Genomic DNA, 144,179 nt, shown 5'->3' with positions numbered 1-144,179 from the left:
TCCACCCGCCCGGAGCCAGGCTCCTTGGGTGATGTTGGCACCTGCTCTGCTTGCCGACCTCCTGCACGGGCCAGGACCTCTGCCTGCTGCTTGGACCTCCTAAAACCACCGTTCCAGCTCGGCGCTCCAGTCACCACCGGGACCTCTGGCCGATTTGCCCCGCCCGTCCCGAGCCAGGCTCATTGGGCGGTGCATAGCCGGCTTCGGTGTCCGCCACAGTCACCCGCGCCAGGCGTAGCTCTACTCGCTGCTGCTGCTCCGTTTCGCCCACCCAAGCCAGGCTCACTGGCGGTGCTCCTCGGGGCCCAGCCTCAGCGACTGCCGCATGCCTGGAAGCCATTTTGTCTCCACGCCACAAACTGGGCAAGCCATGCCACCTGCGTGCCACCGTTTGATCCCGCCTGTGCCAGCCGTCAGTGCCATCCACACCAGCCACCAGCATCTGCGTGCCCCAGCTCCACCGCGCCCCCAGCAGCTTCTCAGCGCTTCTGTCGCAGCCAGCACTGGCCGGCAACACTTCACTCCGGTAAACTGCCTCCTTCCCTTGGTTAGCGGGTTCCGGACTTGGGTCTTCCGGTCCACTGGGACCCCAAAATCCAAGCGCTTGGTGACTCATTGTCCCCTGGTCCACTGGGACCACCCTGCGGATGACCAGGTCATCCTCCGGTTTTGAGAAGGAATGAAGACGTTCTTCCCTATCTCTTAACCTCCGTTTCCGAATGATTGAGCAGGGAAATCGGGGACGCCCATTTCCTGTTCTTCGTTTCCGCCTGTGAACCAATTATGGGAAGTCGAACCTTTATACTAGCAGATGCCCTGAGAGCCTGTCTGCCTTGATACGAGTTGGGAAATGGGTTGTGGTGGCCCAGGAATAGTTAGGAACTTTTATAAGTGGTCTGGTATCCCTCCAAATGCTCTCCCCCATCAGCTTCCATTTATTTTCCCGCCAGCTGCCATTTTGTGATGGCGCGTAGTCGCTGCCTGGTGATGTCACAGTCGCCATCTTGGCCCGTGCCAGACTGCAATTTTGCTGGGCGGCCTGCGTGGGCGCACCCTAGGTGCTGTGGGAAACGCCGGGCCGGGGCTGGGGCGACACCCTCTGCCCATGGGGAGTCTGCGTTGCCATTCTTGCCGGACACCAGCCCCGGGATGCGCTCTTTGTGAGTATAGGTCCGTCGCAGCTGACAGAACCTTAACATGGCATCTAAGTTTTAATTTCAGAGAGAAACAGGCGGAAATGGAGCGTACACTCCGACTTTGCCAAAAAGCAGATCCCTGGTAGCTGCCCTTCAGCTGGCGGTGGTGGCTCAGCCCTCTGGAGCGCCACCTAGATGTGGAGGACTGCAACGATGACTACCTCCAGGAGCCTGCCTGAAGTGGGGCGAAGCCACGCCCACCAATCAGACTGTGCCCGGCGTGCGGCCAGGAGGGCCACTGGAACAGTGCCCTTGGAAAAGGGTGAGCCCCAGGTGCCCCAACACAGGGGGAGCACCTTTCCAGACCCGGCCCCGCCTCTGGCCCTACTCAGCCTGGCTGAAGACTGACGGCTCCTGGATCCCTCAACCTCCATCCTCTTTGCCAGCTCAGGGTAGCTCTCCAGGTACTTAGTAAGCCAGTCTCCTTTTTGGTCGCCTGCTCAATCTCATGATTTGTTTTTTTCTTTAGTAGCCCTTGCCTATTCAAGCCTCCTCAAGCGCACATCACTAAGCTGTTCAGGGTAACCTCCAATTTGCACTGCAGTTATGCACCCACCTGCACCCCCTTCTGGGGGACTGGACTCCTGACTCCTCCCGGCCTGGGGCCCCTGATGACGCCCCTTGACAGCAGGAAGAAGCTAGAGGTTCCAATCGTCATCCTTTATCCCTACCATCAAAAGGCCGGGATGATAAGTTGGGTCCTGCACTCATGTGACTTTGTGTCACATGACCTCTGCAGGGCAAGGGAGGGGCTGAAACCCCCGCGAGAATTGGGCGTTCCCGCGAGTAAACCCTCCTCTCGCGAGATGCATACCTCGAAAAGGAGAGCCCGCGTCCTCAAGCTTCGGACAGGCGCGCGGGCCCCACGGTGCCTCGCCCTGATCCCCGGGAGAGCCGTGCCATTAAAACTTTACATGCCATGTGTACCGGACCTCTCTCGTGTTTTTCACACTCCGCCGTACGCACATTATTTTTATTTTACTCGCATTAATTTTTTATTTTACTTATCAGTACTGAGATAACAGGTATGCACCACCACACTCAGCATTATTTTTATTTTTCAAACAGGGTTTTGTTAAGTTGCTGACAGCCTCACTAAATTGCTGAGACTGGCCTCAAACTGACGATCCTTCTGTCTCAGCTTCTCAAGTACTAGGATTATAGGCCACTATGTTCAACTTGTTTTGGGTTTTCTGAACTTCAGTTTTTTTTCCATATATACTGTATTTTATTTTATTGTTGGTACTGAGGATTGAACCTAGAAGTATTCTACCACCAAGCTACACCCCAGCCCAATTTTATATCTTATTTGGAAACAGGGTCTCACTGAGTTGCAAAGGACCTCACTAAGTAGCTGAGGCTGTCTGAGAACCGTGATCCTCCTGTTTCAGCCTCTCAAATGCTGGGATTACAAGCGTGCACCACCAAGCTCGGGTTTACACTTCCCTTTAAAAGGCAGAAATGAACGCCGGGCGTGGTGGTGCATGCTTGTAATCCCCACGCTTGGGAGGCGGAGACAGGAGGATCGCGCAGGTTCGAAGCCAGCCGCGCTGGCGTAAGAGACCCTGTTTCAAAAATATAAAATAGGTCTGGGAGTGTAGCCCGGAGGAAGAAGGGCTTCCAGGAACCCCAGTACCACCAAAAAAAAAAAAAAAAAAAAAAAAGGCAGAAATGAGATTTGTAATTTTTTTTAATGGGGATTGAACCCAGGGACACTGTACCTCTGAGCTACATACACCCCAGCCCTATTTTTTTATTCTTTATTTTGAAACAGGGCCTCACTGAGTTGCAAAGGGCCTCACTAAATAGCTGTGGCTGTCCAAGAACTGTGATCCTCCTGTCTCAGACTCCCGAATACTGGGATTACAAAGTGTGCACCACCATGTCTGGCTGAGATTGTAATTTTTTATTCAGTTTATCTTCTGAGTGGGGAGTTCACGACGACCACATCTGCTTAGTTCACCACAATATCCCCCAGCACATGTCAGCTGCTTCAAACTCAGAAACTGCAAAATTAAAAGGATTTTATTTGGGGTCTTAGCAATTGCCACTCAGGCAACCCAGGTGCAGGCAACTCTGAATCAGTGCTCTCTGGTGAAGGTAAGGAGAAGGGAGCGTATGTGGGCCACAACCTATACACATGCCTACGTAGAAAACTTCTATTGAAAGGTTGAGAAGATACTGGGGTAAATAAGGTAAAGAGAAGTATGTATAAACAGAATACAAGTGTGTCTGATATGATCTAACTGCCTGGTCATCTCAAATGCTGCCAAAGGCAAGCCTAGTTCCCATTCCAAGCATCAGCTTGAGAGATAGAGAAGTTCTGCTGCCTTAATGGCCTTCAGACTCTTATTTTGAAAAGCTCTTTCAGTGTTGTTTGATTCATATTTTCCCTTTCTTTTCTTTTCTTTTTTTCTTCTTTCTTTCTTTTTTCTTTTCTTTTCTTTTCTTTCTTTTTTTTTTTTTTTTTTGCGGTACTGGGAATGGAACCTAGAGCATTTTACCTCAGACCTATACCCCCAGCCCTATTTTTTTTATTCTTTATTTTTTGAAACAGGGTCTCACTGACTTTAAAGGGCCTCAGGCTGTCCAAGAACCATGATCCTCCTGTCTCAGCCTCCCGAATGCTGGGATTACAAGAATGGTCCACTACATCTGGCCTCCCTTTATTTTCATGGACACATCTAAAACAGTAGTGCTAACAACACACTTTTCCTTTTTATTTAAAATAAAAAAGGTTAAGCCAGGCATGGTGGCACATGCTTGTAATTCTAGTATTCTGGAGACAGACAGAAGGATTGCAGTCTGTGGACAGCCTCAGCTACTTAGTGAGGCCCTTTGCAACCTGGTGTGACCCTGTTTCAAAATAAAGAATAAAAAATAGGGATGGGGGTATAGCTTGGACTTAGAATGCCCCTGGGTTCCATCCCCAGTACCACACACACACACACACACACACACAAAAAAAAAAAAATAGATAAAATAAATAAATAAAATAAAATAAAAAAGGTTTAAGCTAAGTGTGGTGGCACACACCTATAATCCCAGTACTTGGGAAGCTGAGAAAGGAAGATCACAGGTTTGATGACAGCTTCAGCAAGTAATGAGAGTCTCTTCAACCTAGTAAGACCCTGTTTCAAAACTAAAAATAAGCCGGGTGTGGTGGCACATGCTTGTAATCCCAGTACTTGGGAGACTGAGACAGACAGGAGGATCGCAGGTTCTCAGCCAGCCTCAGCTACTTGGTGAGACCCTCTGCAACTTAGTGAGACCCTGTTTCAAAATAAAGAATAAAAAAATAGAACTGGGGGTGTAGCCTGGAGGTAGAATGCCCCTGGAGCATTTACAATACTCCATCCCCAGTATTGCAAAAATAAATAAATAAAAATAAAATAGGGCTGGGAGCATAGGAGGTAAAATGACCCTGATTTCAATCCCCAGTATCACAAAAAATAAATAAAAAGTAAATAAATTAATAAAATAATTTTTATAATATTGAGCCGGGTGTAGTGGTACACACCTGTAATCCCAGTACTTGAGAGGCTAAGGAAGGATTGCAGGTTTGAGGCTAGCCTCAGCAATTTAGCGAGACATGTTTAAAAATAAAAAAATATAAGGGTTGGTGTTGTAGCCCAGAGGTAGAATGCCCCTGGGTTCAACCCCCAATACAAAAAAAAAAAAAGTGAACTGGGCTTGGGGACACATGTCTGTAAGGCAGGAAGACTGCAGGTTCAATGTGGGAAGCCATTAAGGTTTTCCCCTAAAAGAATATTTTTACTGTCCTTCGCCCAGAGTCAACAAGGTTTGGGGTTATGGAAAGTTCAAAGTAAAAGGTTTAAGAGAAGATCAGATGGTGATGTTCAGAGTAAAAAGTCTGTGAGAAGATCAGATGGTGATGGCACGAGGGTACTGATTAACCTACCTGTAATGTATGTGCTTTGGATTGGTCTTTATTGTATTCTGGTGGTGATAGCACGAGGATATTGATTGACCTGTAACTGTATAAATACCGCTAGAAAAATAAACCCATTGTTGGCCCAATAGAGAATACTGACCCAGGAGTAGTCATCAACCAATAGAGAATATTGACCCAGGAGCAGGGGTAGGCCAGTAGAGTTAGTAGGCTGGCTGCTCCCTCATGTTAGAATTAAAAAAAAAATTCTTGGAATCAAATTCTTAAGAGTTTAATTCTTCATCCTCACACCTCTCTTTGGAACCCATACTTTTGCTGGCTGGCTCCGGCAGTTCAAGGCCAGCCTCAGCAACTTAGTGAGACCCCATTTTGATGTAGAATAGAAGAAATAAGTAGGTAGAAAGGAGACAGGCAGGAATAAAAAGTAAAATATAGTTTTTTTTTTTGTTTTTTTTTTTGGGTGGTACTGGGGTTCCTGGAAGCCCTTCTACCTCCGGGATACACTCCCACAAGCTACACTCCCAGACCTATTTTTTAACATTTTTATGTGGAAACAGAGTCTCTTAAGCCAGCGAGGCTGGTTCCGAAACAGCGCGATCCTCCTGTCTCCGCCTCCCAAGCGCGGGGATTACAAGCGTGCGCCACCACGCCCGGCTAACATATAGTTTTAATATAAGAACCTGAAGCTGCCAGGCATGGTGGCACATGTTTGTAATCGCAGTACTTGGAAGGCTGAGAGAGGAGGAGCGCAAGTTTATGGCCAGCCTCAGCTACTTAGTGGGGCCCTCCAAAACTCAGTGAGACCTTGTTTCAAAATAAAGAATAAAAAAAAAAAAAAAGGGCTGCGTGTATAGCTTGGAGGAAGAATGCCCCTGGAACCTGGAGCTGAAGTGCTTTAGTCTTTTTTCCCCAAACTAGTTCTCTTTCCCAGGCTCAATTCTCCAAAATTCCTGGGAAATCTGTAGACCTTAGAGTTAACTAAAAGAAATTATAATTGTCCTGTACATTGATAACAAGACAGATATGATATTTTGAGAAACCTATAATTTAGGATACTATTCAGCTTATCTGTCAATTGGATAATGAAATCCCCAATCAGCCAGAGGACCTTAAGGTTGACCAGACCACTAGGGCACCAAGAACCTCCTTGGGACTACTGGACTGAGATCATCAACCGTAAAGCTGATCAGATTATCAGACCATCAGAAACTGCCCTGGGGACCAAACAGACTGAAATCATCCTCACATATACCTCCTCTAGCCCACCCCTCATGAAAGTCCCCTATAAGAAAAACACTCTGAACTCTCCAAAATGCCTGCATTCTCTCTTGAATTTCTTCCCTTTTCCCTAATAAACTTCTGCCCATGTCTCTGGTGTGTGCTGAAATTCTTTTTCTTTTCTTTTTCTCTTTCTTTCTTTCTTTCTTTCTTTCTTTCTTTCTTTTTTCTTTCTTTCTTTCTTTCTTTCTTTTTTTTGTGGTACTGGCGATGGAACCCAGGAGCTTTCTACCTCTGGGCTAAACTCCCAGGCTTATTTTTATATTTTATTGGAAACAGGGTTTCACTAAGTTGCTGAGAGCCTCACTAAATAGCTGAAGCTGGCTTTGAACCTGTGCAATCCTCCTGTCTCATCCTCCCAAGTACTGGGATTATAAATGTGTACCACCACGCCCGGCTCCTGAAGTTATTTTTCATCACCTTAGTCAAGGACCCTGTAGATCCCGAGTTCCTGAGTTGAAGACTCGCCCGAACAGCTCCTTCCTTCCTTCCTTCCTTCCTTCCTTCCTTCCTTCCTTCCTTCCTTCTTTTGTGGTACTGGAGATTGAACCCAGAGGCATTGTACCTCTGAGCTACACTCCCAGTCCAATTTTTTATTCTTTATTTTGAAGCGGGGTCTCATTAAGTTGTGGAGGGCCTCACTAAATAGCTGAGGCTAGCTGTGAACCTGGATCCTCCTGTCTCAGCCTCCTAAGTACTGGGATTACATGCATGTGCCACCATGCCCTGCTTCAGCAGTTTCCATACAATGTTCAATTCTGGTTATCCAAGAAGAGTTCAATTCTGGTTATCCAAGAAGAGGAGGAGGAAGAGGAGGGGAGAAATAGTAGAACTGAAAATAGGAGCAAAATATAGAAGATGTGTTAAGAATGTGTGTGTACTAAGCAGGGCGTGGTGGCGCACGCTTGTAATCCTAGCATTTGGGAGGCTGAGACTAGAGGATCGCAGTTTGTGGACAGCCTCAGCTACTTAGTGAGGTCCTTTGCAACTCAGTGAGACCCTGTTTCAAAATAAAAAATAAAAAAATAGGGCAGGGGATATAGCTTGGAGGTCGAATAGCCCTGGGTTCTAACCGCAGTTCCGCCAAAAAAAAAAAAAAAAAAAAAAAAAAAAGAATGTGTGTGTGCTGGGTGCGGTGAGGCACACCTTTAATCCCAGTAGAAGGGAGGCTGAAACAGAAGGATCACAGGTTCCAGGTCAGCCTCAGCAATTCAGAGAGGCTCTCAGCAACTCAATGAGACCTTGTTTGAAAACAAAATAAAAAAGGCAGGGCAGGGGGATCTAATTCAGAGGTGGAATGACCCTGAACTCAATCCCTATTAATACACACACACACACACACACACACACACACACACACACACACAGGAATGTGTGCATATAGAAGAGGGAAGACAATTCCCCAGAGTGTAGCCGGGCATGGTGGCGCACGCTTGTAATCCCCGCGCTTGGGAGGCTGAGACAGGAGGATTGCACGAGTTCAAAGCCAGCCTCAGCTACTTAGTGAGGCTCTCAGCAACTTAGTGAGACCCTGGTTCCAAATAAAATATAAAATAGGCCTGGGAGTATAGCTCAGAAGTAGAAAGCCTCTGGGTTCCACCCCTAGTACCACAAAAAAAAAAAAAAAAAAAAAAATTCCCCAGAGTATTAAGGGCCAATAGAGATTAGAGAGCTACTATGAATTTCATAGTGGTTCATGTAATGTGGCAGAGGATCCCTTCAAATTCTTTGCTGGTATTGTCACAGGTTATTCCTTGAAATAGTTCTTTCCCACCTTCTCTTTGGCCCTTACAGACCTCCCTAATCCTTTGGCGGAGAAACCCTACCTAAACAGGTTTGTTTTATTTTTTGGTACTGGGGATTGAACCCAGGAACAGTCTATATCCAAGCTATACTTCCAGTGTCTTTTATTATGAAATGGTTTCACTAAGTTGCTGAGGGCCTCCCTAAATTGCTGAGGCTGGCCTGTAATCCCAGTACTTAAGAGGCTGAGAAAGGAAGATCACAGGTTTGAGGATAGCCTCAACAAGTAGTGAGATTTTTTTTTTTTTTTTTTTTTTTTTGCGGTACTGGGGATGGAACCCAGGGGCATTCTACCTCCGAGCTACACCACCAGCCCTTTTAAAAAGTCTATTTATTTATTTATTTATTTATTTATTTATTTATTTTTGGTGGTACTGGGGTTCCTGGAAACCCTTCTACCTCCTGGCTACACTCCCAGACCTATTTTTATATTTTTATTCGGAAACAGGGTCTCTTAAAAGAGCGAGGCTGGCTTCGAACCTGCGCGATCCTCCTGTCTCCGCCTTCCAAGTGCAGGGATTACAAGTGTGCACCACCACGCCCGGCTAGTCTTTTTATTTATTTTTATTTATTTATTTTGCGGTACTGAGGATGAAACCCAGGGACATTCTACCTCTGAGCTACACCCCAGCCCTAGTTTTTCTTTTTTCCTTTTCTATTCTTTATTTTGAAAAAGGGTCTCACTGAGACGTGAAGGGCCTTGCTAAGTAGCTGAGGCTGTCCGCAAACCACGATCCTTCTGGTTCAGCCTCCCAAATGCTGGGATTACAAATGTGTGCCACCACGCCCAGAGTCTCTTTATATTTTGAAATAGGATCTCACTGAGTTGTGAAGGGCCTCACTAAGTAGCTGAGGCTGTCTGCGAACTGTGATCCTCAGGTCTCAGCCTCCGGGCCTCCTGAATGCTGGGATTACAAGTGTGCGCCACCACGCCCGGTTTAACAAGTAGTGAGATTCTCATCAACCTAATGAGGTTTGTTTCAAAATAAAAATAAAATAGGGCTGGCGGTGTAGCCTGGAGGTAGAACACCACTGGGTTCAATCCCCAGTGCCACATAAAGTAAAACAAAAATAAGATAGGCTGGGGGTGTAGCTCGGAGCCCCTAGGTTCATTCCCTCATACCACAAAAATAAAGTAAAATAAAGCCTGGCGTGGTGGTGTACACTTGTAGTTCTAGCATTTAGGAGGCTGAGACAGGAGGATTGCGGTTCATGGATAGTCTCAGCTACTTGGTGAGACCCTGTGCAACTCATGAGACCCTGTTTCAGAATAAAGAATAAAAAATAGAGCCGGGCGTGGTGGCGCATGCTTGTAATCCCAGCATTCGGGAGGCTGAGACTGGAGGATCGCGGTTCACCGACAGCCTCAGCTACTTAATGACGCTCTCTGCAACTTAGTGAGACCTTGTTTCAAAATAAAGAATAAAAAAAAAAAAAAAAAAAAGGGCAAGGGATGTAACTCGGAGGTCAAATGCCCCTGGGTTCCATCCCCAGACCCGCAAAAAAAAAAAAAAAAAAAAAGGGCTGTGGGCTGTGGGTGTTGATTGGAGGTAGAATGCCCCTTGGTTCCATTCCCAGTACTGCAAATAAATAAATAAATAAATTGCTGAGCTATAAATAAATAAATAGCAAAGCTATGATCTTCCTGTCAGTCTTTCATGTGTTTGGGAAGCAGAGACCAGAGGATAGTAGTTCGCAGATAGCCTCAGCTACTTAGCAAGGCCCTTCACAACTCAGTGAAACTCTATTTATTATTATTATTATTATTATTATTATTATTATTATTATCATTATTATTTTTGGTAGTACTGGGGTTCCTGGAAGCCCTTCTACTTCCAGGATGCTACACTCCCAGACCTATTTTATATTTTTATTTGGAAAGAGGGTCTCTTAAGCCAGCAAGGCTGGCTGCGAACTTGTGAGATCCTCCTGTCTCCGCCTTCCAAGCACGGGGATTACAAGCATGGTGGCCCTGAAACTCTATTTAGAAAATAAAAAGGCTAAAGAATAGGGCTGCAGGTGTAGCTCAGAGGTACAATGCCCCTGGGTTCCATTCTCAGTACTCCTCCTCCCAAAAAATAGGGCTGGAGGTGTAGTTCAGAGGTATAATTCCACTAGGTTCCATCCCCAGCACCACAAAAATAAATAAATAAATAAATAAACTCAGCAATATATAAAAATTATATACCATGGGGTGGGTTGTTCTGAAGATGTAAGTCTGTTTCAATATTCAAAAATTAGTGTAATCTAACATATTAACAGGATAAAGAAGAAAAAATAATCATACTGATCAATATAGAAAAATAATCTGACAAATTATATACCCACTCATGATTTATTTTTAAAAATCTACTAGAGCTGAGCATGGTGGTAGCTATAATCCCAGTACCTAGGAGACTTAAACAGAAAAATCACAAGTTTGAAGCCAGCCTCAGTAACTTAGCTAGGCTCTCAGAGACTATTAAATTGACTAAAGAAAATAAATTAACGCCATCAAATAATGGCAAGGCTAAGGAAAAACTAGATCACTTGTGTGTTGTTAACAAGGATGCAAAATGGTTAAATCATACACACACACATTAAAAAATATATAAGGCCAGGCGTGGTAGTGCACGCATTAATCCCAGCATTTGGGAGACTGAGACAGGAGGATCAAGGTTCGCAGACAGCCTCAGCTACTTAGTAAGGCTCTTTGCAACTCTGTGAGACCCTGTTTCAAAATAATGAATAAAATATAGGGCTGGGGGTATAGCTTGGAGGTAGAATGACCCTGGGTTCCATCCTCAGTACAGAAAAAAAAAATAAAAGGGCAAGGATGTGCTTAAGAAATATGAAAATATGTCATTTTATGAGACTGACATGCTACTTATTATGTTGAGGCACCTATATGTCATTCATTCATTCATTCATTCATTCATTCATTCATTCATTCATTCACTAGCGATTGGGCCCAGGGGCATTCTACCTCTGAGCTATACCCCAAGCTCTATTTTATTTCTTACTTTTCTTTTTACTTTTGTGGGTCTGAGGATGGAACCCAGGGGCATTCTACCTCCAAGCTACACCCTCTGCCATATTTTTTAATTCTTTATTTTGCAACAGGGTCTCAACTAAGTTGTAGAGGGCCTCAATAAGTAGCTGAGGCTGTCCTTGAACCGTGATCATCCAGTCCCAGCCTACAGAATGCTGGGATTACAAGTGTGTGCCACCAAGTCTGGCTCTTTTCTTTTCTTTTCTTTTCTTTTTTTGGTGGTACTGGGGTTCCTGGAAGCCCTTCTACCTCCGGGCTACACTCCCAGACCTATTTTATACTTTTATTTTATTTGGAAACAGGGTCTCTTAAGCCAGCGCCTCCCAAGCGCGGGGATTACAGGCATGCGCCACCACACCCAGCCCAAGTCTGGCTATTCCTTACTTTTTTTTTTTTTTTTTTTTTGGTGGTACTAGGGTTCCTGGAAGTCCTTCTACCTCCGGGCTACACTCCCAGACCTATTTTATATATTTTTTTTATTTGGAAACAGGGTTTCTTAAGCCAGTGAGGGTGGCTCTGAACCAGCGTGATCCTCCTGTCTCTACCTCCCAAGCACAGGGATTTCAAGCGTGCGCCTCAAAGCCCCGCTATTCCTTACTTTTGAAACAGGGCCTCACTAAGTTGCTAAGGCTGGCCGTGAACCTTTGATCTTCCTTCCAAGTGTTGGGATTATAGGTGTGTACCACTGTGACTCGGCTGCTGCTATGTCTTTTGCTATAAGAGAACTGAATGTCTTTGGATTTTGGTATCCACAGTGGGTACGAGAACCAATCCCACATGGACACCGAAGGACAACTGGACAGTGAAAAATCTCTCTATCCTCTTTGCTTTAGCCACCCAGTTCACTTTCTCAAAGACAACCAATGGAACCATTTGTCCCATCTCCTGCCAAGGGTATTATGTATATGAAATGAAATTTATCAATCAATCAATCAATCAATCAATGTTATCCTCCCCTCTCCATTGTTTTACACTAATGGCAGCATACTATATACATTTTTTTCCAGTGAGAAATACATCCTAGAGATTGTGTGGCATCAACACTTTAGAGAATGTCATCATTCATTTTTATTACAGGATACTAGTGCTTTGGTGTAACATACTACATTTAATCAGTTCCCTATTGGTGAACATTTAGGTTTTCCCCAATGTTTTGTTATTAAAAGTAATGCTGCGAGCCTGGCGTGGTGGGGCACACTTGTAATCCCAGCATTAGGGCAGCTGAGACAGAGGATCGCAGTTCGCAGACAGCCTCAGCTACGTAGTAAGGCCTTTCGCAACTCAGTGAGACCCTGTTTCAAAATAAAGAATAAAAAATTGGGGCTAGGAATATAGCTTGGAGGTAGAATGCCCCGGGTTCCATCCCCAGTACCTCAAAAAAAAAAAAAAAAGAAAAAAAGCTGTAATAAAAAATTAGACACATATGCAATTTTATTTTATTATTAATTTTTTAAATTTTGTGGTACTGAGGATTGAATCCAGGGGTGTTCTACCACTGAGACACACCCAAGCCCTATTTAGTTTCATTTCATTTTGTCTTTCTTTCTTCCTTTCTCTCTTTCTTTCTTTTATTTTTTTGCTGTACTGGGGATGGAACCCAGTAGCATTCTGCCTCTGAGCTATACCCCCAGCCCTGTGTTTTATTTTTTATTTTGAAACAGGGTCTCACTGAGTTGCAAAGGGCCTAAGTAGCTGAGGCTGTCTGAGAACTGGGATCCTTCTGTCTCTGCCTCCCAAATGCTGGGATTACAATTGTGCGCCACCACATCATTCTTTGTTTTATTTTTATTTTGAAACATGGTTCTCACTAAATTTTAGAGGGCCTCACTAAGTTGTGGAGGCTGGCTGTAAACCTGGGATCCTCCTGTTTTAGCATCCCAAGTACTGAGACTACAGGTGTGCTCCATCACACCTGCCTATATATGTAAAATTTTATTTATTTATTTATTTATTGGTTGATTGCAGTACTGGAGATGGAATCCTGGGGCGTTCTACCTCTAAGCTACATCCTCAGCCCTATTTTTATTTTTTCTTTATTTTTTAATTAAAAAAATTTTTTTTTGTGGTACTAGAGATGGAACCCGAGGGCATTATACCTCTGAGTTACACCCTTAGCCCTATTTTTTATTCTTTATTTTGAAACAGGTCTCACTGAGTTGCAAAGGGTCTCACTAAGTAGTTGAGGCTGTCTATGAACTGTGATCCTCCCAAATGCTGGGATTACAATCATGTGCCACTACGCCCAGACTATATACATAATTTTAAAATGTGCTTAACAATAATTTGTATTTCTTTTTCTATGAGAACACCTTTTTTATGCTTTGTCCATTTTTTTCCCTATTTGCTCATTGGGTTTTTTTTTCCCTTATTGATTTCTAAGTGTTTGTATATTGGAGAAATCAGACCTTTTGTGATATGAATTGCATTTTTTCTTATTATGTTTTTATTCTACTAAGAGTCTTTGTCCTTATTCTAAAAATTTTCCAGGAAGAGGTAATTGGATAAAGATATCTAGCTTTGGTTAATTAATTGTGACTATAGAGTGTAGGTAGAGTGAATTTTCAAAACCTTATAGTCCATTTTTGTAGAATGGGAATAAGTACAACTGAAGAGGAAATTGTGAGCTCAGAAAGAACCATACATGGTGTATTACATTTCAATGTGTAAGAAACATTTTCTAGTTACCGTAGATACAAGTCCTTGTTTAGGGGGAAAAAGTTCACAGTTTTAGTGAAGACACACACCAACAGATAGTCACCATAGCAGCGAAGTGAGAGAACTGCATACAAATTGATGTGGGCAGAGGGGAAGAAGCAGATCATTGTGTTTGGGACATCTGGGAAAATTTTACTAGGCACAGAGCATTTGAGTTGGGTTGTAAAGACACAGACAAGCTAAAGGGAATGACTAGGTGGGCGAATGATTCAACAGCTTTGGAAGCACATACATATATACATATATATATACACACACACACACACACACACACACACACACACACACACGTATATATATATGGTGGTGCTGGGGATGGAATTCAGGGACATTCTACCTCTGAGCTACACACTCAGCCCTATTTTATTCTTTTTTTAAATTTATATTTATTTTTATTTTTGCAGTACTGAGGATGGATGGAACCCAGGGGCATTCTATCTCTGAGCTACACCCTCAGCCCTATTTCTTTAATTCTTTATTTTGAAACAGGGTCTCATTGAGTTGCAAAGGGCCTCATTAAGTAGCTGAGGCTGACCGTGAACAGGGATCCTCCTGTCTCAGCCTCCCAAGTACTGGGATTAGAAGCATACACACCACGCCTGGCTTTAGTCTTTTTATTTATTTATTTATTATTATTATTATTATTATTATTTATGGTGGTACTGGGGTTCCTGGAAACCCTTCTACCTCCGGGCTACACTCCCAGACCCATTTTTATATTTTTATTTGGAAACAGGGTCTCTTAAACAAGTGTAGCTGACTTCGAATCTGCACGATCCTCCTGTCTCCGCCTCCCAAGCGTGGGGATTACAAGCGTACGCCACCACGCCTGGCTTATTCTTAATTTTGAAACAGGCTCTCACTGAGTTGCAAGGGCCTCACTAAGTAGCTGAGGCTGTTCACAAACCACAATCTTCTGTCTCAGCCTCCCAAATGCTAGTATGCGTCGCCATGCCCAGCTCTCAGCCCTATTTTTTTTATTCTTTATTTTGAACCAGGGTCTTACTAAGTTGCAGAGGGCTTCATTAAGTAGCTCAGGCAAGCTAGTAACCTGCAATCCTCTTGTCTCAGCCTCCCAAGTAGTGAGATTACAGGTGTGCAGAGCCACCATGTCCAGACCATTTTAATTTTGAAACTGGGTCTCAATAGGTTGCTGAGACTGATCTTGAACCTGTGATTCTCCTGTTTCAGCCTCCCAACTTCTGGGATTATGGGGATTCATCACCACGCCTGACTTCCATTTGATTAAAAAAAAAAAAAAAAAACCAATACAACAGGAGTTCTGGCATATGTTGGTTGTATTTTCTTTTATTAAAGTTCTTACAATAATTCTAAGCTTAATTGGAAATGAAAACAATTTATCAGTTATTATGTAAAGGAGGAACAAATCCTGAGACAAATTTTCTTTTGATTTGCCATATGCTGTGTCATAGAGCAATGTTCATTCATTCTTTCACTCAGCAAACATCAATAGAGTGTTTATTTTGTATCAAGCTCTGAGTTTGGCAGTAATGAATACAAAGCTGAATGGGAAACAGAACCTATCTTCAAAGAATTGATGATGTTGCAAGAGAGATTATAAATATGTAAACAATTGGCCAGGAGTGTTGGTGTGTGCCAGTAATCCCAGCATTCCCTGAGGCTGAGACAGGAGGATAGCAGTTCTCAGATAGCCTCAGCTACTTGGTGAGGCCCTTTACAACTCAGTGAGACCCTGTTTAAAAAAAAAAAAAAAGAATAAAAATAGGGCTGGGGGTGTAGCTTGGAGTGGTAGAATGATGCCATTGGGTTCCACCCCCAGTACTGAAAAAAAAAATATATATATATATATATGAGTAGAATGCTCCAATTCAAAACCAAAGTTAAAAGAATACAAAGGTGGCACAAATCACTTTTGGTTGGAAGGAAAGCATATTACATTCTGAATGAAAACATAGCCCAGTATATTTACATTTCGGCTATTAAACAGACCAAAGGTGGCTTTATGTAAATATAAAAGATTTATTTATTTATTTTTAGTGCTGAGGATTAACTCTGAATGACAGCCCCAGCCCTATTTTCTTTTTATTTTGAAACAAGGTCTCTAAGTTGCCAAGGGTCTTGCTAAAGTTGCTATGACTGGCTTTGAACCTGCTATCTTCTTGTGTCTACCTCTGAGTACCATGATTATAGGTGTGTGCCAACACACCTGGCTAAAAGGTCTATTTATGATGCATTGGCAATTTTATTTACAAAAGTCAAAAACATTTCTCAAGATGTAAACTTTATTCTTTTTTTTTACTGGGGATTGAACCCACAGGTATTCTACCTCTAAGTTACATCCTCAGCTCTTTTTATTTATTTATTTATTTTTTTGAGTTACTGGGTATTGGACCCAGGAGTATTTTACCTCCGAGCTACACTCCAGCCCTATTTTTTATTTTGTTACAGGGTCTCACTAATTTGTGGAGGGTCTCACTAAGTAGCTGAGGCTGGCTTCCAACCTGCATGATATCCTTCTTTCTCAGTCTCCCAAGTACTGAGACTACAAGTGTGTGCCACCACGCCTGGCAGCTCTTTTTACTTTTTTATTATTTTATTATTATTATTTTTTTTGGTGGTACTGGGGGTGGAACCCAGAGGCTTTCTACTTCCGGGCTATACTCTCAGACCTATTTTATATTTTATTTGGAAACAGGGTCTCACTACCTTGCTGAGAGCCTCACTAAGTAGCTGAGGCTGGCTTTGAACCTGTGCGATCCTCCTGTCTCAGCCTCCCAAGCGCGGGGATTACAAGCGTGCACCACCACTCCTGGCTAGCACTTTTTATTTTGAAGAAGGGTCTCAGTAATTTGCTGAAGCTAGCCTTGAACCTGCAATTCTCCTGTTTCAGCCTCCCAACTATTGAGCTAGATTCCCATTCCTATTATATAAATTCACCACCAATCTTTTATAAATATGCCACCAGTCTCAGCTAGACTTTATTGTTTTCTTAGAGGATAGTCTTTCATCTCAAGTGTCAGAGTTTGGTGGTATGTACTTATAGTCTCAGCTACTTGGGAGGCTGAGGTGGGAGGAGTGTTTGAGCCAAAAATTTGTGATTAACTCAAGCAACATAGCAAGACTGCCATTAAAAAAAAAAGAATCTGGGTGTGGTGGTGCATGCTTGTAATCCCAGTACTTGGGAGGCTGAGACAGGAGGATCAAGGTTCCGGGACAATCTCAGTTACTTAGTGAGGCCCTCTGCAACTTAGTGAGACCCTGTTTCAAAAGAAAGAATAAAAAAATAGGGCTGGAGGTATAGCTTGGAGGTAGAATACCCTGGGTTCAATCCCCTTCAAAAAAGAAAAAAGAAAAAAACCTAAAAAGCCAGCTGGACTCACCTTACTTAAAGCATTAGGTAGTAGGCATTTTGCTGTTCTTATACTTACCTGGCACTAGAGAGGTAAATATTGTCACTTAATCAACTATAGCATAACCAGTTGTAATATAACCAACTGGAAGACTAGAGATATTCAATAATTCCTGCCGGGTGTGGTGGTGCACGCTTGTAATCCCTGCATTTGGAAGGCAGAGATAGGAGGATGGTGGTTCGCAGACAGCCTCAGCTACTTAGTGAGGACTTCTGCAAGTTAGTGAGATCCTGTGTAAAAATAAAGAATAAAAAATAGGGATGGGGGTGTAGCTTGGAAGTAGAATCCTCCTGGGTTCTATCTCCAGTACCACACACACAAAAAAGATAGTCAATAATTCAAAGATTCTTAAATTTTTATTTGAAATTATAAGATACGAAATCTTGAATGAGTAATAAACAATTCATCTATCCCTTGTTTTAACCTAGTGCTGTCTCACCCTTTGAAAGATGTGTTGTACCTTTCCTATTGGTTTAGAATTTGAACCAATAAGGAAGGAGGAAGTCTTTATAAACATTCACAAAGGAAGGCTGGCTTTGTGGATGTTGAGTAAAGATTGCTTTGTTCTTCATTTGAGTCTGACTTTCAGAATTTTATAGTATTGATGTTTTTCTTTTATTGACATAGTAAGACTATTTTTAATGTTTAGTCTTGGTGTTTTTGTGCCTTGAAATATTTTCTCCACTGTTAAAAACACTTCATTATTTTTTGTTCAGACTTAGGATGTGAAAAATCCTTAACAGATATACAAAGGGAAAAATGTAAGTTTTATTATCATGTTGAACATATTTCATATGAAAGCTATTAATATTAATTTGCCAGAATTGTTTGAAGTTTATAATTATTAGGGCTCTTTCATTTCAAAAGCAGCATATATTATAGTTATTAGTCTCTTTTAATGGTTGACAGGCAGAGTTAATGCTAGGTTCTCAGCAACAGCTATTTATATCTTGAGATTGTGGGGTTATTATTACTTTTTTGACATTTAGTAAAAGCATTAATAAGGGTGTTTGCATAATAATTTCAAGGGATTGTTAAAAAGAGAAGGAAAAAGTGAGAAATAAAGGAAATACTTGTATTTTTCTCTGTGTATTTTCAGCAGAAGCTTACCATTGAGTTTTCTGCTTAAATATTATTGGTTTCTAGAAAAAATGCCCAAGTGTTTTCATAACGTGAGTGAGTATTCTGAATGGACCGGAATGAGAAAAAAAAATTTTTTTCACTAGCACGTTCCCTCAATTTACATTTAAAGTAACTGCCCTAACACGGATAAACTATCTTTTCTATGAAAGGAAATACATGCTCGGTCTTAAGGTTCATTTCTCGACTGCGGAAAAAAAAACAAAACCACAGTGAAAGTGGAATACTACGTAATTGCAGGGAGAGGAGAGAGAGAGAGAGAAAAAAAAGGGCAAAACCACCGCCACCAGCATCACCAATCAGTAAGTTAGGGTGAACATTTTTTTTTTTTTTTTGTATCCTAAAAACACGGAATATTTCAACTCAGAATCCAGACCAAATCAACCAGGGAAGGCAGAGTTCAGGGAGGAAAAAAACTGAACAAAACAAAACACAAAACAACGAAGCAGGCTCGGAGAAAAGAAAAAAAAAAAAAAAAAAGAGGGAGGGGGAAACTTGGCTAAGGCTACAGCGACCGCAAAAGGGAAGCAAACACGGTTGCTGCTTTTCCTTGGCGCCTATTAAAAAAAAAAAAAAGAAAGCAAAAAAGAAAGCAAAGAACACACTAACCCACCCGCGCACGTGCGGCGCCGCCGTCCCGCCCTCCGCGTCCGGAGCCGCGGGGGCCGGGGGCCGCGGGCGGGGGCGCGGGGTCGGAGGGCGCGGGTCGGAGGGCGCGGGGTCGGAGGGCGCGGGTCGGAGGGCGCGGGGTCGGAAGGCGCGGGGTCGGAGGGCGCGGGTCGGAGGGCGCGGCGGGCGGCCACCTGGGCGACGTGGCAGGCGGCTCCGAGACCCCTCCCCACGCGGCGCCGCCCCCTCGCGGCGGCTCTCCGGCGGCGGGCGGCGCGCGGCAGTGCGTCCCCGCGCGTGCCCCGCTCCCGGCTGCGCGGCCCCGAGCGCGCGGCGGCGGCGGCGGGAAAGGTCGGGCCGCGGCGCCGCTCGACGACCGGCCGGCCCGGCGCGGCGCCGGCTCCGAGCAGGTAAAGGCGGCGGCGGCGGCGGCGGGCGAGGCCCGGCGGGCAGGGCCCGGGCGCCGCCAGGGCGCGGAGCGGGGCGGGCGGGCGGCCGCCGGGAGCCGAGCCGGGACGCGGGCCGGGCGGCGGCGGCGGGAGGCGGGCCCTGGCGCGCCGCCGCGGCCGTCGGCCTCCCGCCCTGGCCGCGCTCCAGGCCCGACACACCCCTCCCGCCCCCGGCGGCGCGGCGCGGCCCGCCCGGGCTTGACCTTGCGCTGGAGCCGCCGGGCCGAGCCTGCGGGAGCCGCGGCCGCCTTCCCGGGCCGGGCCGGGCCGGGCTTGTTTATTTGCTCACTTCTTCAAACCCAGACCGTCGGCGAGCCGCGCGCCCCGGGCCGGCGGAGGTCCCCGAGCCGGGCCTCGCCGCCCCCACCGGGACCCCGGAGCGCGGGCCCGCCTCCGCCAGTGAGTCACCCAGCCCGGGCGCCGGGCCCCCCTCTCGCGCGTTTGGGTTCAAGTTTGTGGTCCCCCTCCCTCCCTCTCTGCCTCCTTTCAGAAGGAAAGGTGGAGGAGCGAAAGAATGTAGATGCCAGGTCGCGGTCAGCACTGGCTTCCAAGAAGCTTTCCTTCTTGAAAGGCAAGCGTCTTTGGGACTCGGATCCAAGATTTGTAGCGCGGACAGTTTTGTACACATTCTCGCCATGCAGTGGTTGTAATGTCTCCATAGCACAGTTCTGGCTAGGAGGCACGATTGGCTGGTTTTTCTACTCGACATCTCCAAGCCAATCGAGAAGCGCGGCTTGCCTGGAGACTGGCTAACTCAGAAAAGGTGGCGATTGGTTGAGCTCCGAGCAGAAAATCCCGGAGGTGAACCTGGCCCCTCTGAAAACAATGACTGACGTGCAGCTCGCTCGCTCGCTCTTCTTCCACTTAAAAAAAAAATGTTATGCTTTGATATCGCGTTTGCTCCTTACAGTACTTTTTGTATTATGATTTCCACGGTTTTCTCTCAAGCCAGCTCCCTCTTTTGTAACTCGGTTTAACCCGTCATTCTTCAGTTTTCGCTGAGACAATTTTCACACACCTCCAGAAACGTAAACATGCGTTTCTGTTTTGATCGTGGTTGTTTTCTTTCCTTACATCGTTCCTTTTTAAAGGTTAGAAATGAAATGCACGTTTATTTCCTTTATTACTTAGGTGCTATGCGGATGGGGGGGGGTCCACAGTGGTGGAGATGGTGGGAAGAATAGGACTGAAATGGCTGCTCTTCTGCAGGGAGGCGAAATTTAATGAAAAGAGGCGAATCTACAAAACAATAATAAAAGCCCCTGCAAATCAGCATCCAGTACCTAGGAATGTCATTTGTGCACCTGTTGACTTTAGTTGCATTGAACAGAAGAGAATGGAAGTACTTAACTTTAGGGAAAAATGGACTTTTTCCTTCATTAAAGTGTATTAAAGTAGGTACAGTATCTTGTATAGAGGCTAATTAAGTAATATTAGTATGGATACATTTTAAAAAATTTTTGCTATTTTCTTACCTCCATTTCAAGCCTGGTGTGGTGGTGCAGGTCTGTAGGTGAGTCAGTTGGAGGGATGCCCTGAGCCCATGAATTCATGACCAGCTGTGGAAACACTAGACAGTCTCAAAGAAAAAAAAAAAAAAGACAAAAAGAACTTAACATCCAGTCCTTCTTCATGATTATCCACGTCTTTTCCTATGCAGAGTGACAATTTATTAGTGTGAATTTTATAAAATACCTACTTAGCTTCTTTGTCTTCCTGCATTTTATATACAAGATAACATGGTTTAGGGAAAAAAAAAATCTCAGTTTGCCATGTGAAGTAGTAAATGGAAAAAGATATCTGTGAAATGCCTTTAAATGGTTTATGTGAGGAATTAAAGAAGACATTGAATCTTTTTTGTGGTACTGAAGATTGAACCTAGGATGGTTTCTACCACTAAGCTACATCCCAGTGCTTTTTCCATTTTTATTTTATTCTTTTTGTGGTGCTGGGATTGAACCCAGGGACATTCTACCCCCAGAGCTACATCCTGAGTGCATATATATATATATATATATATATTGTGTGTGTGTGTGGTATTGGAGATGGAATCCAGGGGCATTTTACCTCTGATCAGTACACCCAGCCCTGTTCGTTCGTTCGTTCTTTCTTTCTTTCTTTCTTTCTTTCTTTCTTTCTTTCTTTCTTTCTTTCTTTCGGTACTGGGGATGGAAGCTAGGGACATTCTACATCTGAGCTATTATCCCCAGCTCCATTTTTTTTAACCTTTTTTTATTTTTTGAGGGTCTGGGGGTGGAACCCAGGGCATTCAACCTTGGAGCTACACCCCCTGCCCTGTTTTTTATTCATTATTTTTGAAACGGTCTCACTAAGTTGCAGAGGGCCTCATTAAGTAGCTGAGGCTGTCAGCGAACTGTGATCCTCCGGTCTCAGCCTCCTGAATGTGTGCACCACCACGCCCAGCTCTGACAGTATTTTAATGACTGCATATGAGCAGTCGTTAAAATCATGTTGGTGTTTCACAGTTAATCTTTTTTTTTTTTTTTTTTGCAGTACTGGGTGTGAACTCAAGGGCATTCTACCTCCGAGCTACACTCCTATTCCTATTTTTTATTCTTTATTTTGAAACAGGGTCTCAATAAGTTGTGGAGGGTCTCACTAAGTAGCTGAGGCTGGCTGTGAACCACGATCCTCCTGTCTCAGCCTCCCAAATGCTGGGATTGCAAGCGTGCGCCACCACGCTGAGCTCTTTATTTCTTATTTAGAAACAGAGTTTCTCTAAGTTGTTGAGAGTCTCACTACTTGCTTAGGCTGACCTCAAACCTCTGACCCTTCTGTCTCAGCCTCCCAAGTACTGGCATTATAGGCGTGTGCCACCATACCTGACACTCCTTTTACTTGAGGTAGCGTCTTGCTATAAGTTCCTGCGGGCTTCCCTAATGGCTGAGGCCAGCCTCTAATCTGTGATCTTTCCATCTCAGCCTCTCATGATTTGGCTTCTAAATATAACTTCTTCATCCTCTTGCCACTCTCTCCTTTTGCCCTCAGTATGCCATTCTTATTTAGTTAATGCATTTTTACCTCAAGATGCCAAGTTCATTAAACCTAGGCCTCAGTACGGAGCTTGTCTGTCTTGAACATCTCTCTGGATCCTTCCTTGCCTCCACGTTTGTTTTGTTAACTCATACTTGTCTTATAGGTCTCAGGCTGGGCCATGCATCCATGAAAAGGCCCCCTTTGTTTCTTTAGCCCTCTGTTCTCTTAGCACATGGTAATAGCTCGCTTATTTGTCATTTCACCATTTAACTTGTTACGGTATAACAAAGGAAAGAAGTAAATTGAGTATATTAAAATGATATAATTTGCACAGAGTGTAAAAAGGGAATTAAATGCCAGGTGTGGTGGTGCACACTTGCTTGTAATCCCAGGATTTGGGAGGCTGAGACAGGAGGATCATGGTTCACGAATAGCCTCAGCTACTTAGTGAGGCCCTTTAACTCAATGAGACCCTGTTTAAAAACAAAGAATAAAAAATAGGGCTGGGGCTGTCCCTGAGTTCCATCCCCAGTACCACAAAAAAAAAAAAAAAATAAATAAAAGTACTTTTTGAAGCCAGGCATGGGATTCAAAGCATGTACTTATAATCCCAGCTCTTGGGAGGCTGAGACAGGAGGAATACGGTTCGTAGACAGCCTTAGCTATTTAGTGAGGCCTTTTGCAACTCAGTGAGAACCTGTTTCAAAATAAAGAATTAAAAAAAAAAAAATAGGGCTGTGGGTATAGCCCCTGGATTCTGTTCCAGTACTACACACACACACACACACACACACACACACACACACACACACACAGAGTACTTCTTGGTTTATCAAATAGGAAAAAAGACATTGTATCTGATGGATGAAAAATATATATATTTTTGGTGGTACTAGGGATAATTGCGAAGGGCCTTGCTAAAGCTGTCTGTGAACCATGATCCTCAGGTCTCAGCCTCCTGAATGCTGGGATTACAAGCTTGTGCTACCATGCCCAGCTGGATGAAAATCTTTTAAGTCAGGAAAAGCATCCTAGGCCATTTAATAGCCTGAAGGAAAAATACTCTGACATTTAATTTCTATTTATTCAGTTTATCTTTTTTTTTTTTTTTTTTTGTGCTGGAGGCTGAACCTAGGGATAGTCTACCTCTGAGTTATATCCCCAGCCCTGTTTTACTTTTTGTTTTGAAATAGGGTCTAACTGGGTTTCTGAGGCTGTCTTCGAACCTGTGATCCCCTTGTCTCAGCCTCCCAAGTACTAGTATTTCAGGCATGTGCCACCACACCTGGCTTTCTTTGTATATTATTAAGGACTTTTAGAATGCAAGTGACAGAAGTAGCCTATATGAGAAGAATATTGGTTTATATGACCATATAGCAGGAATCATATGTTAGAGATGACCATGAGGAGATATGGTGGGAAGGAGTTAGGCCTCTCCTGTATTTGCAGTCTCTGCATATGGGCTCCATCCCTCCTCCTACAGATGGTGGAGCCTCATTCCTGGCAACACAGGCTTATCTACTTGCAGAGGCTCTAGATCGATTTGCTCACATGTCCGTCCCTTGACCAGTTCCTGCAGCTGAGGGGATGAGGTACTGTGCTTAGTTCATCCTAGGTGATGTGATGCCACTTTAATGGTGAGGGCTCTCTAACTGGAAAACTGGCTCCTGGTGGTGGAGGGGAGGGGAGGGAGTTCTGGGTAGACAAAAAGAATGTATGTTGTAATTCTTAACCACTCTTCTGATTATGAATTTATTTTTGTAGGTACTTTATTTATAGGAAGGAGATGCTCTGTATTATTGACCTGAGTATTCCAGGAGTTGAAATGGTAAGTCCATTATATATCTATGTCTATATCTATATCTATATATATTTTTTGTGGTACTGGGGATTGAACCCAGAGGCAGTCTTACTTCCTAGCTATACTCCTAGCCCTATTTTTTTATTCTTTTTTTTGAAACAGGGTTTCAGTAAATTGTGGAGGGCCTCACTAAGTAGCTGAGGCTGGCTGTGAACATATGGTCCTTCTGTCTCAGCAGGTACTGGGATTACAAGTTTGTGTTACCACACATGGCCAAGTCCAATATTTTATTTATTTGTTTGTTTGTTTATTTACTTATTTATCTTGTGGTACTGGAAATTGAACCCAAGGGCCTTCTACCTCCAAGCTACACTCCCAGTCTTATTTATTTATTAATTTATTTATTAATTATTTTGGAACAGGGTCTCACTAAATTTTGGAGGGCCTCACTAAGTAGCTGAGGCTGGCCCTGAACCTGCAATCCTCCTGTCTCAGCCTCCCAAGTACTGGGATTACTAGCATGTACCACCACACCTGGCCTAAGTTCAATATTTTAAAGAACTAAATTGGCTGTTTAGTTTGTGTTAGCATATAACAAATACTTATTGAGTTCTTGTTTGCTAAATAAGACACATCTTTGAGATGCCTACTGAGTAGTAATCTAAACAGATGTGCTAAGAAAAAGGTATGCATAGGGTGCAGTAGGAGATGAGTCTAAATCAGATGTTGGGCTGAGCATGGTGATGCATGCTTGTAATCCCAGCATTTGGGAGGCTGAGACAGTTCATCAGGAGTGAGACCCTGTTTCAAAATAAAGAATATTATATGTATGTATATATGTATGTATGTATGTGTCAGATGTTGGGAGAATGGAAAACTTTCTTGAAGGAAAATTACTTGAGCCAAGAAGTATGGCTTTGGTGGGGGTGAGGTAGAGGAACTTCTGGGGAGAGCACATATGAGGCATAGAGATGTGATAGTGGTATACCTGAGGAGGGGCACAAATAACTAGAACTAGATGGAGAGAACGCTTAGAGCCTTTGGGTGGCTCAGTCGTAGAAGTCATAGAAGTCCTTGAATATATTATAATCCAAGGAGTTGGAATTTGGTCTTTTTTTGTGTGTGTGGTACTGGGGATTGAGCCCCATAGGACATTCTACCTCTGAGCTATACCCCCAGCTCTATTTTTATTCTTCATTTTGAAACAGGGTCTCACTAAGTTGCAGAGGACCTCACTAAGTAGTTGAGGCTGGCCGAGAGTTTGTGGTCCTGCTGTCTTAGCTTCCCAAGTACTGGGTTTAAAATTGTGCACCACCACACCTGGTGGAATTTGAAAGCTATAGACATTGAAGGATTTTTAAGCTGGACCTCTCAGGCTTGAAGTCTCCTTGAAATGTCCACATAGATATGTCTGTGAGGCAGTTAATTATACCAGAATTAGGGAGAGAATCCTTTGCTGGAGTCACATGTGTGTTGAAGTCATGGGTTTGGATGGATTTAGAAAAACTGAGTGAAGCAAAAGGTTGGGAACAGAACCCAGAGAAAACAATGAATTGAAAGAGGGAGCAGAAGAGAAGGAATCCATAAAAGAGGAGTGAGAAAGGCCAGAGAAAGACCAGTAGAGTATTGCCTTCCTGCAGGAGATAGGTTCTAAGACCTCAAGAGGATACTGTACCCTACATAGTCTTAAGTTTTTTTCTGTACATACATTTCTGTGATAAAGTGTAATTTGTAAATTAGGTGCAGTAAGTGATTAGCAACAGTAACTAATAATAAAATAGAACAGTTGTAATAATATTCTGTAATAAAAGTAATGTGAATATTGTCTCAAAAATATTTTACTGTATTGCACACCCCTTTCCTCTTGTGATGGTGAGAGATGACAGGACACCTTTGTGATGGAATGAGGTGAGGTATTGATGTAGACATTGTGGCGAAGCATCAGGCTACTACTGTCCTTCTCCCTCCAGCCCTGGAAGGCCATTCTAAGTAGCCTCACATTGCTCCCCATCCTACTCCTTCTCATCCAGGTACGAATCATCGCTTTGGCCAGCGTATTCATTCTATACACTACTTGCTCATTGGTCACTTAATAGCCAACTTAGTTATCAGACTCTCACTGTCACAGTAACACAGTACTTTTGTTCAACTAATCCTTAGAATGATGCGCCATTTGTAGTTTCTGAATTATTTATTTCTGGGGTATTCCATTTAATTTTTTTTTTGGTGGTAATGGGGTTCCTGGAAGCCTGTCTACCTCCGGGCTACACTCCCAGACCTATTTTATAGGTTTTTAATTTGGAAACAGGGTCTCTTAAGCCAGTGCGGCTGGCTTTGAACCTGTCCAATCCTCCTGTCTCCGCCTCCCAAGCGCGGGGATTACAAGCGTGCGCCACCATGCCCGGCTTCATTTAATATTTTTAGAGCAGGAATAACAAACCATAGAAGGTGACAAGGAGGCTAGGGAAGGACTACTGGAGATGTTGGGGGCAGGCGATAGTGCATTGATTCAAGGAGCCAACACACAGTACAAGTGGAAACAACAAATGGGAGCCACTTTTATTTTAAAGAACGAAAACTATGTAGCAAATATTAAGAGTTTGGTTTGTCTGAGTTAAGAATTCCCACATCATTGTCAACCTAGGGTCCTCTGAGAAAACATAATTTCTAGATAGTTCTTCCAGTGCAATAACTTGAACTTATTACTTCCTGTCATCTCTAAACACAGGAAGGAAGAAGGAGGCTTTTTTTTTTTTTTTGTGGGTGGTGGTTGGGAGGAAAAGAAGCTGGTTGAGGAGTAGGTATAGGTGTGATATTTGCAATCATTGTAGAGTACAAAGTACCTCGTCCAGTGTTTTGTACATTGTCTTGAGAGCTATAAAGATCCAGTACAGTTATTTCTGTTAGGGGACCCAGAGTTGATAATTGCTTGTGTAGTTGTCATTAAATTTAGTTCATTCTCAGGATATTTCTGTTTGTGATTTTCTTTTCTGTACTATTTCTGAGTTTCTTGAGTGAACGTTCTCTTTCCTTGCTAAGCCACTTTCTTTTTTCTTTGTAAACTTAGGTAAAAAACACATAGCATAAAATGTACCATCTTTTTTTTTGTTTTTTTTTTTTGGTGGTACTGGGGTTCCTGGAAGCCCTTCTACCTCCGGGCTACACTCCCAGACCTATTTTTGCATTTTTATTTGGAAACAGGGTCTCCTAAGCCAGCGTGCGTGCGGCTGGCTTCGAACCTGCGCGATCCTCCTGTCTCTGCCTCTCAAGCGCGGGGATTACAAGCGTGCGCCACCACGCCCAGCGAAACGTACCATCTTAATCATTTTAAGAATATAGTACAGTCATGTTAATAATAATTATTATTATTTTGTGTGTGGTACTGGGGAATAGATTGAACCCAGGGGCATTCTACCTCTGAGCTAAACCCCCAGCTGTATTTTATTTTTGTCCTTTGATGCAGGGTCTTGCTAGATTGAGAGTCTCATTACTTGCTGAGGCCATCCTCAAACCTGTAACCCTCATGTCTCTGCCTCCCAAGTTACTGGGATTATATATGTTTGCTACCACACCTGACTCAGTCATGTTAATTATATGCCTTTTTTTTTTTTTTTTTTTGGTGGTACTGGGGTTCCTGGAAGCTCTTCTACCTCCGGGCTACACTCCCAGACCTATTTTACATTTTTTTATTTGGAAACAGGGTCTCTTAAGCCAGCGAGGCTGGCTCCGAACCAGCGTGATCCGCCTGTCTCTGCCTCCCAAGCGCGGGGATTACAAGCGTGCGCCACCACGCCTGGCATTATATGCCTTTTTTCATCTTACAAAATGGAAACTCTGTCTATGGACACCTTTCCTCTTCCTTGGCAGCCACCATTCTGCTTTATTATTCCTAGCAAATTTACCAGTAACTTTCTTTTCTTTCTTTTTTTTTTTGCGGAACTGGGGATGGGACACAAGGGCATTGTACCTCCAAGCTACATCCCCAGCCCTATTTTTTAGTATTTTTATATTTATTTATTTATTTTTGGTGGTACTGGGGGTGAAACCCTGGGGCTTTCTACCTCTGGGCTATACTCCCAGACCTATTTTATATTTTATTTGGAAACAGGGTCTCACTAAATTGCTGAGAGCCTCACTAAGCTGCTGAGGCTGCTTTGAACCTGCACCATCTTCCTTTTCCAGCCCCTCAAGTACAGGGATTACAGTGTGTGCCACCATACCCGCTCCTATTTTTTACTCTTTATTTTTAAACATGGTCTCACTGAGTTACAAAGGGTCTCATTAAGTAGTCGAGGGTGGCTGAGAACCCGGATCCTCCTGTCTCAGCCTCCCAAGCGCTGAGATTACAAGCATTGTGCCACCACACCTGACTTTCCTCCATGATGTTGACTTGCTGGCTTTTAAGGCTCTGTTATAGTTGTATTGTTGATTGTTTCTTCAGGATGAAGTAGGACTGCTTCCTCTGTCCCCTATGCTTCCCACAAAGTGGGAGTTGATCTAAGCTGTGAGTAGAATTAGGTTAAACATTTTTTTTTGTGTGTGTGGTACTGGGGATTAAACCCAGGAGCATTATACCTCTGAGCTACACCCCCACCCTATTTTTTTCTTCTTTATTTTGAAATAGGGTCTCACTAAGTTCAGTAGGTTAAACAGCTTGGATAAATACTCATATAGTAATGCAGTGACCTTCATATTGTTTCATTTTAAGAGACATGTCTAGATCCACTATTACAGTGTTGTCTTTGATCACCAAGGGAAGATGGTAACAGTCCTGATGATTATTTCATTGTAAAGTTAGATTATCTTTTTGCATCTAGCAAGTAATCTGTGGTTTGGTATTTTGGCACCAGGTCAGTTTTTTATTCCTTTTTTTGCTACTGAGGATTGAACCCAAGGCATTCCTCCTCTGAGCCATATCCCAAACCTTTTTCTTTACTTTTTATTTTGAAACAGTGTCTCACTAAGTTGCTGAGGGTCACACTAAGTTGCTGAGGCTGGCCTCAAACCTGAGTCCTTTCTGTCTTGGCCTCCCAAGTACTGGCACTACAGGTGTGTGCCATCACACTTGGATCAATTTCTATTAATGTTTCACTTAGTAGTGCTTTTAGCATCAATTGGTGATTTTTTTTTTGGTAGTACTGGGGATGGAACCCAGGGGAATTCTGCCTCCAAGGCAGCTGAACCCCTAGCCCTAATTTTTATTCATTATTTTGAAACAGGGTCTCACGGAGTTGCAAAGGCCTTACTAAGTAGCTGAGGTTGTCCACGAACCATGATCTTCCTGTCTCTGCCTCTCAAAGACTGGGATTACAAGCACGCGCCATCATTCCCGGCTGTCAATTAGTGATTTTTTTTTTTTTGAGGTTTTGTTATCATTTATTTGTGAAACTAAAAACAAGTTATACAAAGTAAAAACTGCCATACAGTTTTGTTATTTTTTTTTGTGTGTGGTATTGGCAATTAAACCCAAAGGCATTCTACCTTTGAGCTATATCCCCACCCCAATTTTGTTTCTTATTTGGAAACAGGGTCTTTTTAGGTTGATAAGAATCTCACTATTTGCTGAAGTTGTCTTCAAAACTATGGTCCTCTTGTCTCAGCTTTCCAAGTACTGGGATTATAGGCATGCACAAGCATGCCCGGCACAGTTTTGTTATTTTGAGTCTTAACATAGATAAATGAAAAGACAACAGACTAGACAACATTCATCCACAAATACTGTTTGTGTGCCTATTTTATGGATGAAATAGGCCAGCCCTGGGCAGGTGGACCTGTGAAAGGAGAAGCCAGACAAGAAGCCAGGGGCTTGGCTGACGGGAAAGGGTGGTGCTGTAGTGCCAAACCTGTCCAAGGAAATGTTTCAGCTCTAAAACTTTCTTTTCCCTTTTCATTGATGATTATTGATCACTTATTAAATTATGGGTTACAAAATGGTAGTTTTGGAGTCTGTTGTTCTTTTTAAAATTAGCTGAGCCAAAGTTTCCCTTAACACCTATGGCTGTTTTGTTACCTTGAAATAGTCTTCTGCGCAAGAAGGCAGAATAAATGCCTAGTTGTTTCCCTCTAACCATTTTTACTTATTTTTCATTAAAAAAATTTTTTTTTTTTTGGTACTGGGGATGGAACACAGGAGCATTGTACCTTTGAGCTATACCCCTAGCCCTCTTTTTTGTTTTTTATTTTTTGAAACAAAATCTCACTGAGTTGCGAAGGGCCTCACTAAGTAGTTGAGGCTGTCTGTGAACTGCTATCCTCTTGTCTCAACTTCCCAAATGCTGGGATTACAAGCTTGTGTCACTACGCCCAGCAGATCTAACCATTTTTAGAGTGTAATATCCCTTCCAGTGGTGGCATTTGAGCTCTTTTTATTTTTAATGTTTTAAAAAAATGTCATTTATTTAGATTATGAATATTCAATCTATTTTGAAATTAAGATTATAATTTGATATGAGTTTACCTTTAATATATAACTTTTTTTATAGTAAGAAGATTTTATATTGGATAGCAAGAAGATCCATAAAGTTTGAGGATATCAACTGAGACTTTACTAAGCACATTGATAGCTTCAATGCCTGACAGTTGGTAAGTATTATTAAAATCATAGGTTTTGAGTATTTTACACATGGGGTTTTAAGCTTTAATTTACATATTTGAGTGATTAAAATAAAACTCATGAGAAGGAAAATAATCACAGATTTTGTTACTAGGATTTGTAAAAGAATTGGTTGGTGGTATGAAAATGGTAATTTAGAAGTTAAAGAAATGTATTATGGTCCCAACTTTCCCATCTAATGAGTTGTTTTTTGTTTCTATATCCTTAAAATGCTACTTCTTGCTTGTTTATATTTTGTTGTTATCCATCCACAAATACTGTTTGTGTGCCTATTTTATGGATGAAACAATGCTATGTGCTATTTTGGAGTACATGTCATGATCCACATTCTCAAGGAAGATGGTTAGTTGGGGAGATAGATGAACACAGATGAAATTATAAGCCAGTTCTCGTGTGGATACCCTGAGAAGTGTCTCTTTCTCTCTAGGCTCTGTCCAAGTGGTACAGGGGAGCACAGTGTTTTGCTTCATCATGTTACAGTCGCTTTTCATGGTGTTGGAGATGCAGCTGGGCTTTACCTACAGTTTTTGAGTCCTGTGGGATAATGACTAAGACAAACCATTGAGGAAATAATGTTCAGTGGAAAAATAGAAAGTTTTAGTCAATAAAACCAATAATGGAAAAGTTCTAAAATAATTAACTCAGCCTGGCTTGGTGGCACATGCCTATAATGCTAGTACATAGGATGCTGAGGCAGGAGGATCACAGCTTCGAGGATAGCCTCACCAAGTAGTGAGACTCTTATAAACCTAGTGAGACCTGGTTTCTAAATAAAAATAAAATAGGGCTGGGTGTTTCGCTTAGAGGTAGAATGCCCCTGATTTAATCCCAAGCACCACAAAAAAAGAAAAAAATTAAGCCACTCTTATTCTATAGTGAACAGTGAGGATTTATAAAAAAATGTTGAAAAATCATAGAGAAATATACCTTCCTGCTATTCTTTGGACAAAGATCATGTTGTTCAACTGGCTTTACCTTTAGCAACAGACTTTTGTCTGGTTTCCACACACGACTTCATTCTTAACTGCTTCATAATATTTAAAAGAGTCAGGCATGGTGGCACATCTTGTAATCCTAGTACTTGGGAGGTCGGACAGGAGGATCACAGGTTCTTGGCCAGCCATAGCTACTTAGGAGGCCCTTGGCAACTTAGTGAAACCCTGTTTCAAAATAAAGAATAAAAATTAGGGCTGGGGGTGTCGCTAGAGGTAGAATGCCCCTGAGTTCAATCCCCAGTATCACACACACATACGCACAAAAAAAAAGCCATTTGTGGTGGTGCATACCTGTAATTCCAGTACTTGGGAGGTTGAGGCAGGAGGATCACAGGTTTGCAGCTAGCCCCAGAAACTTACTGAGGCTCTCCGCAACTTAGTGAGACCCTGTTTCAAAATAAAAAATAAAATAGGGCTGAGAGTGTAGCTATGAGGTAGAATGCCCATGTTCATTCCTAGTGCCACAGAAAAAACCCAAAATCTAAAAGGCTGATATTGCCATAATTTAACGGTACTCTTTTCCATCAGTGGTTAGGATGTCTTTAGTTATCAATTATAGTAGTTCTTATGAGAGATATATTTTACAGTGATTGGTTACATTTTCTATAAATATCCTTTTTTTCAGTGACACATGCTTCGTACCTGATAAAGTTTTAGCATCTGTGTTATCCATATATCTTACACCTGAAATCATCTACTAGGTATCTGCTTTTGAGCTATACCCCCAGCCTTATTATTTTAGTCTTTTTATTTTTTTCTTAATTTTTTTTTTTTTTTGTGGGTCTGGGGATGGAACCCAGGGGCATTTGATCTCTGAGCTACACCCCCTGCCCTAATTTTTATTCTTTATTTTGAAACCGGGTCTCACTGAGTTGCAAAGGACCTCACTAAGTAGCTGAGGCTGTCCGTGAACCGTGATCCTCTGGTCTCAGCCTCCCAAATGCTGGGATTACAAGTGCGCCATTATGCCTGGCTAGTCTTTTTATTTTTTGAAACAGGGTCTCACTGAGTTGCGAAGGGTTCTGCTTAAGTGGCTGAGGCTGTCCATGAACCACGATCTTCCATTCTCTACCTCCCAAATGCTGGGATTACAAGTGTGCACCACCATTCCGGGCTCTCTTACTTTATTTTTGCTACTGATTTCTAGCATAATTCTATGTACACTTGAAAATAAAGTGTATTCTGTTGTTACTAGTGTTTAATAATATGAAGTCAAGTTAAATTTATTGCTTGGCTCAAATCTATGTTCTTACTATTTCTTTTCTTCCTCCTCTGTTCCTCCTCTTGTTTCCTTGAATGGTATTATTTTTGTAAATATATAGTATAGGATCACAGTCAAGATATCGACTGACTAATGGATTTATTTATTTTTGTTACTGGGGATTGAACCCAGGGGCATGCTAACTCTGAGCTATACCACCAGCCCTGTCTTTTTTTTTTTTTTTTTTGTGGTATTAGGGATTGAACCGAGGAGCATTCTACCTCTGAGCTGTACTATAGCCCTATTTTATTCTTTATTTTGAAACAAGGTCTCACTAAGTTGCAGAGGGCCTCACAAGTTGCTGAAGCTGGCTGTGAACCTGTGGTCCGCCTGTCTCAGCCTCCCATGTACAAGCATGCACCACCATACCCAGCTTAGGATACTGATTTTAAATAGACAAAATTCATATATACCCCGGGTGGCCCTTTTTTTTTTTTTTTTAAATAGCTAAGCCTTCCTCTTTTACCCCTTTCTTAAGCCTTGGAACCATAATCTATTTTAAATTTCTATAATTAATGCAGTTTCAAGAATGTTATATAAACGGAATCATTAAATTTATGACTTCCTAGGAATGGCTTTTTGCTCAATAATTCTCTTGGAATTTCATTTAAGTTGTATGTAACAGTAGTTTTTTTTTTAATTGCTGACTAGTATTTCATGGAATTGGTGTACCTTAGTTTGTTTAACCATTACCCATTTGAAGGACATCTGAGTTGTTTTTAGTTTTTGGTTATTATGAATAAACTTGTGTAAACATCTGAGTACAGGTTTTTTGGTGGATATAGTTTTTTTTTTTTTTTTTTTTTTTTTTTTTTGGTGGTACTGGGGTTCCTGGAAGCCCTTCTACCTCTGGGCTACACTCCCAGACCTGTTTTTGCATTTTTATTTGGAAACAGGGTCTCCTAAGCCAGCGCGCGGGGCTAGCTTCGAACCTGCGCGATCCTCCTGTCTCTGCCTCCCAAGCGCGGGGATTACAAGCGTGCGCCACCACGCCCGGCTATAGTTTTTTATTTGTTACGGATAAATCCAGAAGTGTAGCTCCTAAATTATATAGTAGTTACATGTACAGTTTTTTAAGAAATAGCCAAATGTTCTCCAGAGTGACTGAACCATTTTACATCATTACTAACAACATGCAAGTGATCTAGTTTTTCCTAAGCCTTGTCATTATTTGGTGGTGTTTATTTATTTTTTAGTCAACTTAATAGCTTCTGAGATCCTAGCTAAGTAGCTGAGGCTGGCTTCAAACCTGTTATCCTTCTGTTTTAGCCTCCTAAGTACTGGTATTATAGCTGTGTACCACCATGCCCAGCTCTAGTAGATTTAAAAAAAAAAATCATGAATGGGTGTTTGTCAGATTATTTTCTATATTGATCAGCGTGGTTATTTTTCTTCTTTATCCTGTTACACTAATTTCTTATATCTGCAGGTTCTGTAGTACTGAATGTCCCCTTTTCATTCTTGATATTCATAATTTGTGTCTTTTTTATCTAGAGGTTTGTCAATTCTGTTTTTTTTTTAAATGATCTAGTGTTTTTTAAAAAATATTTTCTCTGTTTTCCTGTTTTCAATTTCATTGATATCTCTTTTTCTTTTGATTATTTTTTTTCTGGCTTTGGGTTTATTGTTCTTTTTCTAGCTTCTTGTGATAGTGGGGTTGATTTTGAGATTTTTCTTCTTTTAAGGTATACATTTATGTCTGTAAATTTTCCTGTCATTATTGCTTTTACTGAGTTCTGAAAATTGTGATGTGGTATATTTTCATTTTCATTCAGTTCAGTATATTTAAGAAATTTTCTTTGAGATTTCATCTTTGACCCAGGTATTATTTAGAAGTATATTTCTGTGATTCTAAATGTCTAGAAATTTTTGTTATCTTTCAAATTTAACTTGAAGTTTGATTCTCTTTGGTCGGAAAACAAACTCTTTATGCTTTTAGTTCTTTTAAGCTTGATTAGGTTTTTATGTAGTTAGGTTATAGTTTATCATGATAGATGTTCTTTGGGTATTTGAAAATTATATACGTTCTGTTAGTGTTGGGTGGAATGTTCTATAAATGTTGATTAGGTCCTTAATGATTACTGGTGGTGGTGTTCTGTATCCTTGGGGTTTTCTGTCTAGTTGTTCTGTAAATTGTTTTTAGAGCAATACTGAAATCTCTTAAATATAGTGAATTTGTCTCTTTCTTTCAGTTCTGTGAGTTTTTCCTTTTATGTTTTTTAACAGTTACTTAGTAGACATTTAGGGTTGCTAAGTCATCTTGGTAGAATTGATCCCTTATCATCATGTAATAACTATTTTTGCTTATAATTTTATTTGCCCTGAATTCTATGTATACTTGATATAAAATGTGATTTTGTTTAATTTTAATTAATTTAAATTTAAATAGGCACATGTGGCTGGTGGCCTCCATATTGACAGTACAGTTCTGGAAAGTGGAGAGAGCTATGACACATTTAATTAAAAGGTAAACTTTATAGTATGTTAGAAAGTGGTAAGCCCAATGGGTGGTTGGCAGGAAAGAGGAGACTGAGGTAGAGGGGCTGGGGTATTTGATTTTCAGTTGGATAGTCAGGGAAGAAATCCGTGAACATGACATTCAAAATAGATTTGCAGTACTGTGAGAATTAGCAATGCAAATATTGGAGAAGACTGAATTAAGGGCTAGCAGGGAGGTGGGTTATTGAAAGAACTTTAGCTTTTATTCTGAATGACACAAAAAACAACTAGAGGGGTTACAGCAGACCCTAATTCAATTTTACTTTGGTTGTATAAAGATCATTCTGAAAATAAACTATATTGCATAAAGATATAAGCAAGAAGACTGATAATGGAAGACCAGATGGTTAGAATGGATTTGGGGAAAAATACCAGACATTTAATTCTTGATGTTTTAGGGTTGGAAATGCTTGCTATGACACATCCCAGAAGAGAAAACAAGTAAGACTTTCTGTAGTTCTAGTCCAGATATATGCGTCGCTACCCTTGTGGAGCTTGCATTTTAGTGGATTATGGATAGTAAACAACTATGAAATATAAATACCATGTTAAAAGATAAATACCAGGTCTGGGGATATAGCTCAGTGGTAGAACACTTTCCTAGCATGTGTAAGTCCCTAGGTTAAATCCCCATTACCAACAAAAAAAATTTTTTTTTCTGGGTATGTTGGTATATACCTGTAACTCCAGTACTTGAGAGGCTGAGATGCAGGTTTAAGGATACAGGAAGGATCTCAGGATTGAGGCCAGCCTCAGCAACTTAGCAAGGCCCTCAGCAACTTAGCGAGACTCTTTCAAAATAAAATAGAACCCAGTAACACACACACACCCCACATGTACTCACGCTTGTGCCAAACACACACACACATGCACACACACACACTTATTTTTTTTCAGTACTGTGGATGGAATCCAGGGACATTCTACCCCCAAGATATACCCCCAGCCTGATTTTTAATTAAAAAAAATGTTTTTTTTCAGTACTGGGAATGAAACCCAGGGGCATCCAACCTCTGAGCTACACCCCCAGCCCTATTTTATATTCTTTATTTTGAAACAGGGTCTCACAGAGTTGCAAAGGGCCTCACTAAGTAGTAACTGAGGCTGTCCTCGAACCATGATCTTCCTGTCTCAGCCTCCCAAATGCTGGGATTACAAGCGTGTGCCACTAGGCCCAGTTTATTCTTTATTTTAAAACAGGGTCTAGCTGGGCATGGTGGCGCATGCTTGTAATCCCAGCATTCAGGAGGCCGAGACCCGGGAGGATTGTGGTTCGCTGACAGCCTCAGCTACTTACTGAAGCCCTCTGCAACTCAGTGAGACCCTGTTTCAAAATAAAGAATAATAATAATAAAAAAAATAGGGCAGGGGGGTGTATCTTGGAGGTTGAATACCCCTGGGTTTCATCCCCAGACCCGCAAAAAAACAACAACAAAACAAAACAGGGTCTCACTGAGTTTCAGAGGGTTTCACTAAGTAGCTGAGGCTGGCTGTGAACCCGGAACCTTCTGTTTCAGCCTCCCAAATGCTAGCATGCACCACCATGCCTGGCTAAATTTTTTTTTTTTCTTTTTTTAAGAAGATAAGTTCTAAAATGGGCATGGTGGCGCATGCTCTTAATCATAGTATTTGGGAAGCCGAGATAGGAAGATCACAGGTTCAAAGCCAGCCTTGGCAATTTAGTGAGGCTCTCAGCAATTTAGATCCTGTTTTGAAGTAAAAAATAAAATAGATCTGGGGGTGTAACCTGGCTGTAGCAAGCCCCTGGATTCCATCTTCAGTACCACAATCAATCAATCAAACAATAAATGAAATTAAAAAAGATAAGTCCTATGGAGAAAATGCCAGTAGGGAAAGAGAGATAGGGAGCTGAATTTCTGAAATGGTAAATATGAGTACTGATTAGAAGGTGGGGAGTAAATACATCTTATAAGTACTTCAGGTGGGGGAACCAGGGTGTAAAGGTTTCCAGGTAGAAGTGTGGCAGATGTGTTTGAAGAAGCATAGAGGGTAAGTATGTCTGGAGTGGTACAAGCAAGGGAAGGAGGATTTGGGGATGATGATACAGAGGTAATAAAATGTATCTGGTAATAAGATGTATCTGGTAATAAGATGCAAGCAGGGCGTGGTGGCACAGGCTGAGACAGGAGGATGATCTGTGGTTCGCGGACAGCCTCAGCTACTTAGTGAGGCCCTTTGTAACTCAGTAAGACCTTGTTTATAAAGACTAAAAAATAGGGCTGGGAGTGTCACTCGGAAGTAATACCCTTGGGTTCCATCTCTAGTACTGAAGAAAAGAAAAAAAAAAAGTACTGGGTTGTTGGGAATTAATGGCTCTTGCTTTTACCCTGAATGAGATGGAAAGCTAGTGGATAGTTTAGCAGAAAAGAGCCATGATCCAATCTGTATTTAATTGAGCCACATTGCCTGCTGTGCTAAGTTGACTGAAGAGGCAAAGGTAGAAGTCGGGAGATTGGTTTGACTGTTAGAGTAAATCAGGAGAAAGGCTGTGAATAGCCAAGTCTGGAGTGGTAGTTGTGGAGATGGTAAAGAGTGATCATATCCTGGATACATTTTAGGGGTTGCATTGACAAAATTGGTTTACTAGTTGGATGTGAGATAAGAAGAAATCAAGGATTATCCCAAATTTTACGGCCTGAGCAATTAGAAGGATAGAATTAACTGAGATGAGAAAGACTGGGAGAACACGTTTGAAGGGAGTCAGGAGCTCATTTATACATGTTAAGTTCATGATGCCTTTTAGATAATTGAGTATAGGTGTTCAATAGATATTCTGATTGTATTCATAGATGCTGTTTTATGTTTTTAGTGTTAGAATAGTGTACTTGCTGTTTTAAAATATGTTTTGTTAGTAATTTATAATGTGTTCAATCCTGGCAAAACTGGAATGTTTTGGAGAGAGAATTCTTTGCTTTTTGGCTCCATTGTCAGAGTTGATGGTACATTCTTAGAGTTAAATAAAGATGTCTTTCCAGTTTTAGAAATGGAAATATAACTATATAGTCTGAGTGTTTTTAATTGCTTTCTATTTTAGGTCCTATTACCGCTGGACTGTACAAGACTTTTAACCCTCTTTTCTTTGAATTATGATTTAAATATCAGACATCTTAAATTTTTTTTAAAAAAGGGAAACATTTTAGTTTTGAAAGTCAGAATGCCAAGGAAAAGGAAAAATGTTGGGGGAAATCCTTTTCGGAAGACTGCAAACTCTAAGGAAGTTGTCGTATCGCATGTTGCTAGTCATGAGGAATCAACCACCACTCTTCCTTCCATGTGTGAGACAAATATTGATCAGGAAGAAATCTTCACCAGTATCTCAGAGATGTTTTCTGATCTGGATCCTGATGTAGTGTATTTGATGCTTTCTGAATGTGATTTCAAAGGTGAGAAAAAGTTTAGTTTGCACACTTTGCGTCATGTAAGAAGACTTCATGTACTATGCCACAATTGGTAGAAATATAGAAAACTAACCATCTTACTTCTGTTTTCTTCATCACTTATTAAGCATCTGCCATGGGCAAGGTACTAACTTTGGTATTATAAGGCATATGAAGAATAAAGCATAGATTCTGGTCTTAAATGTACAGTTCTAGATGTCAAGATGCATGTATAGATATCATATTCTACATTTTATTTTTTTTATCTTCTAGAACAGGTTGGCAGTATTGACATTTTGGATTGGATAATTCTTTCTTATGAATGGCTCTCCTGTTCATTGTAGGATATGTACAATGGCCTGTACCCACTAGTAAAATGCCAGTAATAACCCCACCCACTAGTTGCGACAATCAAAAATATTTTAAGCTGAGTGCAGTGGTACATGCCTGTAATCCCAGGATTTAGGAGACTGAAATTGGAGAGTCACAGAGTTGAGGTCAGTCTCAGCAACCTTATGAGATCCTGTTTCAAAATAAGAAATAAGCCAGGTGCAATGGCACATGCTTGTAATCCCAGTATTTGGGAGGACAAGAAATCATAGGTTCATGGCCTGCCTCAGCTACTTAGCGAGGCCCTCTGCAACTTAATGAGACCCTGTTTCAAAATAAAACATAAAAAAATAGGGCTGGGGATGTGTTTCAGAGGTAGAATTCCATTGAATTAAATCTTCGATACTGCCGGGCATGGTGGCACATGTTTGTAATACCAGCATTCAGGAGGCTGAGAGTGGAGGATCATGGTTTGCGGACAGCCTCAGCTACTTAGCGAGGCTCTCTGTAACTTAGTGAGACCCTGTTTCAAAATAATGAATGAAAAAATAGGGCAGGGGGTGTAGCTTGGAGGTAGAATGACCCTGAGTGTCATCCCCAGTACTGGGGGAAAAAATATATTGTGCCCTTTCAGCCGGGTGTGGTGGCTCAGGCTTGTAATCCCAGTACTTGGGAGACTGAGAAAGGAGGAATGCGCAGGTTCAATGTCATCCTCATCTACTCAGTGAGGCCCTCCGCAATTTAGTGAGACCCAGTTTCCAAATAAAATATAAAATAGTTTGGGGTGTAGTGCAGAGATAGAAGGCCCCTGGGTTCCATCTTCATTAACACACACACACACACACACACACACACACACACACACACACACACACGTGACAAATCCTCAATACCACATACTAAAACAAAAACCCCAAAATAAATAAAAAGGGTTGGGTGTGTCACTCAGAGGTAGAATGCCCATGGCTTCAACCCCTAGTTAAAAAATAAAAACCCATATAATATCATTTGTCCCCTAGGAGGTGAAATTGTACCCAATTGAGAACCAGTGTCCTGGAATGAAGGAAGACATGAAGTCAGAGAGTTTAAATATTGTTCTGTTTTACTGCTATATTCCTGAGCCCTGAAATAGCAAATAACCCATAGTAGAAGTTAGTATATATTTATTGACTAGGTAATTATGGAAATAAGGGGTGATTAAGAGTTAAGGCTAGTAAAGTAGTCTAGTTTAAAACAGTGGCTTTGGAGTCAAGAAACTTAATTGGGTTTCAGTTCAGCTACTAATCTAAGTATTGGTTTTCTAAACTGTTAACAAAAAATACTAATATATATCTTATAGAACTTTTTTGTTGTGAATTGAGGTTTTTTTGTTAAGTCTTCAATATATAGTAAGTTTATATATAACTGATAATAAATTATTTAGAAAATGTTTGCATATAGAAGACTAAGAGAATTAGATGTCAATACTTAGTATTGTTATTAGTTATAATGAGTGTATTTTCATTTTCAGTTATTGTGTGAACTATGATGTGAGCATATCTTATCTATAATGGTATGTGTGCTGGAACTGAGGTTTCTGCAGTGCACTTGGTACTTAGAAATGATAGTATATAGAGTTTTATAAGTGACTTCAACATTTATTTCTTAATTTTGATGTCCTTAAATTTATTTGTTGCACGTACATCAACAGCAGTGGTGAACTATAAGAAAACCATATTATCCTAATCCTAATAAATAATTTTTTGTCTTTTCCAGGATCTCCTGTAGACTTTGTTCATAAATATTTGATATTTTGAGTAGTTTGAATAATAGCACTGATGATGTTTATATTCTACCTTTTTAACCATTAGAACATAAATACTTTTTAAATGTTGCTACAGTCTTTATTTTCAGTAGTATTCTAATACTCCAGTGTGCTCTAGAGTTGTGCTCTATTTTATCTAAGCTTTTCATGAATAATTAATATTGCAGAGAACATCTTGGTAAAAAATAGCCATTTTTTTTCTTTTGGCTTCTTTTCTTAGTCCCAAAGTTTTATTTGCTGTATCACAGGGTAAGAACAGTGTTCGACTCTTGGAAATAAACTGCTAAATTGCTCGCCAACGAGGTACGCAGGTTTGTAATACCAGCAGCACTGTCTAAGTGTAGTGCTTTCATCATAGCCTTTTCAGCATTGTATAGAATTATTTTAAGGTTTTAATAGGAATAAAATTGCACCTTTTCTTAATTTACGTTTTTTAAGTAAAAGGAATGTTGAACAGCTTTCTATTATTTTCATTAATTCTTATATTCTTTTGTAAATTGTTCATTTTTTGTTGTTTTCATTCCATAGTTTTAATTTTTCCAAGTCTGTTTAAGAACTTTTTGTGTGATAATAATCTATCCTGATCTTTTACTTTTTTTTACTTATTTTTTTTATTATATACATGTTAGATTTTTTAGTTGATCCTTTCTTTTTTTTCTTTCCCCTCTTCTGTTTTTCTACTTTTAGGGCTTCTTGCCTTTGTCGTATTGCTGTGATTTCCTAATTGATCTTTCTGCCAGGCTTGCCCCCTCCAATCCCTCTTTGTTTTTCTTCTTAAGGGAACATTAATTGGGTGCTTACTAGGTGCCAGTCCTTGTATACAGCACTTTTTCATGGATTATCTCATTTAGTCCTCACAACAACCTATGAGGTAGGTACTTTTATTATCCCCGTATTAAAGTGAGAAAAACAAGGCTTAGGGAGGTTAACTAACTTGTTCAAAGTATCATAGCCAGTTAATAGGAAGTTAAATGTTGGTGCATTCTGACTCCAGGCCAGAGCTGGTAACTGCTGTGCCATGTCCAGATTTATCTTAAAACAAGACAAAAATGTAAATATAAATTACAAAACTCCCCAAACTTCCGATACTTATGAGGTTTTCCTTTTTTGTGGCACTGGGGATCAAACCCACAGCCTCATGCCTGCTATGAAAGCACTCTACCACTGAATTATATGCCCAGCCCTAAATACTTAAAAATTGAAATGGTTCTTTATTTGTGTTATTACAGAGAGCTCTGCATTGGAGTCAGACACACCAGTCTTGGCTCTGTCACTTATTGTCTGTGTGACTTGGGCTGAGTTAATGTAATTTTTGAGCTTCATTTTCTTCATCTTTCTGCTAGGATGGTATACCTCATAGTATTATTTGAGGATTCAGTGAGGTGATTTGTATGACGCTTCTAACCCAAATGCTATGACTGGTAGTTTCCCTTTAAGTTCCCTTGGGAAATAAAATTGATATTTCTTAGCATGACATATAAGATCCTTCTAAATTTTACCCCATCTCCCTCTCCAGTCTTATCTTCTTCTCTTAACCACTGTACATATCACTTTGTGCCCAATCTCCAATCAACTTCTGTTAACACCTTAAAAATACTTTGTATTTTCAAGCTTGGCTTACTTTTCCCACCTGGCAAATTGCTTTTTAATCTTCAAGACTCAGGTTCACATATCACATTATGTGAAATCTTTCCTTACTCTCCTGTACACTGCTATGGCACTTGTACATTATCAAGAGTATACATTATTTACTTTATAGTATATGAATATCTTGTAATGCAATTGTCATTGATCTCCATTACGCTGCAAAATCTTTTGAGTAAAGACTATGTCTTGTTCATTTTTATATAAAGTATTTCTGATATGTAGTACATGCTCATAAATTTTTTTTATTTAGTATGTATATATGAATTCATAGCATGGACCATATAAATAAATTAGATGTCTAGGAGCCTGTGTACTTAAAATACTTAATACTTAAAAGACATGCAAGGAGGTAATAATTGTTGAATAAAAGGAGGTAATGTTGAATGAAAGGAGGTAATAATTGTTGAATAAATCAGCTGGTTTTAGAACCTTCATAAATATCCCTAACACATACAAATATAGATATTTACACATTTATTCAATAAAGAATATTTACTTGATGATAGCTTATTACTATTTATCTGAAAGAACAACTTTGCATGTCTCCATCATTAAAATTTTTCATTAATGCAGGCTTTGGTGTTTTAGCAAAATATTAATTTTTAAAAGATGACTTCTTGAGTATTTTTAAGATTCTTTGTATTCCTTTCATTGTAAAATCCAGTATTATTCCTGGATTTTAATGAAGTTGTGTCTTATTTTTTCAACATATATACCTATATGTTTGTTGTTGTTCTTGTTGTTTTTGTTGTTGTGCAGTTGAAAATGCCATGGATTGTCTGTTAGAGTTATCTGCCACTGATGCCAAAGTAGAAGAATCATCTTCCCAAAGCTTTGTTGCTTCTGAGAATCAGCCAAGTGAAGCAGGAAGTGAGATAATGGAGAAGTATCCTCCTGAAGAAGAGAGTGAAGATTCCAGAATGGATTCATTTTTGGATATGCAACTAACTGAAGACTTGGATTCCTTAATACAGAATGCTTTTGAGAAATTAAATTCTTCTCCGGATGACCAAGTATACTCATTTATGCCTTTGCAAGATATTAATAGTTTTAATGACCAAAGTAAATTTACAAATTCAAATTCAAGTAGTATGACTCCCATTCCTTCTACACAAAATATGGATTCAAACAGTGAGAGTATAGAGAAGTCTACATTTAGTTCAAACCCATTAACTTCACTTTCAGTTTTGAATGAGTCCCAAAGTTTAATAAAAGATAACATTTTGGAAGGTAATTACACAGAAGATTCTAATTCCAGTGGTTCATTAAATCCAGCAAGTGACTCTATTGTGTGTTGTAGCGACCCCAATCGGGAACAGAAAGAGCTTTTGGAAGCTGAGTGTGTTGAGACTCGACCCTCTGAGGCCCCTGTAGATTTGGAAGCCAGCAAACCTCAGGCTTCTTTAAACCTGCCAGTGCAAAGTTCAGGGTTTGATTCACCAGGAACCGGAGGGGATCAGAAATTGACTTCTGTTTCTGATGTTTTTGTACCTTCTGAAGGGTTCAGTTTCAAGCCACAGAAACATCCTGAACTGCCGCCAAAGGGGAAGGATGTGAATTACTGTCCCATGCTTACCCCTCTCCCTTTGCTGCTTCCTCCTCCTCCTCCTCCTCCCCTGTGGAATCCCATGATTCCTGCTTTTGACCTCTTTCAAGGAAACCATGGCTTTGTAGCTCCAGTTGTAACCACAGCTGCACACTGGAGACCTGTTAACTACACATTTCCACCCTCAGTCATTTCTCATACTTCACCGACAAAGGTATGGAGAAATAAAGAGGGAACGAGTGCTTATCAAGTACAAGAAACGCCAGTTGCTCAGGTTGTGAGAAAGAAGACATCCTTTGTTGGACTAGTTCTTGTTCTTCTCAGAGGGCTTCCAGGATCAGGAAAATCTTTTTTGGCGAGGTATGAGGTTTTAATTGAATTAATTGAATTTAAAAAAGTAGAATGCATGAATCTGAACAAATATATAGGGTTAGTGTGCAAAATGCTTTGCTTAATAAAAATATTTAATAGCATCTAATGTTTAACTGATTTTTTTTTTTTTTTTGGGGTGGTACTGAGGGTGGAACCCAGGGGTTTTTCTACTTCTGGGCTATACTCCCAGACCTATTTTTATACTTTATTTGGAAACAGGGTCTCACTAAGTTGCAGAGCGCCTCATTAAGTAGCTGAGGCTGGCTTCAAACCTACGAGATCCTCGTGTCTCAGCCTCCCAAGCGCTGGGATTACATACAAGTATGTGCCACCATGCCCAGCTTAACTGAATTTTTTGAATTTTGTAGATAGTAACATTGTAACCAGAGGGTTATTGTTATTTTTTTTTTTTTTTTTTTGTGGTACTGGTTAAGGAACTCAGGGATTCTACCCCTGAGTTACACCCCAGTCCTATTTTTTTTTTTTTTTTTTTTTTTAGTCTTTATATTTTTTGAAACAGAGTCTTACTGAGCTGCAAAGGGCCTTGCTAAGTAGTTGAGGCTGTCGGCGAACTGCGATCCTCTGGTCTCTGCCTCTCCGGGGCTGGGATTACAAGCCTGCACCACCATGCCTGGCCTTCTCCAGAGGTTTTTATTGAAGTCTTTCCCTCTCAGAATATGTTTGAATAGAATATCTTATCATTTCCAAAGAAAAAATTAAAGATGGCTCCAACATTTTGAGTTTCTGAAATCAGTAGAAATAACTTTGTGTGTGTGCAAAGAGAGCTTATTTGAGTAGGAGAAAGAATAGTTCAACTTTAAAGGATCATGGAATTAATTGTCAGAATAAGCACTCTGGAAATATAAAAAATAGTTGATTTTAAATTCACGGAAAGAGAAATCTTAAATAAATGAATTTACGGGTAGTTAGAAATTTGGGAGATTATAGTGTGTTTTAAAATAATGCCTTTAGAAATTATTTAAAAGAAGGGAATATGGGATAAGTAGTTAGAGAACTTCAGATATTCACTTATGTTTTTATTATAAAATATAGTACTCTCTCTGGGAGTGGTGGCGCACGTTTATAATCCCAGTACTTGACAGGCTAAGGTAGGAGGATTGCAGGTTTCTTGGTCAACCTCAGCTACTTATTGAGGCCCTCTGCAGTTTAGTGAGACCCTGTTTCAAAATAAAATATAAGGCTGGGGGTGTAGGGGTGTAGCTCGGAGGTAGAATTCCCCTGGTTTCATCCCTAGTACAGTTCCTGCGTATGCGCACACACATACACACACACACACACACACAATAAAAAAATAGGGCTGGGGGTGTAGCTCAGAGGTAGAATGCCCCTGGGTTCAATCCCCAGTACCGCAAAATAAATAAATAGTACACTCAATTATTTTCTCAAATCTATTATTTGTATACTTTGTAGATTAGGAAGGCTGTGAGTGCTTTTGCCTGGGAGACTAGAATCAGGCTTAGAGGTAGCCTTATTTCTGAGTTCAGGGCACTCCCTTTGGAGTATTATTTAATTCCTCTTCATATCCCTTAGCCTTTAAATCCTAAGAAGTTTATACTTAACATTTTATTTGCCAGTTATTTTTTTCTTCCATATTTTAACTATTTACCCTCTTCTACTCTTTTCTGTTTGGTCCTGAGTATATATGGTTTCAGTGTTCATAGATATCTTTGGAATGTGCTTCCTTAGCTCCTTTTCATTTGTTTTTTGCTATTATTCGTCAGTTATCTTCCAGTAAATTGTATTTTGTTAATATATTTATAAGCATATTCTACTCTAAGACACATCATAGACTTTTCTCATTGATTTAATAACAGTTTAAAACAATATAATATGTATTACAATCAGTCACATCCTTGTATTTTGTGAAGGAGATTGGGATGAAAGGTAGTACTTTAAAAGGTATTAGAGCTATGAGACAGGTTTGCAGAACAAGGTTTTCGAGGTCTTACAAGAGGCAGCTAAAGTTTGTAAGAGAAAGAAGCATTTGTTCAAAGTAGGAGAAATAGTTTTTGAATGAAGAAAGAGCAATAATTGGGATAGTGTGTAGGTAAAGCTGAGTTTTCTTAGAATAAATGGTCCATAGCATTAAACTGGCATGTGAGCTCAAGGGAAATGAAGGGTGAAAGTAAAGCTTTTGGAATTATTGGGAAGAAGGTTATAAATGGATATCTGAACAGTTTTGTTATCATGTGAGGGTAGAAGACAAATGTTACAGAAGCATTGATAATACAGCAGAGAAGAGTTGGAAGGGAATAGTTAAAAGGGAGTCCCAAAGTGTGGTCACAGTTTTTGTTTAATTTTTGTGTGAATCCCAGATTTGTAGATGGTTAATTCCAGAATCAGAAAAAAGATATCAGAGCTGGGCATGGTGGCGCACGCTTGTAATCCCCGAGCTTGGGAGGCGGACACAGGAGGATCGCTCAGGTTCGAAGCCAGCCTCAGCTACTTAGTGAGGCTCTCAGCAACTTAGTGAGACCCTGTTTCCAAATAAAATATAAAATAGGACTGGGAGTATAGCCTGGAGGTAGAAAGCCTCTGGATTCCACCCCTAGTACCACCAAAAAAAAGAAAAAAATATATCAGGAATAAGAAAACCTACCCACAGAAATATTTATTAGCATTGCATTTTTGAATGTTTTGTCATGCTTGTCGAATTTATAGTCATATTAAGAGAGCTTTATCTTTTGAGTATTAGTTCTGTCTTAGTGCTTGCCTACTTTAAAATGGCATACTTGGAGGGGTGCAGTAGTCAGTATATATCAAATAATCAAACGAGGTGGATGCTTGGGATTGATAGTTCTGAAGCATTTTTATTTGCCAGGTCTTCTTGATAATTAAGAACTAGTTAACTGGTTCTTGTTGGTATTCATACACTCTTTAATTGTGCACAAACACAGCTTGTAAATGAGATCTCTGTCTAATGAGCTTGATCCTGGTAAACAGGTTTCTTTCAGCCTCAAAAACAAAACAACAGCTGGTTGTGGTGGCACATGCTTTTAATTCTACCATTTAGGAGGCTGAGACCATAGGATCACGGTTCGTGGACAGCCTCAGCTACTTAGTGAGGCTCTTTGCAACTTAGTGAGAGCGGTTTTAAAGAATAAAGTATAGGGCTGGGGTGTAGCTCGGAGGTCACATACCCCTGGGTTCCATCCCCAGACCTGCAAAAAACAAAACAACAGAAACCAAAGAACTAGAGCTGGGCACGGTGGCACACACTTGTAATCCCAGCATTTGTGAGGCTGTGACAAGAGGATCTCGGTTTGTGAACAGCCTCAGCTACTTAGTGAGGCCGTGTTAAAATAAAAAAAAAAGTATGGCTGGAGGTGTAGCTTGGAGGTAGAATGCCCCTGGGTTCCATCCCCAGCACTGCGAAAATAAAAAGAAAGAAAGAAAATAAACCAAAAAACTAATCTTAAGCCTTTTATAGTTAATTTATAAAGATTTTTATAACAATAAACAGGCTTCTAAATACTGTACATAGAGAAAAATAGAACTGCCTCATGTCAGTTTTTTTTCTTTTTCCCGGGTCTGAGGATGGAACCCAGGGGCTTTTGACTTCCGAACTATACCCCCTGCCCTATTTTTTTTTTTTTATTCTTTATTTTGAAGCCAGGTCTCACTGAGTTACAGAGGGCCTAAGTAGCTGAGGCTGTCCGTGAACCGCAATCTTCCGGTCTCAGCCTCCCGAATGCTGGGGTTACAAGCTTGCGCCACCATGCCTGGTTTCATGTCAGTTTTTTTTTTTTTTTGGTGGTACTGGGGGTGGAACCCAGAAGCTTTCTACCTCCAGGCTATACTCCCAGACCTTTTTTATATTTTATTTGGAAACAGGGTCTCACTAAGTAACTGAGGCTGGCTTTGAACCCGTGCGATCCTCCTGTCTCAGCCTCCCAAGCGCGGGGATTACAAGTGTGCACCACCACGCCCGGCTGTCAGTTTTTTTTAAATCAAACTTCTGCTTAGAGAATTTCGTGGTGTTTGAATATTATAGTATTCTCTTAAATAATACTTTACATTTTTATTTGAATTATGACTAAAAGGAGGAAGAATTTTGAGAGGAAAAACTAATGGAAATAATTTCCTTTATCATTCACAGGACTTTGCAAGAGGATAATCCTAGTGGAGTCATTCTTAGTACTGATGATTATTTTTATATAAATGGACAGTACCAATTTGATGTAAAGTACTTAGCAGAAGCCCATGAATGGAACCAGAATCGTGGTAAGAATAAGGCATCAGATTCTGAGTAAAATTAAGAGTAATATAAAGGAAAAATTCATTTATTGCTTGTATTTTGAGAGAAATAATTTAAAAAAATTAATAATTGACTTTAATTATATTAAAATATATTTAGGAACTGGGAGTGGTGGCTCACCCTTGTAATTCCAGTAGTTGTGAGGTTGAGACAGGAGGACTGCAGATTCGAGGTCAGCCTCAGCTACTTAGTGAAGCCCTCCACAATTTTGTGAAATCTTGTTTCAAAATAAAGGATAAGGCTGGAAGCTTGTAATCCCAAAACTTGGGAGGCTGACACAGGAGGATTGCACAGGTTCAAAGCCAGCCTCAGCTACTTCGTGACACTCTCATCAACTTAGTGAGATCCCGTTTCCAAAGAGAGTATAAAATAGGTCTGGGAGTACAACCCGAAGGTAGAAAAGCCCCTAGGTTCCACCCCTAGTATCATAAAAAAAAATAAATAAAAAATAGGGCTGGAGGTGTAGCTCTGAGGTAGAATGCCCCTGGGTTCAATCCCTAGTAACACAAAAAAACAAAAAGTGTGTGTGTGTGTTTTACTGGGGATTAAATCTAAGGGCATTTTACCTCTGAGCTATATCATATCCCCAGCCCCCTACCCCCTTTTTGGTGGTACTGGGGATTGAGCCCAGGGACATTCTACCTCTACCTCTGAGTGACACACCCAACCCTATTATTTTTATATATTTTATTTTGTATTTTATTTTATTTTATTTTATTTTATTTTATTTTATTTTATTGTGGTACTGAGGATGGAACCCAGGGGAATTCTACTTCCAAGCTACAGCCCCAGCCCTAAATTTTTATTCTTTATTTTGAAATAGGGTCTCATTGAGTTGCAAAGGGCCTCACTAAGTAGCTGAGGCTGTCTGCGAACTGTGATCCTCCTGTCTCAGCCTCCCAAATGCTGGAATTACAAGTGTGTGACACTTTACCTACCTTTATTCTTTATTTTGAAACAGGGTCTCATTAAGTTGCAGAGGACCTTACTATATAGCTAAGGCTGCCCATGAACCTGTGGTCCTCCTGTCTTAGCCTCCCCTGCCATGAACCTGCAATCCTTTTTTAGCCTCCCAAGTACTGGAATTGCAAACCTGTGATCTTCCTGTCTCAGCCTCCTAAGTACTGGGATAACAGGCATGCATAAGCATGCCCAGCTCCTAAAGTGATATTTAGAATTCATATAGTGAGTAAAAGTAGTTTATGGCTTTCAAATTATAAAAACAAGATCAGATTAAAAAAAAAAACACAAGATAATACTATTGAACATGATATTTCATTTTCTATTTTTCAGCAAAAGAAGCATTTGAGAAGAAGGTCTCTCCAATAATAATAGATAACACTAACCTACAAGCATGGGAAATGAAGCCATACGTTGCTTTGGTTTGTATCTCAAGTTGTTATTTGTTTATAATAGTGGGTTTGGATTCAATGGCAAATGATTGCTCAAATAAAGCTTATGAATTTGAGGATCTTATTTCTTGGTCTGTCTCTGAGCTTTAGTGACATAAAAAAAATAGGACAATCAGTACAGCTCAGTTTTTCCATAAAGCTAAATTTATTTACTTTTTTTTTTTTTTTTTTTTTTGGTGGTACTAGGAGTGGAACCCAGAGGCCTTCTACCTCCGGGCTATACTCCCAGACATTTTAAAAAATATTTTGTTTGGAAATAGGGTCTCACTAAGTTGCTGAAAGCCTCACTAAGTAGCTGAGGCTGGCTTCGAACCCGTGCGATCCTCTTGTCTCAGCCTCCCAAGCGTGGGGATTATAAGCGTGCGCCACCACGCCCGGCTTTTATTTACTTTTTAAATTCTGAGATGCACATGTTAACAATGGAGATTGTTTTTGCTTTTTGGTATCTTTTATGAAAAGGTGGTATATTAAGTATAAATTTTAAAAATTACAGCTTTTTTGCTAAACTCAACTATTTTTACTTCTCTAAATTTGCCAAATTTCTGTCATTACCTTGCCCTTCTCCCTTTGCTGAATATACCCACTTTTTCTTTTTGCCATACTTACTTAACTTATACTCAGTTGCTCTTTGTTTTTTGGCCTGGCTTTGAGGTTACCTCTTTCAAGAAGTTAGCCATCATTAGCTTATTAAAAGCTATTTCATGTTATTTGGCTTAACTGTTCTTAAAAATGAAACACATGCTTTTTATAAATAGGCTGTGGGTGGGGTTAATTTTTTCTTAAAGTGACAGTAAATATTTAAGGTTTTGTGGGCCACATAAAATCTATCACACATTATTTTTTTTATCCTCCTACTTATCTCCTCTCTGTTTTTCTATTTTTGGGGGAGGGTACTGGAGGTTGAACCCAGGGGAAGTCTATCTCTGTCCCTCCAAGCAGCACCACAGCCCCATTTATTTATTTATTTATTTATTTATTTATTTATTTATTTTTATACTAGGGATGGAACCCACGAGCATTCTACTGCCAAGCTATACCACCAGTCCTATTTTTTATTCTTTATTTTGAAACAGGATCTCACTGAGTTGTGTAGGGCCTCACTAAGTAGTAGCTGAGGCTGTTTTCAAACCGCGATCCTTCTGACTCAGCCTCCCAAATGCTGTGATTACAAGTGTGCGCCACCATGCTTGGCTCTATTTTTTTTTTTGAATCAGGGTCTTTCTAAGTTACTGAGGCTGTCCTCAAACTTGTGATCTGTCTCAGCTTTCCGTGTACTGGGATTACAGGTGTGTGCCTCTGTGTCTGGCTTTCTCCTTTAAGGATGTAAAAGACTATTTTTAAGTTCTCATGCTGTACAAATATTGGCCTTTTTGCTGGATGTGGCTTTAAGCCATCTAAATATTCTTGAGGGTAGGAATATTTTTTATTTGTGGTACTGGAGATTGAATCTAGGGTCATTCTACTACTGAGCTACACCCTCAACCTTTTTCTGTTTTTCAATTTAAAATTTTAATTTTGAACTAGGTGTGGTGGCACATGCTTATAATCCCAGTACTGGGGAGGTTGAGATAGGAGGATCAAAGGTTTGTGGCCAGCTTCTGCTAGTTAGGCCCTTTGCAACTTAGACCCTTTTCCAAAATAAAGAATAAAAAATAGGCCTAGGGATGTAGCATGGAGGTAGAAGGCCCCTGGGGTCAATCCCTAGTAACACACACACACACACACACACACACACACACACACACACACACACACGTGTAAAGAAAGCCAGGCATGGTGGCGCACTCTTGTAATCCCAGCATTTGGGAGGCTGAGACAGGAGGATCGTGGTTCACAGACAGCTTCAGGTACTTAGGTAGGTCATTTGCAACTTAGTGAGACCCTGTTTCAAAATAAAGAATAAAAAATAGGGCTGGGAGTGTAGCTCAGAGGTAGAATGCTCCTAGATTCCATCCCTAGTACTGCAAAAAAAAAAGTAAAGAAAATGATAAATTTTTTTATTTTGAAAAAAGGTCTTACTAAGGTCTTGCTAAATTGCTGAGGCTGGCCTCAAATCTGCAATCTTCTTATCTCAGCTTCCCAAGTAATAGATTACAGGTGTGTGCTATCACTACTGGTATAGGACATTTATTTATTTATTTACATATTTTTGTGGTACTGGGATCCTCCCATCTCAACCTCCCAAGTACAGAGATTCCAAGCATGGGCCACCACGCCTGGCTTGTTTTATTTATCATTGAGTCTTCAGGACATAGCAGTATGGTTGGCAGATAGTAGCCACATTTATTGAGTAAATTGATAAATGAAGCTTTTGTGAGTACAGGATTTTTTTGTTTGTTTATTCCTTCATTAGTGCATGCTTGGCACTTAGTAATGCAATTTTGGGTGGGGAATACAGGAGGTTATTTAGGGAAGTAAAAGGCAGCATATGAAAAAGGCTGTGAAGAGAGGGGAACGGATCGCTCTCCAGGGGAAAAAGTATCTAGAAAGCCATTCCTGGGTATAGAAAGGTGGCCTGGGCAGTGGAGGTGGAGTCTGGAGTGGTCTGTTTTCAGGAAAGGTAAACCACCTGGGAATATAATTTATACTTTAGTGAATGACTGTCATACTTCCTCTCTTCTGTCTGTTTTGGCCAGCATTTTCACTACAGTAATACAAAATACCTGACCCTCTCCTTAGAGGACGGAAGAGTGTTTGCTCACAGTTTGTTGCAGATCCAGGTTCAGTTCGTTTGAGGAGTATGTATCTCAGGGCATGGTTGTGGGAAACAGGAAGCAGCAAGGCTCTACTCTCGCACATCATGGGGTGGGAAGCTGAGAGGGAGCATGGGGGAGAACCATGCATAGTCCCAGACACACCCAGGGACCGCTCTTAGCAGCCAAGCCCTGCTTTCAACATTGCTCTCTCGTTTCCATGAGGGCTGGGAGGACATCTCACCTCCAAAGACTACCGTGTCCTTAATACGTCCAGACTCTTTGCTCTACCTAGTGCACCTGTGCTGCTTCAGAGGCATGATTCTTCACTGAAGCAATTGTGTACTTTGAAAGCAAATGAAACTATCTGTGCAAGGGTAATAAAACATTAGATTTTAGGGCATTGAAAACTGAAATTTGGTCTGCTTTCTGGTCCTAGTAGTTCCTAATTTAAGGAGTAATATATTCATAGTAAGAGCTTGCTGTTTCTCTTGACCTTACATGACTCTTTGTAGGTCTTCCTTTGTTTCTTGCTATTTTTTTTTTTTTTTTTTTTTTTTTTTTTTGGTGGTACTGAGGATGGAACCCATGAGCCTTCTACCTTCGGGCTACACTACCAGACCTATTTTTTTTTTTTTTTTTTTTTTTGGGTGCTACTGGGGTGGAACCCAGAGGCTTTCTACCTCTGGGCTATACTCCCAGACATTTTTTATATTTTATTTGGAAACAGGGTCTCACTAGGTTGCTGAAAGCCTCACTAACTGGCTGAGGCTGGCTTTGAACCTGTGCGATCCTCCTGTCTCAGCCCCAAGCACGGGGATTACAAGTGTGTGCCACCATGCCTGGCTCCCAGACCTATTTTATATTTTATTTGGAAACAGGGTCTCTTAAGCCAGCTGAGGCTGGCTTTGAACCTGTGCAATCGTGCGGGGATTACAAGCGTGCACCACCACACCCGGCTTTGTTTCTTGCTATTCTATTAAAAAAATTTTTTTTTTATATTAACTAGGCATGGAGATGCATGCCTCTCATCCCCACTACCTAGGAGCCTGGGTTAGGAGGGTCACAAATTGGAGGCCAATTTAGGCAGTTTAACAAGACTATGTCTCAAAAAGGAATGAAGCCGGGTATGGTGGTGCATGTTTGTAATCCCAGTACTTGGGAGGCTGAGACAGGATTGTATATTTGCGGCCAACCTCAGCTACTTAGTGAGGCCCTTTTCAACTCAGTGAGACCCTGTTTCAAAATAAAGAATAAAAGTTAGGTCTGGGGGTGTAGCTTGAAGGTAGAATGCCCCTGGATTCCATCCCCAGTACCGGGAAAAAAAAAAAAAAAAGAATGAGCAGGGCATGGTTGGGGGTGCACTCATGTAATCCTAGTACTTGGGAGGCTGAGACAGGAGGACTGCAGGTTTGTGGCCATCCTCAGCTACTTAGGCCCTTCACAACTCAATAAGACCCTGTTTCCAATAAAGATTACAAAATGGGGCTGGAGGTATAGCTTGGATGTAGAATGCCCCTGAATTTGCCCTCCAGCACCAAAAAACCAAACACAAACAAAAAAAACCGGGGTGGGGGGTGTAGTTTAAAAGCAGAATGCTAGGCCAGGCTTGGTGGCGCACGCTTGTAATCCCCGCGCTTGGGAGGCGAAGACAGGAGGATTGCGCTGGTTCGAAGCCAGCCTTGCTAGCTTAAGAGACTCTGTTTCCACATAAAAATGTTAAAAAAGGGCTTCCAGGAACCCCAGTACCACCAAAAAAAAAGCAGAATGCTTGTCTATCATGAATGAGGCCCTGCTTTCAGCTTTCTTTTCTAGTACTACCAAAAACATGCTAACACTTAATTTTTTAATGTAGAAAAAAGAGAAAGCCTTTCCTTGTTGTGTTCTAATGTTTGTTTAGTCTTTAGACTTCCATAATGGATATTTCCTTTTCTCTTACATAATAATTGAAAGTATAAAACTTTTTTAGTATTGATTGCTTGGCTCTTCCCAACTGTACTTAGAAGTTTGTAAAGGACCCTTGCTTATCTTAGAGTACCAAACTCATTTCTTCTTAGTAAAGAAGTAGATATAGTAATTACTATAGAGAAGAGGGAGAGAGCCACTTTTCTTTAAGTAGCAAGATAAAGCTGTCAGGAAGTGGAATAGAGCAGATACCTTGACTCCTTTAGAAAAGTAGCTAACTAGTGAGTTAAGGAAAAATAGGGAGCAGTCAAGCTCTTAATGACACCTGCCAGAATATATTATTTTCCTTAAAAGTATATATGTATTACTTCCCTTGTAGGCTATCATACAACTTGGAATAAGGCAGCCAGAATCTTCCCAAATAATGTAAAATCTTTCTAAAATTTGCCTGATTGTAGGAGAACTTGAAATGGTCTTTAAATTCACATTCTATTCATCTGTTGTGTTTGTGCATTTAAAATTAACTTGATACTAAGAGGTATATGATACCCCTTTAGGTGATTAGAAATCATACCTGTTGCCAGGCCCTGAATAAGTTGTGTGAAATTAGCCAGCGATGATGGTGCGTACTTGTCATCCCTGTACTTAGAAGGTTGGGATGGGAGGATTTCAGGTTTGAGGACAGTCTTAGCAACTTAGTGAGGCCCTCTGCAAATAAGTGAGACCCTGTTTAAAAAAAAAAAAATAGGGCTGGGGTATGGCTCAGAGGTAGAATGCCCCTGGGTTCAAGCCCTAGTACCATAAGTAAAAAAAATAAAATGCCTGTGTGAAATTTGGTGCTGAGATCGGAGTAGACACATTATAGGACATTATGTCATTTTCTATCCTGGTGTGTTGGCTCGACTTTTGGGCTTTCTGTCTGTAATAGCAGAAAATAGCAGTAACTTTTGGTGTGTTATCATAAAATTGAAGGGATGGATAGTAGGAGATGAGATCAGAGATGTAATGAAGATTGGAGAGATGGCAGGGCAGATTATATATGGGCTCACAAGTCACTGTAAAAATCTTGAATTTTACCTTGATTGACCTGGAGGGTATATTTGTCTGCTTGGGCAGTCATAACAAAATACCATAGATGAGGTGAGTTAAAGAACAGAAAAGTGTCTCATTATTCTGGAGGCTGGGTGTCCCAGGTCAAGCTCCTGCAGGTTGGTTTCTGGTGAGGGTGCGCCTCCTGACTTGCAGATGGTTGTCTTCTCACTGTATCTTCATATGGTAGGCAGAGAACACTTTGGTGTGTCTTTTTTTTTCTCTTTTATCTTTTTTGCGTACTGAGAATTGAACCCAGGGGCATTCTACCTCTGAGCCACACCCCCAGCCCTAATTTTTTATTCTTTGTTTTCAAAACAGGGTCTCAGTTGCAGGAAGTCTCACTAAGTAGCTGAGGCTGGCCACGAACTCGTGATCCTCCTGTCTCAGCCTCCCAAGTCCTGGGTTTACAAGTGTGTACCACCACACTTGGCTTGGTGTGTCTTATAAGGACATTATTCCTATTGGATCAGAGCCACACCCTTATGACCTCATTTAACCTTAACTACCTCCATATAGACTGAAACTTTAAATACCGGTGCTGGGCTTCAATTCGACATGATTTCCTGGTAGATAAACATATTCAGTCCATAACAGAGAGTTCTGAGCAGAGTAGTGACATCTGATTGTTAAGAGGATCTTTGTAGTACAGCACTGAAAATGAACTGGGGGACATTTTGGAAACAGGGAGACCCGTTAAAAAGCTGGTATAGTAGAATTAAGACATGTGGCTTAGATCAACATTGTAGCAGTGAAGATGGTAGTATTAAATAGATTCTGAATATTTAGATAGTAAGAGCCAACTGGATTTCTTGTTGGATTGATATTTGAAAGAAAGGGTGCCCTAGCTATTAGGGAGGCTGAGGCATTAGAATCAAGGTCAGCCTGGGCAATTTAGTAAGACCTTGTCTCAGAATAAAAATTAAGGAAAGGGCTGGGGATCTAGCTGAGTAATAGAGCACTTGCATACCAGCCCTTGGTTCAGTTCCCACTAGTAGGAGAAGAAAAAGAGTCAAGTGTACACGTCTTTTGTAATTGAAAATTATCATTAACTGAGACAAAGATTCAGGTAGAATTGTTTTGGGATGGGTATAGGTAATGGATTTCAAGAGTTTAGGTTTGAATGTGTTAAGCTTGTTAAATAGGTAGTTGGATCTATGAGCTTGGAGTTCATGAGCAAATTCTGGCCTAAAGATATATATTTGAGAGGTATTATATATAGGTGACATTTAAAGCCAGGGAAAGAAGTGACAGTATCATAGAAATGAAGGTAGGTTAAGAATACTGGACCAATGACTTTTTGGGGGCAGTCCATGGTGAGCAGAGGTGTGGCTGAGATGGAAAGACCAGAGTAGCAAAAAAGGACCCAGAAGAGTTCTCACCCTGTGAAGAGAGAGGAATACAAGAACATGTAATGAAGTAAGCGTGTCAGGTATGGCTGAGGGTCAAGCTCAAGAGAACTGAGAATTATAGCATTTTTCAGTGTGGAAGTTTAATTCATTGGTTTGATGTCTAGTTTTGGTGAGGTGGCCAAATGGAGTGGGCTAAAGAGAGGCTGGAAAAAGAAAAATTAGAGAATATAGAAATAGTTTTGAGACTTTTTTTTTTCTACAAAAGGGAACAGGGAAACAGGGCTATATTTTAAAGGGAAAGTAGAGTCAAGAGTAAGATGGATATATGGGGTTGATTCAGGAGGGATGGAAAAATTACTGATGATTGATGAGCCAGGAGGCGGAGAATTGTAGCCAGTTGTGGTGGCTTGTAATCCCAGTACTCAGGAGGCTGAGACAGGAGGATTACAGGTTCGTGGCCAGCCTCAGCTACTTAGTGAGGCCCTCTGCAACTTACGTAAGATCTATTTCAAAATAAAAAGTAAAATAGGGCTGGGATGTGGCTTGGAGGTAGGATGCCCCTGGGCTCAATCCCCAGTATTGATAAAAACTTTTTTTGCCCAAATAGTTATTCTCATGGAGGAGAGAGGGGCTAGCTAGATGTAGTGTACAGGTACAGGGTTTGGCTGTTAGATTATAGCCATGAGCTTTGAAAAATGTAAAGAGCTAATATATGTATGAAATAATTTCAAAATATAAAAGCCATGCATGTTTGTGATAAGCAGATTGCAAAAAAAATGTCTAAAGTTCTCCTCCCCAGAGGTAAATGTTTTTAATATTATTTTTGAGACTTTTTCCAGAAAATTTCTGTGTAAATTCAAATGTATGACTAATCCTTTTTTACCCAAGTTAAAATTCTTTGTCTTACTTTCGCAACAGTTTATATTAAGGACCTTCTCTCATTAACATTTATATGATTTTAAAAGTTATTGTTATATATTTTTTGTGGTACTGGGGATTGAACTCAGGCATTCTATCTCTGAGCTACACCCTCAGCCCTATTTTTTATTCTTTATTTTGAAACAGAGTCTCACTGAGTTGCAAAGGGCCTCACTAAGTAGCTGAGGCTGACTGTGAACCTGCAGTCCTCCTGTCTCAGCCTCCCAAGTACTGGTATTAAAAGTGTGTGCCACCACGCCCGGCATACTGTTTTATCCTTATACCTTTTTTTTTAATTAGTCAACCTTACCTCCCTTCTTTCCTCTTTTTCTTCTTTTCTCTCTCTGTTTTTCTGTACTGGGGATTGAACTCAGGGGCATTCCACCTCTGAGCCACACTCTCAGCCCTTTTTATTTTGTTTTGAAACAGGGTCTCACTCAGTTGCTGAGAAGAGTCTGCCCGTATTGCTAGTGCTGTCCTTGAGCCTTGTGCCACCACTTCTGACTCCAAACCCATCTTAATAGTACTGAGTTATTTGTATTTTTCTGTTATTACAAATAATAGTGAAGTGGATGTTGTGGCACATGCATGTGCATTTGTGTCTGTATATTCACTCATCTTTGTTCTCTTAAATATGTATTTATCAGTATCATAAATTTCTGGAAGTTATGCTGGGTTGAAGAGATTGTGTATTTTATTAAACTAACAATTCAGATAATCTTTGGGGTTCTTTCACTTTTAATGTGCTATATATAAGTTTAGAAATAAGGTATTTAATTTCATGGAAATAATTATTTTAAAGTATTCCTGTCTTTTTTTTTAATACATAGTCTCTAAAACATAAATATAAGGTTCTTTTCCGGGAGCCAGACACATGGTGGAAGTTCAAACCAAAGGAACTTTCAAGGTAAGACTTGTGTTTTATTTCATGTGTTAGAATTCATCTAGATTTTTTTCTTTATAAGTGATGAGTGAAATAAATTGACTAGATTTCAGTTTAGCTATTTAAAAATTGATACTTTATATTGTTTACATTTTTCCGTTTTTATGAAGATTTTGTATCTTTCTGTTTCCAAAATGCTGTTGTCAAAAAGTACCAGTTGTGTTATGTAGTTAGTATTTTATTTTCTTTTATAATATCTTAATATCTGAAACAAGAACTGACCCTAGGACTTGACACATCTGAACTATATGTTACTGGGAAGGACTTTTAGTTGCCAACTAATTTAAAGTTCTAGAAGGTGTTGAGGTAGTGAGGTAGAGATTGAAAATGTAGTAACGATCCAGATGTCCAGGTGTTTTTTTTTTATTTAGTTGTTCGACTTGAATAACACGGATATACTTTTTTTCCCCCTCTGTATTCCTGGAGAGACCTAATTTAATTTGGGTCAGCCTGTTTTCTCCTTGATAGTTTTAATTATTTTCATTACTAACTAAAGGACAGCCTACCTTTAGTATATTCACAATGTTGTGGGACAATCACCACTAATTCCAGAACACATCCATTCTCTTGAAAAGAAGGCCCACACCTGTAGCAGTTCCTACCAGTTCTTCTCTCCTTTAGGCACCCCTCATCTTTGTTCAGCATCTTATTCTGGGCTTTGTATACGAATGGAACCCTACCACATACGGTCTTTTTTTGTCTGGTACCTTTCCCTTGACATCATCTTTTCACAGTTCATATCTCTTTGTAGAAGGTACCAGTACTTAACTCCTTTTAATTATCTCTTTAAAACATTACTGGATTTGCTTTTCTATATTTCTTTGAGAATTTTTGCATCTGTTATAGATAAATGAGTTTTCTTTCCGTTTTTCCTTCTTCGACCTGCCTTGACTGGCTTGGTATCGTGGTTTTAGGTTCATGAAACTCATTGGAAAGTATATCCTCTTTTTCTTATTCAAAGTTTATCTAAGTATGAGTATTTGATTAAATTTACTTATAAAATTGTCTGGATCTGTATTTTCCTTTTAAGAAGGTTCAGTAGGAAATGTCTCATCACATCACAGTTAAGATTTTTATTAAAACAGCGTTCTTTTATCTTTGTAACTGCTGTATAATATGTTTACATTATTTCCTTTTTTCTTGATACTTCTCACCAGAGATCAGATTTCTTTTTATAATTAGCCTTTCAAATCAACAACTCTTGACTTGGTTGGTCTTCTCTGTTATAAGTCATTTTATGTTTAATTCATTTCTATTTCTCTGTAGTCTCCCTTCTTTGCTTTTAAAACCATCTACTTAGCTATATTTATTATATTATTTTTTAAACTTCTTTACCCAGAGGTTTAGGTCATTTTCAAACATGTGCATTCAAGGCCATGGATTGCCCTGTTTATTACTTTATCTGCTGTCAAATTTTAACATATAAGCTGGGCGTGATGGCACATGCTTGTAATCCCAGCATTCGGAAGGCTTAGACTGGAGGATCGCGGTTCATGGACAGCCTCAGCTACTTAGGGAGGCCCTCTGTAACTCAGTAAGACCCTGTTTCAAAATAAAGAATAAAAAATAGGGCAGGGGGTATAGCTCAGAGGTCAAATTCCCCTGGTTTCCATCCTCAGACTCAAGAAAGAAAGAAAGAACCCAAAACATATAATGCTTTCTTTTTATTATTCTTTTCTAAATGGTGTTATGATTTTATTTTTTTCCCTCTTGAGTTATTTAGAACTGTGTTTTAAAATTTCTGAGCAGATGGGCATTTTCCTTTTTTAAATTGAATCTCAACTTAATTGGAGGAGGTCAGATTGTGTGGTTTGTGTGATACTAATTCTTTCATATTTTTAAAGATATTTTAACCAGGTATGGTTGCACACACCTATAATCCCAGTTCTTGGAAGGCTAGAAAGGAGGATTGCAGGTTCAAGGCCAGCCTCAGCAATGGACCAAGATACTGACTTATAGTAAAAAATAAAAAGGACTGGGGATGTAGCTTAGAGATAGACTGTACCTGGATTTAGTCCCCAATACCCAAAAAGGAAAAAGAGATATTTTATGGCCTAGTTATGACTTTTTAATAAATATTCCATGTTTACTTGATAAGAATGTGGATTGGTTATAGTGTCTTTATATATCTATTAGTCATGTTTTTTCACTTTGTTGCTCAATATCTCCTTAGCTTTATATATTTTCTCCCACCTGATGGATTAGTATTTGGGAGAGAGGAATGGTGAAATCTCCCAATGTGAGTGAGGTGTGTTGAATTTTCTCTCTGGTTTGTTGCACATATCAGTTTCTCCTTATCCTTTGGCTTATATTTATTTGTTTTACATTCTGAGGATATTTGTTTAAATTACAAAGGAGATTATGATTTTGATAGCATTCATATTAATGAACATTTTATCTCTAGTGATTTTTCTATTTCATAGTAAATTTTGTTGGAAGTCTTAATTTATCTAATACTAATGAAACTATACCAGCTTCCTTTTAATTAGTATTTTAGTGTTCTTTTTTCATACTCTAGGCTTAAAATATTCTGTCTTGGCTTTTAAGTGATAAGCTTAGTTATTTTATAGTTGTTTTGTTATTCATAGTTGATCATCTTTCTTACTGTCTCACTGTGCCTTTTATTTTACCTTTTCTGTGACTGTTCTGTCACAGAAATTTATATAGATATTTTTCTCCTGTCATGCCTTATTTTGGAATTTTTGATCAAATCTAAATTTCCTCATTCAGTTTTTTTCTTCTATACTAATCTGTAAATTTGAATTTATTCTTTTAGTGGTTACCATATATTTATTTTACAGACTAACACTAAAGCATGTTCTTAGCCTTCCTCATAAATAAAGACTTGAAAACGTTTTACCTGTGATACTTACCTCTTTTCCAGCTTACCTGATATCATTGTCTAGTATGTGCAGATTGTGCTTGTTTTTACTTATTTAATTCCTTTGAGCTTCATTTTTTCTTGCATTATAGACCTTTCATCTGGGAATTTCCCTCTGCCTGAATTTTTTTTTTTCTTTATAGTGAAGGTCTGCTTGGTGTCAAACTTTTAAAAATATTTATTTAAAAATGCTTTTGTTTTTTTTCATTCTTAACTTTTGCTGTTCATATTCTAGATCGTTAGTTATTTTCTGTTATTGAAGATAACATTTAACTCTCTTCTCATTTCCACTATTGTTGTTAAGTCAGTTGTCTCGTTCTAAGTGTTGATTCTTTTGTAGATAACTAGCTTAAATTTTTTTTTTAATTTCTGGCTGCTTTTAATATCATATCCTTCTCTTTGGTGCATGACAGTTTCAGTACTATTTTTCTAGTAATGGATCTCTTACATTTTATCTCTGGAATTTGGCCCCTGAAATCAGGAAGTTGGTGTCTATCATTAGCTATGAAACCTTCTCAGCATTTTTCTCTAAGTTGCTTTTGTCCAGCATACTCTCTTGTCTTCCTGGGACTTGGATTAGTTGTGTGCTGTACCTTTTAGTCTTATCCTCTGTGTCTATGTTCTTAACCTCTCTTTCATATTTTCTATCTCTTTGCTTCTCTGTGATCTGAAACCAGACAAGATGGAGGTAGGTAAATATGAAAGCCAGATTCACTCAAGAGGCACACACTAATATTAACTCTGGAATGCAGACTTGGAGATTTGAATCTATCCCATGATAGGAGAGTTGCAACTGAGATGTTTTCAGTTAGACAAAAAACTTGAGTGACCAAAGTATACCTTCTGTTCCTGGGAGATGCAAATCTAGATGCTGTATGAATGACAACATCTTTAGTTCAAGGTCTAAGAGTTCCCATATGTTAAATTCAACTGAAGATGAGTTCATTAAAAAAAAAAAACCACATGAAGAAATAAGCTACTTTGAGTCAAAACACAAATAGTAAACTTCATATTTGGATACAGACTTCATATAACTAGGAATTTTTTCCTTTGAGCTTAAAATGTAATGTTGTTTTAATTTACTTCAAATCTAGTTTAATCATAATAGAAGGGTATTTTGGAACATCTAGTCTGCCATACTGGCACAAAGGGAAGCCTGTGTTAGTGTATGTTTATTTTTCACTAGGTAATAAATTAAAACATTATATCTTATGAGATGTTTTGCAAACTTGAGAACAACAACTTATAAAGTTATTGGAATGTGCTTTTTAACAAATTGATAGAGGGTGTTTAGAAAAGATTGTATAGGATGATTTAAAAAATGGCAATTTATGCCGGGCGTGGTGGCGTACGCTTGTAATCCCTGTGCTTGGGAGGCAGAGACAGGAGGATCGTGCAGGTTCGAAGCCAGCCGCGCACGCTGGCTTAGGAGACCCTGTTTCCAAATAAAAATGTAAAAATAGGTCTGGGAGTGTAGCCCAGAGGTAGAAGGGCTTCCAGGAACCCCAGTACCACCAAAAAATCAAATAGTATATGTTGTTTTAGAATAAACCCAGTTTTGGAATTAGTTTGTAGAAATTTATCATTAATGGGGCTGGGGAAATAGCTAAGTGGTTGAACACTTGCCTAACATGACAGAGGCCCTGAGTCCCATATCTAGCATTGAAAAAAGAAAGAAAAAAATGAATCATTATTCTCCTGGACATTATATATTTCTTTTTTCTTTTAAACTCAACTACTAATATCCCTTCTACCCTTTTTATTTTCCCCTGAAAATTTCAGGCGTAATATTCATGGGATAAGCAAAGAAAAAATAACACGAATGTTAGAACACTATCAACGTTTTGTTTCTGTGCCGATAATCATGAGTTCTTCAGTCCCAGAGAAAATTGAGCGTATTGAGTTGTGTGCATATTCTTGTGAGGACAGAAGTTCCAGGTAGGTTAAAACACCTCATGTGCAAAAGTTCAGTGTTGAAATGCAATGTGTTAACTTGTACACTCATGAAGCTTGTGAAATCACTGCTGATTAACTCTTCTCTGATAAACTTTAAAAGTAGACTTTGTTATTTTTAAGGATATAATTACTGTCACATTTGAAGTTAGCTGAGATTAAGTTAGCAAAAGAAGTGAAAGTTCATATGAAAGATGATATAAGATGTTTTTCATTGTACTCAGGGTTTTGTGAGTTTATGATTATACTATGAATACACCATTTTCTTTATACAATGTCCTTTGCTATTCCAGTATTTTGTCACTGCTATTATTTTATATATGCTCACATTTCTAAGGTTTTTTAGTAAAAATACTCTTTTAAACTAGCATCATAAAAATTAGGCATTTCAATCCTTTACCTACTTGCCAGTCTTGCATTCTCTAGGGTAAATTTTGTGTCTCACATCTCATGCCTTTCTTCTCATCTCAAAATAAATCTGACCTGACCATTAACAACAACAGAAAATTACAGTAAGAGCCAGGTGTTGTGGTGCATGCTTGTAATCCTAGTAATTGGGAGGCTAAGACAGGAGGATCACAGGTTTGAGGACAGCCTCAGCAACTAGTGAGACTCTCATCAACCGAGTGATACTCTGTTTTAAATAAGAAATATAATTGGTCTGGCATGTAGCTCAGAGTTAGAATGCCCTTGTGTTCTGTCCCTGGTTACACACACACACACACACACACACACACACACACTCTGTATTCTTTTACCAAGTAAAACAAACTGTAGCTCTTTGGAAGTTTGTGATTTTGGAGAGAACTGTGATAGCCAGCTTCCTGTCACTGTAACACCACAAGATAATTATCTTATGTTTCAGAATTTGCATAATGTAATACATTAAGGTTAGATTGTATGGTGGAACAAAAGGGGCTACCTTATAACCAGCAAACAAAATACAGGAAGAGGAACTGGGTGTGACAGGAAGAGGAACTGGCATCTATAATACCAGTACTTGGGAGGCTGAGATAGGAGGATTGCAGGTTTGAGGCCAGCCTCAGCAACTTAGCAAGACCTGTTTCAAAATAAAGAATAAAAAACAGGGCAAGGGATGTAGCTTGGAAGTTGAGTGCCCCTGGGTTCCATTCTCAAAAGAAAAGAGGAAGAGGCAGGGACTGAGGTACCACAGTCTCTTTCAAGGACGTACCTCCTGTGATCTAAGAACCCCTAAACTAGGCTCCACCTTAATAATGCCACGCGAGAAAACAAGACTTTTTTTTTTTTTTTTTGGTGGTACTGGGGTTCCTGGAAGGCCTTGTACCTCTGGGCTACACACCCAGACCTATTTTATACTTTTTTTATTTTTGGAAACAGGGTATCTTAAGCCAGAGCGGCTGGCTCTGAACCAGCGCGATCCTCCTGTCTCCACCTCCCAAGCGCGGGGATCACGAGCGTGCGCCACCACGCCCGGCGAGAAATCAGGACTTTAACACATGGTCTTTGGAGGACAGTTATCAGAGCATAGCAAGACTGATTTCATAAGTATCAGCAGTTGGTAAATGAGTGAGTAAAGAAGAGCCTCAGCTGTGGAGAGGTCTAGATTGCCCACATTTATGATGGTAAGGGTTGAGAGGCTTTGTTAGAAGAAGTTGGGAGCGGGAAAGAGTAGTTTCATAAATGCCTTTTTCTTGAGAAACTTGTTGCAGAGTGGTTAAGAGATGAATTTAAGCTCTATTTCCTGTGTTCAAATCCCAAAGCTTTGTGATCTTCAGCAGGTTCAGAATCTCTGTACTTTAGCACATTACTCTTAGTAAAAGGCAGTAATTACACTGTGTGTGGTGTTATGAATTACTGCTGTAAAGAATTTAGAATAGTACCTGGCACATGGAAAGGCCAGGAGGTGTGATTCTACTTAGGAAGGCTGCATGGAGAGTTGGGACTTTGAGAGGTCTTGGAGTAAAGAAAGGAAGGAAGATGAATTAAAATATTGAATAAGGGGCCGGGCACGGTGGCGCACGCTTGTGATCCCAGCCTTCGGGAGGCTGAGACCAGAGGGTCGCGGTTCGTGGACAGCCGCAGCTACTTAGTGAGGCCCTCTGCAACTCAGTGAGATCCGGTTTCAAAATAAAGAATAAAAATACATCGGGGGGTGGTGTAGCTCAGAGGTCAAATGCCCCTGGGTTCCATCCCCAGACCTGCAAAAAAAAAAAAAAATTAAAAAAATTGAATAAGGAAAAATCAGAAGTTGAAAGTATACTGATTAGGCACAAGTGCCTCGAGTCTGAAATTAACATCAAACTTGATGTTAAAACATTGAGCGAATGAGATTCCTCCCCTCTTTTCAGTCTCCCTCAATTATGCATATCATCTTGGTTGGCTCTTTATTATAAATGAGAGTTTCTAGGTAAAATCTGACAGAGAAACAACCTCTGTTTTATATAAGCTGAGTTTAAATAGGTGTGAAAGAAGCCAGGACATTGGTTTCCTTCCTGGGAAGAAATTTAAATCTTTGACATTAATTTAATGCATAATGAACACCTTAACTGAAAATCTCATGTCTACTATTAAATTCAAAAAGAATTTTCTTCCAAGCCTCATGTTAGGTTTTGCGGTTACAACAATAAGATAGGCTCTCATAGTGTATTAGGGAAAGATCAAGATAAGCTTTGATACATATGGATATATTTATAATATATATTATTTTTTATTTTTCATTTCTTTTGGTGGTGTTGGGGATTGAATGCATGGCCTGGTGCATGCTATGCAAGTGCTCTACCAGTGAGCTCTACCACTCAGTTACATTCTTAGCATGGCTTTTATACATATTTTATGGTACTGGGGATTGAACCATTCTACCTTTGAACTATACCCTCAGATATATATATATATGTGTGTGTGTGTGTGTGTGTGTATACATATATATATATATATATATATATATATTTTTTTTTTTTTTTTTTTTTTTTTGGTGGTACTGGGAGTGGAACCTAGGGACTTTTCTACCTCCAGGCTATACTCCCAGACCTATTTTACACTTTATTTGGAAACAGGGTCTCACTAAGTTGCGGAGGGCCTAAGTAGCTGAGGCTGTCAGCGAACCGCAATCCTCCGGTTTCAGCCTCCCAAATGCTGGGATTACAAGTGTACACCACCACGCCCGGTGGCGCAGGCTTTTAATCCCGGCATTTGAAAGTCTGAGACAAAAGGATTGCGGTTCGCGGACAGCCTCAGCTACTTTGGCCCTTTGCAACTCGTCAAAAATAAAGGATAAAAAATAGGGCTGGGGTGTAGCTTGGAGGTAGAATGCCCCTGGGTTCCGTTCCCAGTACTGCAAAGAAAAGAAAAAAAGTATTAAAAATAGGGCTGGGGGAGTAGCTCAGAGGTAGAATACCTCTGGGTTCTATCCTCAGTACTGGAAAAAAAAATTGTAAATGCCTTCCTTCTGTTGAATAGTTATTTAATTTAAATCATAGTGTTAATTGCAACATTAAGACATTTCCTTATACTTTTAAAAACATAGCCCACAAGACAATGAAGATACTACCTTTGAAAAAGAAGAAAATGTTTTATCCTCTTCTTTGAAACACTTGGAGTTAATTGAGAAGAATCTTGAAGTGACCACAGAAACTGTGGTACCTGAGAATACTACATATCTCCCTCATGCAGAATTAAACAAAGGAAGAAAAGAAATAAGTGGTGTGAATCACAACACTCTGGGTGAGTTCATTCAGGACGCTCCTCACACGTGTCTTTCAGACTCTGAAAGCAAAGTTCAAGCAACAGACAAAAGCAAAAAGGAAGAGCAGGTAGAAATGACGTCTGGAATAGAGTGCATTAAAACCAACACAGGCAGTCCTGCAGAGAGTGTGTCACCAGTTGTTTGCTGGGGTGAAAATAATCAAGAAGATTGTGAACTTGCAAATACTATACCACTTCAAAATGAAAAATTTTCTTCTAGTGAAACATTAGAAGAAAGAACAACAGTAAAGAAAAAAACCTTTGGGAAACCAAAAAGTAAATCACCTTCGGAAAAGTTTCCAAGACAAGAGCTATCAAATTTTGTTGGTGACTGGCCAGTTGATAAGACTATTGGTCAGAGGACAAAAAAGAACCGAAAATCTGAAAAAACATCATCTGTACAAAGTGACAAAAAGTACAACCGTCCTCAGTCACACAAAGTGTTAGATAATGGCGGATCTGCAAGCGCAGACCATATCCAGCAACGAGGATCTCCATATGAAAGTGCAGAGGAATGCAAGGAGTCACAGTATGATGGTCCTTCAGAATTCCTCAACAGCTCTAAATATGATACTTATAAAGATACTGAGAAAAACTCATTGAGTATTGTGGGTGACTGGCCTTCATCTGATTCTTTAGCTCAGAGAGAGCACAGATCAAGAATGCCAAAAGCTGGTTTAAGTAAACATAACCTAAATTTTGGAACAAATGACAGTATGAATGATATATCCTTGTACACAACACATGAGGCCTGTTGGGGCACAAGTCCTGAAGAACTAAAAACGTTGGGTAGTTCCACTACTGAATTGCTACACAGTGAAATGACCTCAGAGAATCAGGGTTGTCTAAGTAAAAAGATTCATGGGCAGCACACATCTGCTCTTACTTTTACAGGTAGTGCAGTAGCTCTTCCTGGAGTAGTAGGACCATCACCTCTAGCTGAATTTCCAGGGGAAATGCCTAGAGGAGTCTCTGGAGTAGAAGGAGGCACATGTACACAGACTGAACCACAGGACTTTGCTCTATTATGGAAGATAGAAAAGAATAAAATTAGTGCTTCAGATTCTATCCAAGTATTAACTGGAAGATTAGATGGATTTAAACCCAAAGCTTTCAATATTAATACAAAATCAAATGTTCAAGAAACAATTCCATATAGGGTAATGCATGATAAAAGCACATATGTAGAAGAAAGTGAGCTTACTAGTGCTGATGAATCTGAAAATCTTAACATCCTTTGTAAGCTTTTTGGATCTTTTTCATTAGAAGCCCTAAAGGACTTATATGAGAGGTGTAATAAAGATATTATTTGGGCCACAAGCCTTCTGTTGGATTCTGAAACTAAATTATGTGAGGATACTGAATTTGAGAATTTTCAAAAATCGTGTGATGAATCACAGGTTGGACCATTTTCTCTGGGATTGAATTTGAAGGAAATTATTGGCCAAAGAGAAACTGTAGAAGATTCGAATTCTTCTGTACCAGAGTTTAGCCCCGGAATTGGAATTGATATCAGTAACACTAATGCACAATCTAACTGTGATGCAGAAAAGGGAAACTCAGGGCAGGCAGAAAAAGCTGCAACTCCTGAAAATCCTGGAATAATAACAAGTATATTTTCTAATGCTGCTATAGATCTAAAGAATAACAATAAAATACTTCCTAACAGTCAGGCTGAACTTTTAGATTTACGTAGCTTTAAGCAGGCTTTTCCAGTCATTGGGAAATCCACTACCACTAAAGATGTGAGTGAAATGGAGAATAGTCTCATAGCCACACAGACTGGAGAGAGTATACAGTCTTCTTTAAATTTATCAAATATTTTAAATTCAGTATCAAGCACTTCAAATCTTGAACTAAATGAAGAAATTTATTTTCCCGAGTCTTTGGAAATAAAGAAAAATGAAAATTTTCCAAAGGATTATGTGAAATTTGCCAACACAGAAGAATTTATGAATGAAGATGAACAGGAAATGGAGAAAATTCTAATGGCAGGAAGTAGTTTGTCATCTGGAGTTAGTGAAGAAAATAAAACTGAGGTATTGAATCCCATGCCAGTGATGGCCAAGTCTTTGACCATAGACTGTTTGGAATTGGCATTACCCCCAGAGCTGGCTTTTCAACTCAACGAACTATTTGGCCCAGTTGGTATTGATTCAGGTAAGGAAAAAGTAAATTAATACATATGTGTCTTATGTGTGAAAGAACAGGGAGGTTTATATTTCAATTACAAAATCATTTCATATGTAAACCAAAATGTGAAAGCAATTTGTGCTGCCTAAGTTTACATGGTGTCTTAGTTTTGACACAGTACGTTTCTAGAAGATTTAAGAAAACATAATTTGAAGAACTAGAGAATATTTATAGAGAGTTTGTATCCATCCTATATATAAATTTAAAGTTTCCTTATAGCTGGGCGTAGTGGCGCACGCTTATAATCCCTGCGCTTGGGAGGCTGAGACAGGAGGATCCTGCAGGTTCGAAGCCAGCCTTAGCTGGCTTAGGAGACCCTGTCTCCAAATAAAATATAAAATAGGTCTGGGAGTGTAGCCCAGAGGTAGAGGGCCCCTGGGTTCCATCCCCAGTACCACCAAAAAAAAAAAAAAAAAAAAAAAAAAAAAGTTTCCTTATATATTTAAGTGTGTATATATCTCACACTTACTTGTACAGATGAACTTTATTGAGTCTTCTGGTACTACTCTAGATACCCTAAGGCAAGAATTAATTTCTTTTTATTTTTTTTGGTGATGCTAGGGATTGAACCCAAAAGCACTCAACTACTAACCTACCTCCCCACCCCTTTTTATTTTCTATTTTGAGAGAGGATCTGGCTAAGTTGCCCAGGCTGCCTTGAACTTGTGATCCTCCTGCAGCTCCCAAGTACTAAGGTTACAAGCAAGCCCCACCATGCCTGGCTAAGAATTAATTTCTTAGAGCACACTTATTGAAAAGACTCAATTAGTGAAAACAAAAAGTGAAGAACTAATGGGATTTAATAATTTAAATATGCTCTTTATGAAGCTTTTTATAGTTGTGGCGGTCAGGAAATATGAAAACAATGGTACATAACATAAAATATTCTAAGAGGAAGCCGGGCGTGGTGGGGCACGCTTGTAATCCCCGCACTTGGGAGGCTGAGACAGGAGGATCATATGGGTTCAAAGCCAGCCTCAGCTACTTAGTGAGGCTTTCAGTAACTTAGTGATGCCCTGTTTCCAAATAAAATATAAAAAAAGGTCTGGGAGTATAGCCCAGAGGTAGAAAGCCTCTGGGTTCCACTCCCAGTAGCCCCCCCCCAAAAAAAAAAATCCAAGAGCTTTTTAAATAGAAAAACATAAACTAATTCATGGTGTGGTGGTGCACACTTTCAATCCCAGTACTTGGGAAGTTGAGACAGAAGGATGGTAGGTTTGAGGACAGCCTGAGCAAGTAGTAAGACTCTCACTAACCTAGTTTCAAAATATAAATAAAAAATAGGGCTGGGGTGTAGCTTAGAGATAGAATACCCCTGGGCTCAATCCCCAGTGCCACAAAAAGAAAAAAAAGTTAATAATTGATAGTACACATTAGTTTTATAATGCATATGGTAGTCGAGTACATTTTCTGCAAATGCATAATGAGTAATGATTATATTTTCTTTTCTTTCTCTCCCCTTCACAAGGGTCTCTAACAGTTGAGGATTGTGTGGTTCATATAGATCTGAACCTGGCTAAAGTGATTCATGAGAAATGGAAAGAATCTGTAATGGTTGGTAGGCTTCTTTGTATGAAGAGCTCCTTTTGTGTTTTTGTTATTTGTTTTTCAATAAAATCTACCATATTGTCTGAAAGAATCCTATTGAATTTTGACTTGGAGAGAGAATGAACCATTACCAGTTAACAGATCACTGATTGTTTTTCTCTTTTCAGTATTTGAGATATTTCCAGACTGCCAAATTATATAATTAGCGATGGAGCTCAATGTGATTGTTAATTTTTTTAAAGGAAAAAAATAAACAGTGAGTTTTTATTCCCTAAAAAACTACAATACTAATTGATTAAATTTCAAAAGCAATGTTTAAAAAAAACAGCTTAAGAGCTCTGTAAGTGGGAAAAATGTGTAGTTGTAGCCATACTTCATACATTCATTTATCTAGTTTTATTTTACTTAGATCTAATAAGAACTATTTGCAAGTATACAAGAAGAATTTATTTCAAGAAAAAAATTATATAACTCTATAGCCTTGTTTACCAATGCACCCTCCCTTACCTCTGCTCTGCATGTGTGTTTAGGAGCGACAAAGACAAGAGGAGGTATCTTGTGGCAAGATAATACAAGGTAAAACATGTATTTTTACTTCTAATGTTCTTGTCTTGTTGGATCTTGGTGTGTGTGTATTTTAACTGATATACTAAGTATATGAATATACTTAAGTATATTTAACTAAGTATACTTCCAAACATGTTATTTGTGAGTTTTGACTTGCAAATAATAAAAGTTCTTTAAAGGCACTTAACATTGAATCTTTATATAAAATAAAAACTTGAAGGAGAATAAAGCTTCTGTCACTATGTATTTAACTATCATGAGTGGAATACCTAAGGTATTATCTAATAAATATAGTCTGAGTGTTTGTTGTTAAAAAAGGTTGAAACTTTTGGTTTGAGAGCAGTAGTGTTTTTGTTCATGTGTTTGAGAGTATTGTTTAATTATTATGTGGTTGTTCAGTGTTTTGGTTGATATTAATATGTTAGAGCACAAAGGTCAGCCTATTGTTTTAGTACATCCTGCCAACTTGGAATTGATTCCAAATGACTTGCCTAAGAGGGCATCTTCTTCAGTTACTGTTGGGTGACAGAGTATTGATAAGGTCTTCCTTCTGTTCATGAGTCCTCAGCCATCTCCTCTGTTCATTCCCGCTGTAACCAAGGCAAGGAGCGCCAAGTTGAAGATTTCGTGGGCTCTGCTTTAGTTCAGACCTGTGCTCATGTCATAGCTTCACGAGTTAAAGCCGTCTGAGGGCTAGAGTGTGTGGAATGTATTGTGGTTGTGTGTCTTACAGTTGTGTGAATGCCAGAATCTGCCATTTCTTCACTGCCTAGGAAAACAAAGAAATATACCAGAATGTATTTTGAGATGTTACACGTTAAGTTCTGTTTTTTGGCAACTTAGAATGTTCATTTCCTTATTTTGAATATCATTTGCTCAGTATTTGTTGTATGCTTCCAGTTAGTAATTGATATGACAAAATATTGTTCTTCTCCATCCTTGGAGTAGCTGGGCAGAGGTGACCAAAGCCAGCCCATTTGCTGACTTTCATTGGCTATAACTTCCTCTCTTTATCAGTGACCTAAGTAATTATATGTCACCATTTTTGTGTCAGAGTGATATGAAAAAGAATGGAAAGCATTGTGTTCATTAATAGTTATATTCAGATCATTGCTCATTCGAAATAGTCCTACACTTAATACATATTATTTCTTGCTTGCAATTATTTAAAGATATATTTTGAAATTTCAGTGTTGGATTATATTTACAGACTGAAAAAAAAAGAACTGAATAAAAAGTGTTTCCTTAGTTTCTTTGAGGTAGATGTAAGAGTGGAAAGTAATTTATACATTGATTATTGATTATTGAGGATATGACAGTATTTGTATTTCTCTTGTAGATCCTTCCCGGGTTGGACATACTGGTCTTGATAGTCCTGAACAAAAATCATCTCAGAAAACAGGCAAAAAATTACTGAAGACTTTAACAGCACCTGAAATGCTACCCTTATTAGATCATTGGAATACTCAAACTAAAAAAGTATCACTTAGAGAAATAATGTCAGAAGAAATTGCCTTACAGGAAAAAAATGATTTGGTATGAGTTAGTACAAATATATTAAGCATTTTCTCTGACTCTGGTTGACAGGGGGTATATGTGATTTTCATTTAATTATTTTTCCTAGTCTGGACTCTGTATTTAACCTGGTTGAAGCTAATGTTAAAATTGAAAGATGTTTTAAATATAATCTGCAGCTGGATGATTTTGCTTCTAGGTAGTTGATATTCTAACTAAACCATCAGCATGTAATTTTGTATGTTTTAGATTTAATTTTGCAGGTGAAGGAACTGTATCTTTCCTGGCTTTTAACGTTTATCTTGCCGGGTGTGGTGGCGCACGCTTGTAATCCCCGCGCTTGGGAGGCAGAGACAGGAGGATCGCACAGGTTCGAAGCCAGCCGTGCTGGCTTAAGAGACCCTGTTTCCACATAAAAAAGTACAAAAATAGGTCTGGGAGTGTAGCCCGTGGGAGTGTAGCCGGAGGTAGAAGGGCTTCCAGGAACCCCAGTACCATCCAAAAAAAAAAAAAAAAAAAAGTTTCTCTCTCTCTCTTTTTTTTTTTTTTTTTGTGGTACTAGGGATGAAACCCAGGTGGGGGTTCTACCTCCGAGCAACACCCCAGTCCTACTTTTATTTTTTATTTTGAAACATGATCTTACTGAGTTGCAAAGGGCCTCACTAAGTAGCTGAGGTTGTCTGCAAACCACTATTCTCCTGTTTCAGCCTCCCAAATTCTGGGATTACAAGCGTGCACCACCACACCTGGCTTAACATTTACCTTTTAATTCTGGGAAAAAGATGAAAGAAATTTTTCATTTGAAGATAATTTCACATATAAGATAGTAAAAAAAAAAAAATGTTAGTCTTATCCTAATGCTTTGGAGGCTAAGACAGGAAGATACCAATCAGGTTTGAGGCCAGCTTCAGCAACTTAGTGAGATGCTGTTTTAAAATAAACTAAAAGGGCTGGGTACCCTGGAGGTAGAATGCCTCTGAGTTCAGTCCCTAGTAAAACCCTCCTTCCCAAAACACACAGAGTCGGTTTTGCTATTAAAGATGTACCCATCTTTTTTTTTGTGGGGGGGGGTACTAGGAATTGAAAACAGGGACATTCTACCTCTGAGCTACACCTTCAGCCTTATTTTTTATTCTTTATTTTGAAACAGGATTTCACATAAGCGTGTGGCACCACGTATATTCTTATCTTCATTTTCTCTAATCTCTGAATTCATTTATTTATATCCTTTTTGTTTATATATATAGTCAGGTATTGATTAATGGCAGAGGTAATGTTCTGAGAAATGTGCCATTAAGCAGTTTCATAGTTGTATGAGCATCATAGAAAGTACTTACTCAAGCCTACTGAATATGGTCTATACCTAGGCTATGTGGTGTAGCCACGTTGTATATGGGATCAGCATTTGACCAAAATGTTACAGGGTGCATGACTGTATTTATAGCTTCATCCTTTTTATATATTATGATTGAATATATTGGATGTATGTATGTGAATATGTGTATATATGTACATACAAATCCATATATATATATGTATGATTGTATATATATGCATATATATGAGCAACTTCATGTACTTTGCAAAAAATGGGATATAAATAAATAGCACAATAATTTTATCCCCCCTGCGGATCTGGGGATGGAACCCCAGAGGCATTTGACATCCAAGCTACACCCCCTGCCCTATTTTTTATTCTTTATTTTGAAACCGGGTCTCACTAAGTTGCCGAAGGCCTCACTAAATAGCTGAGGCTGTCCGCGAACCGCGATCCTCCGGTCTCAGCCTCCCGAATGCTGTGATTACAAGCATGCGCCACCACGCCCGGCAGCACAATAATATTTATACTACTAACTTTGTCCTTTAATCAGCAAAGAAAGTCTGTAATTGCTTATAAATTATTATTCTTTTTACAACAAAATAACTATGCTTTTGGTCAGTTTTGTTTATACTGTAAATTACATCTTAAGGGCGGTCTTTATGTTTTTATTTTTATTTTAGAAAAGGGAGAGACTTATGTTTGAAAAAGATTGTGCTACTAAGCTAAAAGAGAAGCAGCTCTTTAAGATATTTCCAGCCATTAACCAGAATTTCCTGGCCGACATTTTCAAGGATCACAAGTAAGTGCTGGAAGGCTTACCTCTCATTTATACTAAAAGCATAGGCATATGCCAAATAATCTCCTTCTGATAAAAATAAACAATTTTAATGCGATGTTTATAATGTAAAAAGTGACCAGTTTCTTGCAATTTGTAGTCCTTAATTTTTTCTTTTCTATATGCTGATGTGTGTATGTATACGTGTGTTTGTATGCTTTTGTGTATATGTGTGTGTGCATATATACATATAGTATTTCACCAAAAAAGAAATTGTACTTTGTTTTGATTTTATATTTTGCTGGTTTTTATCTTCTCTGTCCATATGTAGTGATCTGCATTTTTCTTTTTTAAGCCTGTATTCTATAATAGAAAAGTATTATAATTTATTAAAACATGCCTCTGTGGACTTTTTAATGTAAGAAAAATTGGAATCCATGTTATAGTGAACATCTTTGACAGACATCTTTGTGTACATAGGTGAACGCTTCTGTAGGATAGTTTCTGAAAGTGAAGTTGCTGGTCTATAGAGTGTGTCCAATGAAAAATTTTATACCTAATGCCAAATTTTCTTTAATAGAAGAACTCTGTATTAGTTATATGCACTGAGAATATAACCTCTTGGGTATTAGGAATTTAAAATCTCTCCAATCTGAAGCTTGTAATCCCAGCATTCGGGAGGCTGAGACCTGAGGATCGCGGTTCGCAGACAGCCTCAGCTACTTAGTGAGGCTCTCTGCAACTTAGTGAGACCCTGTTTCAAAATAAAGAATAAAAAAATAGGGCAGGGGGTATAGCTCGGAGTTTGAATGCCCCTGGGTTTCATCACCAGACCCACCCCCCAAAAAATTCTCTAGTCTGATGGAAAAATTATACTTAATTGTTGTTTAAATTTTTATTTACCTAGTAAGTTGGTCCCTTTCAAATTTTCTTTCCATCAATTGCTCATTTATAGTTTTCTTTTGGCCTTTCTCTTTCTAGACTTGTGATAGCTCTTTATTATGTATCTTTGCTTAAGTAGGTTGCAATTACTTTTCCTGCTGTGATACTTTTTTGTTTTGTGGTACTGGGGTTCCTGGAAACCATCTACCTCTGGGCCACACTCCCAGACCTATTTTATACCTTTTATTTGGAAACAGGGTCTCTTAAGCCAGCGCGCTGGCTTCTAAAGTGCATGATCCTCCTGTCTCCGCCTCCCAAGCGTGGGGATTACAAGCATGTGCCACCATGCCTGGCATCCTGCTGTGATACTTATCTCTTAACCTGGTGTAGTCTCTTTGGCCATAGATTTTATTTATTTATTTATTTGATACTGAGAATTGAACTAAGACACAGTCTTCTTCTTTTTTTTTTTTTGGTGGTGGTACTGGGGTTCCTGGAAGCCCTTCTACCTCTGGGCTACACTCCCAGACCTATTTTTACATTTTCATTTTGGAAACAGGGTCTCCTAAGCCAGTGCGCGCAGCTGGCTTCGAACCTGCGTGATCCTCCTGTCTCTGCCTCCCAAGCGCGGGGATTACAAGCGTGCGCCACCACGCCCGGCATAAGACACAGTCTTCTACATGACGACTACTACTACTACTACTACTAGTACTACTACTACCTACTACTTCCTCCTCCTCCTCCTCTTCTTTTTATCTTCTGTTCTGGGGATTGAACCCAGAGGGATTCTACCTATGTGCTACATCCCCAGCTCTACACCCCCACCTCGATTTTTTTATTCGTTATTTTGAAACGGGGTCTCATTAAGTTGTGGAGGGCCTCACTAAGTAGCTGAGGCTGGCTGCAAACCTGTAATCCGGCTGTCAGGCTGTCAGCCTCCCAAGTACTGAGATTACAAGCGTGTACCACCCCCCCCTCCCAGCCAAAACTTTTAATACTGTAGTGGTATATTGTGTTTTGATATCTGATAGATTTGGAATGTTCCTAGTTTGAATAAATACATTTGGTGATTTTTTTTTTTCTTTACAGGAGATTGAACTCAGGGGCATTCTATCTCTAAACTCTACTCCCAGCCCTATTTTTTGTTCTTTATTTTGAAACAGGGTCTCAGTAAGTTGCAGAGGGCCTCACTAACCAGCTGAGGCTGGTCTTGAACCTGAGATCCTCCTGCCTTAGCCTCACAAGTATTGGGATTACAAGTGTGTGCCCCCATACCCAGCTGATATATTTTTCTTAACTTTCTGTTTTAGCAAGTTAGTTTCAGATAGATGACTTTTAGGGTCTTTTGAGAATCTAATATATGTTTTGATCTTTAGTTTATCGATACATTATTATACCAATCACAATAATAGATTTCTGGAATAAAACATATTTTTCTATTTTTTGTTTTTTCCCTTTAATAGTATAGGAATTGATTTAAGGATTTTTATAGCAGTAATTAAGATGAAATTGGTCTGAGATTTTCTGTGTTTGCTATTTTGGTCAGATTTTGGTTTCAGAGTTACTGAATGTCAGGGAAAACCACAAGTTTCTGTCTGCTGTGAAAAGTTTAAATAAGTTAGTACTTCAAATGCTTTGAACTTATACTTTTTGAGAACTTTTCACTGTCTCACTTTATTCACATGTTTGCTTTCTTGTTGTAAGTTATTTCTGATAGTTTGTCTTCTAGAAATCACCAGCTTTATCTTGGTTCCCAAGTATATTATTTTTAAGTTGTACATAGTGTTCTTTTATAATTTATTTATTTCTATTTTACAATTTATTTATTTTCAGTACTAGGGATAGAACCCACGTCCTTGTGCATGCAAAGCATATACTCTACCATCGATAGACATCTTTTAAATAAGCATAAGACCAGATACATACATATATATGTATGTATATATGTAACTGTGTGTGTGTGTGTGTGTGTGTGTGTGTGTGTGTGTGTGTGTGTGTATGTCTTTTTTTCACGGGCCTGGGGACATTCAACCTCTGAGCTACACCCCCTGCTCTAGTTTTTATTCTTTAATTTGAAACAGGGTCTCACTAGGTGTGGAGGGCCTCACTAAGTAGCTGAGGCTGTCCTCGAACCACAATCCTCCGGTCTCAGCCTCCTGAATGCTGGGATTACAAGCATGCGCCACCACGCCTGGCTTATTTATTTATTTATTTATTTATTTATTTATTTATTTATTTACTTTTTTCCAGTACTAGGGATGGAACCTAGGGGCATTCTACCTCCAAGCTGTAGCCCCAGCCCTATTTTTTAGCCTTTATTTTGAAACAGGGTCTCACTGAGCTGCAAAGGGCCTAAGTAGCTGAGAAAAAAATTTTTTTTAAATAAATTTTTATTGGTGCATTGTAGTCATACTTCTTAATAGGATAATAAAAACTTGAGATATACATGCACACATTACCCAATCAGCCCTTACCCAATTCCTAACCCCTCCCCTCCCCTTCCCTCCTTCCCATGCTTGGTTTCCTGATTAACTTTTATATGTTTAAGTACATCATTTGCTTTAAAGAATTTCCCTCTTCTCCCCTCCCATCCCCTCAGGCCACTTTAATTGCTCCTCTGTATAGGATCTCTTATTAATCTAGAGTTCCTCCTGTTACCCATTTCTCCCTAGTTTTTGCACATTAGGAAGAGCATCTGATTTCTTATTTTTTGTGACATTTCACTGCAAATGCCATAATTTTGTTCTCCTTTATGGCTGGGCAAATTCCATTGTGTACACATCCAGAGTTTTGTAATCCACTCATCTCTTGAAGGACATCTTGGCTGGTTCCACAGTTTGGCAATGGTGAATTGTGCATCTATGAACATGGTTGCTCATGCATTAGTTTGGTATTTTGGTTTTCATTCTTTTTGGTAGATAACCATAGGTGGTATTGCTGAGTCATATGGTAAGTTTGTTTTCCTCCTTCTGAGGATCTTCCATACTGTTTTCCAAAGTGATTGCATTAATTTTCCTTTATTTTTTTTTTGGTGTTCAAGTCCAACTTTCTTTTTTTTTTTTTACTTTATTATATTTTTTATACATTTACTTATTTATTTTCAGAAAAAATCTATCATAACATGAAATATGAACTCTAAACACCCAAAACAATCTCAAAAAAGAACACAGCTAGAAGATGTACAATTTCTGATTTCAAACCTTATAAAGCAACAATAATCGAAACAGTGTAGTACTGCTATAAAGGCAGACATATACGCCAGTGGAGTAAAATAAAAAGCTGAGAAATAAATTCTTCCATATATGGTCAAGTTATTTTTGACAAGGTTTCCAAGAGCATTTGGTGGAGGAAATAATCTTTTCTCTAAATATTGTTGAAAAATAACAATTACATGAAAAGGCATAAAATTGGACCCTTACCTAACACCATATACAAATAAAAACTCAAAATAGATAAAAGACCTAAATGTAAATCTTAAGATTATAAACTTTTAGAAGAAAACCTGGGTCATAAAACTTCACATTGAAATTGGCAGTGATTTCTTGGATATGATTCCAAAGGCACAGGCAACAAAAGTGTAAATAAACATCATTTAAAAAATACTGTACATCCAAAGACAATGCAAACATAAATTAAAAGTTACTGATAGAATGGATAAAATATTTCCAAATGCTATATCTGAAGGTATATTAATATTCCAAATAGAAATCCTAGAAATTAGCAACAATGAAAGCAAACAGTACAATTTAGAAATAGGTAAAAGACTAATATAGGTAATGAATCTCCAAAGATTTTTATATAACCAGCAAACACATGAATATCATTCATTATTATCATAATATAACTAATCATTAAGGAAATACAAATAAAAACCATAGTGAAATACTACTTCACATTTGTTAGGATGGCTACTTAACATGAATTACCTTGCTCCAGCCCTTTACCTTGAATATGTTACTATCTTTACTTGTAAAGTGTGTTTCTTGTAAGCAGCAGATGGATAAATTCTAGTTTTTAATTCATTTTGCCACTTTATGTCTTCTTATTGGGGAATTGTAAATTTCAGTGTGATTATTGAGAGATAACTTTTAATTCCTAATATGTTAAGATTTTATTTCTGTTTGAAATACTGTTTATTCTTCTTTGCTTAGTTTTCTGCTGGATGGAAAATCTTGTTTCTCTGGTTCTGATGTGTATTACCTATTTCTTCTTTGTAGTTAATCTCTTTGAGTATTTTCTCTAGTGCTGGTTCTGAGGACATAAATTCCTTCAGTTTCTGTTTCTTATGGAAGCTTCTTATTTCCCCATCTAATTTGATAGAAAGTTTTGCTGGGTAGGAAATTTTTGGCTGGAAGTTGTTTTCTTTCAGAGTTTGGAATATGTTACTCCAAGCCCTTCTGGCTCTCATGACTTGGTTTGGGAAGTCTGGAGTGATTCTAATTGGTTTGCCTCGGAATATCACTTGGCCTTTTGTTTTTGTTGCCTTTAAGATTCTCTGCTTGGCTTCTACATTGGTCATTTTGACAATTATGTGGCATGGGGAATCTTTTCTCTGATCCTCTCTAAAGGGAGTTCTATAAGTTTCCTGGACCTGTGTATTGACCTCTTGCTCTATGTTTCAAAAATTTTCTGCTATTATTTCTTTGAAGAGATTGTTGATCCCTTTGGTCTCACCTTCTTTTCCCGCCTCTATTCCGATTATTGTTAGGTTAGCTTTCTTAAAATGGGCCCATATTTCTTCAATGTCAGATTCCTGCGGTCTGATTTTTTTTCTAAGTTATAAATTATGCGTTCGTTTTTGGAGTGATCATCTTCTAAGAGCAAGATTCTATTCTCCATGTGGTCTAATCGATTGTGTATTGTTTGAATTGATTCCTTTACTTCAATGATTGCATCCTTTATTTCTTTTAGACTCTCTGTAAATTCTTTTCAAAAATCCTGTATTATTTCTATAGTTATATTCCTGATTTGTTCTTCTGGAGATCTCTAAATTTCTGTGTTCTCAGGTTCTGATATTATGGGGTTGTGGGCATTCATTGCTCTATTGTTGTTCCTCTTTCCCATGATTTCAGAAATTTGTGCCTTCTCTGGGTTCTTTCCCGGGTCACCATGACTTCACTTAGGGTGCTCTGAATCTGGAGTTTGGGTAATCTCATCTGCTGCCACTACTCCTTTACTGGGTTGTATCGTACAGTCTCAGACCCAGGGAGTTAATCGAGGGGCTGTTTCCATAGTTTGGCAATTGTGAATTGTGCGGCTGTGAACATAGATACTGGTGCATTGGTTTGGTAGTTTGGTTTCTTTTGGTTAGATACCCAGACATAGTATTTCTGGATCATATGGTAAGTTTGTTTTTATTTTTCATTCTGAGAATCTTCCATACTGTTTTTTCTTTTTTTGTTGTTGTTTTTGTTTTGTTTTGTTTTGTTTTTTGTGGTACTGGGGCAGAACCCAGGGGCTTTCTACCTCCAGGCTATACTCCAAGACCTATTTTATATTTTATTTGGAAACAGGGTCTCATTAGTTGCAGAGAGCCTCACTAAGTAGCTGAGGCCGGCTTAGAACTTGCGCGATCCTCCTGTCTCAGCCTTTCAAGCGCAGAGATTACAGCGTGTGCCACCACGCCCGGCTCTCCATACTGTTTTTCAAAGTGGTTGCACTTATTTGCAATACCATCAACAATGTATTAGAGTTCCCACTTCTCCGCATGTTTACTAGCATTTTTGTTGTTTGGGCTTGTAATGATTGCTATTCTAATTGGAGTTAGGTGAAATCTCTGGGTAGTTTTAATTTGCATCTCTCTGATTGCTAATGATGTTGGACTTTTTTTAGACATTTTTTGGCCATTTGAATTTCTTCTTTTGTGAAGTGTGTATTTAGTTCATTTGCCCCCACCCCCCCTTTTTTTTTGGTGGTACTGGGGGTAGAACCCAGAGGCCTTCTACCTCTGGGCTATACTCCCAGACCTATTTTTTATATTTTATTTGGAAACAGGGTCTCACTAAGTTGCTGAGAGCGTCACTAAGTAGCTGAGGCTGGCTTCGAACCTGTGTGATCCTCCTGTCTCAGCCTCCCAAGCATGGGGATTACAAATGTTCGCCACCTCACCCAGCTCACTTGCTCATTTTTTGATTGGGGTATTTTTTTCTTAGCTGCGAGTTTCTTAAGTTCTTTGTATACTCTAGATATCTAAAGTCCTCTATTGGAGGAGTAGTTGGCAAAAAAATTTCTCCTTTTCTCTCTGCTCTCTGTTGAGGTTCTTGATAGTTTCATTTGCTGTACAGAAGCTCTTCAGTTTAATGCAATTTCATGTATTGATCCTCCTTTTAAATGCTTGTGTCTTTGGAATCTTTTTTTTTTTTTTTTTTTTTTTCGGTGGTACTGGGGGTGGAACCCACAGGCTTTCCACCTCAGGGCTATACTCCCAGACCTATGTTTTATATTTTTTTTGGAAACAGGGTCTCACTAAGTAGCTGATAGCCTCACTAAGTAGCTGAGGCTGGCTTTGAACCTGTGTGATCCTCATGTCTTGGCCTCCCAAGCACAGGGATTACAAGCGTGTGCCACCATGCCCGGCTCCTTTGAAGTCTTGTTGAGATAGTTTTTACCTGTGCCTATGTGTTGAAGTGTTGGTTGGATCAATGCCCTCTTCAAGGAGCTGCAAGTCTCTGGTCTGATTTCCAAGTCTTTGATTCATCTTGAATTGACTCTTGTGCAGGGTGAAAAACTGGGATTTATTTCCATTTTTCTGCATATGGTTAACTAGTTTTGCCAACACCATTTGTTGAAGAGGCTATCTTTTTTCCAGTATGTTTTTGGCCCTTTGTCAAAAATCAGTTGGCCATAAGTGTACAGATTTGTTTCTGAGTCTTCTATTCTGCTCCACTGGTCTGTGTATCAGTTTTTGTGCCAATACCATGCTGTTTTTTTTATTTCTATGGCTTTGTAGTATAGTTTGAAGTCAGGTATTATGATGTCTCCTGCAGGGTTCTTGTTGCTTAGAACTACTTTGGCTATTCTGTTTTTTTTTTTTTTGTTGTTCCAAATGAATTTAAGGAATATTTTTCTATATCTGTGAGGAATGATCTTGGTAATTAATGGGTATTGCATTGAATCTGTAGATCACTTTTGTAAGTTTGGCCATTTTGATGATATTTATTCTTCCTATCCAAGAACATGGAAGATCTTTCCATCTCCTAAGTTCTTTTTTGATTTCTTTTTTCAGTGTTTTATAGTTTTCTTTGTAGAAGTCTTTTATCTCCTTTGGTTAGGTTTATTCCTAAGTTTTTTTTTTTATTATTTTTGTGGGATATTGAGTCGAAATGTTTTCTGGATTTCTTTTTCAGTAGATTTATGGTTGGCGTACAGGAAAGCTTCTGATTTATTAAGATTGATTTTTTTTTTTTATCTAGACACTGCTGAATTTGTTGATCAGTTCTGTAAGCTTTTTGGTTGAGTTTGTTGGGTTTTCTAAGTATAGTATGTCATCTGCAAATAGAGATAGTTTTAGTTCTTCTACCCACAGTTTTTAATTTTCTCTGTTTGGTATGCAGTGTATAAATAAGTCATTGATTTATTTATTCATTATTATTAATAATCTATTTACTAAATATTGTTGAAAAATAATAACTACATGAAAAATAATGAGATTGGACCTTTACCTAACACCATATACAAATATTAACTCAAAATAGATAAAAGACCTAAATGTAAATCTTATGACTATAAACTTTTAGAAGAAAATCTGGGTCATAAAACCTCACAACATTGAAATTGGCAGTGATTTCTTGGATATGATTTCAATGGCACAGGAAACAAAAGGGTAAACAAGCTCCCTAAAAAATAAAAAAAATTGTATATCCAAAGACAGTGTAAACAGAGTTAAAAGTTACTGATAGAATGGGATAAAATGTTTCCAAGTGCTATATCTGAAGGTATATTAATATTCCAACTATAAATCCTAAAAATTAGCAACAATAAAAGCAAACAATACCAATTTGAGATAGGTAAAAGACTAACATAAATAATGTATCTCCTAAGATAACCAATCTTAGTTGTCTGTTGGATGGAAAATCTTGTTTTTCTGCTTCTGGTCTGTGTTACCTATTTCTTCTTTGTAGTTAATCTCTTTGAGTATTTTCTCTAGTGCTGGTTTTGAAGACATAAATTCCTTCAGTTTCTGTTTGTCATGGAAGCTTCTTATTTCCCCATCTAATTTGATAGAAAGTTTTGCTGGGTAGGAAATTTTTGGCTGGAAGTTGTTTTCTTTCAGAGTTTGGAATATGTTACTCCAAGCCCTTCTGGCTCTCATGACTTGGTTTGGGAAGTCTGGAGTGATTCTAATTGGTTGCCTCTGAATGTCATTTGGTCCTTTGTTTTTGTTGCTTTTAAGATTCTCTGCTTGGCTTCCACATTGGTCATTTTGACAATTATGTGGCGTGGGGATCCTCTTCTCCGATCCTGTCTAAAGGGAGTTCTATAAGTTTCCTGGACCTGTGTATCGACCTCTTGCTCTATGTTTGGAAAATTTTCTGCTATTACTTCCTTGAAGAGATTGTTGATCCCTTTGGTCTCACCTTCTTTTCCCGCCTCTATTCCAATTATTCTTAGGTTAGCTCTCTTAAAATGGGCCCATATTTCTTCAATGTCAGATTCCTGCTGTTGGATATTTTTTTCTAAATTAGAAACTATGCGTTCATTTTTGGAGTGATCATCTTCTAAGAGCGAGATTCTATTCTCCATGTGGTCTAATCGGTTGTTTGTACTTTGAATTGAGGCCTTTACTTCATTAATTGCATCCTTTATCTCTTTTTGGCTCTCTCTGAATTCTTTTCGAAACAGCCCTATTATTTCTACAGTTATTTTCCTGATTTGATCTTCTAGAAATCTCTGAAATTCTGTTTTATTGGGTTCTGATGTTGTGGGGTTGTGGGCATTCATTGCTTCATTGTTATTCCTCTTTCCCATGATTTCGGAAGTTTGTGCCTTCTCTGGGTTCTTCCTTTGGGTCACTACGACTTCACTTGAGGTGCTGTGGATCTCGAGTCTGTGGTATCTCAGACCTCACTACTCCTTTACTGGGTTGTATCGCAGAGTCTCAGACCCAGGGAGTCAATCGAGGCTGCTTTAGACCATGGGGGGGTGCCAGGTTGGGCGTTCTCCTATGGTGTGATATCTCTGCCCCCCCCCCCCCACTGGGTCAAGTCCTTGGGAGTACAGTACTGGGATTTCTCCTCTAGGGGCCACAATTTGACTCACTGTTGTTGAGTGAGCAGATGGAGTTGTAGTGGACTCGGTGAATTTGCTGCTGCTGCCGCCGGTGGATATATGGCGCCGCTGCCACTCCCTTGGCCGTGAGGCTGGCGTATTTCTTTTCTGTTTTTGAGCTCCGCTCTGAGTCCCTGCAGGGTGTGCTGAGCCCAGCCTCTGGGAGCTTTAGATGCTCCCTGCGCCGAGAAATCTGCTGAATCCCGCCCGGCTGATCCGCAGCAGCTCACCTCGGCTCACTGTCTGCCGCTCCTCTCTGTAGCCTGGTGGGCTGTTGAGTGCGTTTGTCTGGTGCTGTCTGGTGAATTTGCCGCTGCCGCCGGCAGTAAGGCGCTGCTCCCGCGTCCTCGGCCATGAGGCTGGCGTACCTCCTCTGTGGCTCTGAGCTTCGTTCTGAGTTTCCCTCCTCTCTGGAGACTGGTGCTGCAAGGGAAAATGGTGCCTGCCGCTTCGCACCACAGCTTCAGCTGTAGCACTGTGGTCTGGTTTCTTTCTGGTGTCTCGTTTTTCCAGCCCTCTTTTTCTCTGTCCCTTGTAATTACATTTTTTGTTTCTCTGCTGATGGTGTTTTCTGGCTATGAAAGGCGCTGCTTTTGTGGTAATAGAGATTGGTTGTTAGTGGGGCTCGTAAACCCCGCTTTTCTCCGTTGCCATCTTCCCGGCAATGTATAACTTTTCTTAGAATGTATTTCTTTAAATATTGGAACTTGAGTGTATCAGGTTGTGTGTGTGTGTGTGTGTGTGTGTGTGTATGTGTGGTACTGGAGGTGGAACCCAGGGGTTTTTTACCTCTGTGCTATATTCCCGGACCTATTTTATACTTTATTTGGAAACAGGGTCTCACTAAGTTGCTGAGAGCCTCACTCAGTAGCTGAGGCTTTGAACCTGTGTGATCTGATCCTCCTGTCTCAGCCTCCCAAGCACTGGGTTTACAAGCGTACGCCACCGCACCCGGCATTCAGATGTTAGTCAGTTTGTAGAATTTCATGGTACGAGTAATGTACTACCTATATTCTGTACTATAGTGGATACAGTGCATTACTGTTATTTATGCTCACCTACTATATAATAGCACACTAGAATTCCTTGCGTTGGTGCACTATTAGCGTTTCCCTGTTCCTCCCACCAATGTACCTTTTTGGAGTTCATTCGTTCCTCCCTCCCTTTCTTTTTTGGGTGCTGGGGATTGATCCCAGAGGTATTCTGCCTCTGAGCTATACCTCCAGCCCTATTTTTTTTGTTTGTTTGTTTTTTTATTTTGAAACAAGGTCTCACTTAAGTTGTCAAAATTGGCCATGAACCTGCGATCCTCCTGTCTCGGCAATCCAAGAACTGTGATTACAAGCCTGTTCTACCACACTCAGCTTGGACTAATTTTTGAAACTGGTTTTTGTGAGTGTATTTGTCAGTTTCCTTCAGGTCATTTTTGACTCTTTAAAGTATACATGAGCACTCAATTTCAGTGTTAAAAACTTAAGCTAGTTTCTTATATTTTATGAAATGTTTGGATTTGCTTTTGTTCAATGCCTTCACATATCTTTTACTTTCATTTATTGACATTGTGTTTGTACTTAAACTTTCTACAGCTATTCATTAGAGCACACAGTGCAATTTCTAAACTGTGTTCTTGAAGGAGACCCTGTAAAAACTGTTGTAGCTCAAGAATTTGTTCATCAAAATGAAAATGTCACTTCTCATAATGCACAGAAGTCTAAGGAGAAAAAGGTATGGAATTATTTTTTACTTTAATGATTACTAATTATGTATAAAAATATGATTTGCTCATTGAGTATAATAATTTAGTGATTATTTCTCTCCATTTTGACTAGATTGGAAATTTAGTGATCAGTAGCGTATTAATTATCTGTGCAACCCAAATGATCATTTTAGCTCATTAGATTTTTTATAATATCAGTGTGCATGACAAGCACTTGAATTTTTTGTAGACTTTACTGTGTAGAAATAGAGTATGAGGCTTAACTGAATAGCAGTGCATTTTACAATGAGTTTGAGATTATAAATAAATGGGTAGAAACATTTAATCTTGAGGAAGTATCAAACATTTTTCTGAAGTTGTACAATTTTACATTGGAATTTTTTTCTGAATTTTATTTTTGTATTGTTTAAATGTTAAAAGAGCAATTGATTTTGCATATTAACCTCGTGTCAGCATTAGGCTTTTTTTTTGGTGGTACTGGGGCTTGAACCCAGGTACATTTTACCGCTGTGTTACAACTACAGCCTTATTTTATTATTTTGAAACAGAATCTTGCTAGGTTGATGAGAGTCTTCACTACTTGCTGATGCTGTCCTCAAACCCCCAGTCCTCCTATCTCAGCCTCCTAAGTACTGGGATTACAAGCACATGCCACCATACCTAGCACATTAGGCTTTTTTATAGAACTTTTTTTTTTAAAATCATCTATTCTTCTTTTTTTATTTTTTTATTTGATTGCTGGGGATCATACCAAGGGCCTTACCATAAGACAAGTGTTCTACTACTGAGTTACATCCCCAGTGTTGTTGTTGTTGTTGTTATTATTATTATTTATGAGAATATTCAGTAAATAAATGCCTTTTTTTAAACTCTTTTACGGTCATTTAGTCAATATAATAGGACTTGGGTAATTTGGGAATTCATGTGTCCTGTTAGTGCTGTGCATAGAACAGGATCCAAGTGATACCCCTGATGCCTCTGACCATCTGAAAAAAATGGTACCATGAATCAATGGATGCAGTATATTATTTTTTTCTTAGATGCAATATAAGATGTAGGAATTGTACAAGATCATGAGCCCTCCTATGCCAGACTTGAAGATTATTTTGTCACTCTTGTATTTTTTTTTTTTTTTGTGGTACTAGGGATAGTACCCAGGGGCATTCTGCCTCCAAGCTACACCCCTGGCCCCAATTTTATTCTTTATTTTGAAACGATCTCACTAGGTAGCTGAGGCTGGTCGAGAACCTGTTATCCTCTTGTCTCAGCCTCCCAAGTAGTAGGATTCCAAGCATGCGCCACCACATCTGGCTCTCTTGTAATAGTACGAAGGCATTTTTAGTTTTCTGAGAAGAAAGATAAGAATTCGAGAACCTAATTTTGTTTTGATAAGGCATGCATTTTTTACTTTCTTTAAATATTATTTACTTTGTAACATGTTATAGGCAAAGAAATTAAGGGAAACTGAAGATACCCCAAGTGACCCATCTTTTCAGGATTTTGAGTACCCAGAGTACGATGACTATAGGGCAGAGGCTTTCCTGCACCAGCAGAAGAGGATGGAGTGCTACAGCAAGGCGAAGGAAGCGTACCGAATGGGCAAGAAAAACGTTGCCACCTTCTATGCTCAGCAGGTAGAGTCAAAAGCTGATTATAGTTTATTTCTCTGTACTTTATGATACCTAAATCATTGTGAAGCTGATAAATTTGTACTGTTATGACAAGACAAAGTTATTCTTAGGAATTTAGAGATTGTATAAGTGACAGAAATAAGGTATACTAATACAAAGGAAACATGGTTGTGAGAATTCCATTGCTTTTGAATGCTCAGTTCTTGTCATTTTTACATTTGTGGCTTACATGAATTATAGTTTCTTCTGACAGTTTATGTTTTTCTGTAGATTAGATTCTATCATTGAAGAGGTAACAAGTTTTATGGAGGAAAGAAAGCAGAATGTTAATAGTGGTCATCCTAGAATAGAATTATAGGGGTCTTGTGTTTTCTGTCATGTTTGAATTCATGTGTCACTTTTATAGTCAGAAAATAAAAATAACATTTTTCAGGGAAGTGAAATTTGTACTGGGCTCATTTCACTTGTTATACACCAGAAACTTCCTTGACTGATTTTTGTTTTTCATCTTTATGGTTTCACATGCCTTACTTTTTTGTGATTGAACAGAGAAGGGTATCAAACTGGTGTAGCCCCATGAGCCCAAACAGTTTACCCTGGGGGATCGCTTCGGGAGGTGACTGTAAGCTGTTGAAACTCCAAGCCAAAACCCGGGACTATCTAAGGATATACCTTGGTATTGAGTAATAAACCAGTGAGTTCTTTTGTGAGATGGGTAGTGGTTTCCTCTTCTGTGAAAATTTTTTTGATTCAGAAAATGTTAGAAACAATGATTTGGTATTTGTTAGATTACTAATTCACTGAAATTAACCTAAATTTTGGTCCATTCTTGGTTTTTAGCCCTTTGAATTATTTAAGATTTTAGGTGTATTGTTTTGCTGTTTACTTAGGGCGCTATTTGTTTCCTCTCTAAGTATAAAATATCTCAAGTGTGCATTAGTGATTTGTTTATAATTAAAGGGTAGTCTTCATGAGCAAAAGATGAAAGAAGCCAATCACCTTGCGGCTGTGGAGATCTTTGAGAAAGTCAATGCCTCTCTGCTGCCACAGAATGTTTTAGACCTCCATGGGCTACATGTGGATGAAGCTATAGAACATTTGATGACAGTTTTACAGCAGAAAACTGAAGGTAGGACTTTGATGATAACACCATTTCTACTGACAATGTTGCTGTATAACTTGCAGATTCAAGAGCATTTGAACGTGCAGGCTGAGGCTATCTGTCAGATGTGTAAATGTCTGTATTCATCTTTGTCGGGAGAAACTTCTTAGCAGGGAATTCTCATTGGCATGGCCTTTGCTAATATTTTATATCTCTGTCTTGGTTATTTGCATTTTTTGTTATATTAAAAGAGGATGCAGTATAATCTGAAAATCTTTCATGATTTATAAATGGGACCTTATAGGAATATCATATATCTTTGTTTAGTTGACATTTATTATTTATTAGATATAAATTGTTCAATAGGTGTTTAAGAAAGTACAGAAGTAAATAAGGTGATAAGATTTTTGGAGAATTATCACAAAAAGCAGGATTTCTTAGTACTTGCAGTATGGCAATGTCCCTCCTTTCTTTCTGTTTGTACTTTGCCTTTATTAGTTAATGGAAAGGCATATCCAAGGTCTCTTCCTGAGTTCTGCCTCTTCCCAGGATTTGGGGACAGGTCCTTTTCATGCCTTCATTTAGTATCATGTATTTTAGATGTATTCATCTATCTTGTTGGCTTAATGACCTGTCCTTTTTATTGTCAGGAATCATCCACTTCATTTCATTTCCATTCTGTGTGGGATTTAACAAAAGCATGTCAGTCATTACCATGAAACCCCAGGAGAAATACTATGAGGACATGGTAGCACTTATTTTAGTTACCTTAGACTGACTCATGTGGAAAGTCATGTCCTTTCACCATTCTAGAGGATTTGAAAATTTTTCAACTTGACTTTCTAAAACCTTTTATTTTATTGGGAAGATGGTAGAGCCCCCTGACTCACCTGTTACCTTGTGGCTCTGTAGCCCTGTACAGTCATTGAGAGCTGTGTTGTTCTGTTAATTGATTTATACACATTTTGGAAAGCTTGATACTATGCTTTATACAGGCTTATTAATTTAACACATATCACTTGTAATTGGTTGATTAGCTAGTAGTGATATGCAAAGTTGATGTTTACATCTATTTATTACATTGTAGCCATTTTGAAAAGGTTATAGAATAATATGATAAATAACTATGTACCAGTGAATTCAAGTAACAAGTGATAACGTTTTATCATCCCCCAACCCTTTTTTATGTGTGGTACTGGGGATTTAATTCAGGGGTATTCTACCTTTAAGCTATACTCCCAGCCTCTTTTTTATTTTTTGGTTTGGATTTGATACAGGGTCTGGCTAGATTGCTGAGGTTGACCTCGGACCTGTGATCCTTTTGTCTCAGCCTTCCAAGTACTGGGATTACACGTGTGTGCCCCATGCCCAGTGTGTTTCTCATTTTTAAAATTTTCCTTTTGCATTTCTCTCCAGTCCTTTCTTTTTTTATACTTTATGTGCCCCTTTCCCCCAATGCTAAGGATCAAACATAGGATTTTAACAGGGTAGGCATTCTCCTTCCCTTTCTAATGAAAATCAGTGTTTTGCAGTTTGGTCTGAGTCCTTCTTGCCCATTTTTAGAGTATCTTTATTGTAGATGGGTGTGGTGGTGCATGCTGGTAATCTTAGTACTTGGGAAGCTAAGACCGGGTGGATTATAGGTTTGAGGCCAGCCTCAGCAATTTAGCAAAGCCCTCAGCAACTTAGCAAGACCCTGTTTCAAAATAAAAAATTATGTAGGTCTGAGAGTGTAACTCATAGGTCGAATACCACAGGGTTTCATTCCCAGTACCACCAAGAAAAATAAAATGCTGGACATGATGGTACACACTTGTAATCCCAGTACTTGAGGGGCTGAGACAGTAGGATTGCAGGTTCACAGCCAGCCTAAGCTACTTAGTGAGGCCCTCTCCAGTTTAGTGAGACCCTGTTTCAAAAATAAAGAATAAGCCAGGCATGGTGGCGCACACTTGTAATCCCTGTGCTTGGAAGGCTGAAACTGGAGGATCACACAGGTTTGAAGCCAGCCGCAGCTACTTAGTGAGGCTCTCAGCAACTTAGTGCGATCCCGTTTCCAAATAAAGTATAAAAATAGGTCTGGGATATATAGGTCTAGTATATATATATAGTATATAGCTAGGAAGTAGAAAGCCTTTAGGTTCCACCCCTAGTACCACCAAAAATAAAAATAAAAAAATAGGGCTGGGGATGTAGCTCAGAGGTAGAATGCCCATAGGTTCAATCCTCAGTACTGCAAAAGAGGAAAAAAAAGGCCTTTACAGTAGGATGTGTATATATCCAATATTCAATAAATAGTATTCTTTTTATGATTTTTAAGAAAATGTATATGATGTTTTATTATACTATCAGCCAAACCACTTAGTTTTTCACTCAATAGTTTTTTGTTTTTTGTTTTTGTGGTACTGGGAATGGAACCCAGGGGCCTTCTACCTCCGGGCTACACTCCCAGACCTATTTTATATTTTATTTGGAAACAGGGTCTCTTAAACCAGGTGAGGCTGGCATTGAACCTGCGCGATCCTCCTGTCTCAGCCTCCCAAACGCAGGGATTACAAGTGTGCACTACCATGCCCAGCTACTCAGTAGAGTTTTAAAGATCTTATCTTGATGGATCTAGTTTTTCATTGTAACTGCTGTATAATACTCCATGAATGTATCACAATGTATCCATTCTTATATTAATAGACATTTGGTTGTAATGTTGCAGTGAACTTTATTTTTCATATCAGCATGTATATTCTTTATCACTCTTAATTTTCTAAGTTTTTATATTGAAAAACTAGCCAACAGTAAAGTTGGAAGATTTATACATTTTTTTACCTAAACTGATCAGTTGTTAACATTTGGCTAATCTCTAAGACTGCTTTCTTGCCAAAACACTTGAAAGTAAGTTGATGTTCTGGTGCTTTAATTCTGAATACTTGATCATATTTATCTCTTAAGAACAAACTCATTCTCCTATATAACCATTATGCCATTGTGGTTTTTAAGATACTTAACATTGACATAGCAATGTTGTCTAATATACAGGTATATTGAGGTTTTTCCACTTGCATGAGTAATATCCAGCACAGCTGTGTCTTTTGTCTCCTCTATCCAGAATCTTGTTAAGCATCACTATTTTAGTTGATTGTCCTGTCTGTTTGGTAAAAATATACCCAGGTGATTTCAAATCATCCTTGGTGAACACATCAAGAGATTCATATGGGCTGGGTGTGGTGGCATATGCTTGTAATCTCAGCATTTGGGAGGCTGAGACAGCAGGATCGTAGTTCGAGAGGACAGCCTCATCTACTACTTAGTGAGGCCCTCTACAACTCAGTGAGACCCTGTTTCAAAATAAAGAATAAAAAATTGGACTGGGGAGGTGTATCTCAGAGGTAGAATGCCCCTGGCTTCCATTCCCAGTACCACACACAAAAAAGAGACTCATATGGTCAGTTTGTATCATTTATTGATAATGTTAAGATTCCTTAACTGTAGTAGGACTTTATTAGATACCTCTATGTAAATATGTAAATGTAACCCTTTTGTAATTAGTTAATAATTTTGGTGGCTAATACTTTGTGGCTCATTTATTTGTGTCAGTGGTCTCACTATGTTGTTCAGGCTGGTCCTGAAATTGTAGTCTTCCTGTCTCAATCTCTTAGAATTATAGGCATGCACCACTGCAACTGGCTTACTTTGTGACTTGTTTTTGGTACTTGGAATTGAACCCAGATGCATTCCACCTCCAAGCTACTTCCCCAGATTGATTTTATTTCTTATTTGGAAACAGGATCTCACTAGGTTGCTGAGAGCCTTGCTAAATTGCTGAGGTTGGCTTTGAACCTGTGATCCTCCTGTTTCTGCCTCTCAAGTACTGGGATTACAAGCATGTGCCACCACCCCTAGTGGTGTAGCCCTTTTAGCCCTACAGCCATTCATCCATCCATCTATCTATCCATGGGCTTTCTACCTCTGAGATACTCCTCTAGCCCTTTTTATTTATTTTTTAAAATTTTGAAACAGGGTCTTAGTAGGTTGTTGAGAGGGTTGCTAAGGTTGGCTGAGAACCTGCGATCTTTCTGTCAGCCTCCTGCATACTGGGATTACAGGCATGTGCCACCACACACAACTAACTATCCTACAATAGTATTTTACCTAGTTGTTTTAGCATCTGTTGATGATTCTTGATGAATCAATTATTATGTTGTGGTTGCATAATGCTGTCTTTAATTTGTTTTTATTTTTTGATAGAGGGTCCTCTTGCCCAGTAGTTTTTAAAAATTAGAGTATTGGAGAAAATCTAGAAAACAACTGTAAAGACTAGAAAAGAGAAAATGTTAAGTATATTATTATTTAATCTGGAGAAAAGAAAAACTCTTCAAGTATATAGAAATACTATATAAGAAGGTAGTCTCTATAGAGGATGAATTTATAGTCATTTATATTCTATAAATATTTGATTATCTTCTATATTCTCGGCATCTAGGGTAAAGCAGTTAAAAAGGCATATCTCCTCTTGAATTTACCACCTAGTGAGGTAAATGACAGTAAACATACTTATAGAAATACTCAGCTTTATGATAAGAAAGTGCAGGTTACCATGTTGAGTTTAGGACAAATTTCAGAGTCCTTACATAATGTGTCTTGGCCTTCCTCTCTGGTCTCACCTCATGCTTTGTTCTTCCTTTTTTCTGTATCTTTAACTACACAGTCTTTCTGGACTCTCATGCTGATGAGTCTCTTTGTTAATAGCTTCTAATACTCTTGCTTAATACATTGTTTTAAAAACTCATGTCATTAATAATTTTAGTTATATTTTTGTGGTTCTGGTGATTGAATCCAGGGGGTCAAAGCTAACTCTGAGCTACTCCCCTATCCCTTTTTTGTTTTGAAACAGGGTTCTGCTAGTTTGCTGAGGCTGGTCTTAAATCTGTGATCCTCCTGTCTCAGCCTTCTAAGTACTAGGATTATAGGCATGTGCCACCATGCTTGTTATATAATTGATCATTAAATGTTTGTCTTTTGGGCCAAAAATTGAGAAAGTAATGATAACTGAATCATCATTGTGTGTTGTGCTTTTCATTCAGTACTCCAATAACTTTTAAGTATATGACTGAGTAAAGGTATTCCTCTCATTTTTTTACCAGTAAATTTATGTTTTTAGTGTATTCCATGTGATGATTTGATACGTGTATTCACTGTGACATGAGTACTACAGTCAGGACATCCATACCTCCTCTAGTCACCATTTTTTCTGTGCATGTGTATATATAGTAAGAATACATAAGATCTCTTTTAGCAAATTTCAAGTACATAATAGTCTTTGTGTGTGTGTGTGTGTGTGTGGTACGGGGATTGAACCCAGGGGAATTCTAATTCCGAGCTACACCCCCAGCCCTATTTTTTATTCTTCATTTTGATACGATCTCACTAAGTTGCAGAAGGCCTCACTAAGTTGCTGAGGTTGTCTAAGAACCGTGATCCTCCTGTCAGCCTCCCAAGGACTAGGATTACAAGCATGTGCCACCATGCCCACTCCCAGTCCTATTTTTTATTCTTTACTTTGAAATGGTCTCACTAAGTTGCAGATGGCCTAAGTAACTGCAATCCTCCTGTCTCAGCCTCCCAGTTAGTGGATTTACAAGCATGTGCCACCACACCCAGCCATAATGCAGACTTATTAACAAGAGATCTCGAGAACTTACTCTTACAGCTGAAAGAACCATTTAACCTACATCTTACCATTTCCCCAAAACCAGTCCCTGGCCATTACTTTGCTCTTTTTTTCGTGAGTTCAACTCTTAAGATTTTACATTTAAGTGAGATCATATTTGTATTTGTCTTAATGCCTTTCAGATTTATCTGTGTTTTTGAAGTGGCAATATTTTTTCTTATCACTGAATAATTGTGTGTGTGTGTGTGTGTGTGTGTGTGTGTGTGTGTGTGTGTGTAAACAAAATGAAGATCCAAACAGTGTAACTTTATTCATCCATGAAGAGGATGAAGTGCTGATACATGGTATAGAATAGATGGGTGTTGTAAACATGCTATGTGACAGAATCTCTAATATAAAAGGCTACATATTATATGATTCTATTTATGTGAAATATCTGAATGGGAATCCATAAAGTCTGAAAGAAAGTAGGTTAGTGGTTTCTGGGGATGGAAAGGAGAGATTGGAAATGACTGCTAATAGGTGCAGAATTTCTTTTTGAGATGAAGGAATGTTCAGAAATTAGTGATGTTAGTTGCATAACATTGTAAATATACTAAACCCTACTGAATTGTACACTTAAAACAATGGTGAGGAGCTCAGTATGGTGGCACACCTGTGGTACCAGTACTTGGGAGGCCAAGACAGGAGGATCGCAGTTTGAGGCCAGCCATTTACCAAGACCTTTAGCAACTTAGATTGTGCACTATACCACTAATCCTTGCATAGAGAGAAAGCCTCTAGGTTCATTCCCCAGTACCAAAAAAAGGTGAGTTTTGTTATGTGAATTTTATCTCAAAAATTAAGAAAAAAAGATTAATAGTTTTCTCAGTGTAAGTTGTTGAGACCCAAGATACCCTTTCATAAATTCCTTTCTGGAACTTAAAGCCCATCTTGTGTATGCTGTGACCAGTGTGAGCTTGTAGTTTTCATCAATCACCACCAGATGGTATTATTGTTGAGTAGAAGTGTTTTCAAGGGAAAAAAATCTGTGGCTCTGCTTTTAGTTGTTACACCAAAGGATTGTCAAAATTGGGGATAAATAAAGTAGAGATATCTGGATCTTGTGTGCTGTGATTGGAATTCGTATCACTACCTACAAAGTATTTTTGCCCATACATCAAGCTTTTAGATTTGACTAATATTTTTAGAGATTCATAGGGGATAGAGGAACATGTTAAACAGCACCATTGGATATAATCAGCAAATTTCAGATTGTCAAAATCTAGGATAAATGATCTAATTTTCCCAATAAATTTTAAGGAAAACCACAAAGGGATGGAAAACATTTAGATTAAAAGTTACTTAAGAAATGTATTGGCTATTTAATTGCCATTCAATCCCCAGAGCCTCCGTTCAAAACAAAACCCAGTCAAATGCAGTGTATGAACTTATTTTAACCTTGATTCAAACAAATTACTTTAAAAACTTATTAGATACTCAGGAAAGATTTTTAGAAACTAAAGATATTAAGAAACTATTAATTTTCTAAGATGGTGATTTTGTGGTCATTCATTTTATTATTTTGGGATAGGGGCTTATGGTCTCCTGGGTTCAAGCGATCATTCTCCCTTAGCCTCTTGAGTAGCAAGGCAAGGCTAACAGGTTTGTATCATTGTGCTTGGTTGTGTGTGTGTGTGTGTGTGTGTGTGTGTGTGTGTGTGTGTGTGTGTGTGTGTGTTATAGAGGACTGAGCCCAGAGGCATCTACCTCTGAGATACACTCATAGTCATGTCTTCCTTTTTATTTTGAAACAGGGTCTCACGGTGTTACTGAGGGCCTCACTGCGTTGCTGAGGTTGGCCACAAACCTGTGATCCTTCTGTCTCAGCCTTCCATGTACTGAGATTGCAAGCACATGCCACAGTGCTCGGCCTTGTAGTTATTTTTTATTTTTTATTTTTTGGTGGTACTGGGGGTGAAACTCGGGCATTTCTACCTCCGGGCTATACTCCCAGACCTATTTTATACTTAATTTGGAAACAGAGCCTCACTAAGTAGCTGAGGCTGGTTTTGAACCTGTGCAATCCTCCTGTCTCGGCCTCCTGAGTGCTGGGATTACAAGCATGCGCCACCACACCCGGCTTGTGGTTATGTTTTTAAAAGGAGCCCTTTTTGAAATACATACTGAAATATTTGCAGTTGAAATAGTAAGCAGTCTGGAGTATGCTGGACACATGAGTTAAAGAGTTCTTTCAAAGGAAATAAACAGCCGGGCATGGTGGCGCACACTTGTAATCCCCGCTCTTGGGAGGCTGAGACAGGAGGATCGCACAGGTTCAAAGCCAGCCTCAGCTACTTAGTGAGGCTCTCAGCAACTTTAGTGAGACCCTGTTTCTAATAAAATATAAAAATAGGTCTGGGAGTATAGCCCGGAGGTAGAAAGCCTTTGGGTTCTACCTCCAGTACCACCAAAAAAAAAAAAAAAAAAAAAAAAAGGTAACAAACAGTAACAGTCCATAATTTGGGAAGTGTAATACTGTGATTTATACAAGAAATATCCTTTGAACTCCTACTTTATTTGAGGCATGTGAATCACCTGGCCAGTATTTTCAGGGCAACAAATGAACTATAGAAAGGCCAGGTGATATTGGTGACAGAAGTAATTCATCAGGGGAGTGGCAGCAAAGGAATTATGGTAGAGAATTATGGTTTGTTAAGAGATCTAAATCTTTATACTTTGTAAGTAAACTTTTGTGATGTAACAACCTAAACAACAATTCATGAATTATAAGTGTGTAGTGCAAACCCTTTTCATGATGTGGATATCCTAGTGTGAGTAGCACCCAGAGGAACAACATAGTGCTTGAGTAATGGCTATGGATTAGCGAAAAATCAGAAATCTTAAGCAAAGATAAGGATTTAGAAATGCAAGAGCAACATGTCCTTTAAAAAATTTCTTTTAAAATTCTAAGGTAAATATTGCCTTGGAGATGAAACTTGAAAACCATCTGTTTGTGGTTCTACTGATTTATTGGCGTGACTTAATGAGCAGATACGGAATGCTTATAAATATGTATTTTATGCTAAAAAACAAAGTTTGGGCTATTTGTGAATAAGGAACAAATATTTATTTTTTTTTTAATTTTTATTTTTTGCGGTACTGGGGATGGAACCCAGGGGCATTCTACTTTCCAGCTACATCCCCAGCAGTATTTTTTCTTTATTTTGAAACAGTATTTCACTGAGTTGCAAAGGGCCTCACTAAGTAGTAGCTGAGACTGTCCAGGAACTGCAATCCTCTTGTTAGCCTCCCGAATGCTGGGATACAAGCGTGTGTCACCACGCCCAGTGGAACAAATATTTATTAAGTTCATTAAATCAACTATCATGACTTTTTTTTTTTTTTTTTTGATGGGTCTGGGAATGGAACCCAGGGGCATCTGACCTCTGAGCTACACCCTCTGCCTTATTTTTTATCCTTTATTTTGAAACAGGGTCTCACTAAGTTGTAGAGGGCCTCATTAAGTAGCTGAGGCTGTCTGAGAACTGTGATCCTCCAGTCTCAGCCTCCCAAATGCTGGGATTACAAGTGTGCACCACCATGCCTGGCTCATGACAGATTTTTGTTATTGTTAGTCTGTTAGAACTGTTATTAACTTCAGACTATAGTCTTTCAAGACTCTCAAGCTTATTCAGTATTTTAAGAATTATCTATAAGGAAGAGTTTATTAAGTTAATTATTAATCATCTGTAACAGGACTACACTCCATGCTGTAATCAGTGGATTTGCTAATAGCTGTTTCTGCAGTATAGTCTGTAAAGTAATTACTGCTATTATATCATTTTCCTGATGAAGAAACAGGCACAGAGAGAGAGGCTAAGTAAATTTGTCCATAGTCACATAGTCACTTATTTTCAGAGCTGTGATTCAGGCTAAAGCTAGCTGGCTTTAGAGTATTTAATTAATAGGATTGTTGTGAAGATTCTTAATTAACAAGTGTAAGTCATTTAAAGTGCCTGAGCTGGGCGTGGTGGTACATACCTGTAATTCCAATAATTTGGAGGCTGAAACAGGAGCCCCACCAGCCTAGTGAGACCCTGTTTCAAAATAAAAATAAAAAATAGGGCTGGGTTATAGCTTGAAATTTGAATGCCCCGTTTCAATCCCCAGTGCAAAACACACACACACACACACACACACACACACACACACACACACACACACCTGTGCCTTACTCCATGTGTATTATTGCTAGGCATAATTAATATTGTTACTCTTATTAGCATTATTTCAGAGAGAATTTCTGGTGATGCATGGAATTCTCTTTAGAGGTGAAAAATATCCCACTTAAGTCTTTAGATGGACAGTTTGCTGTTAGGCTGTGTGTTTTAAAATCAACAATTTAAAATATTAATTTTGGACCTTTTGTAGGTAAAAAACATAAATCTCCATGAAAACAACTTGATATGCATTTGAGTAGCTAAGATGTTTGTTGAAAATGTAAGAAATGGTTTTAATCTTCCAATTCTGTTGCAACAGAATTCAAGCAGAATGGAGGTAAGCCCTATCTTTCTGTGATTACGGGAAGAGGAAACCATAGCCAGGGAGGAGTTGCTCGCATAAAACCAGCCGTCATTAAGTACCTCACAAGCCATAACTTCAGGTGGGTATAGGTTCTGGTATCAATCATGACAATGCCAGTATGTAGCCAGATAACCACTAATAGTATGCTCAAAACTGTTTGTCAGAGTAATTAAACTTAACCAGCCACAGGTTCATGCTTAAAGTGTTATATAACTTTTCTCTGCTAGATTTATGTTAGTGATAAACCAGAAATAAAAGAAAAAAGAAAAACGTTTGTTGTAAGTAATCATCTGATAAAACCATCATAACTGTAAAATTCTAAAGTGAGCCGGGCATGGTGGTGCACGCTTGTAATCCCAGCATTCGGGAGGTGGACACTGGAAGATCTACTTAGTGAGGCCACTTGAAACTCAGTGAGACCCTGTTTCAAAAATAAAGAATAAAAAATTAGGGCTGGGGGTGTCACTCAGAGGTAGAATGCCCCTGGGTCCATCCCCAGTACTGAAAAAAAAAAAAAATCTAAAGTGAATAAACACATTCCTCCATATAACTAGGTTCTATATATCATGATTAAGGTGTATTTAAGTATTCTTTTGAAAGGAAAACTATATTTTGAGATGAAATTGGTTGACATTTGCTGAAATATAGTTTTAGTTTGGATGTGTTTCAATTTTAGCAGAAATGTTTCAGTTACTACTAATTTTTATTTCTTTATAAGATATGTGACGTGAATAATTTTTGCTGACACACAAAAAATGAACTTTTTATTGTGGTCATTACTAAATAATAGAAAATGATAAGTCCAGAATTAGAGTTCTGCTAATGAGTAGATTCCTTGAGGATGTGTACTCTGAACTCTTCCTTCTAGTTTTAGTCAGGGCAGCTTATTTTGTTTCTGCCATGTAATAAAATATTACTTAGCTGGGCGTGGTGGCGCATGATTGTAATCCCCGCGCTTGGGAGGCGGAGACAGGAGGATTGCCAGGTTCGAAGCCAGCCACGCTGGCTTAAGAGACCCTGTTTCCAAATAAAAATATAAAAAATAGGTGTTTGGGAGTGTAGCCTGGAGGTAGAAGGGTTTCCAGGAATCCCAGTACCACCATAAATAAATAAATAAATAAATAAATAAATAAATAAATAAATAAATAAAATTATTTGGCTGCATTGTAGCATTCTGAGTGTGAAAACAGGCTACATTTTCAGATGTTTTTACAAAAGGAGTACTTAGAGCAGAACGTGACTACTCTGAGATTGATGATCTGTTTTAGAGACTAGCACTGGAAGTATGGCATGGCCGGATGAACCAGACTCACCGGCTGCATCAAAATTTTTCTTGTTGGTGCTTTCTTAATGCACAGAAACAGTCTTATCCTTTATACAGGACTCTCCTTCATGAAGGTCAAATTCATAAAGGCTTGAGAGGTTTTGAAAAAGCTCCAGTTGTGTTGACTTCAGGGTAACCCCTAGCGTTAGGAGATTGTTTGTTTTGACAATAGATTAAAAAGAATGTAAACATAGAAATTGGTATTAGTATTAATAAAGTTGAGTGCTTTGACTGCAAATAGTATGCATAGGCTCTTGAAATTAATTAAAAGATATATTTCTTAGCCAACTTTGAAATTTTATTTTTAAAGCAATTTTTTTCTCATTTCCACAGGTTCTCTGAAATTAAACCAGGGTGCTTGAAAGTCATGTTAAAGTAAACTAAATGTCCTTGATTTAGAAATGTGAAGGTTTGTAGATTAAAACTAGTTTTCTTTGCAGTAATCCAATCAAGTCTGCTCTAAATATGTCTTTTCTTAGAAACAGTGTCCACTTAAAAGAAAAAATTATAATGGTTTTCAAAATTCAAGAGAAGTTTAATTTTTTACTGAATCAAATGCCAAATAATGTTACCTATTAAAATATTAAAGATAATTTTTATTAATTACAGTGTCTAAGAAAATCATCAGCTACAGTTTTAAAGTTTGAAGTTCTTGTAATTCTTTCTCAAAGAGAAAATGCTATGTTTATATTAGTGTTTGTCATTTAGAATGCCTAAAGGCATCTATGAATGGTAATGTGGTTTGAGACCGGTTTATGCCCTTTAGAGGCTTATATAAATGAAATACTAGTGGGAAAGAATGAAAGTGATCTAGCAAAAACACTTGAATGCTTGTTGCTTTCAAAGCCAAACACATAAAATCACTTCATTTTGCCATGTTCTTAGAAAGGACGATAGGTTGTTGTACTCTCTTCTGCTTTGTATGTTATCTTGATCTCTCACCTTCTGTTCTGTTCTGTTCTGTTCTGTTTCGTATGTTTGCGTTTTCCATGAGGAAAGTTGGGCCTGAGATTATCTTGCAATGACACCTTCCATAGGCAGAACAGTTTTCTGGGGACAAATGGTTAGATGTCTACCACGTGTTGCTGCTTTACAGAACTCCTAGAACTGTCTCAGTAAGTGATGTTTCAGACAGTACTAAATTTCTATATTTTATATTTGAGGCATGTCATTTCTAGCTATAGTAGGTCAAAATTCTGCTAAATCAAAAAACATTTTTTATATAATCATCAAGGGAGTCTGTATAATTTAAAAGAATTTTGCTTTTATTTTGAAGAAGTGTCAACTTTCTGAAAGGAACCTTTCATTGATTTCTGTTGTTTGGTTAGTTAATGAGTCCTGTTAATGTGTAAATTATAATTTCCTTTATGCAGGATTAATGTGGTAAAGGATGATAATTTTGATTTTGGATAGAGTATTTTTATATAATATTAGCAAACAATTGTTTGCTTTTTGTTTAGCTTAAAATATCATTTGGAAAAGAATTATAGGATTGTGCTGTCACTGAAAGAATCCTGAAATACTGAATGGTTTCTCAAAAGAGCATTTTAATGGTAAACTCAAAACCATGTGTTTTTATATATCATCAGTCCATGGTTTTAAAAGAAGAGCTTTATCATTGAATTTTATTTTCACAAAAATAAGAATATGTGTTTATTATTTAGAAATGATTAATGACTGGTGTTAAAGTGTTATTCATGTTTATAATTTGTTAAGAAACATACCAATAGTTTAGCACACTTTTTGTAATGTTTAGAAGAATTGTATACATTAAGAATGAAGCAGTTCCTTTTGACAATTTACTACAAAGTTATAATTGTAGTTAATGAAATAAAAATATTCCTATGTTTAAATATGATTTAAGAAAAAGATGAAAAACAGTAAAATCTGGAGTTACTGTAGTGTGTATAGCTGCACACTCACTTTCTGTGTTTTTATACTTTCTCACCTGATTTAAAAAGATAACACTTTAGAATGCTTGTGTTATAATTATTATTACTATTATTATTATTATTATTATTATTATATTAATAAGGCAGTGATCAAAGGCAGTGGAGTTACAGTATTCTGTGGGTAGAAACCAAGTGAAAGAAGCTATGTTTTCTACTGTATCAGTACTTCAATTTTACATCTTATTTTGGTAAATCTGGTAGTATGTTAGAATTATTATTCATAAATGTACAAGCAGAGTTTGAGCATCATATATATTTTTATGAAGTTGTCTAATCCTAAACTGCCTAAGCAGTTAAGAAACTTTTTCTACTCTATTGTCTAGCGTAGTTTAAGCAACACATAATTATGAGAGGAAAAATTTTAATCCCTCCTCTTCTTTTGAAAATCCTGTATGCCAGAGGTAATGATAGTTTGGGAATTATAGAAGTTTTCATATATTGGTATATTTGTACCAGTATGCGACTCATTAGAAGAGCTCTTTGTAAACTTAGTATTTTAAGATATTTGAAAAGTTTTAGTAACATTTAAATTCATTCAGTAGTATCTTACCAAGTATCTACCAGAGAAAAGAGAAAAAGGCAAACCGTGGAAACACAGCTGGGCAAAGGTGACTTTCTAGCAGTTTTCAGTCCGTCCATCTCCTGTTCCAGTGTGAGACATGGAAGCGTGTTTTCATCCATTTATTGCTGTTCATATATCTCTGTTATTTTCAGGTTGAAATTTCTAAGATGTATTAGCATTTCCATATTATTTGTAATTCTGTGGCCTTTATAGTATATATTATATAGTAGAAATTGTGATTCTCAAGTGTTTTGTGTATTCTGACATATTTTGCTAAGAAAAGCTTACAATTCTTTTGGATGGGTTTCTCTCATTTTATTTTGGTCTTTTTCTTTTTAAATCTAGTGTTTTTATATGCTTAGAAAAAGGACAAATGTAAATGACAAGATTAGTTATTTCTGAGCTGGAAATTGGAAACTTTTGAAACTCAGGAAATTGCTTTGACAATGTTTTAACTGCTCTCAATTTAAGAAAATGACAAAATGCATAAAAAAGACAAAAATAACGTGTGCTGTTTTTTCCAAGTGCTTTTTCTAAGTGCTTTTTACTTGTGCAATGAGGGTGAAGTTTGATGTTTCTGTGTAGTGGTTAAATATTGCTTATTTTTATTTATATGTAAAGAAAACAGATTTAGATGTTTGTGTGGCCAAAAGTATCATTAAAAGGTAAAGTAAGTTTATGGAGAATGTATGTTAATGGTGCTTATTTTTGAAATGTAATTCAAGTTTACAGTATTACTTAATGCCTCTACAGAATTGAATAGAGAAAGAGGCTAGGACACAACTGCATCCTGAAGAGCCTTTTATAACTTCATGATAAGTGAAGACAAGGTTTATTATTTTCCTTAAAGTTGAGCAATTGACTTTATGGTCCAAATGATGAACCTGTTATTAGCAAATGATTGATTAACTTGAGATTTCTCATTAAAATATAACATTGTAGTTACCAGTTGGAGAATATACTATAAAAAATTCAGACAGTATATCAGAAACAAAATGTTTTTATTTGTACTATAAAGGAAATGTAATTTTGCTGTTAATTCTGTACTTTTTTATTGAAAATGTTTATAACATTGCTTTGAAAATTTCTTATGAAAACACTTGCAAATTACACACTTAATTTAATAAAATGCTTTAGCCACAGTCCAGTGTGAAGAAATCCTTCGTGTGATGTGGTAGGTTTAGTGGCTTAAATTCAACAGTATTTTTGCATGTAACTTTGTGATTTCAGGAGAAAAGGGTTGTAGAGGTTTCATTTCTGTACTACAAATTTTATTGCAGTTTATTTTGCTGGAGCAAATAGGGGTCTACTTTTAAACAAGATAAATGATGAGCTAAGGCTTCTTTCTTTATACCCTTGTATCTTTTAACCAACATCAAAATTAAGAATTGTGTCTGTTTAGGGACTCAAATAGTGCTTTATTTAATTGTGTGGGTTTCTTTTGTTTTTGTTTTTTGGTGTGTGTGTGTGTGTGTGTGTGTGGTACTGGGGATTGCACCCGGGTGTCCACCTCTGAGCTACAACTCCAGTCCTGTTTTATTTATTTTTTTTTTTAATTTTGAAACAAATTCTCACTTAATTACCAAGCACTGACTTTAAACTTGTGATCCTCCTGTCTCAGCCTCCCAGGTACTGGGATTACAGGTGTGGGTCACCACGTCCAGATTCAAGTGATACTTTAAATAAAATTAAGAACCTTTGAACCTAATTTGGCTGAAAAGAATAATTCACTCATTTAACAAAGACTTTAACTATTTATTCAACAAATATTTATGGAGTATTTCTTAGGATAATCATGTGAGACAGAAAGGTTTTCTATACAAGTATATTTTAACTATTCTTATGAATTCTTATATGTACAGTGATTTACTCTGGAACACTTTTATATATGTTATATTTTAAATCTCAAGAGAATTTTATTGCATAGATAGTGCTATCCTAATTTAATGGATGAAAACATAAAAGATTAGAGAGGTTATGTGGTTTGCCAGTTAGTGGCAGAGATACAACTCCAACCTGGCTTCTCTTATTCCTAATACAGAGCAACTGCATCTCTCCTAAGAGCAGGAATAGTTACTTAAAAAGCAGTAATGTCCCCTCCTGGGTTATATGTGGCTACACAGCATATGTCCACGGAAATCTACCATTTATGGAACTGCCTTCTTTCTTTATCCAAACAAAACTGGTATTTTGGGAAAACCCAGATACCAGAGGCAAACGTTAAAGTTTCTCTCAAAATAAAATTCCAGAGGTAAAGAGTCCAGGACTGATGGGAATGTACTTTTCCGTGAAGTTTTTTTTAGGGTCTAGGATCTTTTGAGCTATCTACTCTGTCATACCAAGGGTGTGACCCTCCTTTTCTTAGGCCAAGACAAGTAGCTAAAAAGCTCTAACCATCACATCTATATTCTATTGGAGAGGGAGGACAAAGAAGAAGGGAGCAAAGGGCAAGTGATAGTGGTTTTAAAAATGATTTTTGGAAACTGCCATAGGCTACTTCTGTTTACATCCTACTGGCTAGAATTTAGACAGGTGGTCACATCTAGGTGTAAAGGAGACTGGGAAATTATTTATTACATATGTTCAGCTAAAATTTGGATGTTATCAGAGTGAAAAAAGAATGGATATTAGGAGAATGAATAGTAAGTTTATGCCATATCATTTTTGTTGTGATATGCAAGTAATTTGAACATTAATTCTTGATACATTCCTTTTAGTCTTTGTTGATGACTTCCACATACTAGGAATAATAAAAAGGAAATAACAGTTGTATGTGTTTTAACTTTAAATATCCAAGGGATCTTAGTAACTAACATGGCTGATGAAATGGACTTTCAGTTGATGACTTAAATGCTAATGGAATCACTTCTGATATGATGACTTAATTGTGGCCATTAGTAAATTAGGCTTTGAAGTTATTTCTGGTGGTACTGCTTAGAAAATATATTTGCATATTAACTTGCTAACTTATCTTTTGGTCATGTCTGTGTGCAGAAGCTCCATATATGGTGTATACGATTTAAAGTTAAAAGCTAGTAAAACAGGCCAGAAGATGTAAATTTGTCTATGTTTGAGAGTCTGAAATTTGTTTAGAAATGAACTGAGTAGTGCATGGTGGTGCATACTTGTAATCCCAGTCCTTGAGAGGCTGATGTAAGAGGATTGCAGGTTGGTGGCTAACCTCAGCAACTTAGGCCCTCTGCAACTTAGTTTTCAAACTTAGTTTTCAAACTTAGTTTTCAAACTAAAAATAGGGCTGAGGGCGGGGATAGTAGCTCAGAAGTAGAATGTCCTTGAGTTCCCTCCCCAGTACCACAAAAGAAGAAGAAAGAACTATGTGGAAGCATTGGAGGTGGGGGATACTTAATTATTTTGGAGATTATGAATTTGAATTTTGCTCTCCTGCTCAAAATATCTAAATGACTTTATTGGAAAAAGCTTAACCACTTCAAGTTTGTGGCTTTTGTATGTTTTGAGTATATGGTCAATAATTTCCTTAGGTTCTGGAGCATCTCTTCTAGCAATCTTGACTTACTTATTAGAAGTTATTTAGTTTTAGAGCCCGATGTGGTGGCAAAAGCTTGTAATCCCAATACTTGGGAGGCTGAGAAAGGATCATGGTTTGTGGACAGCCTCAGCTACTTAGTGAAGTCCCCCACAACTTAGTGAGACCCTGCATCAAAATAAAAAATAAAAAATAGTGCTAGGGGTATATCTTGGGGGGTACAATGCCCAGAGTTCAATCTCTGGTACTGCAAAAACTATAAACAAGTTTCTTTCTTTCTTTTTTCTTTTTTGGTAGCTACCTCCGGGCTATACTCCCAGACCTATTTTTATATTTTTATTTGGAAACAGGGTCTCTTAAGCCAGTGAGGCTGGCTTCAAACCAGCGAGATCTTCCTGTCTCTGCCTCCCAAGTGCAGGGATTACAAGCATGCGCCACCACACCTGGCTTAAACAAGTTTCTTAATGTAAAGAATTCAATTCTCCCTCTACAATTTAGGGGAGAGAAGTGACAGAAGTAACCCATCAGTAGTTCCATCTTTGGTCAGGTATAAGACCTACTGCAGGATGTGATCAGGGTGAAGAAATGGGGTGTGGCTTGATCACTTGTTTACTTGTTTGTGAGGTATCACAAAGTGTTGAATATGCTTTCTTTCCTGTGGATTTAAAGGCATCAGGTGAAAATGTTCTTTTAAATGGCAAGCTGGCAAGCTATGAAACCATGTATATATAACCTTCATTTGTTTTCACACCTTTTCTTTAGGCAAGTAGATTGTGTTTTGTTACCACCAGTGGTAGAACAAATGAAGTTCTATTTAAAAAGATGTTTTAAAGCCGGGCGTGGTGGCGCACGCTTGTAGTTCCCGCACTTGGGAGGCTGAGTCAGGAGGATCGCGCAGGTTTGAAGCCAGCCTCAGCTACTGAGTGAGGCTCTCAGCAACTTAGTGAGACCCTGTTTCAAAATAAAAATATAAAATAGGGCTGGGAGTATAGCCCGGAGGTCGAAAGCCTCTGGGTTCCACCCCCAGTAGCACCACACACACAAAAAGATGTTCTATAATGTTGTCTTCACTTGTGAATTTTGGAGAAATTTGGGATCCCCTCTGAACAAAACAAAAAGTGTAAATAGCATCTCTTATGACTCAGGACAAGTCAATGCTCAAATGTCATGGCCTAGCTCAGTTGGTGCCGGTGGAAGGAAATTCATGAGTCAATATATATCTGGCACTGTTACATCTATTTAGAACAGGTATGTGTATTTCATGTATGTTTTGTAGTTGTATACTCTGATCCTCCTGCTGGGGAAGTTGGGGAAACAAAATGCTGGATGAAGACATTTAAAACACCCTAAGAACACCCCATAGTTCCTAGGTTAGTAGGAACATTTGCAAAAGGCATAATGAAATCACCTAGAGGAAGCTTTGCAAACTCACTTTGAGTTTGAGATAGAGGAGCAGAAGACAAAGCAGACTTGGGGACTGGTGACACCTCATAAAGCTAGCATTCTGACAGGCTTCGTCTTCGTGGTGATGGGATGAGCCAGATAATGTTGCCTTCCTTGCCACTTCCAGAAGACTTCAAGATATGTAGCCTTGGCAAAAAGAAGAGCAAAGCAAGAGGGGAAATAAAAATCTTGGTTAGCTGAAATTATACTGAATTATGTTGCCAATGGTAATCTGAAAAACTTCAAACCATGAATTGGGTAAAAAGAGAGTCTTAGCCTGATAATGCTGCCATTAGGTGCCTGGTGGAGACAAATGCAAATCTGAGATAATACACATTTATCTTGGGGTGTTAAGTCTGATTAAGACTGTGGCTCCCACAACCAATCTATATAGGAATTGCAGAAGACAGAAGAGTACCGAATATGTCAAATGCTGTCATTAAATACAGACTGGGAAACCTAAACAACATGATTTCTTAAAAAGAAAAAGAAAAGAAAACCTCACAGATGAAGGAAGGCCTTAAACATGACTTAAGATGCATATTCCACTTGCAATTTGTGGATCTTACTTGGCTATTGGTTCAGCAAAAACAGTCACTCTAACAATAAAAGATAGGCTGCATGAACATTGACTGGATACTTAATTAAAGAACTATTTTGTGTGTGTGTGATACTGGGGGTGGAACCCAGGGGCCTTTCTGCCTCCGGGCTATATTCCCAGACCTATTTTGTACTTTATTTGGAAATGGTCTCACTAAGTTGCTGAGAGCCTCAGTAACTGAGGCTGGCTTCAAACCTGTGTGATTCTCCTGTCTCAGCCTCCCAAGTACTGGGATTATAAGCCTGCACCACCACGCCCGGCAAAGAATATTTTTTAAAGGAATGTTATAGTTTTAAGAGTTTACTTTTTAATAACATGTTGAAATATATACACAAAAAATTATATGGTTGGGATTTACTTCAAAATAAGATGGAGCAAGCGGGTGGGGGTATTTATTGAAAAAAATTGGCCCCACATTTTGGTGAATGTTGAAGATGGGCATTTTGAAGAACCCAATGTCTCCACAATGTGACATTTTAGCAGAAAGACCCATAGCATTAGAGAGATGACCATCTTCTGCCTACCAAATCTCTGAATAGTGCCAGGGTTAGTGATGGGTAACCAGGTACGGCAAGAGTTCAATGTGGGAAGGGAGGTCGAACTCAGGATGCTGTAGGTTGAAATGGTTGTTTGCGATAGAGCCTGGGGACAAAGCCAAGTGGAATCCAGAGAGGGCTCATGGACTGGGGGATTGGAGGTGAGTCGTGAAGATGTACTTGAGAACATATTCAGAAGTTTTAAGGCAGAGGGAAAGTGGAAGAAGTTTGTAGGAAGGGAGAGTTTCAGAATTTGAAATACTAGAGATGAGGTTATTCCAAATGTTAACAGTTTGGATCTGGGAGACCCCTGAAAGCTCATGTGTTAAAGACATGTTCCCCAGTGTAGCAGGGCTGGAGGTGAGGCTCTGACCTCATTAGTGGGTTAATCCATCTGATGATTTTGTAAAGAATAGACTACGGGGAGGAGGTGGGAAGTAGGCAGGCGGGCATGCTGGAGGAAGTAGGTTAGTGTGTGTGTAGTGGGGCTCTATCTTGTTCTTTTTCTTTCCTGGGAAAGAGCTGAGAAGCTTTCCTTCGCCACAGCCTTCTGCCCTGATGTTCTTCCTCAGCTTAGGCCCAGAGCAATGGAATCAGCCAACCATGGGCATGGCCATGAAGCCTCAAACTGTAAGCCAGAATAGATCTTTCCTCTTCTAAATTGTTCTTGTCAGACATTTTGCCACAGCAACAAAGAGTGACATACCGACATTTTGGTTATGGCTCAACATGGAGATGATGGTCATCGGAATGGGTTGCTGAGCTGACACCAGATTTCTGGATCATCCATTTTGTGTACGTCGTCACTCAGGAGTGTGACAGGCAGTGGGGAAGAGAGGAAGACTGAAATCCAGTCCACTGGAAGTATGGATGAATTAAGCATTTCCCTTTTTTTTTTTTTTTTTTTTTGGCAATACTGGGGATGGAACCCAGGGGCATTCTACCTCTCAACTATTCCCCCAGCCCTATTTTTTAATTTTTTATTTTGAAACAGTGTCTCACTGAGTTGCCAAAGGCCTCACTAAGTAGCTGAGGCTGCCCATGAACCGCAATCCTGTCTCAGCTTCCCGAATGCTGAGATTACAAGCGTGCACCACCGCACCCAGCTAACATTTCCTTTCTTTGGACTGCCATCCTTCACACTGATAGGATCTGACTCAGTGCAGCCAAACTTTGAGTGAAGTCTTATAAGGATTATTCTATCTGCTGTTTTTCACTTACTGGAGAGAGGAGGTGTGGAGGGGGTCACAGGAGGGGCTGACAGTTTTGTGAGAGACAGATACTTGCCCAGGTTTTTCTGAATCAGTTCTTTGCAGGGGGACCTCACTGTTTTGCTTCTTTGTTCCTGTTAATCCATCTGAACGTAGGAAAACTAATAAAATATACTTTAAATTTTTATGTAAATATTTATGTAAATATACATAAATATTTACCATTTTGGGTTATTGCAGTTTCACTATTTAGAGAAACAAGTGAGGATTGATGGCAGCTCTCCTCACTTTCTCTGCTAAGACTGAAGTGGATGTGGCTATGTAGCAAGAAGAGCTCACTATCTTAGAGCTCTGGGCCAAATTTTTCATCGTCCTGTCTTTTCATAGGTGAAACTAATCTCTTCCCTTCAGAAACATATTCTGGCAGTTGGTTTCTTAGGAATCTATTTTTAAAGTACCTTATTAATTTTGTATTACATTTATGAGTTTCTGAACTAGACTTTCTGAATAGTTTTTCCTTTGCCTCTTGTATTTCTTGGTTCTTGTCCTTGAAGTCATATTAACAGTTTTAGGTAATGTGTCTGTGGTTTTATTTAAGCTAAATCAAAATTTATTTTGGAAGTAGACAGGATTAAAGTCAATCTGTATTTTTAAGGAAAAAAGAAGCATGGTGCGCACCCCACAAAGGCTACTCACAATGTGATTCCATTTGTGTTTTAAAAGGATATGTGTTGATTGATCCTCTTAAGATTCTATACATCTAAGTATATATCTGTATGTAGGTAGATGTATATTTATCTGTGTGTATGTGTATGTATATATATATATATATATATATATATATATATATATATACACACACACACGTAATGTTGACACATAGTGATTGGCTCTGAGCTCCTAATGATTCAGCTTCAGGAGACTGTACATTTAAGTACATATCTGTGTACATTAGGGAGATGAATATGTATCTATCTGTAGACAACACAGAACGAGGAGGTTCTGATCCCTAATACCCAACTTCAGGGAGTGTGATGTTTAGAAGACAGTAAAAGTAATCATGATCTTTATTTGTATTCTCAAAAAACTGATATGAAGCCTGGCATGGTGGCGCACGCTTGTAATCCCTGCGCTTGGGAGGCTGAGACAGGAGGATCACACAGGTTCGAAGCCAGCCTCATCTACTTAGTGAGGCTCTCAGCAACTTAGTGAGACCCTGTTTCCAAAAATAGGTCTGGGGGTATAGCCCAGAGGTAGAAAGCCTCTGGGTACTACCCCCAGTACCACAAAAACAAAACAAAACAAAAAACTGATAAGAAGCCCTTGTGCCTTATATTACATAACATCCAAATACTTTGTCTGCTGTCCCCACGTATTCTTTGACACCCTCTCATGTCCTGTAGATACCTCAGAGTCTCAGTTCCATGTTCCTTATTCTACCCCTTTCACCAAAACTGTTTGACATCTCTGCCAGCACTAGATCTCATGTATTGTTTTGCCATTTTTTACCTTTTGTAGTGAATAGCTCTGGGTCATTTTGATATAAATGTATATAATGTCTTGGTTCTTAAAACTCTCTTGCCTCCCCCGATGAGTCTTATCCGTGTAACAAGGCAGTAGGGAGATAGGGATGTAGAAGTTGGAAGTGGTCAGGGTGCAAATGTTGAAATTTTTTGTTAGTAGTAGGAAGGAAGCTATGAATATTCCCCACAAATAGTTTTTATTCCTGTTACACATGAATAAAGTTTCTGAAAGATTCTGTAAAAAACTTGAACAGCAGGTCACTTTGGGGACAGGCTTAGAGAGCCAAGGAGAGGAGAGGAAGGTTTTACTTTAAAGTTTCTTTACAAACTATTGCTTTTAGAAACTCTTTTAAAGGTACACGCAATTAATGCATGTTTTTAAATATAATGAAAAGGTCATCCTTGATTTTGAGTGAATTATCTAGCATGTAAATGACATGTTTTTAGTTGGTACATAGTAACTACATATTCATGGAGAACATTGTGACATTCCAAACATGTTTACAATGTGTAATAATTAGATCCATGTATTTTATTATCTTTCAATGTAGACGGCATCTATACCAGATATCAGACAATCAAGCTGGTGTCTGTGAGGGTCCAGTACTTTCAGGAAAGGCATTAATCTACCTTTTCAAACTCTTAAATTGATTCTGTAACTACTGGAAGAGTGAAGACAGATCCGGGAGATCTAATATATTAGTAAGAGCGAACGAGGGAAAAGCCAAATTTAATAGAAGAAAAATTTCTGAGCTGAATAAAATCTTCTATTGGCAGGTAAAAAGTGTTCATTAAATTCTACGCAGGATGAAAAAAGGCATATACCTAAACATTCTGACAGAATTCATGAATCTCAAGGCTAAAGAGAAAAATGTCAAGCTTTCACACAGAAGTGATTTAAAAGTGGAAAAGAACTGACATCAGAACAGTAGGATTATCTGTACCAATTGAGAGAAAGGAAGCAGCTCAGTAAGTGTCTCCAGCTAAGCACCATTCCCCTGCCAATGTGTAAGAGGCAGAAATGTGAGGATTCCAAGAATATATCATTCATATACTCCCATCTGAAGGAATTATGAAGAGGACTCTAACTGAACAAATGAACAAGAATAGAGATTTCAAGAAAGGAGAAAAGCAGAAAGAAAAACGTGATGAGTGCACGATGGAACATACATGGATGATGAGGGGATGTTAGGAAATATGTGCTATGCATGTTCATAAAGACGAGATAAATGAGGCTCACTTTACAGGAAGCACAGCAAAAGTTTAGAGATGGGGTTGGGGAAAGAGGTTACGAAGTAAAATAGTCTAAGACACCTCAGAGTAGAGGGAAAGAATCAAGGAAGAGAGTAACTTGGTAGGTAAATGGTATCTTTTATTTTTTTAATTTTTATTTATTTATTTTTTGCGGGTTTGGGGATTGAACCCAGAGGCATTTGACCTCCAAGCTACACCCCCTGCCCAATTTTTTATTCTTTATTTTGAAACCAGGTCTCACTGAGTTGCAGAGGGCCTCACTAAGTACCTGAGGCTGTCTGCAAACCGCGATCCTCCGGTCTCAGCCTCCCGAATGCTGGGATTACAAGCGTGCACCACCATGCTCGGCTAAATGGTATCTTTTATAAAATATGTGTTTGGGCTTGGTGTGGTGGTGCACGCTTGTAATCTCTGCATTTGGGAGGCTGAGACCGGAGGATCGCGGTTTGCAGACAGCCTCAGGTACTTAGGCCCTTTGCAACTCAGCACGACCCTGTTTCAAAATAAATAAATAAAAAATAAGGCTGGGGGTGTCGCTCAGAGGTAGAATGCCCCTGGGTTCCATCCCCAGTACCACAAATAATAAAATATGTATTTGATAAGGCATGCTTACAAAGATAACTACCAGTGGAATGTGGAAACATTTTGAATTTGTAAGGGGAAGAAGAGAATAAATTAAAATTTAATCGTACTAGTAAATATAAAAAGGAAAATAGAAAGCATAAATGAGATAGTAAAATAAAAATTTTATCAGTGATGATATTTAAAACAAATGTGCTAAATTTTCCAAGACTGTTAGTGATTATATTAAATATAAATGAACCAAATTACCTATCAAGAAACAAACTTAAGATCAGATTAGAACAAACCTTACAAGAAACAGAGTAATAAATATTTAAAATAAGAGAATTGGAAAAAGGAATGCCACACATATGCAGCTAAATTAAGTTAGAAGAGGCAGTGTTAATATCAGACAAGGGAAGGCATTGTTAGTGAACTAAATAGAATATTGCCTATAAAAGACATGGAAGAATGCACCAAGTAACATAATAGCTAAAGCTATATAAATCAAAACATAAGCTGGGCGGTGCAGCTTGGATGTAGACTGCCTCTGGGTTTAATCCCCATTGCCCCCCACCACACACATGGGACAAGTTAATCCTGTTCTAGTTATCTATTGCCATATAACAGTTCCCCGTCGCTTACTAATAAAAAAATTTATTATACTCTTGGACTGTGGGTTTGGAACTGTGGAAAACAGGCTGGAAGGATAGTGGAGGTGATTTGCCATGGTATCTGAGAACTCATGTTGAAGACAAAAAAACTGAGGAGGACTCAATGGCAGGTTCTGGAAATCTTCTGAAGGCTTATTCACATGAGTGTCATTGGCCTGAGGCCTTATGCAAGATATGCCTTCTGCCAGAACTTCCACATGTGGGCTCTCAAGGTGGCCTGGGTTTCTGCACAGCATGGTAGCTGGGAGAAGGAGAAGGGTGAGGAATGGGAAGGGGAGAGGATTATCCCTTCTAGCCTGGCCACACAGCATTCTCCTTGTCAAGGCAGAGGGGCCCTCCGGTGTTCAAAAGGGGAGAGAATCCATATTTTTACAGGTATGTGAAAGTTCTGGAAAAGCATGTGGAACAGGACATAGTAGCCATTCTTGGATAATAAAGTCTGCCACAGATTCATACCAATTAACTCAGAGGATGTTCCATGATACAGTGTTATTAAAGCAAGCAAACAAAATCCACAAAACAAAAAAGGAATCATATTTTTGTAAAAAAAAAAAAGTCAATGGCAGCTCTTTACAGGTATAGAACTGTGATTATATAAACATGTAGATGTTCTGTAAAGATAAGACAGTAGCAGTTAACTTTGGCTAAGGGAGTGTCTGGTGGGGGGCAGAGGTAGACCAGAAGATTAAAGTACATGCATACCTGTCTCCCTCTGTGCAAATAAGAGAAGGTGGCAGTGGACAGAATTTAGAACAATGGGGAGGATTGTGACACGGACCAGAGGCAGTGAGATCCATAAGCAGCAGCATCTCTGGGTAGCTCTCGTAACTTAAGACTGGGGAATTACCACTGTTGTCCCCTATGTGAACAGAAGTACACTTCGGCCCAAGGGATGTCCCTGTTGTCATCAGGGAAGCTAGTTTTGTTTTTGAGAAGTTTTCCAAATTTCATATTTTCAATGGGATTGTTTTATATTTTTAAATTTTTTTGCAATGCTGAGAGTCAAACCCAGGGCCTTGTGCGTGGTAGGCAAGCACTCTACTGCTAAGTTATAACCTCCCCAGAATACTTGTTAGCAACTTTCCTCTTTGGTGGTATAATAATTGACCCATAGGGCCAGTTTCTGAATTGGTCACATCCATTTTATGGTTTCAAGTCTGACCACTATTATCATACTGGAAGGATTTCTTTCTGAGGTCTAAATGTAACATTCTTGTTGGTGTATGAATATTGCCTTTGGTTTTTGGAGATTATTATGTGTGATTAAGTGACATGTCCACACTTCTTAGCACTCACATGAGGACTGGTTATTTGTGCTTTTCTTTCCTTGCTTGTTTTTGGGTTTTTCCCGATCATTGGTACTCTGAAGAGGTTGGGGAAAGGAAGAGGAGGGAGTTTGAACACTACTATCCCAAGGATTATGACTTTGGAGTCCTTGGACAAGGCTTGCTTGTATGATGGTTGAACTCAGTGTTTGATTGAAGTAAGCCAAGAGATTCACTAATATCCCCAGAACCATCTAGTGTCAGAGACCAGTTTCCTCTGAAACTGTGGGTGATTGTTTTCTTTTCAATCTTCTGTAGATGGGTTTCCTCCTCAAAGGCAGCAGCAATTTAGAATTATGATGTGTGGGAGGACCTTATTAGAACTTTACCACTAGAGGTCAGAAATTAGCCCGAGAATACTGCGCCACGTCCATCAGTAGAGTGCCGGCACATATTGCTCTGTGGGTTTTGTTGCTGCACATCTAATGAGGTTCAGAGTACTTACCAGATGCCTCTGAGGTTGAAAAGGACTCCCTATAGCCTCCTGATATAAAAAATTAGCAACTGGGCTACTTGGAGTCTTCACTATAATCTGTCTTCAGACATTTACCTCAATTTTTGTTTTTTACCTATGTACTGGCCATCCCAACATAAGTGCTCACTGGTGATATATTTAAAGGTTACAAATCAAGAAAACGGACTGTGCAGAATTCTAGCGAGGACACAGGCATAAGCTGAACCAACTTCTTCCATTATTGCATTCTAATCAGAAATTGTTGACTGCATATATTTATTCAGCTGTGTCTTTTTGGCCAGATGCTTCCAAATGAGATTATTTCTTGTCCAAAAGCTAGATCCAGTTATGCATTAACTTAAACAATTGAGTTAACATGTCTCGGGCCATTTAAGACAGTGCAACTGTATTTCAGATATTGTTATTTTGCTCCATGATGTCTTTTCTACTTCAGTTCCTTTTAGTGTGATTGAAGAGGGGGGGCATAAGAGATACAAAATGTGTTCTTTAGATGCTTACAGTTGGGAGGTTTATATACTTTTTTGGCAACCTGGTTGAGAATTCAGCTTTATTATTTCAATGAAAACTGGCTGGCATGTTTTAGTGTCCAATTTAATGATTCTATCAGTTACAATGCAGTTTGGAAGAAACATTTAGATGCTGGGCTGCAAATTTAAAGGACTGACTCTCACTTTTCTCTGGCTGTCTTCCACCCATGGCCAGTCCCTCTAAACTGAAGTACAGGACATGCTGTCACCCCACTGTTTGCCATGGGCCCCTCCTGTTGCTAATAGCAGGGAAATAGGAGTTGAGCTCCAGGAGAAGACGCTAAGCAAGCCCCTGTGTGGATGTGGGCGCCATCTTGTTTCTTACTGTCAGCTCTGATCTTGATCCCTGGAGAATTACCCCCAAGTAATTACCTTTGCTCCCGGGTAATGCTGGGTCACTGTCCACGTGCAGCCTGGCCAGAGAAACACGTTATTGTTATCTGATGACATTCAGAATTAGCTCTAGATTATCTGAATGGGTTGTGGGTAAAACTGTGTTCCACCTATACCCATTTATGTGTTGAAGTTCTAACTCCCAAAACTTCAGCATTTGATCTGAATTAGAAGTCAGGTCATTGCAGAGGTAATCAAGTTAAAGTGGAGTCATTTGTGTGTGCTTTAGTCCCGAATGACTGGTGTCCTTATAAAAGGGAGAAACCTGGACATAGAGATACACATAGAAGGAAGACAATGTGAAGAGACATATCCTGGGACAAATCCTTCCCTCGCTGCCCTCAGAAGGAACCAGCCCTGCTACACTTAGATTCTGGACTTCCAGCCTCCAGCACTGTTACAGGAGGCTGGATCATTTCATCTCTGCAACGTGAGTCTACGTCTGTGAGACCATTTACCTGTGCCCTTCCCAGCAATGCATGTTCTCATATCTAAAACCTCCTAATATTCTATTTAAAGTAGCATTGATGTTTCTTGAATAAACAAATGATTATGTTGAATCTATAAACTTTTTGTGTCTTTTTTTTTTTTTTTTTTTTGCAAAAGCACCACCCAGTATTTCCTGTGGATGTCTCTGTGGAATAGCCAGATACCTCCTTGGTGCTGACGGTTTGTTCCTTCAACCCCCCTCCCCATTCTACCTGCCCCTTTCCAGCCCAGCAGGAAGGCAGGGGCTCTGCTTCACGGAATCCTGCCCTCTCCATTAGAGAGGGATTACTTGCACACATGGCCAACTTCTCCTGGTGCCTTAGTTTCCTTAGAGGGGCTGGGGTAGGAAACTGCTATTACCCCATCTTACTCAACTGCTCATACCCTGAGCAAAAGACATCCGACTGCCCTAACCCCAGGGACTTCTGACAAAGACTGCACACAGGCAAAGATTCTAACATGATCTCTGCCGTGTTAACTGCTGCAGGGACACAGTCCCTGCCATCAAAGATTTGTGAAGTAAGCCAAGTGTGATGGCACACACATATAATCCCAGTACTTGGGAGGCTGAGACAGGAGGGTCTCATGTTCAAATCCAGACTCAGTGACCTAGTGAGACCCTGTTTCCAAACAGAAAATAAAAAGGGCTGGTGGTGTAGCTTGGAGGAAGCAGGAAGACTCTTTCCACTGGGACATCCAGGACGGGCTTCAGGCTTTGGGGTGATTAAAAATGCATGAAAGGAGATGGCAGGAAACGTGCTTTGTGACTGGGACAGTGTACACAAAGCTTACAGCTGTGTTCAGTATGTTCTGACGACACCCTCTTTCGAGGGGAGGCTGAGAACATGCTGAAAGGTGGGGGGCACCGGCGTTACATTCACACCGTGTGCTCAGGGTGAAAGCCTGGCTCACACCTGTTGATTATTTTGCATCTCACCCCTACTGGCAATCCAACCATATTTGCTTTACTCTGTACTAGAACTTACTCTCTTCTCTCCTAGTCTCTGCTTTTTTCTTTTCCTCTCTTCCTTTTTTTTCCTCATTTGTTTTCTTTCTCCAGGTATGAGTACAAGAGGTAGAAGGTACAGATTTAATTTTTTTTTTTTTTAATGGTACTGGGGTTCCTGGAAACCCTTCTACCTCTGGGCTACACTCCCAGACCTATTTTATACTTTTTATTTGGAAACAGGGTCTCTTAAGCCAGCGCAGCTGGCTTCAAACTTGCACGATTCTCCTGTCTCTGCCTCCCAAGCATGAGGATTACAAGCGTGTACCACCATGCCCGGCCAGATTTGAATTTTTTAGCCATAGACTTCTTGACTTTGTTTTGTGTGTGTATGTGTGCTACTGGAGATTGAACCCAGGAGCATTCTTCCTCTGAGTTATACACCAGCCCTATTTTATTTTATTTTGAAACAGGGTCTCACTAAATTTCTGAGGGCCTTGCTAAATTGCTGAGGCTGGCTTCCAGCCTGCAATTCTATCTCAGGATTACAGGTGTGGTAACATGCCTGGATCTTATTTTTAATATAAAAACAATAATGCTTGTGGGAAAACACTGAAAACACAAGGCATAAAGAAGAAAAATATTTTAAAAATCTCCATTAATCTCATTCAAAACAAACAGTGACTATCAAGAAGACAAGGGATAACAAAAGTTGGTGAGTGAGGGTGTGGAGAAAAGAAACCTTGTACACTATTGGTGTAGCTACAGATTGGCACAGCCATTATGGAATACAGTATGGAGATTCCTAAATGTGGCCATTGTGAGGTCTTGCTAGACCGAGAACAAAGGGGCCCAAGAAAGGCGTGAAAGAAAGCAAAACACCATCCACCATGACCCTGCCCTGAGATGACCTGGTCACTAGCCTACCAACCAGCAGCAGCAGCGTACTTGACTACTCCTGCGCCCCCTTCCTTGTAGCATAGAAAGCTCCTAGTCTACAAGAAAGGGAACTCCTGACTCTTGTGGACTCTCTTTCCCAGTCAGTCCTCTCTCCCAGGCTGTGTTCTGGTCTAGTGGTGTTTTATTTATCCAACATAATGGTAATTCCCCAACATAATGATAATTTCCCAACATGATAATTCCCCAATATAATGGTGCCAAAACCCAGGAGGGAGACAACAGCCAGGTTCTTGTAATTTGGAAAGTGGAGGCAGCTGCACTCATCTTGCACTAGGATCAGACAGTGGCAGCCTGTTCTGGCTAATGCCAAGATCATGAGAAACTTCTGGCCGGCCACCCTCCAGGAAACCAGCTCCGTGCTGAGTGAGGCAAAAAAGAAACCTGTGAGCAAGACAAAGACAAAGGGCTCACTCTCCAGCCCCCTATTGAAGTTCCTCCTCCTCCTCCTCCTCCTCCTCCTCCTCCTCCTCCTCCTCCTCCTCCTCCTCCTCCTCCTCCTCCTCCTCCTCCTCCTCTTCCTCCTCCTCCTCCTCGTGTTTGCTGATCCTGGGTTCCAGCATTCATCACCCATCACTAATTCGAATGGTAAGTCCTGCCCTGTTTGCCTTGCTGTGTGGGGACGCCTGCCTTTCTATTTCTGGCCCTGTCCACCCACCAGGCAGCCGGGCAATGGCTGGTCCAGACTCTCCCGCCTTCACTGAGGACCCTTGGTAAATGCTGTGTCTATTTTTCGTCTAGTTTTTAACATTGTGTTGTACTCACCTATGGGTTTCCAAATTCAAAAATCCCCGAGTCCCCTCTGGCATACCTTTAAGACATCTTTCCACTTTGGGTAGCTCAAACCAAAATGCCTTATTTTTTACTGTAACACAGCCTACCCTCAATATCGAGGGCCAGTGACCTGCCTAAAATTGGCACATTCGATCCCCAAGTCCTACAAGACTTAGTTAACTACATTGTCCTGAACAGCCAATGACAGGAGGAAAACCCCTTTGTTTTCAAGATTTTTCTCTTCTCTGCTTCTTCCTCTGTATAAATAGCTTTCTCTATCAAGTCCTTCTTGATGCAGAACCTCCCAGAGGAAAAAAATAATCCTTGCCCGATTTTTTGGATTCAGCTGCTCAGCCCTTGCCACCTGCTGCCTTCCTGGTCCGTGGGAGGATGGGCGCAGGCCTGAGTTCAGCCCCTGGGCCTCACACACTTTCCCCAGGTTCCTGCCAGCCAGGGCGGGCTCCTCTTAGCCCCCAAACGCCCCGCCCCCGCAGCACACTCCGCCCACATGCACGCCCCAACCCCCTGCCCACACGCTCTGCCAGTATGCTCCACCCCTACGTATGCCCCGCCCCCACACGCTGGTTCCCCCTCCTGCCCTGCCTGTCACTCAACCCCACGCATGCCTGTTTAGTCTCTGCCCACCTCGCTGTGGCCTTGCCCCCGCCTCCTTTTCTCCACCCCTCACTCTTTTCCTGCTATCCTGCCCTTACCAGAAGTCATAGGGACCTGGAGGATCATCTGCGTTTATGTGCTTTTTTCCATGGTCAAATAAATCTGGAAATATGGCACAAAAATCTCCCAAAATAGCCATGCATCCTACACTGAGAAAAGTGTCATTGAGAGAGAATTCTTGCACCATCACCGATCCCCAATACTCAGTAAGCCCAGGCAGTCTCCAGGGGCTCCAGCCTATTATTTGTTGCCTTCTATCTGCCTGACTTTTGATTCACACCCATCCTCACAACAATTATTTGCCTTTACCTGGACAGATCCTGACACTGGTCATATCCAGCAACTTACCTTGGTCAGTTGTACCTCAAGGTTTCCATGACAGTTCCCATTACTTTAGTCAGGCCCTCCGGTCAGACTTAGAAAAGCTTAATCTTAATCCTAGCCCTGTTTTTTTTCAGTATGACGATGATTTACTATTTTGTAGTCCAACCTAGCAAGACTACATAACTCATGCTGTCTATATTTACATAGCATAAAAAAACCAGGCTTTAGGGCTCTGGGCCCAACCAGTTGGGGACTTTATAGTACCTGTTGCTTACCTATAAAAAAGTAAAGTGTCTAAAGTTTGTATTAAGAAAAATACCAAGCTATGCCAACAAGATAAATCAGATGCGGCCCTTCTGGCCACACTGACTGATTAATATTTGCCACCAAGAGCCCAAAAAGACAAAAGGAAAACCAATAAATAAAAGGAAATATTATGATAAAAGAAAGCTAAATGAGAGAGGGAGCTGGGTATGGTGGCACATGCTTGTAATCCCAGCATCCATGAGGCTGAGACTGGAGGATTGCAGTTCACAGACAGCCTCAGCTACTTAGGCCCTCTGCAACTTAGTAAGGCCCTGTTTCAAAATAAAGAATAAAAAAAAATAGGGCTGGGATGTTGCTTGGAGGTTGAATTCCCCTGGGTTCCATCCCCAGACCTGCAAAAAAAAAAAAAAAAAAGAAAGAAAGAAAGAAAGAAGGAAAGAAAGAAAAGAAAAGAAAAAGAAGGGAAAGAGAGAGAGAGAGATTTTTAGATAGAAAAGAATTTTGTATGGCAAGATTTTTGTTCTAAATGACTGAACTATCCCATGAGGAAAAGAAAAATGGAACAAAAATCAGGTTAAACTGCAGAAGGTTTGAGGAAGTTGCAAATGATTTGTAAAGGATAAAATGTATAATAGAAAGTTTGAAAGAGGAATTATTTAAAAGGTTTCTAAAGCTGGGCATGGTGGCGCATGCTTATAAGCCCAGCATTCGAGAGGTGGCCCACCAGCCAGCAGCATACACAGTCACTCCTGGTCCCCTTCCCCATTCATTGCCCCATAAAAGGCCCCTAGTTTATAAGGAAGGGGCACCTGTTGCATACCCTTTTTCCCAGCCAATCTCCACTCCCAGACTTTACCCCAAATAAAGCCTGTTCTGGTCTGTCGAGCAATGTTTCCTTTATCCTCATATTCCCCAACATTAAAGACATAAAACATATTACTGACATATGGTCCAGCAATCACTCTTCTGGGCATATACCCAAAGGAAATGATCACTACCTTGTAAAGATACCTGCACTCCCATATTTACTGTAGTAAAACACACAGTAGCCAAGATATGGAAACAGTCTAACTGTCCCTCAACAGGTGACGGGGTCCTGCCCGTCAGTGGCGGGGCTAAGCAGGAAGGTTGAGTGCCGACGACTCGAACGAACACACACACACACACACACACACACACACACACACACAAGCCGGGAGTCAAGTCAAGCAAGATCCCATTTATTCCTCTCCAAGCAATCACGTATGTAGCATAAAACCACGACGGGAATTCCCATGGGAAATAACCTAGCCTATTGGAATAAAGATCACTAGCACGTAGTTCACAGCCAATCCCAGGCCAGTACATGAGCCATTCATGTGTGCGGAAGCTCCTTTAAAGGTAAAAAGAGAAAAACTGCTCAGTCTCCCCACCCATAATGAATGGGGAAACCACGCTTTCGTAGCTTCCTCCAGGCACCATCTTAGCCCCTTATCTGCTGAATCACTTTACTGCAGAAGTTCTTAAACTTTACCTAAAGCTTTGCTTTAGCCTCCAGGCCACTCAGGCCAAGGGAAGTTGCATCTCTTTAGGCGCTGTATGGACACACCCCAACAAATAGGTAAAAGCAGAAAGAAACTGTATTATATCAAATATATACATTAGAATATTAGGCAGCACTAAAAAGGAGGAGATCCTGTTGCTTGTCACAACATGGATGAACCTGGAGGAATAGGGTAAGAGAAATAAGCCAAGTACAAGAAAGAAAACTATTGCACAATCTCACTTATATGTTGAAAAATTATTGTGTGGTACTGGGGATTGAACTCAGGGATAGTCTACCTCCTAGCTACATCCTCAGCCCTATTTTCTATTCTTTATTTTGTGAAACAGAGTCTCACTAAGTTGCAGAGGGCCTCATTAAGTAGCTGAGTGTACACCACCATGCCTGGTCTATATATGGAATTAAAAAAAAAAAAGAAAACATGAGGTTTAGAGATGGAGACTAAAACAGTGTTACCAGAGGTGGGATGAGAAACCAGGGAGATGTAGGTCAAATGGTACAAAGCAGCAGATATGTAGGATAAACCTAAGCCTGCATAGCATACGTTAGGACATTAATCAATCAATCATATATAATAATGTATGATTAGCCAATCATATATTAGGATGATCTAAAGTACTGCATGAGGATTATGGTTTACAATAGTGTGTTGTATTCAGAAAAATTGATATTTTGGTAACTTTTCTGTTTACCTTTTCTGTGTATACAAATTAAACCTAAGTGTGATTATATTCAATGCATATCCTGTCTTTTGCAATGAAAGTAAAAGTATTAATCTTTTCTGATTTTTTGGAAGCAATTATAATTGTCACATGCATATTTCATAATATGTAAATGTACTTCATTTGTTTTTCTGTTGGTGGACATTCATGCTGGTCAGTCTTCATTATTAATGGGATGGACATCTATCCTTATTTCTACTTATTTCTAAAGGTAGATACTTAGATTTTTTTTCTCATTTTTTATATTCCCCTCTCTTTGGTTAGAGTGTTGTTAATCATCCAAGGAGTCTCTGGGTCAACACGAATTGAAATGGAATAGAATGAATGAGTTAGAAAAACATAATGTAGCTGGGCACACACTTGTAATCCCCGCGCTTGGGAGGCTGAGACAGGAGGATCGCACAGGTTCGAAGCCAGTCTCAGCTACTTAGTGAGGCTCTCAGCAACTTAGTGAGACCCTGTTTCCAAGTAAAATATAAAAAATTTGCCAGGCGTGGTGGTGCACGCTTGTAATCCCAGCATTCGGGAGGCTGAGACCGGAGGATCGCGTTTCGCGGACAGCCTCAGGTACTTAGTGAGGCCCTCTGCAACTCAGTGAGACCCGGTTTCAAAATAAAGAATAAAATAGGGCAGGGGGTGTAGCTTGGAGGTCGAATGCCCCTGGGTTCTATCCCCAGATCCGCAAAAAATAAAAAATAAAAAAAATAAAAAATAAAAAATAGGTCTGGGAGTATAGCCCAGAGGTAGAAAGCCTCTGGGTTCACCCCAGTACCACCAAAAAGAAAAAAAACAAAAACAAAAACAAAAAACAAGAAAGAAGTGGTTCCCTCAAGATATATGTGCTATAAGGAAAATTCTGGCAAAACTCGCCAAGCAAAAAAAGAAGAAATTATTTGGTTTAGGTATAAGGAAGATACTCACAGATGTGGAAGGAAGTGAAGAAGTATAAGAAGCACATATCTGTAATCCTAGTGCTTGGGAGGCTAAGATAGGAGAGTCACAAGTTAGAGACCAGCCCGGGCAGTGTAGCAAGACTCTGTTTCAAAATAAAAATTTTAAAATGGGCTGGGAGTGTATCTCAGAGTTAGAATGCCCCTGGGTTCAATTGGGCATAGTGGCACATGCCTGTAATCTTAGTATTTGGGAGGCTGACCCTGGAGGATCTCAGGTTTGAGGATAGCCTCAGCAAGTAGTGAGACTCTCATTAACTTATAAGACCCTGGGAGTAGCTCAGAAGTAGAATGCCCCTGAGTTAAATCCCCAGTACCACAAGAGGAAGGAGAAGAAGGGTTATTGTTGTTGTTGTTATTGGAACTGTGGGCAGCATATGCCTTCCTGGTCCATTTCAATGAATAACAAAACTGGACACACTTTATTATTGTGAAAACAAAAACAATCTTGATCTTCTAGCTGCCGTGCTTAACAAGAACAATGATCGGGCTCTCTACATAGCAACACAAAGTTGCCCAGGACTACACAAAGATTTGCAAAGATCTAGGTAGTTTCTCTGAGATTTGCTGAACGTATAGGAAACGGGCTTCCTCTGACTGAGAAGGGCACATTAGCCCCCCCTGGGGAACCCATAGGTCCGTGCAGCTGCTGCCTGGAAGCGCCAGGGCGAGACTCCCAAGCACAGTTCCTGCTTGAAGTTCTCCTGCGCTTACAGCTGCTGAGCTTTCGCAGCTGCCTTCAGTTTTCTGTCGGTCTTTATTTGCAGGATTTCATTTTTATTGGTATAGGAGGTGAGAGAAAGGTTAAGACCACTTATGAGGACTTGTTTACAGGTCATATTGGATAGGAAAACATCTCGGTCACCTTCTGTCATTAAGTCGCAGCAAAAGTATTAGTAGCTGCTGTTTACTGAAGCATTCTGTGCTGCAGGGGTGTTCTGAGCACTTCACGTGTACTAGCTCATTTAATCCTTACAACGTCCCAATTGGGGAAGATGTTACTTTAATCCCCATCTACTAACTGAGGAAACTGAGGCATATAAACATTAAAGAACTTTCCTGAGGTTCACGGCATAATTGGGATTTTAACTCAGGAAAGTTGATACTAGAGACTGCACTATTAATGATCGCAGCATTGCTATATAGTTTTTTTGTTTTTTGTTTTTTGGTACTGGGATTGAACCCAAGGGCATCCTACCTCTGAGTCACAACCCCAGCCCTGTTATATTTTTTCATTAAGAAATAGGTTTTCACTACATTGCTGAGGACCTTGCTAAGTTGCTGAGGCTAGCCTCGAACCTGCAATCCTCCCGTCACAGTCTCCCAAGTACTGGAATTACACACATGCACCATCATACCTGGCTTTGCAATATAATTTTAAGAGAATGATGAGTCATAAACTATAGAAAAATATAGTTTACATTTTGGAATGGTAAAGCTTTTCTAAGCAATCTTTAAAATTGAAGAGTTGGGCATCACAAAAGATACCATAAGCCAAATTAAAAGTCAAATGACAGACTGAGGGGTATGTTTGTAAATTATATGGAGATTAAATTAACGATATAGTTAATATATAAAAACTTCTCCAAGTCAATATGAGAACAATAAATAACTCAAGTGGGAACAATTGGCATAGGTTATAAATGCATTTCAGTGAAGAAATAAAGATGACCAGTAAATATGTGAAAAGACATTGACTCTCAGTAATAATTAGCAAGATACTAGTTTTCAGCTGTCAAAAAAAATTTCTAGCATATAATGTGGTGAAGATGCAGGAAAATAGTCACTCTCATATATCATTGGTAGATATACCTGAGTAACATTTTAATATTATCTACTTAAAAATATCTACTTTGAAACTGCACAAAGTTTCTTCCTGTCATTTTTCCACAGGAATGCTTAATTACACAGGCACAAATACACTCAAGTATCACATTGTTTTGTACAAGTACAGCACTGTTTGTAATTGCCAGAAAGTGAGTTTACATCAACATGAACCAGTTAAGTTAATGATGGCACTTCCTTTTTTTTTTTTTTTTTTTTTTTGCGGTACTATGGATGGAACCCAGGGGGCATTCTACCTCTAAGCTACGTCCTCAGTCCCATTTTTTATTCTTTATTTTGAAACAGGGTCTCACTGAGTTGCAGAGGGCCTCACTAAGCAGCTGAGGCTGGCCGTGAACCGCGATCCTCAGGTCTCAGCTTCCTGAATTACAAGCGAGAGCCACCATGCCTGGCTCAATCTCCCTTTCTTAACTGTCTATTAGAATTTTCCTCTTCCGCTCTACCATCCCCTCAGTTTGCCTATTTGCTCATCTATAGAATCTCCTTCGTCTAGAGTTCCTCCTATGACCCATTTTCTCCCTAGTTTTGCATATTAGGGAGAGCATCCAATATCTTACTCTTTGTGACTGACTATTCTCACGTAGCATAATGTCCTCCAGTTCCATCCATTTCCCTGAAAATGATGTAATTGTGTTTTTCTTTATGGCTGAGTAAAACTCCATTGTGTATATATCCCATAGTTTTTTAAGCCATTCATTGCCATAGTTTGGCTATGGGGAATTGTCCAACTACGAACATAGATACGCATGCATTAGTTTGGTAGTTTGGTTTCCTTTCTTTTGGGTAGATACCCAGAAGTGGTATTGCTGGATCAAATGGTAAGTTTGTTCCCATTCTTCTGAGGATCCTCCATACTGTTTTCCAAAGTGGTTGTACTAATTTACAACCCCACCAACAATGTATTAAGAGTTCCCACTTCTCCATATCCTTACCAGAATTTGTTGTTGTTTTGTGTTTTGAATGATTGGTGAGGCCCTGTTTTAAAAATAAAATATAAAATAGGACTGGGGTGGTAGCTCAGAGGTAGAATGCCCCTGAGTTCAATCCCCAGAACTACAATCTTCCTTGCCCCCACCCAACATGTGCAACATGACCCTATTTATTTATTTATTTATTTATTTATTTTATTTATTTTTTTTTTTGCAGTACTGGGGTTCCTGGAAGCCCTTCTATCTCTGGGCTATACTCCCAGACCTATTTTATATTTTTTATTTGGAAACAGGGTCTCTTAAGCCAGCGAGGCTGGCTCCGAACCAGCACCATCCTCTTGTCTCCGCCTCCCAAGCGCGGGGATTACAAGCGTGCGCCACCACGCCCGGCTTATGACCCTATTTTTGGAAGAAGAAAAAAATGATATGCCAAAGCATGCATAAATATATTATTAAAATAAGCAAGCTGGGTGTGGTGGCATTCTCCTGAATTCCAACATTCAGGAGGCTGAGACAAGAGGATCACGGTTTGCGGACAGCCCTCTGCAACTCAGTGAGACTCTGTTTCAAAATAAAGAATAAAACATAGGTCTGGGGGTGTAGCTTGGAGACCTAATGCCCCTGGGTTCCATCCCCAGACCCACAAAACCGAAAAACAAAAAACAGGCAAATATGTATAAAATATTGGCTCTGAATGGTGATCCATCTTGAATGGCACATGCAGCATTTTTACCCATTTTCCTGGGGACTTTGGGGAGCTTGAGTTTATTATAAGCTCTATATCCTGCTTCCACAGATAGTACAGTGTGTGTGGGGTGTGTGTGTGTGTGTGTGTGTGTGTGTGTGTGTGTGTGTGTTACTGGGGACTGAACCCAGAGGCATCCTATCTTTCAGTTACACCCTCAGCCCTATTTTATTTCTTATTTGGAAACAGCTTTCTCCAGGTTGATGAGAGTCTCACTGTGTGCTGAGGCTGTCCTCCAATCTGATCCTTCTGTCTCAGCCTCCCAAGTACTGATAGCATAGGTGTGCTCCACCATGCCCGGCTGGTACGTTCATTTTATGTTTCACTTCTGCTGCTGTCTTATTCTGCCTTGACCCCTCTTCCTTCATTTTCTAAACAACCAGCTCATACCAGCTACGTTACTGTGTATGTTAGAGTTTTAGCAAGAATTTGGTGGTAACATTAGGGGATTACACACCGGCTCAGTCTTATTTATTTATTTGTTTATTTATTTATTTATTTAATTTTGTAGCACTGGGGATAAAACCCCGGGGCCTTCTGCCTCTGTGCCATACCCCCACGCCTATTTTTTATGTTTTATTTGGAAATAGTGTCTCACTAAGTTGCTTAGAGCCTCACTAAACTGCGGAGACTGGCTTCGAACCTGTGATCCTCCTATCTCAGCCTCCCAAGAACTGGGATTACAAGCATGCGCCACCACGCCCGGCTTCGGTCATTTTCATTCTTAAATGTTCTGTGGCCAGATCTTCACCCTCAGTGCTGCCCCCTCCAGTTGTCCCCATGGCTCGGGCCTTGCTCTGTGTCTCCTGGCAAGCCTTCTGTTTTCCTTTGCGAGAACTCGCTGTTGATTTCTTCTATGTAGCAACTCGGCGATACCATTGTCATCCCTCTTTTGAAAGCTTTTTTTTTTTTTTGCTGCTAATCAATCAATCAATCAATTGGCAGGAGGTTAATTTTTTTTTTTTTTTTTCAGTACTGGGGATGGAACCCAGGGGCATTCTACCTCTGAGCTACACCCCTAGTCCTATTTTTTATTCTTTATTTTGTAACAGGGTCTCGTGGAGTTGCAAAAGGCGTAAGTAGTTGAGGCTGTCTGTGACTGCGATCCTCCTGTCTCAGCCTCCCAAATGCTGGGATTATAAGCGTGTGCCACTACGCCCGGCTTAATTTGTGTGTGAGAGAAAACCCCAAGCCGGTGGTGGCCCGGGCCAGGGAGAGGTTGGTCACTCCCCTCCAGAGTGGGCGCCCCAGGCGGGCACTGCAGTGTCCTGAGCAGCACGAACTGGCCTTTCTCCTTTCTTGCCCCTCTAAGCTCAGCTCATGGAGTCATGGTCCAAGTTGGCGCCCAAACCTGAGTGAAGGAAGGGACAGAGGTGAGCACCGCTTCTCATCAAGGACACTTCCGGTGTTCACGGCGAGCTGGCTTACATTCCACGAGCTAGAACTTCCATGGTGGCTCACGCTTGTGATCCCAGTACTCGGGAAGTTGAGTCAGGAGGACCGCGGGTTCACAGCCAGCCTTAGCTAGGTAGTGAGGCCCTCTGCAATTTAGTGAGATCCTGTTTCAAAATAAAAGAATAAAATAGAGCTGGAAGTGTAGCTCAGAGGTAGAATGTCCCTGGGTTCCATCCCAGGACCACAGACAAACCAACCAACCAAAAAACTCATAAACATATGAATTAACAGGGAACGATATCATGTTTTGATATATGTATATCTTGTTCTAAACGTGTTTATCTTCTCAAATATTTATCGTTTCTTTATGATGGAAACTTTCAAAATCCTTTTAGCTTTTTGAATCTTGGGCACCTTTTCAAGCTGTGACCAGAGCATATTAAGATGCAAGAAAGTGTGTTCACAGCTGAAGATCAAGCTGAAAAGACAGGCAGAGGCCCTGCCGGTGGAAGTGTCAATGGGAGTGAGGCAGAGCTGTGTATTGGCAGTCTGAGCCAAATATGTTCTGATATTTGGTTCAACTTCTCCCAGGGATTAAGGCAGCTTGCCTGTTTAGCTACATTATTTGATTTATTTTCAATGCTGGGTATTGAACCCAGGGCCTTGCACACGTTAGGCAACTATGCTACCACTGAGCCACTCCCCAGCTCTTTTATTTATTTATTTATTTATTTATTTTTGTGGTACTGGAGATGGAACCCAGGGGCATTCTACCTCCAAGCTATATTTTTTTATTCTTTATTTGGAAAAAAGCTCTTTTAAATTTAGTTTTATTATTTAATTTTAAGACAGGATCTCAATAAGTTGCCCAAGCTGGCCTCAAATTTGTGATCCTCCTGCCTCAGCCTCCCCAGTCACTGGGATTACCACTGTACCTGGCTACTTGGTATTTTTTTTTTAAAGAAATGTGTATAACTTATAAGGATCAACATTTAGAAAATAAAGGAAACATTTAAAATCTAAAACATTTTCTCTTAGTGGCGTGGCATTGTTCCCTCAAAGTCTTTGAAAGCACTGCTGTAGTCAGAGTGACACGGGCCCATGTCCTGTTTTATTTTATTTTATTTATTTTTTTTCTCTTTTATTTTTTTTATTTTTTTTTTAAATTTTATTTTATTGGTGCACTGTATTCATACATCATAGTGGGATACAAACTTTTGTAGACATACATGCACACATCGCCCAGTCAGCCCCCACCCGATCCCCACCCCATTCTCTCCCCATCCCTCCTTCCCATGCTTGGCTTAGTGGTTGACATCTAGTATTATAGCAATTTATCCAAAATTAAAAATGATAATCTCACATAACAGTTTCATTTGTCTGATACCAAGCGTTTGATGATTTAAAGATAGCATTTCAATATTTCTTTTTGCTTTCTTTCTTACTAGAGCATATTTTTTTCTGTTTTTTTAGGTGAAACTATCATATATTTATATATTTATTTTTCAGAAAAAAATCTATCCTAATATGGAATATGAATTCTAGATACCCAAAAACGATCTTGAAAAAGAACAAAGCTAGCAGATATATATTTTCTGATTTCAAACCATATAAAGCTACAATAATTGAAACAGTGTAGTACTGTTCTAAAGGCAGATATATAGACCACTGGAGTTAAATACAAGCCTAGAGCTAAATTCTTCCCTATATTGTCAAGTTATTTTTGACAAGGTTTCCACGAACATTTGGTGGTGGAAATAATAATCTTTTAACTAAATATTGTTAAAAAATAATAATTACATGGAAAAGAATAAAATTGGACCTTTACCTAATCCCATATACAAGTATTAACTCAAAATAGATAAAAGACCTAAATATAAATCTTAAGACTATAAACTTTTAGGAGAAAATCTGGGTCATAAAACCTCACAACATTGAAATTGGCAGTGATTTCTTGGATATGATTTCAATGGCACAGGCAACAGAAGAATATACAAACTCCCTAAAAAATAAAAGAAAATATTGTATATCCAAAGACAATGTAAACAGAGTTAACAGTTATTAATAGAATTGGATAAAATATTTCCAAATGCTATATCTGAAGGTATATTAATATTACAACTAGAAATCCTAAAAATTAACAATAATAAAGGCAAACAATACAACTTAGAGATAGGTAAAAGACTAACATAAATAATGAATCTCCACAGATAACCAATCTTAGTTGTCTGTTGGATGGAAACTCTTGTTTCTCTGGTTCTGGTGTGTGTTACCTATTTCTTCTTTGTAGTTAATCTCTTTGAGTATTTTCTCTAGCGCTGGTTTTGAAGACATAAATTCCTTCAGTTTCTGTTTGTCATGGAAGCTTCTTATTTCTCCATCTAATTTGATAGAAAGTTTTGCTGGATAGGAAATTTTTGGCTGGAAGTTGTTTTCTTTCAGAGTTTGGAATATGTTACTCCAAGCCCTTCTGGCTCTCATGACTTGGTTTGGGAAGTCTGGAGTGATTCTAATTGGTTTGCCTCTGAATGTCACTTGGCCCTTTGTTTTTGTTGCCTTTAAGATTCTCTGCTTGGCTTCCACATTGGTCATTTTGACAATTATATGGCGTGGGGATCCTCTTCTCGGATCCTGTCTAAAGGGAGTTCTATAAGTTTCCTGGATCTGTGTATCAACCTCTTGCTCTATATTTGGAAAATTTTCTGCTATTACTTCCTTGAAGAGATTGTTGATCCCTTTGGTATCACTTTCTTTTCCCTCCTCTATTCCAATTATTCTTAGGTTAGCTCTCTTAAGATGGGCCCATATTTCTTCAATGTCAGATTCCTGCTGTTGGATATCTTTTTCTAGATTAGAAACTATGCATTCATTTTTGGATTGCTCATCTTCTAAGAGCGAGATTCTGTTCTCCATGTGGTCTAATCGGTTGTTTGTGCTTTGAATTGAGGCCTTTACTTCATTAATTGCATCCTTTATCTCTTTTTGGCTCTCTCTGAGTTCTTTTCGAAGCACCTCTATTATTTTTACAGTTATTTTCCTGATTTGATCTTCTAGAAATCTCTGATTTTCTGTTTTATCAGGTTCTGATGTTGTGGGGTTGTGCACATTCATTACTCCAGTGTTATTCCTCTTTCCCATGATTTCGGAGGTTTGTGCCTTCTCTGGGTTCTTCCCTTGGGTCACTATGGCTTCACTTAAGGTGCTCTGGATCTCGAGTCTGTATTATCTCAGACCCCACTACTCCTTTACTGGGTTGTATCACAGAGTCTCCGACCCAGGGAGTCGATAGAGGCTGCTTTAAACTATGGGGGGTGCCAGGTTGCACGCTCTCCTATGGTGTGATATCTCTGCCACCACCACTCCCTCACTGGGTCAAGTCCCAGGAGGCCCAATACTGCGATTTCTCCTCTGTGGCCCGCAATTTGACTCACTGTTCTTGAGTACGCAGATGTAGCTGTACTGGATTCGGTGAATTCACTGCTGCTGCCGCCGCCGGTGGCAATATGGCGCCTCTGCCACGCCCTCGGCCATGAGGCTGGCGTATTTTTTCTTCTCTGGTTTTGATTTCCACTCTGAATCCCTGCAGCGTGTGCTGAGCTCAGCCACTGGGAGCTTTAAATGCTGTCTGCGCCGAAAGATCCCGCCTGGCTGTTCCGCAGCGGCTCACCTGGCTTGCTGTAGCCGTCCGTTGAGTTCGCCGCTGCCGCCGACAGTATGGCGCTGCTGCCGCGTCCTCGGGCGCGTGTGTCTCCTCTGTGGCCCTGAGCTCTGTTCTCAGTCCGCTTTCTCTCTGGAGCCTGGTGGTTTTTTTTTGTTTTTCTGGTGATGGTGTTTTCTGGCTATGAAAGGCGCTCTTTTTGTGGTAATGGAGATTGGTTGTTAGCGGGACTCTTAAGCCCCGCTTTTCTCGGTGTCCATCTTCCCGGAAGTCCATGTCCTGTTTTAATTTGTTCACATAGCTTCACATCATGAGCACTTCCCCTTGTGGCCACATGATCTCCCTAGCATTATTTTTAAATTCATGTAACATGTCCCAGTAAAATAACCTGCTCACCATTCCCATATCTCATTCCACATGGTTGGTCAGCCACTTAGGTTGGGTGTTGGGTATTTTTTTTTTTTTTTGCAATGTTTAAGATGTTGATAGTTTCCACTTTAGATTTTTGTTATCTGTCTCTGCCTCACTAGAAGTCATTCAGTATTGAGTATTAGAATAGTGAACTGTGGCTTAGGTAATAAAGACGTTTAATTATATCGGTTACTGAAGAGGGAAGTCTGGCTCTAAGTGAGTCGGTCTTTCTCGGAGGTTTCCTTGCCTTTCCTGCTGGTCCCACTACAACTGCTGTGAGGGAGGCCTCAGAGCCTCACATTTGCACAGGAGGAAGCAGGAGGGGAAGGCGGGTGCTTCTGCCCAAGCCTCCCTCCTCCCATAGGTGAGAAAGCCAAAGAGCGGCCTTCCCAGACATCTCACCGAGGACAACTTGACAGCTCCAGCTCCCTCACACCTGGCTGTGAGAGTCTTGGGGGCCTCGAGGAAGCGCAAGATTCTTCTTCACTGTCTTTGACTGGACATCACGATGCGCCCTCCAGTGTTGGGCGTTTTGCTCAGCCCCAGATAGAGGTCCTTTTAGCAAGGGAAAATAAGAGATGGGACCACTAGGAAGCTAGTCATCTATATTAAACATTGAGACTTACTGCGGTGACGGTGGAAACCACAGAAATGGGTTTTCAGGGTGAGCTCTCAAAACTTGCTGTGTGCTACATGGGCCAGAGTGGAGAGGCGGGCCCCGAGCGCACCGCTGTGATTCCTGTCGTATCGCTTTTTTTTTTTTTTTAACATTGAAACTATATCTGCCTTAAAAAAAAAATTCCCAGCAAACCAAAAACTGAACTGAAACCAAATAAACACATTAGAGACTCACAGATGAGAATAAACTATATGTATATAACACTGTGTGTGTGTGTGTGTGTGTGTGTAGTACTAGGGATTAAACCCAGGGGCATTCTGCCTCTGAGCTATACCCCCAGCCCTATTTTATTTTATTTTTTTTGGTTTTGAAATGGGGTCTCTCTAGCTTGCTGAGAGGCTTGCTAATTCGAAGAGGCTGGTTTTGAACCTACAATCCTCTTGTTTCAGCCTCCCAAGTACTGGTTTTACAGATGTGCACCATCATGCTAGGCTTTATAGCAGTTTTGAAAACATTGCAATGTGTATCTTTCTGGTTCTAGAGTTAATTATTACAACAAAAAATTTTCTGAGAACAAAAAATGAAGAAAAATTGAAAAAAATTGTCTTATATTTCACCTTTCAGTGATAGTCATTGTTACTACTTGATATGATTGTTTTTAGCCTATCAGACCTGAATACATTTTTTTCACATAAAATTCAGATTTTATCATACTGATAGTTTAGTTTTATAACTTACCCTTTATACTAATACATTTCTTTATTTGCATCGCTTGTGCTATAAAGAATTATTTGAAAAAGCCACTTATTTTGCTATGAAAGTAAGCAGATCTAGAGAGTTCTCTCACTTATTAACTGTGAGGCCTTAGGTAGGCTGCTTTCTTAGTCTTTCTAAGTCTTAGTTTTCTCATTTAAAAAATGATTGTGTTGATAATAATTATGATACTTTTGGCCTTTGCTATTTTATGGTGATCTTGTGAGGGTCAAATATGTTAATCTTCATAAAAATAAATTAAAAATTGAATCTAAAAGACAAAATTTCAAAGGGAAAACTTTGATGCTGTTATCCTTTCAAAGTATCATTAAAAATTATAACATTTTATACTTAGAAAATTAATTTAAAAAATAGGAATTACAGACAAAACAAATTCCATATTTTGAATAATAAATATTATAGACACATATTTGCTCAAAATTCTAAAACCTGGTTGGTTTTTGATAATCATTTGAGAAATTAAAATTTTATACTTAGAAAAAATGTTTTTTTAGGATCTGTGCCTTTTAAAAGATTTATGGGGTAAAAAAAAAGAAAAAAATATATACACCTGTAATCTCAGTACTTGGGAGGCTGAGACATAAGAATCACAGGTTTAAAGTAGGCCTCAGCAATTGAGCAAGTCCTTCAGCAAATTAACAATATCCTGTTTCAAAATAAAAAAGTTACAAGGGCTGGGGGTTACTCAGAGGAAGAATGTCCCAAGTTTAATCCCCAATACCAAAAATAAAATAAAATAAAATATAGTAAGATAAAATAGGCTAGGCATGTAGTTTAGCAGTAGAATTCCCCTGGGTCAAATCCCCAGTAACCCCCCCCCATTACACATATACCAATAAAAAGAACAGATATTCATTTATGATTAATCTTTAAATTCTATGCGTAAGGGTGTATTCATTTCAAGTCACCCCTCCATGCCAGTTTGGTATGGAGCTGTATTTCTATTTTCTGTATTTCTATCTTTCTAATAAACTTATTTAAATCTTCAAAAAAATAAATTCTATGCGTAAGTTTATTTATTTATTTTTTGGCAGTACTGGGGATGGAACCCAGGGGCATTCTACCTCGAGCTACACCCCCAGCCCTATTTTGTATTCTTTATATTGAAACAGGGTCTCACTGAGTTGCAGAGGGCCTCACTAAGTAGCTGAGGCTGTCCACGGACCACGGTCCTCCTGTCTCGGCCTCCCAATGCTGGGATTACAAGCGTGTGCCACCATACCCGGCTTCTATGTGTAAATTAAATACATTTTAAGCTGAAAGTGCTCACTTAGGAGAATTTACAAACTACTTCCTTTTCTTCTGATTATAGAGTGCACAGCAACAATAATTTAGGTAACAGTGATAACAAGAAGAAGGCGGCAGGTTGGGTTGGAACCAGATCTTGCAATCGTTGACTGCACTCGTCACAAACATGTTTTCCTCAAATAAGCACCGACCATTTCCCACTACCGCTTTCTTTTTGAGCTCAGACACTGAATTAATTTCCCGGAAACCTCACTCTCTTATTTCTGAATACTTCTCCATCGTCTCATGAGAAGATTAAGCTATTAGATAACCCGCATGATTTCCACAGTAAGGGGAAGTTAAGGCATAGTTTCTATAAGGTTCAATGCAAAAATCTCTGGAACCCCCCATTTGGGGAGTTTTCAATGGAAGTTGGAATTTGCATCTGGTTAGAATCATCTAGATGTGACCCCGCATGGGCTGAGCGACAAGAAAGATGACTCTGCTGTGCTAGGTTGCGGTTCAGTGATTCTCCTCTGAGAACCAACTGCTGTCTGAAAAAAATATTTATTTATATATATTATATAACGAATTATTATGTAAAACATACCGGAACTGAAGCAACGACAAGGGTTTGTAGAGTCTGTGGCTTAAGTGGACTTGCTTTTGATGTGCTTTGTACTCAACTATAAATTGCAATTAGTCCCATAGATAGAATAAGTAAATCAATAAAGACCCAGCACCAGTTGGTATTGCTTGTCAGGGAAAATGTCACGGGCTCAGTGCAAGGGGGCCGGTGTGTGCGGCAGAGGCCACACTCCCACCAGAAGGCACTGACTTCATGTCTTTGCTGCTGGTGGCTTAATCCTACGAAGCAGGCAAAGCCAGATCACTATAAATCAAGAATCTTTTTTTTTTTTGGTAGATTTGCTCAATGCAGTCAGAAAAGAGAAAATAATTTTGCCATCTGCCTCAGATAAATAATAGATGGTATTATGGAACATTTGGGAAATGTAGAAAAGCAGAAGAAAAACACAAAAATCCTCATGACCTTTTTACTTGGAAGTTATCTTTATGAATGTTTGTATATTTGTACATGTAGCAAGTTGAATTTAAATTTTATAACCAACTTTTTGCTTTTTTGCACTTAAGAGCATGTTGAAGCACATTCTGTGCCATTAAAGATTCTTGATTTTTGAGCTGGGCACGGTGGCACATGCCTGTAATCCTAGTACTTGGGAGACAGACAGGAGAATCGCAGGTTTGAGGACAGCCTCAGCAAGTAATGAGACTCTCATCAACCTAGTGAGACCCTGTTTCAAAATAAAAATGAGACAGTGTTGGTGGGTGTAGCTCAGAGGTAGAATGCCCTGGGTTTAACCTTCAATACCCCCTCCCCAAAAAAGATTCTTGATTTATAGTGAGCTGGTATTGCTTGCTTCATAGGACTGAGCCACCAGCAGCAAAGACATGAAGTCAGTGCCTTCTGATGGGAAGTGTGGCCTCTGCCGCACACACCCGGCTCTTACACTGAGCCCATGACATTTCTCCTGATAAGCAATACCAACTGGTGCCGGTCTTTATTGATTTACTTATTCTATCTATGGGACTAGTTATAATTTATAGTTGAGTACAAAAGCACATTAAAAAAATAAGTACGTGTGTGTGTGTGTGTGTGTGTGTGTGTGTGTGTGTGTGTGTTGTACTGTGGATTAAACCCAGGGGCATTCTACTTCTGAGTTATACCCCCTGTCTTTTTTATTTTTTGTTTTGAAACAAGGTCTTGCTAGGCTGCTAAGAGTCTCACTATGTTGCTGAAAATGGTCTCAAACCTTTGGTCTTCCTGTCTAGTACAGAGTTTTTTTCTTGCGGGTGGGGGTCTGAGAATGGTACGCAGGGACATTCGACCTCTGAGCTACACCCCCTGCCCTTTGTTTTGTTCTTTATTTTGAAACAGGGTCTCACTACCTTACGGAGGGCCTCACTAAGTAGCTGAGGTCATCCGTGAACCATGATCCTCAGGTCTCAGCCTCCCAAATGCTGGGATTACAAGGGTGTGCCATCAAGCCTGGCTAAGCACAGAGTTTTACATGAGTATTTCAAGCTAATTCTCTCCATGAAGGCCACTTCAGTGATAAATAGCATTCATACTTTTGCTTAAATGGTTCAGTACATATCTTTAATTTTGAGCAAGTGAATATTTCCAAGACAAGAAGTTAGTTGGTAAAAAAAAAAAAAAAAAAAAAAAAAAAAAAAAAGGGATATGCTAACCTGAAATTGTTTTCCCAAAGCTCTGGGCAAATGGTTCCAGATTTACCAACAGGTCAGATGTGGTCTGCTACTGAAGCAAAGAAAGCGTAAGGAGTAGGCTGCTTTCTGGTGAGCTGATTTTCTCAACCACTTTTAATAGTGTAAACGAGATTTTTGAAAACAATCAAAATCTGCATTCTTTCAAAGCCAAAAAGTCTATAGATGCTCAAGGCATTATGTAAAAACATTTAAAAAAAACTGTTACAGGTAATGAAACCATCATTGGTCCTTTATTTTCAACTCAGGACATAACCTGATTCCCGTGTGTTGGCTCCATGTTCCTCTAAGAGGTATTTTATTCACTTAGGAGACGTCAGGCGACGCTCCAGAGCAATTCTCGTTTTGTGTGGCTTTTAGAAGACAGTGACGTGCCTCTTCTACACATCGCTGTGTGTCTGTACTGGCTCCAGAATTCTTGCAGGAGAGCAAACGAAAGCTGTTTCCATACACACCCTTCACATTGTCAGCAGAACTATGAATAAAGGGCTGAATGAGTGCTGCGTGCATGTATGCCTCTACCATCTTGTACCCCATTAAGAGGACTACAGTGTGACTACAATGCAATAAAAATTAAAAAATGGACTAGTGAATAAAGTTCATCTGGCTTATTTGTGTAGTGGCAACTGCTAATAAAAATGGTATCTAAAAGAACAAACATGTCTGAAAGTCACATGACCCTAGGTAAAATGCCCCTGGGTTAAATACTCAGTACTGAGATAGATAGAAGAAATGCAAAGAGGGACTGTGAAATCGGGCTGTACCATTCATTGCATTTGTGACCGTAAGCAAGATATTTGACCTTCCCACACCTCAGTTTCCTTTTTTGCAAATAGAGATAGTTCTGATGAGGTATCTACCTTATAATTGTTGGGATGATTAAGAAAATAAATAGAAAGTGCATAAGTGGCCAGCTGTGGTGTTGCATGCTTGTAATCCCAGTACTTGGGAGGCTGAGACTGGACTATCACAGGTTCAATGCCAGCCTTGGCGATGTAGTGAGGCTCTCAGAAACCCAGTGAGACCCTCTTTGCAAGTAAAGAAATAAAATAAGGCTGGGGCATAGTTTGGAGGTAGAATGCCTCTAGGCTCAATCTCCAGTACCAAAACTATAAAAAAATAAAATAAAGAAAAACAGATGCAAAAAAAGTATGTAAGTGACGTGTTAAGTCCTCGATAGATGGTAAACCAGTGTGACCATTATTATTAAGTTAGTCTTAGAATTTGGCTAAAAAGACCAAGAGAGCAGAGACTAGCAGGCTAAAGAGAGCAGTGCAGTAGCACCGTTCTGAAAATGGCTCTGCCCATATTTCTTTCTAGACGTCAGCAGTTCACTATGTAAACAGACACAAGGACTCAGAGAAGAGAGTGGGGAAGGACCAAAGGGCGGAGGGGGATCACTGAAGTGGAGGGCTGAGGCTGAGAGATGTGTGTGCCCCTTTGGAAAAGGACTGCCCGGCAGAGCTGTGTGGTCAGCTCCTCTCCCTCCCAAGTACAGGCAGAAGAGGAGACAGCGCCTACTTGAGCCAGGAGGAGGTGGGGACACAGTGCTGCAAATGATCATGAAACCTAGGGATTTGTGTCCGTGGCAAGGACCATGAACCAGGAAAACGGCTTTGGATGTTTTAATTAATTAGTTTGCTGTACTGGGGATGGAACCCAGGGCCAGTCTGCCTCTGAGCTATATCCTCAGCCCTATTTTTTATTCTTTATTTTGAAACAGGATCTCAATGAGTTGCAAGAGCCTCACTAAGTAGTAGCCGAGGCTGTCCATGAATGGTGATCCTCCTGTCTCAGCCTCCCAAATGCTGGGATTATAAGTGTGTGCCACCACTCCCGGCTGGATGTTTTAAGAAAGAGTTTTACCACCCTTGTCCCACCAAAGACTTTCCTGACCATCCCATTTAAACATGCACAACCCAAGCTTCCTATCCCCTTTCTTGCCTTATTTTCCTTCTCAGTAATCTGCACAGTGTAACATAGTACATTACTAAATTGCGCGCGTGTTGCCTACCTAGTTTCCTAGCAAACATAAACTCGTAGGTGAGCCTTTTTGGTTTGTGTTTTTCACTGCGGTCTCCCTGGTGCCTAGCACGGCGCTCAGTAAATAGAAAAGAAAGGATGAAGGAAGAGCAAGGATACCTCCTCACGTAAGGCGTTGATGGTATGGTGAGCAGAGGACCCCAGGAGGCATTTCTGAAGATTCCATGATGCTCAGATTATGCATAAAGAATTGTGTCATTAACAACTTGACTTTAAAATTTTTGGGCCTGCCGGGTGTGGAGGCACACGCTCGTAATCCCAGCATTCGGGAGGCTGAGACCTGGAGGATCACTGTTTCCAGAAGGCCTCAGCTACTTAGTGAGGCCCTCTGCAACTTAGTGAGACCCTGTTTCAAAATAAAGAATAAAAATAGGGCAGGGGGTGTGGCTCGGAGGTCAAATGCCCCTGGGTTCCATCCCTAGACCCCCCCCACACACAAAAAAAGAATAAGAAATAGGGCTGGCAGTACAGCATGGAGGTAGAATGCCCCTGGGTTCTATCCCCAGTACTGCAAATAATAATAATAAATAATAAAATAAAATAAATAAAAATTCTGGGTCCTTTTAACCCATTCAGTCAATGATCACGCAGTATCAGGATCCTGTGCGTGGTGTGTATAAGCTTTATTCCCGCCAGCATTTGAGGACTGGTAATGTCCTCAAACCTTGCAATTCAACAGTTGTTATTTAAAGAGATAGAGGGGGAAATATTGCAAAAGGCAAACATCCAAAGCACGAGTGCCAATAATCACCAGTATGTCCAGTGTCTCCTGAATTCCAAACACTATACAGCTTGCTTTACTTTTATTTATTTATTTTTTTTCTTACAAAACTTTCCTGAGGTGACTATTACACCTGTCTTGCGGATGGAAAGATCAGGGCCTCGGCCTTAGGAAGAGTGGTGCTGGGCTTTGAACGTGGCTTTGTCTGAATCTGAAGTAACACTTTCTCCCAGCTTGCCTCTGTCTGTGTGAGCTTTGACCCGTTCCCTCTAGAGCTGAGCAGCACATCTGTTATTTTGAAAGACAGCAAGTTAGCGCTCAGTTTGCTCTAGCTTGTAACCAAAATGTTTGCAACGTCTGCTCAGAGCAGATGTTCTGGGTTGCAGTTAGCCTGTGAAGTCTGTGCCCAGACTGAAGATCCCTATCAAGGCAGCGAGCGGCACCCGAGTGTACAAGAGGCCGCAGTGACTTTCTTCGCCCTCTCCCTTTGGAGCCAATCAGCCTGTCTACATGCGTGCAAACGCAAGTGTTTTGCAGCAGCTCCAGGAGTTAGTGCACTCAACCCAAACGCCTGTTCTTGCTGACCTCGCCTTTCAAAGTCCTCTCCTGCTTTCGCTCTGAGAGCCTGCAGCACCTTCTAAAAAATTCCATCCATGCTACCCAACCTTTGTCCTTGCTGTGTGGACTTGGTTTTAGGAGACAGCCCTTCGGAGCTACGTCCAGTGCATGAGGTGGGTGAGCAAGCTGGATGATATTTTGAGTGAAAAAAAAAATATAGTGATGCTGGCTTTGTTTTGTAGTTTATTAAACTGTCTCTGATAGATTTTGGGGGAAAAAGAATGTTCTAAAAGTGCTTGGTCAATGTCTACAGCGTTGGAAAAATGCACCAATGAGCTGGGCATGGTGGCACAGAGCTGTAATCCTAGTAGTTAGGAGGCTGAGACAGGAGGATCACAGGTTCCAGGCCAGCCTCAGAAACTTAGAGAGGCCCTCAGCAACTCAGTGAGACCCTGTTTAAAAATAAAAAATAGGACTGGGGATGTGGCTCAGAGGTAGAATGCCCCCGGCTTCAGTCCCCATTTCCCCCCTCCCCCCAAAAAAAGATACATCAACAACCAAGGGTCTGCTTTGAAGGGTAATCATCATTTGACTACTTAGCTTTGTATGACAGTCTTAAAAAATAAAAATAATAAAAGAGAGTAGAACCATAACTGTAGAGCCCTGGCTCGAACTATTACCTTGGGTCCTAATGCTGCAGTAAGGCCCTGCATTGTTATGAATTACAGTTCTGCAATGAAAAGAAGCA

The 144,179-nt window shown here is 39.5% G+C and overlaps 1 protein-coding gene across 1 annotated transcript; it reads left to right on the top strand.

Annotated features, from left to right (window-relative positions):
• Window positions 1–38,867: 38,867 nt before the first annotated feature.
• Window positions 38,868–102,389, top strand: N4BP2 (NEDD4 binding protein 2; the record flags this gene model as incomplete). Its single annotated transcript, XM_080697430.1, has 16 exons — window positions 38,868–39,096; window positions 43,631–44,777; window positions 48,910–49,034; window positions 50,362–50,450; window positions 59,268–59,344; window positions 64,044–64,199; window positions 67,720–70,097; window positions 71,599–71,684; window positions 72,209–72,254; window positions 73,585–73,781; window positions 75,762–75,880; window positions 87,592–87,730; window positions 89,168–89,356; window positions 90,314–90,482; window positions 100,642–100,765; window positions 102,344–102,389. The coding sequence occupies 16 exons, from the start codon at window positions 38,868–38,870 to the stop codon at window positions 102,387–102,389; spliced, it is 5,316 nt and encodes a 1,771-aa protein (XP_080553556.1).
• Window positions 102,390–144,179: the final 41,790 nt, after the last annotated feature.

Source organism: Muscardinus avellanarius, assembly GCF_963383645.1.
Source record: "Muscardinus avellanarius genome assembly, chromosome: 6".
NCBI classification, from domain to species: domain Eukaryota; kingdom Metazoa; phylum Chordata; class Mammalia; order Rodentia; family Gliridae; genus Muscardinus; species Muscardinus avellanarius.
This window is presented reverse-complemented; position numbering and strand designations above follow the sequence as displayed.